Source organism: Mytilus edulis, chromosome 3, assembly GCF_963676685.1.
Source record: "Mytilus edulis chromosome 3, xbMytEdul2.2, whole genome shotgun sequence".
NCBI classification, from domain to species: Eukaryota; Metazoa; Mollusca; class Bivalvia; order Mytilida; family Mytilidae; genus Mytilus; species Mytilus edulis.
Window position 1 is genome coordinate 96,359,442 of NC_092346.1, and position 115,459 is coordinate 96,474,900.

Below are 115,459 nucleotides of genomic sequence, written 5' to 3' on the forward strand. Positions count from 1 at the left end.
CTACAATTACTAAGTGCAGCTATTAAAAATGACCCTGATGTTGCAGGTGTAATAAATAATGACTCTAAATTTCTGTTGAGTCAATACGCTGATGATTCCTCCGTAGTCCTGGATGGTGACCAAAAATCCCTAAATCAGTGTTTATACTTGTTTGATAAATTTTTAGAATGTGCTGGACTTAGGTGTAATGTTGACAAAACCGAAGCCGTATGGATTGGGTCAAAAAAGGGTAGTATGGAAAAACTTTTGCCAGAAAAAAATCTTGTTTGGAACCATTCTGGGAGGTTTAAACTACTAGGTATATGGTTTGAGCTTGCTAAAATGGATAAAACTCTATGTAATTTTACAGCCAAGATAAACAGTATCAAGTCATTACTCAATACTTGGGCTTATAGAGAACTTACATATATTGGGAGGGTTGTAGTACTTAAGACTTTAGCACTTCCCATTTCGGTTCAAGTTCTGACTGTCCTTCCTAACCCCCCAGAAGGGGTTTTGAAGGAGATTCAGAATATATTTTTTTAACTTCTTATGGAAAGGAAAACCTGATAAAGTGAAAAGGGCAGTGATAATGTCCGAACACTGTGACGGTGGTCTTAAGATGCCTAATATTTATTATTTTTGCTGTAGTGTAAAAATGTCTTAGCTGTATAAATTATTAGATCCCCAAAATTACTCTCCTTGGAAAGTCTTGCTACTTAGTTATATACAAAAAAAAATTGGGGGGGGGGGGGACAAGATTTTACACTTAAGTCAAGAAGGTTTACTTTATTTTGCAGGAAAAGTTAATCCATTTTGGCATGATATCCTGGTAAATTTTTTCAAGTTAAAAAATCAGCTTAAAGCTGAAAACAATACTGAAATTTTGACCCAGTCCATATGGCTGAATCTGAACATCAAAATGGATGGCAAGATGATTTTGAGGTTCAAATATGTTGAAAATAGTATATTCTTCAGATGTCAGGTACATTATTCTCATATGATGAATTTAAAAAAAAGTATGATATCAATACTTATTTTGTAGAATTTTATAGTATTTTAAGTGCGATTCCAAAGAGATGGAAAAGTATAATTAAAGGTAGTTCAAAACATGAAATTATTGAAAATAAATTAAAAGATAAAGTTAAAAAGGAACCAAAATCTTGTAAATTTTTCTATACATTATTTTTGGAGGATAATAAAGTGTTATCTTTATCTTCCCGTGAAAAATGGGAAAGAGATTTAAATATGCAGATTGAGGATTGGAATGCTATTTATTCCATGCCCTTCATTATAACCAGAAACTCTTTTTTGCAAAATTATGGCATTCTCCTGCCTTTCAGTGCAAAAGAAGTCATTTTAGGTGTGTCTGATGATTTTGATAACAGTAAAACAGTTAATAATATTTTGTTGTTATTCAAATATTATATTTACAAATGTAGATGTAAGAACATATCCCCCACAAAATATGGTGGGGTAGAATATTTGAAATATTGGATTAATATAGAAAAATACTCTGTATGTTTCTTAACCCCTGTACAAAAAGTAAAATGGATCAGAAATGGCATTTGTTAGAAGCAGCTTTTATTTAATTTATTGGATTAATTAACAAAATCTTTTTGTAATATTTATATCTATATCTAATTATATCCTTATGACTTTATTGATCTATTAAGTATAACTTTATTTTTAAAATGTGTATCAAATACTGTAGTATGTAATTTTCACATGTTTCATCATCAAAAATAAAATAATTACAAAAAAAATAAAAAACAAAAAAAAAGTGTCTTCAGCTCTGGTATTATGATCAAGGGCTGATCTAGAATGTCTGAAAAAGGGGAGTGGAGTGGGGTGACTTATTCCTTTTTTAAAGCTCTGATTCCTTTTACGAATTTGGATATACTTTTTGGACCTTTTGAATTATAGCTCTTCATCTTTTACATAAGCTTTGGATTTCAAATATTTTGGCCACGAGCATCACTGAAGAGACATGTATTGTCGAAATGCGCATCTGGTGCAAGAAAATTGGTACAGTTAATTTTATTACTACCACTGGATCGATGCCTCTGCTGGTGGACTATTAGTCGCCGAGGGTATCACCACCCCAGTAGCCAGTACTTCGGTACTGGCATGAAAATGCGGATTTTTTGTGTTATTAAAATTTACTGTTACAAAATGATAGAAATTATTATAAATTAAGGAATGTATCTCCCTCATGCAAAGCTCTGATTCCTTTTACGGATTTGGCTATACTTTTTGGACCTTTTGAATTATAGCTCTTCATCTTTTATATAAGCTTTGGATTTCAAATATTTTGGCCACGAGCATCACTGAAGAGACATGTATTGTCGAAATGCACATCTGGTGCAAGAAAATTGGTACCGTTAATTTTATTACTACCACTGGGTCGATGCCTCTGCTGGTGGACTATTCGTCCCCGAGGGTATCACCACCCCAGTAGCCAGTACTTCGGTACTTGCATGAAAATGCGGATTTTTAATGTTATTAAAATTTACTGTTACAAAATGATAGAAATTATTATAAATTAAGGAATGTATCTCTCTCATGCAAAGCTCTGATTCCTTTTACGGATTTGGCTATACTTTTTGGACCTTTTGAATTATAGCTCTTCATCTTTTATATAAGCTTTGGATTTCAAATATTTTGGCCACGAGCATCACTGAAGAGACATGTATTGTCGAAATGCGCATCTGGTGCAAGAAAATTGGTACCGTTAATTTTATTACTACCACTGGGTCGATGCCTCTGCTGGTGGACTATTAGTCGCCGAGGGTATCCCCACCCCAGTAGCCAGTACTTCGGTACTGGCATGAAAATGCGGATTTTTTGTGTTATTAAAATTTACTGTTACAAAATGATAGAAATTATTATAAATTAAGGAATGTATCTCCCTCATGCAAAGCTCTGATTCCTTTTACGGATTTGGCTATACTTTTTGGACCTTTTGAATTATAGCTCTTCATCTTTTATATAAGCTTTGGATTTCAAATATTTTGGCCACGAGCATCACTGAAGAGACATGTATTGTCGAAATGCACATCTGGTGCAAGAAAATTGGTACAGTTAATTTTATTACTACCACTGGGTCGATGCCTCTGCTGGTGGACTATTAGTCCCCGAGGGTATCACCACCCCAGTAGCCAGTACTTCGGTACTGGCATGAAAATGCGGATTTTTTGTGTTATTAAAATTTACTGTTACAAAATGATAGAAATTATTATAAATTAAGGAATGTATCTCCCTCATGCAAAGCTCTGATTCCTTTTACGGATTTGGCTATACTTTTTGGACCTTTTGAATTATAGCTCTTCATCTTTTATATAAGCTTTGGATTTCAAATATTTTGGCCACGAGCATCACTGAAGAGACATGTATTGTCGAAATACGCATCTGGTGCAAGAAAATTGGTACCGTTAATTTTATTATTCCAATAACACGGATTTCTTGCAGGATTTTATCTAAAAAAAATTCATTTAAATCGTTAGAAATATGCGCATTGCCTTTTTCAGCAACACAACTCGGTCTGCCACTTATTACCCTTACTAACTTATGATGAGAAAAATATAATTTATACAGACGCGACACACGACTGCGTTGAGAGTTTATTTTTTGAAATTATTTTTATTTTTCATGATGAAACATGTGAAATTACATACTACAGTATTAGATACACATTATAAAATATAAAAAAAGTAATACTTGAAAGATTAATCAAGTCATTAATTTATATTATGATAAAAATATAAATATAAATATTACAATTGATTTTGTTAATTAAATCAATAAAAGCTGCTTCTAAAAAATGTACCAAATTTGGATTTGGCACCACTATTTTGTAGGACACAAAACATTTGTTAAATAAAACTTTTGAGTATGCTTACATTTTGTGTTTTTTTTTCATGTAATAGTTCAAAATAAAATGTTGTTTTATTGTTTCATATATAAAAGTTCTAATGTAAAAAAAGAAGGAAGATACATAGATACAAGTAGTTTAAAAAAGGTCATTCTATAAGATTAGAGTAAATGTTCCAAAATTAGAAAGAAACGCGGAAGTTAACAAACTTTGTCCGTGGTATTTTGTGGAATGAACAGTTACGGTAAAAACAAGACCCGTTTCATGCGTTAATTTATTCTTTAATAATAGATTCTATGATGTATCAAATTGAGGTTAGGAAACCAACCGCTTTTTGTTAGGACTTAATACATTAATTAAATAGAACATTTGCAAATGCTTGCATTTTGTTTTATTTGCCTGTAATAGTTGATACATCTATACAATGTGTTTATGATATGACATTTTAATAAGTTAGAGTAAATGAGCAATTCATATGTTTTTCTTTTCATGAATATTGACAGTAATTGAAATCAATGTTTCATATATATGTGTTATTGTAACCTGTGATATGTATATAGACGTGTGATTATTATAAAGATAAAAAAAATCCATTTCTGATCAATTTTTAATTTTTGAACCTGCGCGGGACGTTTGCGCTTTTTTATAGGACATTTGCGCTTATTTTTTTGGACACTTGCGCTTCAAATCATAGGACATTTGCGCTTTTTACATTGGATATTTTCGCTTTTACAATATTTGGTTTTAATGACTATCCTCCTCTTTTATCTGGGCTTGGGACCCACATGTTTGACCTGGCAGAGTTAAAGTCATGTATTTCTTTATGGGTAAAAGTTTTAAAATCATTTCATAGCACATTGATATGTGCTTAAAAGTTAATATACACTGAGCTAAAGTAAACATGCTAAAGACATAAAAACACGTACAGTCATAACAGGTCAGTTTTCGCTTGATAGATCAAAGGATTTTAATCTAGTACGCCAGACGCGTGTTTCGTCTACATAAGACTTACCAGTGACGCTCATATCAAATATTTATTAAGCCAAACAAGTACAAAGTTAAAGAGCATTGAGGATCGAAAATTCCAAAAAGTTGTGCCAAATACGGCTAATATCTGAAGCCCAATGAGTGAACAAATTTAGCTACTGTTATCTGTTCTGAATGGTATTTCCACCACATTTTCAAATAAATAATCAAGTTTCTCTTTCTCAATTCTTGACAGGGGCGCCTGTTCATCAATAATACGAATCTTAAGTAACTCACACAATGGTAAATGATACTCTTCAAAAATTAAAGAAAAAAAAATTGAACAGGGGTTAAGAAACATACAGAGTATTTTTCTATATTAATCCAATATTTTAAATATTCTATCCCACCACATTTTGTGGAGGATAATATGTTCTTTTTTTGTATACATAATTTTTGAATAACAACACAATATTGATAACTGTTTTACTGTTGACAAAATCTTCCTAAAATGACTTCTTTTGAACTGAAAGGCAGAAGAATGCCATGATTTTTAATCCAGTCTATAATGGATAGCCAGAAGTTTTGTATTTTCTCTAATTTCTAAACAAAATGTGCATGGTTCAGTTTCTTTTAATGTACATTTCAATAATAATGAATTACATGGTAGAATCATATGAACACTCTTAAATTGAAAGTTTTCTAAAAAAGAATTTCTGGTTATAACGAAGGGCATAGCATAAATAGCATTCCAATCTTCAATCTGCATATTTAAATCTATTTCCCATTTTTTTATGGAATAGTAAGATAACAATGTATTATCCTCCAAAAATAATATATAGAAAAATTTAAAAGATTTTGGTTCCTGTTTAATTTTATCTGTTTATTTATTTGCTATAATATCCAGTTTTGCACTATCTTCTATCATATTTTTCCATTTATTTGGATCGCACTTAAAATATCATTAAACTTAATATTTGTATTGATTTCATACTTTGTGTTTGAATTCATCATATGAGAACAATGTATTAAAGTTCATCGGAAGGTATCAAGACTTTTTTGATAAATATTGCGTATCAACTTCACAAATAATACATGATGGTCTTGATCATGTATAGATTCTGCGTACTGATGTTGATTATCATCTTAACAACGTGCTATATTGTTATTTCATTTGTCTTTGTTCTATTATTAAAATTACTTTTACTGTTGGATTGCAGGCGCGGATCCAGAGCTTAAAGCGTGGGTGGAGGGTTGTGAGAAACGTTTGTAACATTAATATATATTCGAGATGTTTTCTTGTTCTACCAAACCTCATGTTTTTCCATAATTGGCACACTTTTGCTGCATCTATTCCATTAGCCGTCTTTCCATGTGTGTTGGTAAAAGTCGTGTGGTCTTAATAAGGGTGTTTGGTTGTGTTGTTTTTTATATTTTCGTTAGATTAACATTCATCATTTGTTTTTACCCAATTGTGAACGGATTTTGTTAACAAACTGTCCGGGGTTGTTCAGTAGCGAACAAAACGCAAAATTTGCAGTATGTTCCTTCCTGTGAAGTTGAATAGACAATTCATTGGAAAAATTGCACTCTAGCAAATTAGAAGCATCTTTTTAACCCGTACATTTCACGTTTATGAAAAGGAAAAGAACTAGGTGGATTCCAGTCTTAATTAAGAATACTATACATTTGAACACTAGGTACAGATGTGGAAATAAAAGTTTGCAACATCCTTAGATTCAGCAGGTGTTATTTTAAAAAAAACCTTATGAATATGACAGGGTGAAAAAGTAACTTTCTTCAAATCAAGCTAACAGAAAAAGTCGTTTTAATAATAATAGGCAGGGGTAGGGGGATGTTTGCGAACACCCCAACCCCCCTTAATCCGCTTGTGGATTGTTTTTTTTTGTGATATCCATGAAACGAGGATCGGTATCTATACATCCCGTTAATGTGTTTGTATCATCTTCCATTTTTGCTGGTGTGTTTTGTATATGCGATTTTTTTAGTCTCTTTTGGTTCTTATAACGTTACTCTGTACTTTAACAGATCCTGTCAGTATGTTATTGTTCTATAATATGTCTTTTTGTTATATTTTGTATTATAAATTAGAAAATACGTTGAACCACAAACGTCAAAATTATTTAATCGCGTAGCGGAATTAACCATTTGTGGATTCTTATAAATTCTATATAACTTTTGGACTATTCTAAATCTCGGGCTATTTTAAAAATTAATTCTTACATCATTTTGATTTCATAACCCGGTATGCTTACATTGCCCAGGTGAATTTTAAAATTGTTGGTATAAACATTGAACGACAAAAATATGTGACGTATAAATTTTCTGACGTCAGACACACGAAGCAATGAGTGTGTTTTTAATTTGATAGATGCTTTTGTGTTCTGTTAAATTGTTTCTTTAAAAAATTGTAACACGATGATGACTGTTGTACCCTTATTTTGACTATTTTATTTATTATGTCTCTTTAGATCACGCATCATTGTAAATATAACGGATTTTGACGAGATTGTTGTACAAAGTGAGAGGTTTAGCTATACAAAATGCCTGTACCAAGTCAGGAATATGAGAATTGTTGTCTATTAATTTTTGATATGTTATTTCATTTGAATTTGCCATGTGATTAGGGACTTTCCGATTTGATTTTCTTCTGAGTTGAGTATTGATGTGATTTTACTTTTTATTATCTGACATCAGATCATTAATAAAGAATATACAATTTTCAACACATTTGAAATTCTAAATCATCTTGCCATCCATTTTGAAGTTTTGGTTTAGCCATATGGACTAGTTTTGGTTTAGCCATATGGACTAGACCAGAATATCGGTATTGTTTTCAGCTTTAAGCTTATGTTTTAACTTAAAAATTACCAAGATATCATGCCAAGAGTGGTTGACTTTTTCAGCTAAATAAATCTTTCTTGAAAGTGTAAAACTTTGCCCCCTCCAAAATTTTGTACATAACTACACAGCAAAACTTTCCAAGGAGAGTAATTGGGATCTAATAATTTATACAACCAAGACATTTTAATATAAGGCATCTGAATACCTCCATCACAGTGATCGGAATTTCTCCTTTTTAAAGTTATCAGTCAATCTTTAAACTACATGTCTTTTAGTGCTTTTCTTTCATAGATATGTTCTTCTTTCAAAAATGAAAAGTTAAAAAAGATTACATATAACTCATTGTCTCATTCAGCTAGAAATTAAAACATCACTATCTGGTTCATACAACAGATTACGATAAAACGCCCGCTTTTGTAAGGAGTTTTAAGACCAAAAATTATCATACATAATGATTTTAGTATTCAAATACTAATTTTTCCTTCTTTTGTTTTTTATAGAGTACTGCATTGTAAACATGCACATATCCAGGTTAGTTCACAAAAAAATTTGTGCACGTTGTGGTGACTTTTTAAACAAGGCCAATACGTGGTCTACAATTATAACTTGACCATTCCCTTTTCACTGATACTAAGAAAACTTTGACGAATATTTTCTTAGTAAAATGAGTGTTGTAAAATTTAACAATTAAACGAGTCTTGCATTGACATTCCACATGAGCTGGTTTATTCTTACTACAGACAAACCTTCACAATTTTCAGGTCTGGCATTGTTTTCATCTTTAGTTAAATCAGAGTATTGTTCCTCATTCATACCATTCCTGAACAACTCATTGACATTATTTGCCAAGACTTTATCAATTTTGTCATCACAAATTTCTTGAACCCTATACATCTCTTAGACATAGACGAAAACCTATTATCATCTTTGTTCTGCTTCTTAGCAGGTGGTTCACTTTCATTGTCTACATTTTCCCAATCCTCATGGGGGTTTTCTTCATCTTCATCATAATTATCATCATAATTGTTACCCTCATCATATTCTTCAATGTCTTGTACACGGTCTTTTAAAGACCTGATATCGTCAGACTGCCTTTCTGACCTTCTTGAATTGATACCAACATTGTCATGATTGCATCATGGTTGTCTATATTTGCAGAGGTAGAAGGGCCAGGGTTCTGAGTTTGAGTATTAGTATTAACCTTCGCTGGTTTCTTACCCTTTACACTTGAATTATTTGTAGTGTTAGCTCCGCCACTCGCGGAAGCTTTCGACTTTGTAGATTCATGTTTCCTTTTTCCAGCCGCGCTCGAAACGGATCTAAACTTTTCAGACAGAAGTTCATCCTCGTCAGTAATACTAACGTCTTCATGCGAAGACTTTCTTTTTAAGGCGGACCCCTTCTCTATAATTTTCTCCGCGATGTGTTTTCTTTATAATAACCGGTTTACGGCAATGTGCCGAAAACAGGTAAAAATCGTAAATTTTTTCCGAATTACATCCGGTGATTACTAACTTTTATTTAAATTTTATATCAAAGGACAAGGTATGATAAGGGCCGTTTCTGGCCCCCCTTTTTCCAGAATTTTTAAACTTTGAAGTTGAAACCCATCACGACTGTGGCATAAACTGCAGTATCTGATCGTCCATGTAGAACCTTATTTTTAGGTGTTATGTACTCAAATATGTTCAAACTGAGACCTTGAAAAGCCCTAAACGACGAAAAGTGTAAAACAATCTACAATTTCGTCATGTTCGGAGACAAAATTTGACATCAGCGCCAACGTAGACCATCCTGAAATTTTCAACCATCAACTGTACTCTTATGTATCTTTCCCATAATAAAATATCATGGTGGTCTACGTTGGCGCTCATGTCTAAAAATTTGAAAAATAATCCGATTGTTTACATATTTTGACAAGTCATTATAATACGTCAAAGTGAACGGCACGGGTACGAAATTATTCCGGGATCCATAATTGATCTGAATATCACGTACGGATTGTTTTATGTCGTATCCCGTCATCAAGACATGTCACTCTCTTAAAGAAATATGCTGTACGTGAAATTAGACCCATAATAGTGATGATTTTGATCAAAATAGTCTAACACTGTGCAGCCAAATACAGAGTTGTGTCCCTTGAAATATGGTGAATTAATTTGTATTCATCATAATTTTCTATTATTCAACGAAATCTTACAAATGTATTTTATAATTAAATTCTCAATATATTCAAACACTTTTTGTAGTTCTGAAGAAAATCATTTCATCAAAACGTATATATTTTGCACTTTGAAGATTTTTTATTTAACCATCTACAGAAAAATAGATTTATATGTGCAAGGGCTGTATAGCCAGTCAAGGTCGTTTAAAAACTGCCATTACCATAAGTTTTAGGACTTCACATAAGCAATATCCATAACTTAGTCAATATTTGAATATATGCATGTGCAGTCAGTATTAAATCCAAAGTATGAAGTATAATTATAAACATAGGGTTTGGATGGGGTTAAATGATTAAAGATTAGAGCCCTTAAAAAATGAAGATTACAGAATAACGGGCAAACAAAATGAAGATTAGAGAAAAAAGGGGTTAATTTTTTGAAGATTAGAGAAAAAAGGGGTTATTTTTTTAAAGATTAGAGAAAAAAGGGTGAAAATTCAATGTTTACAGAATAACAGACCCCCCCCCCATCCAGACCCTCATGTAGAGAGCAGTTTATACTGAAATTAAGTTAACTACACTTATACTATACTGTAAATTATGTATTTCCAGCCTATTCATATATCGGTACATTAATGATTTTTCGTATATATGTGTCAGAGCACTCTTTTGTCAAGATGTCATAATAAAATAAAAGTACACATGCAGCATTCAATTGTCTCAGATCCTATATGGATTATCAAATAAAACATGCCATAGCGAAATTACTTTTAACATATTTAACTTGCATAAATACAAATTGGATAAGACCCATGGCAAACAAACTAATGAAGTATGCGCGAAAAAAACATGTGTATTTGTTTGCCATTTCGAAAGTGTATTTTGTTTTGTCTGCAGTTCTATGTAAGTGACAAAATTTCATGCCAAACCTATACCGATTCCTGGAGTGCACTGGTACTTCTTACCTAGCTGTTCAATGTACAGGTAAACTATGGCCTCTTAATTCTATTTCACATTCCCCCCTCCCCTCACGGGACAAAATGTTCAGCACGTTCGTTAATTTAGATCTGTCCGTCCATCCATCCGTCCGTTCGTCTGTGTCTGTCCGGACATATTTATACATCTAATTTTATTTCTATTGAAGGCAAAACTTGCACTACTAGTACGACAGTTTAGTGTCCCTACTGCAATAAATCAGATTTGTTTAGTAACTAAAACAGCCGATTTCATTGAGTGTGAAGTCAAAGGTAATATTTTAGTTAGCTTGCTTGTTAGATGAACCATAAAGTCATTGTTAGGTCAGATTAACTACCCTCCTTTAAGAATATACTAGTCTAGCAGATTACCAATCTATCTGGCTGATGGGCTATGCTACTTCGAAAGGAGGGTAGTAAACCTTACATAATAATGACTTTACGGTTCAGCTAACAAGCAAGCTTACCAAATATTTTACCTTTGGCTTCACACTCAATGAAATCGGCTGTAAATCTTGAAAGTTGAAACCTTTTGGCTGGACATTCACTCCTGCAAGTGAAGACATTCAGAATGAAAATAATAAATAGATCAACATTGAAAGGAGAAATTAAGGTTGAAAGTAAACGAGTGCACCTGCACGAGCGGGGATCGAACCCACAACATCAGTGTTGACTGGCTAGTGATTACAGAAGTAACTTCTTAGACCACTCGGCCACCGAGACCCTTTAATGAAGTATGTCTACGTTTCTAATCAAATTCGAATGTTTTGGGGTTTCATGAAATACTACTTATTAACAACTGTTTCATTTAAAAATAAGCATAAAGTTTTGGATAAGATAAGGAGATGTGGTATGATTGCACATGATGCTATAAACCGGCGATCCATGTGCTAATTTCAGGATATATATCGTAGAAATAATGAATTTTTAGAGAAGCTTGAAGATGTTCATGTCTCTTTCGTCTATATATCTTAATGAGTTTTTAACGTCTTAAACCCTGACCTCATCGAAAACTTTGAAATTTGTTTTCAGCATTTCAGTCTTTAGAATATTGTGTTAAGTGTTAAAAAGTTCACAGTGTACGATTCTTTAAGTGACAAACAATGACATTGTACAGGCTATGCGTATTTGCTATACATACTGTATAAATCTGATACTGAATCTTCAATAGTAGTTTTAATCCATTTGCGTTTTTTAATGTACCGGTAATCATCATGTAAATGTGAAATGCTATATTCATAACTTCAACTTTAATTTATGAATTATAAGTGTGCCACTTCTGATATAACTTAAAGTTTTTTTTATGCCCCAGTTATGGGCATTATGTTTTCTGGTCTGTGCGTCCGTTTGTTCGTCCGTCCGTTAATCCGTCCGCCCGTTCGTCCGTTCGTCCATCTGTTCCGCTTCTTGTTAAAGTTTTTGGTCGAGGTAGTTTTTGATAAAGTTGAAGTCCAATCAACTTGAAATTTAGTACACATGTTCCCTATGATATAATATTTCTAATTCTAATGCCAAATAAGAGATGTTACCCCATTTTCACGGTATACTATACTGGGGACACATTCTTGTTTATTTTACATATTAACTTGTTAATGTTTGTACTTACTAATTATTATGTGACAATATGATTTGTATTAATCCTTTTTTTTTTAATAAACCGACCATTTCCTTGATAGCTATCTTTTATTTAATACTTAAATTGAGAATGATTGGGGAATGTTTCAAAGAGACAACAACCCGACCACAGAGCAGACAACAACCGAAGGCCACCAATAGGTCTTCAATGCTGCGAGAAACTTCCGCACCCTGAGGCATCTTTCAGCTGGCCCCCAAACAAATATGTATACTAGTTCAGTAATAATTGACGTCATACTAAACTCCGAATTATACACAAGAAATTAAAATTAAAAATCATACATCACTAAAAAAGGTCAGAGGCTCCTGACTTGGGACATGCGCAAAACTGATGTGGCGGGGTTAAACATTTTTTTTTAGATCTCAACCCTGTTTTGGTAGCAGCATATGATTTAATATTTACATCATCAAGATATAATGATAATTCCAAAAACCTACTCCGTTTACAAACAAAATCCTCATTATTTAACCGTTGCTAAGCACTATTTTGGTTGCTCATCTTTTTATCAGCATGATATACAATTGACTTTCATTTCTTACTGCTAGTTATTCTTGCATGTATTAACCAATCTAACCTGATTTTACTCTAATTTGTACAATTAAAAATCAAAAGGTTTTTTTTTGTAGTTCATCTTAATTTCTATCTTTTTCGGCTGTTGCTAAGCAACTTTTAGGTTGCTATGGTCAATTTCATTTTCTTGAAAAAAATAATGATGACTCAGACATCATATATATGAAAGATAAATCATTTACAGTAGCTACATCTTTAAATATTGCTATAGTTATACCTCATATGGCCGAAATTACAAGTTTTGAACCGTTGCTAGGCTAAATTTTTGTTGCTAGGTTGTTGCTAAGCATTTTTTAAACTGAAATTGAAGTGACTTTTCATTTGCAAACTAAAGATAGTGTTAAACAAACAATATTATTTTGAGTTATGCTAATGTGTAATGAGAAAGCAAAGCATATGTGATAATTTGGCTATTTATTTAAACCGTTGCTAGGCAACCTTCCTTTCACCGGAACATAAAAAAATCATAGTTTTGAATAGTTTCTATATTAAGGCTATCAATGATGTATATATAAACTTATTTGGGAAGAAGGCCAAAAACGCCTCTTATCATACCTTGTCCTTTTTATTAATGATAGAATGAAAATCAAGTACGTTAATTTAGTTTAATCTGAAGTTAGGACAATTCGAGCCACGTCCGAACTGCCCAAGAGCTATCAGCACACTGAAGTTCACAAATGCGCAGCACAATCTCATTTGGTCCCGGAAATGTTACAACGAAATAAAATTCCAAACCATCATTGAACAGGAAGCAGATACATAGTATATGTAAAACTTGCTTACTGACTGCTGAACTGTTAAGATAGGCTTACATTCAACCGTTTATATCGGCTTTGACCACAGAGAATAATAAAGTGCGTCATATTCAAAGTAGGATCTACACACCTCTTCATTGGTGAGGATAGAACTGTCACAAGCTTTATTCACAAACGTTGTCTATAAGTATGCAATAATATAGAGAATGGAAATGGGAAATGTGACAAAGAGACAGCCAACTAACCAAAGAGTAAAACGAACAGCCGAAGGCCACCAACGTCTATTAGGTTTTTGTTTTAATTGCCTCGTACATTTGTTGTAATCGTTATTATTCTTTTATAAGTATATAAAATTACATTTAGATAATCATTAGCTAGTCGAAGAAATTCTTACTTAAATAAAACTATTACCATTACCAATATTCTGTCTAAGTGATTGGACATCGTTATATAAAATTAAAGACATTGACTTGCAGTTTATAAGCTATATCAAACTTGTCGTGAATTGTTATTCACAGCTGATTAAAGAAAATTGCGTACATCAGTCCACCAGTAGAGACATCCAAATATATCTGACTCGTTCTAATATAAATGGGTTATTCTGCTTCAACTGAATCTTCTTATAGTAGTTACCAAGACAGCATCTAACTCTTTCGTTTTTATGCATGAAATAATTGCAACAGATGGAAAAGAACACTTTTATCATTATAATAAATAAATACATGCTATACAAAAGTAAATAACATCAATAAAAAGTAATGCAAAACATTCTATGCAAATCATATTATTAAACATAAAATGTAAACTCAAATTTATTGAACATAATTTCTCATACTAACCTAGTAAGATCTAGCAGACGGTAACATTCGATAGAACTGTTACAGTTCTTATATAACTAAATAAGGAGAAGTACAATAAATGAACTCATCATAGACACCAGGACTTAATTTTGTATATACGCCAGACGTGCGTTTCGTCTACAAAAGACTTATCAGTGACGCTCAAATCCAAAAAGGTTAAAAAAGGCAAAATAAAGTACGAAGTTGAAGAGCATTGAGTACCAAAATTCCAAAAAGTTTTGCCAAATTCAGCTAAGGTAATCTATACCTGAGGTAGAAAAACTTTAGTATTTCAAAAATTCAATATTTTGTAAACAGTTGATTTATAAATGTAACATATAGATGTTTATTCATGTCAACACAAAAAGCAAGGATATCTTTCAGTTCTTTTATTCAATGTAAAAGGTACACAGAATGACGTGCAAAAGTTATCAAAGGTACCAGGATTATAATTTAGTACGCCAGACGCGCGTTTCGTCTACATAAGACTCATCAGTGACGCTCATGTCAAAATACTTATAAAGCCAAACAAGTAAAAAGTTGAAGAGCATTGAGGATCCAAAATTCCAAAAAGTTGTGCCAAATACGGCTAAGGTAATCTATGCCTGGGATAAGAAAATCCTTAGTGTTTCGAAAAATTCAAAGTTTTGTAAACAGGAAATTTAGAAAAATGACCACATTATTGATATTCATGTCAACACCGGAGTGTTGACTACTGGGCTGGTGATACCCTCGGGGACGAACCGATATACAAATAATCAAAAAGTATGGAAGAAGCAAGCAGAACGAAAGACAGATAATACAAAGTATGTGGGAGACGTACAGAACGTAAGATAAAAATGTTAGAGGCGGGTATACATTAATGTAGTAAGGTATACACTATAAAGGCAACTGGATGATAGTGATCGCACCAACAATTCACAGTTCCTATGTATTCAACCAAATGTTTCCATTTATCAACTCTTCAAATATTTGGCTATAAGTTTTACTTCTTGAGAACCATGTATAACATGAATATTAAATGTATCAACTCTACATGTGAATTCTCAACAACGTTTATTAAACTTGTTTAGAAACATTACGTTTCTAAAGTTGACCTAATACTAAAAAGAATTCTGTTATAACTGTGAATCCGAGTAACTTTTATTTCATTTTCAATGCATGTCGTTCAAGAAATATAATGGTGTTTGTCTCATATCTCTGGACAAAAGTTACAATTAACAAATCAAGGTCAGTTGAATGTTAAGATAATCTAAAACAAGAATTAATATGTACAATTCAAAAGGAGGCTAAACGATTTTATAATTTACAAGTATTTAAGAGAGTGGCAGACTCGAAGAATATACTCGTATTTTGAAACGAACACACATGAATATATTTGTCCATCACAAATAAAGCTTTCACTGCTTTCAATATTACAATGTGTGTTGTTCAAACTAGCGCTGGTCGATTTCAACTTTAAATCATATTGTGTCAAAATTGTAAAACATGGAGTTGCATGAATACACGCACACACATAAATAATTTCATGTATTTCATTTAGACTGCTTACCAAATATAGAAAGATGTCTATTTAAAACAAGCAAACAAAAACGAATACTTTTTAAAAAATACAATGTTATTTAATCCGTTTTTACAATTCGTCATGTCTTTTGACTTTCTCCATATGTTCTAGTCCTATTGGTGGTATTTCCTTTGACCAGAATTCTACCATTTTGGGACTTAGATTACTCCGCAGTGCCAGTGGAGTGTCGAGATCTAGATAATATCTTGATGTTAGGTCAAATGGTTTCCATTGAATTGCTCCCACATCCCCATACGGTTCCCTAAAAAAGAGAACATCAAGGTATATCCAAACAAGCTTACCATACACATTCCATATTTGCCACTGAATGTAAAAGAACCGATTTTAAAATGAGTAAAGGTGAGATGAGTTGAACAGTTTTAATCTTATTACATGAGTTCGTTTAATAATTGTATGTTTTATTGTTTAACTGTGGTATTTTTCATGTCTTTTTTTTTGTTAACGTACATCAGCACCTTAAATTAATTTTAGTTTATAGTTACTTTAATTATGTTATAAATGAACGAATTTATTAAATCTTAGGCATTTTTATCAATAATATTGTCACAAAAAAATAGAAGCATTCTAAAATTGTAAGTAAAACAAACATCTAATAAGTAGGTAATGCACATTTCTCATTTCAATTGCATTAAGTTTATATGCAGACCCGTTGGAATGCCCCTTTTGTTTTGGAAGTATATACCTGTTTTGATAGTAAAATTGCTCAACTCAAAGACATTTTTTAGTTACTATCTTGATGATGATACCTTAAAAATAATATTCATCTTGCACAATATCAATACTCTCAATATAATTTCAAGAAACTGTTCGTGGATAACTTTTTACTTACAGGATCTTAAATTCCTAGAGAATATCTTCCTTTTTAAAAAGATTACGTTTTTGTTCCTTTTTAGGTACAACTAATCTTATATAGTTATAATCAGAAAAAAATTAGGTAGATCTATAAGGGCATACCAACGTGAATTCGATAATCAGGTTTTTTAATTTGTAACAAAAGCTGGTGTACGTCACTAAAACTTGTTAAACTTAAACAATGAAACGTTGATTTAATATTCAACAAAGGAAAACGAATTTGTTGAAAAGGTTGTACGGTATTTTAATTCTATGACAAATATTTTGAGTGTTTTAACGAATGAATCTGACCAATTGCAACTATATTCAATTGTAACACTTAATGTAAAACAATACAAAAAAATTATACTTCCAATTCCCCAGTTTTAAAATGCTGTAACTTTCCTTACAATGCTTGAAATTTTGAAAAATTGGTATTTATGGATAGCTAATAGAATATTCTTTCAAATAAATGCAATGTTAGTATTATACGAAAATTATGTAATGAGTTATAATGTTAATTTTGTCTACAAAATTTTACAAGAAAGTAAGATGTTTATAAGTAAAAAGCTAGGTTATGATAATTTTATTTCATACATACATCCTGGTTAATTAATCTTGCTTTTATACAGGTGAGCTAGTTCTGCTTTCTTAAATAAAGCCTGGCTAGCTTATCCTTTTACATACAGTCTGGCTAGTTCAACATCATAACAAACAGTCTGACCAGTTCTGATTTCAAACATACAGCCTAGCTAGTTCATACTTCTTACAGTCAGTCTGGCTAATTCTGCTTCTTACATACAATACGGCCATTTCAGCTTTCTTATATATAGTCTGGGTAATTCAACTTTCTTACATACAGTCTTGCTAGTTCATCATTCTTACATTAGTCAGTCTATTTCAGGCTTCTTTCATAAAGTCTGGCTAGTTTAATTTACTAACATACATTATAGCTAGTTCTGTTTCTTATATACAGTCAGGCTAATTCAGCTTTCTAACATTCAATCAAGGTAATAGTGTGTTAATTTACGTTTTTTGATTGAGTTAAGCCTTCCAATTGACATTTTATCGTGTGTTTTTCTATGTTGTTATGTTATTCTATTGTTTCAGAAAAAGTGAGAAGGTTTGGTGCCATTAAAACGTTTAATCCCACTGAAAATGTTTGCACCTGTCCTTAGTCAGGAATCTGATGTACAGTAGTAGTCGTTTGTTTATGTAATTTATACGTGTTTCTCGTTTTATATATAGATTAGACCGTTGGTTTTCCCGCTTGAATGGTTTTACACTAGTAATTTTGGGGCCCCTGATAGCTTGTTGTTCGGTGTTAGCCAAGGCTCCGTGTTGAAAGCCGTACATTGCCCTATAATGGTTTACTTTTATAAATTGTTATTTGGATGGAGAGTTTTGTCTCATTGGCGCTCACACCACACCTTCCTATATCCATCAGCTCCCCATTCATGTATGTACAGACCTTTTACATAATATTTCGCTAACAGTAGTCCATACAAATCTAACTTTCAATAATTATAGAACAGAAATTTAATGATACAATGCTTACCCGGTTTTTGCAAATGACGTCCAATACTGAATAATCTTATCAGATAAATCCTTTTCTTCCGGTGTGAACTTAGTCTCGTTTAGAGACGGCATGACGGTGTGCATATCAAACATAAACTGTAGGTCTTCACCATGACTAGAACCCGTTGCCCACTCAGGAAACGAGGCAGATCCCCATTCTATGTGTTTTTCCTTGGAAAACAAATATTGGTAAGATTTGCCCCCTAGACGTGTGTGATAGCTGAGCATCTCCATTGCGGGATGATTGAATATGATATCACCCAGTAAATGATTTGCTCTCATGCTTTGCTCATCTTTAGAACTTTCAGTTGTGTAAAAGGAACACATCTTCTGCTTTATATCAGTATCGTTTTTGTAAAATAATTCAACAAAAGGAGCAACCATTCCCTCACAAATAAATTTAACTGGAATTCCCTCAGTGACATTAAACTCAAAGATTTCCTGCATTTTTGGGAGTATCATAAAATATAAAACAAGTCCTTCGTTTGATGTATATCCAGTAATGAAGTCTAGAGACTTAAAAAACTTTGCAACCTCTGATTTGTCATCTAAACTTGAAATTGGATGATCGTGGAACAACTCTCCGTCTACCACGGCAAAATATGGCAGTTGATAACTTTCTATTCTATCTTGGGCCATAAAACTTCCGATATTTGTGGCTTCCAATAGTTCACTGTAATCTTTATCTCGAAGACAGTTTACAAATTTATACATATCATTGATCGGACATGATGTCTTCTGTGCCAGTTCAATGGTTCTATCATTAATGAGTTTCTTCGTCATAATACTCATTCTATTAACCACACCACTTTGTGCTATAATTCTGTGGACTAGTCCTTGGTTAGAAGGTATTAGGGACTGGAAAGACGCACTCAATCCACCAGCAGATTCTCCAAATAAGGTAACAGAATCGGGGTTACCTCCAAATGATGCAATATTGTCGTGTACCCATTGAAGAGCTAGTTTCTGGTCCCATAGACCATAGTTTCCAAGTGCAGCTGGGTGGTCTAGAGTAAAAAATCCGAGTATATCTACCCTATAACTTATTGTTATAACTATAACATTGCCTTGTGTAGCTATCCATCCCCCGTCATACTGACTGGAAAACCCTGCCATTAAACCTCCGCCATATATCCACACCATAACGGATAATTTCCTACTTTCATCTAGACTCCCCGGAACATAAACATTAAGGAATAAACAGTCTTCAGACATTTTACGAGGTGCTAAGTCTGGTATATATACTGTCTGGGGGCAACCTGCGCCATATTCTGTTGCATCCAGAACATCTGTCCATTTGTCGACTGGTTCTGGTTTTTTGAACCTTAGAGGTCCGACAGGTGGTTTGCCAAATGGAATTCCGCGGAATTCATGAAGGTTTATTCCGGTATTTTTATTTTGTGTTTTGAAACCATTTATCGGACCAGACGGAGTGTTTACTCTCGTTGTTTCTGTCTTATCGTCTGCTGTGAATACTAAGCATATCAAAGCCATATAAATAGCAGTTAAGAAGGTATCCATTCTCCTGAAATGAATATAAAAGATTTTGTACTTCATTTTGATTTGAAACAAACAATTTAATACGAATTGCACACTCTTGATTGCGAAGAAGCCTTTGTTTAAGCTGTGTAGAAGAAAATTAATGTTAGACAAACTGTACCGTTTCAAAACAAGCAAGTCTGCTTGCTATAAGAATTTAATATACCAATGTACTGATTGATAATGTAGTCTTAGAAACATGATGTTTTGTTGTTGCTTTGAACTAGCTGTACTTAGTGTCCTTTTCTTTGGGGTGTATTTGTAGTACTTGTATTTCTATCCATTTGATGAGTTAAGCCTTTTTCAACTGATTTTTATAGTTCGTTCTTATTTTGTTCGGTTACACCACTGTCCAAGGTTAGGGGGAAGGTTTGTATGTATGTGCCTGGCCCAAGTCAGGAGCCTGTAATTCAGTTGTTGTTGTTTGTTTATGTGTAACATATTTGTTTTTGGTTCATTTTTTGTACATAAATTAGACCGTTAATTTTCTCGTTTGAATTGTGTTACATTGTTATTTCGGAGTCTTTTACAGCTGACTGTGCGGTATGACTTTGGTCATTGTAGAAGGCCTACGATGACCTGTAGTTGTTAGTTACTGTGTCATTTGGTCTCTTGTGAAGGGTTGTCTTATTGGCAATCATACCACATCTTTTTCTTATATTTACTCCACGGCCGAAATTCTTATTCATTATATGACCTGTGAACAGTAATGATCTATGTCTTTGTCATTATATGACCTGGGAACAGTAAAGATTTCGTTCTTTTTTATTTTATGACATGGAAACAGTAATGATTTCGTTCTTTTTTATTTCATGACAGAGGAACAATAACGATTGATGTCTTTTTATTATATGACATGGAAACAGTAATGATTTCTATCTTTTTCATCATATGACAGGGCAGCAGTAATGATTAATTTCTTTGTCGAATGGTTGCATATTTTCAAATTGACGATATGTCAAACTTCGTATTAGACAAAATTCCGTTCTTAAATTGTATCCAGGGTTGTTTTTGAACGTAGTTATATTTAAAAATGTGACAGATCATAAAAATCAAACTTTGCAATAACATGCAACTTATGTCAAGTAGTTGTCGTTTGTTGATGTTGTTTATGCGTGCTACTCGTTTCTTTTTTTTTATTTACCGTTCGTTTTCCATTTGAATGGTTATACACCGGTAATTTTTGGCCCCTTTATTCAGTTTATATACCTTGCTATTCGGTGCAAGCGAAGGCTCCGTGTTAAAGACTGTACTCTGACCTATAATGTTTACCTTTACAAGTTGTGACGTGGATGGAGAGTTGTCTTATTTGCTGTCATACCACATCATCTTGTATCAATATCAGCATTTCTCAAAATATTCATCGAATCTCTGTTTGAATGGTCATTAAAACGTCATGATTTGTGGTGTGTTCCCTTCTTTATTCCCTCCCCTAAGTCAAGATTTGTAGTGATCTTTACAATGAGTTATATTGTGTTACGTAATAATTAATGTAAATATGTGTTTGTTTATTTATTTTTAGCAGCTTTAAAAGTGTTTTTTCCTATTAGGTTTTTGGAGAGATTAATTTTAATTTACATCGGAATAAAATAGAATGAATCCAGAAAATATAAGGCATCTCTCATATTTGTAGAACTTGTAGAAAATATAATAATGCATTTATTTTTTTGCTTATTTTTTTTTCTTTCATCCAAAATTTGTCAAAGGCAACAACACATTCTTTTTATTGAGCCAATAGATGTGCAGGAACATAGCATTGTAACGCCACATTGATAGCATATAGTTTCATGGTAAAGTTCCTATATAAATTAGAAATTCTAATAACTAGCAGATTGAAATAATCTACCATGAGTTTTTAGTGAGAATTGACGTTCAGCTGTCACCAAGCCTGCTTATTTTAGGTCCGCCACTTACACGGCTGGTAATCTACACACGCAGAACATTTGGTTCTGCAATGAAAACCGTGAGAGGATTTTCCGGTTGTGCTTGAGTGGAGTAATTTTCATCGCTTCAAAAGGTATGTACATTTCTAAATCTCAATTTTCTTATTCAACTGATCAAAATATTGAAAATCAGAGAATGCTATGCTGTGGTGAATACTTTAACGAAGAGATACATGTATCATTTACTGTTGTACGTAGAGTTGAACTCCTACAAAATCAGTTGCCCCACGAGAAATTGCCTTAAAAAGTGACATTTCAATTTTTAAATGGTTCTATTTACAGACCTACAAGTTAAAATTAAGGTTTTTTGGGGGCAATTGGTATGAATGTTGTTTTTGGCGGCGTGTAAGATGCCCGGTGTTGATAGACGTCTTAATAATTCCAAAAAATACATTTTTTCACTAAGTCATGCGTGAGGGGATCGGTTCTAATTGAGGACATCGTGAATGCGTGAGGGGAAGTACAAACATTTTTTTTAATCTTTGGCTTTTTGACTTTTGTTGACTCAATAAATGTGATCAATGCTGATTAAAAGCACAGATTTAATATCCTTATACTTTAATAGATCAAAACTGGTCACTGATTCAATGACATCAAACTATTAATTGTTTGTTCAATTTCAAAAAATGCCATTGTTCAAAGAAAAAAAGGAAAAGGGGACTGAAATGGAATCTCTACAAAAAGCCATGGAGATACAAGTTATCCCCGCCCTCGAAGCGAACTAAACCCTCTGGGAGTAGTCCTGTCGTCAAATATACGTCACAGAGATCACCACATATATTTAAGAAAAGTATATCGCCGATCAAAACTTCAACAAAACTTCAACACCTATATATATAAGACGTAATCTGTTCACCCAAAATCACGAAATGTTCGAAAAAAAAAATGGCAGATCAACAGAATTTATTATTCACGAACATCGATGAAAGCCTAGATAATCTCGAGGAAGACCATGTTTTAGACAACGAAGAAGATATAGATGAAGACATAGAAGAAAACCACGTAGTGGACCACGATAAAGACCACATGGAAGACCTTGAGGAAGAATATAAAGTTTTTCAAAGTGCTTTAGATAAACTCTCAGACGTAGGGAAAATAGAAAGATTTTTTTTTTTTTTCATTAGTACAGAGTGGGCATTTTCCTTTTAAACAACATTGCATTCGACCTGTTTTTGGACATTGTTGAGTAGTTTGAAAAGGACGAATCCAGACGAATGAGATACTCACCAACATCTCTGCAGTACTTTTGGTTATCATTGACAACATTTTTTCTTTTAATTCTTCGTGAAACATATTATTAAACCTAGGTTCCCACAATTTATTTCATAGTTCAATCTCATAAATTTTTCTAAGCACTGTTTTTTCATGAACAATGTAGCCTTATTTAGGTAAGTTTCAACGACTCATAGCTTGAATATAACAAAATGATTTGTACTTCCCCTCACGCATTCACGATGTCCTCAATCAGAACCGATCCCCTCACGCATGACTCAATGAAAAAATGTAGTTTTTAGAATTATTCAGACGTCTATCAACACCGGACAGCGTACACGCCGCCAAAAACAACATTCATACCCTTTGCCCTAAAAAAAAACTCAATTTGAACTTGTAGGTCTGTTAATAAAACCATTTCAAAATTGAAATGTCACTTTTTGAGCCAATTTCTCGTGGGGCAACTGATTTTGTAGGAGTTCAACTCTACGTACAACAGTAAATGATACATGTATCTCTTTGTTAAAGTGTTCACCACAGCATAGCATTCTCTGATTTTCAATATTTTGATCAGGTGAATAAGAAAATTGAGATTTAGAAATGTACATACCTTTTGAAGCGGTGAAAATTACTCCACTCAAGCACAACCGGAAAATCCTCTCACGGTTTTCATTGCAGAACCAAATGTTCTGCGTGTGTAGATTACCAGCCGTGACTTAGCCATGCAAAAACTTTATTTTCACTTTAATACATAATCTGTTTTTTTTTTTGTATTTTGTGTGATTCATTTTCATTCTGTTAAAGCTTTTTATATCAGCTATTACCAGATCAGGATATTCGTGTTTAAAACCGTTCAGAAAATCAAATGGTCGTCCCCTAAATCTCTATATAATGATGCCCATTGTTATCTAAGTATGCTTCCTTAATGAAAGTGTATCAATCTAAGGCATCATTTGCATGTTTTTCGAAAACATCTATATTACCTTTTTAATGTGGAAGTACATTAGAGGATAGAAGAAGTCTACTGTATCAAGATGGCTTCAAGGGATAGAACTTAGTACGGTGAATTACATATTTAATAACAATACAAAGAATTATGGGTACAGTCCATTATAACAGTGTGTAAATAAACAATTGCCTAAAAAATAATGAACTTTAACTAGTGAATTAAAAAAATAATGCATAACTTGCAAAATAAAAACATCCATGGTGATAATATCAACTATAACTGAAAAGTTACTGTTCAATATTTTAAAGTCTGCAAACTCTGAAACTGTTTCGGCTAAAGTTCGTAATACTGTTCATGTATGTTTGCGCACACATTCAAAAATAGCATTTAACACAAGTAAACTAAATATGCACACTAGAAAGAATCTAGATGATTCTAAAAAAAAAACCACGGGGATTATTCTGCCCCAACCGCACAGTGTGTTCTCAAGTATTAGTATGTAAAATTTATAACAAAATCATTTGTATCTTAGAGAACTAAGGGAATTATTATGCAACACGGAAACAGAGGTAGTCTCTCGACAAACTCACAAAATCATTGAATGTTGATGGTCTTTTGATTTGTCTTCCTGAAATTGTCCTTGAGTTGTTGCAATTTTTGTTGCGGAATAGAGTTATTGTTGCAATTCTCTTGTTGTTCAATATGATCAAATTGTTCATCGTCCTCGAATTAATTTAATTCTGAATTGGATTGTTCCTTTTCACATGTTTTGTTGTTTTAGCTCGTTTTATGCAATTGTCTCCTTCCGTTTAATTTCTGATTAACTGTTCCTATCTCCAATATCTTTTGATATTTGTTTGCCAGTTCCACTCTCACAACGTCCCCTTCTTTTAAAGATGAGTGTGCCTTTGCTCCTTGATTGTATGAGCTTATCTGTCTTTACAGTATTGAATTTCCTTATGTACATTATGTCCTTAAATTTTCTTTTGTTGGTAACAGTGTTTTTGTTCTTCGGTTCATCAATCGTTGAGCGGGAGTAGTTTCGAATCCTTCAGTTGGAGTATTTCAAAAGTCTAGTATGGCCAAATAAGGATCTGATTGTGCATGTTTTCCTTTCGTCATTAACGATTTGGCGGTTTGAACAGCATGTTCCACTTGTTCATTACTTTGTACATAATATGGTGATCTTTGGCAAAATTCCTGAATTAAACATAGTTAAACTGATGTCCTTTGTCAGAAAAAACAAGTGTCTGGTATGCCATATTTAACAAACTGTGCTTGTAATTAATGAATGACTGTTGTTGCTAGAGTGTTATCTAGGTAGTCGCTCTCAAAGAAATTTGAGAAATAGTCTACAGTTATTAGGTAATTTCGTGTTTCAAATGTCATTAAGTCAATACCGACCATGGCCCATGAACCATGGACTTCATGTGAAATTGATGGTTCTTTCCTTTGTTTCCGTTCATACGTGCGGCATGTTTCATATCTTAAGGTTGAACCTAACACTACATGGAGATAACGCTGTAAAATCAGCTTATTTAAAAGTTTTAATCACATTGTATTGTGAAGGAGATATTAAGCTTCCCAATTATCAAAATTAGTGTTTGTCAAACTGCTATATTACCAATGAAATTTTTCTGATGAAACGGTTGGTTCAAATATTTCTCTTTTATATTTTTGTCAAAGGGTAAAAGTTAATATTTTGTAAAAAAATTATGACAATTGAACGAGCTAACTCAATTTTACTACAAGGATACTACAGATACAGCTATGTATGCCTCATATCTTGACTTACATCTAGAAATTGACAATGAGGGTTGGTTGAAAACAAAACTTTACGACAAAACAGATGATTGTGAACTTTTCATTTCTATGTAGCAAAATTCCAGCAGCGTCTGTAAACGGAATATATATCTCCCAATCGATACGATATTCCAGGGCTTGTATTTCCTATCTTGATTTTCTTGATAGAGAATTGCTAATCACAAGGAAGCTATTACACCAAGAGTTCTAAATGGTGAAGTTGAAATCATCCTTTCGTAAATTTTACGGACGCCATCACGAGTTGTGACCTACCGAATTATACTATTTACTGGATTTGTTATAAGATACGTAACACGACGGGTGCTACATTTGGAACAGGATCTGCTTACCCTTCTGGAGCACCTGAGATCATCCCCAGGTTTTGGTGGGGTTCATGTTACTTAGTCTTTTAAATTTTTTCTATTTTGTGTGTTTTGTACTATTATGTGTCTGTTTGTTTTTTTATTTTTAGCCATGGCGTTGTCAGTTTATTTTCTATCTATGAGTTTGACTCGCCCTCTGGTATCTTTCGTCCCCCTTTTAGTCAAGGTGTTGGGTAACACTTAAAATTGAAATCATTCATTTCTGAATTCAATCCTGGTCGGTAGAGGATTTCGCGTGCTCTTCTTAATCATCCTTCAACTCTAATGTGAGAAGTGTATTCTACGTATCATATCGGATCCTAAAGACTTTGGTATTATTACTCTTTCACCTTTGAATACTAGTCACATCTCGGATGTCGAAGTATATATTTATGTCATGTGACACATCATATTTAATATCTTGCCATTCTGATTGTATAATGTGTTTGAGCTTTTGTAGTTGCGTGTCAGTTACTGTGTGCTGTTGTTTTTCTTTGAGCCTTTCTTCTGATACTGTAAGATCTTTTATTATGTTTATTGCTTCTTTTTCCTCACTATCTGACTCAGTTTGCTTATCCTTGAGATATGCTAAGTGCGAGATAAATCTCTTTTCCCGGTTTGTATACTAGCTGTATATTGTATTTCTGTAGTTGTAACACCAATCTCTAAACTCCTGAAACATCAGTGGGTTTAGGCATTTCTATTTCTGCGCGTACTTTTTCTAGTTCCATTTTCAGACCTATAGTGTTAATCAAGTGACCAATACATTTGACTTCTTCCAAGATATCTTCAATTTGAGTTTGTCTTTATTCAATTTAATATTTCTTTCCTGCATCTTTCCATTAGAAATCGGAATTGTCTGTCATTGTCTTTAATAGCTTCTTCTGATTTCCCTTCGCCATAAATCAATATGTCATCAATTATGATGTGTACTCCAGGTTGACCTTCCACTGCCTGATCTTGTCTGTGCTGATATTCTTCTTGCGATAAGGTAATACCAAAAGGCGATCTCAACCAACGATAACTTCCAAAAAGTGTATCAAATGTGCTCAGGTATGAAGACACGTCATCTAACTGGACGTGACAGAATAAGTTCTTTGCATCGACAACACTGAAAATATTAGCATTTAAAAGCTCAGGTAGCAGATCATAAATTGTATGTAGCGGGTAATGACGTCGTTTGATGTGTTGGTTGAGGTATTTAGGGTCAATACAAACCCGTAGCTGATTACGCTTTTCCATGGTTACTAAGCTTGAAACCAAAGGCGTTGGTTTAGTTACTGGAGTAATAATGTTCATATCACAAAGTCTGTTTAGCTCAGTTTGCAGTTGGTCCTTTATTGCGACAGGTACCTTCCTTGGTGGGTGTACTACTGGTTGAGAATTTTCGTCGAACTCCAGTTTCTTCAAGTTATGTACATTCAAAGACATCTTCTTTTTCTTTTAGAACATTTGTTTTATCAATTGGCCTATATGAATCCGGTGACATTCGTGCTCCTTGCTGTACACTTTTTATGTTTGCATAGTGTATTGTCATTAAGTGCGTAGCTTTGACTGTTTTATTACCAAGTGATTGAGTGAAAGTTTTATCTTTCACAACAATAAATTTTGCTTTGAACTTAGCATCATTCGTGGGTTCAATCAGTTACAGCTGGCAAGTACCAAGTGGTTTTATTGTAGTGTTATTGTACATTTTAAGGACTTCACTTGTTTTCTTTGATCTTTAATGCCTAATTCTTTCAGTGCATTGCTATTTATAATGTTACATGTTGCACCAATGTCTAAATCAAATGTGACTGGCATGATTTGTTTATTAACATTGTTCGTAGTTGCGTACACATGACGGCTATTTTTACCATCTATAGTTTGGTTGGTACAAGGGTTACTGCTTTTAATTATAAAAAAAAACATCACTGTCGTAATCATCTGATGCGTAATGTTCTGACAGAGTACACACTTGGTGTGGTCTGCTCCTTTTTATTTTCTCGTCTGACTTGCACACTGATTCAAAGTGGTTTGTTTGCCACATTTCCGACAAGTTTGACCATACGATGGACAGCTGGACCTAGAATGTTCATGTCTCTGTCTACAATATTTCCACTGCAGTTGCTGCTATTATTTCGGTATTGTTGCTTTTCATGTTTGACATAAATCATGTGCCTTGTTTCTGTTTCAATTTTGTGTTTGGTTTGGCTTATGTCTTTCACCATTTACTTCTGTGTCGGAGGCAGCTGTAGTTTCTTTTGTAGAGTTTTGATTCTTTCTTAAGAAGGCTCAGCAGCTCTTCCAAAGTACATGGTTTTATCAAGTGTAATATCTACCGTGCATAGTAAGCATTCCCTCAGACTCGAGTTGCCGCAAACAATACGATCACGTACCAGTGAGTCAGTCAGCGCCTATTAATTACGTGTGGATGCAAACCGTTTTAGTTCCGTGTATTTGTCGAATGTTTCTTCTTGACGTTGATTTCTTATATTCAACATGTATGTATCACTGTTTCATTTTATCTTGGGATTGCAGTGGTTATTAAATGCTTCTAGAACCTGTAGAAATGTTCTTTCATTCGGTGGACGTTCAAATATTTTAATGTCAATGTTTCGTACACTTCTCTCCCTTGTGTGCCTACCAGATAAAGAAACATTTTCATCTTAGCTTTCTTATCTTCTGAGTCCATTGTCAAATCAATGTACAGTTCTACTTCTTCTTTCCATCTTTTTTACTCATCAGCGAGATTTGGAGCTTCAACATTTTTTTTCGGGTTGCGGTAGCTTATCAATTGTACCCAGAAAACACACGGGGTTTTGAGCGGGACTTACATTTATTACTTATTTCCATGTTTTAGGGATAGTGTTTCGATTTCTTGGTTACTTCCCTGTTTTCAAATGACAGAGTCTTTATATTTTTGGAAAACTGCCAATGTATCGTCTTTAGGCAATCAGGCACCATGTATCAAGTTGGCTTCAAGTGATAGAACTCAGAACGCTGAACTACATATTTATAAACAATAGCTAAATTAAGTATTCAGACCTGGACGCGTGTTATAAATTGGAGTATTGTTACATTCACTACCTACGAACGCTTTACATGAGATTAGTACATGAAAGACATAACTGTGTTTTAAGCAGTCACATCAATAATATTTTACCATAAACGTCTGAATATACGGCAAACCATTCACATCATGAATCATTTTGAGGAAGGGGCGAGACGCTGAGACAGTTAGTACAAAACCCTTTTTATTTATTTGGAATATACAAAAACAGATACCTTTTCTTATATATTTTAACAAAAAAAATGTATCTATATCTTTATACATCTATTTCACAGAGAACTAACATTTACATATATTTGTTGCATTACCTAAGGTTTAACTCATATCCTGTAATAATTTTAACATTTGATTCATAATGATATCATCAGCAACCTTGTCATATCTCATCTAGTGTTCTCACCCTTTTACAGTGGCTCATCCTTACCATGCAGTACACAGTGATTGTCCCTCTCACACGATAAAACAATAAAATATAGTGTAGTAAATTATAGCATTTAAAATCAATGACACACTTTTCGATTTTATCTGAATAAGGCCGTGTTCACATTGACCTAGACTCCGTGTTGTGTAAGTGTAACTCACACGTAAACTAAACAAAATTACGTTCCCATTGATAAAACTCAATGTTTACATGTAGTGTAAATCATGTTTTGTCTACATGCAGTCGATACTCGATGTAGGCCTTGTTTAGATTAAGTGTACACAAAACTAGGCATTTAAAACATTAGTTTCACCGTGCATATTTAAGGAAGAAACGATTTTTAAATAAAATTGATATTTATAGCAATTATTTAAGAAGTTCTTTACAGAAATATTTGTCTCAACTTGATATATTTATTTGTTTTGTTTAGAAATAAAACTTAACGTAGCTTTATTAAGCCCTTATCAAGACCCAAAGCAGCATCATTGCTGAACACATAATTCATTTGAAAATTAAAGTCTTTCCGAATTGACTTAACTTGCACAGAAATATTTGCCACTGGTTTTTACTCAAACAACGATTCACTCATAAAATTACTTAAAAAGTGTGAGGTAAATGTATTGTTTTTCTAGTATCTCGGATCCGTGAAATTACAATTAAAAAGTAAAAAAAAACATTACCACCTCCCTTTGCCAAATACTTCTTGGAGAAGAAATACCATTTGAACAAACAGAAAAGATAGAAATATAGTGATCCCTAATATATCAATCCTTCTTCTTCGTCTGTAAGCACGCTGTTGCAGCCTACGTTTTCTAATGCTTAATCGAGACATCTTTAGTATCTTTAAACTACTGCAAATCATCAAAATGGCTTTCATAAAGAAGCAACCACTTAACTTCAAAAAAGGGGGGGGGGGCGGTATTTTGTTTATTTATTTGAGTCAGAATTTTTCCGCGTAAACGTTTTATTCCGGGTTTTTTTTTCGATGCTGGTAATCATTTTTTTTTCTTCAACATTTAACACTATAATGTATGGGGAAACTCTTGATTCAGAATATTTTTTATCATCTGTAGGACCAGAATTGTTTTCTTTATCCAATTGGGGTTCGAATTATTTCCATCCCCCCTATTTAGAGTCAAATGGTCGTTCCCTTACTGCTAGAAAAGTTGTCCGAAAATGTTTCATTCGATTCTACGAAATGAACATTTAAATGACATAGAGTTTACAAATGTGAACAAATCTTATGTACAGGTAATTAAACAAGGTGTATAGATGTGAACAAATTTAATGTGAAACCAATGTCCAGTTCATTAAACTAATTGTAAACAAGTTTACTGTACATGGAATTTGGTGTGAACACGGCCTAAGTGGCTGTATGATGTGACGTGACAGGTAGTGTACTAGACATACATAAAATCAAGGACGTATAACTAATATACGTCCTTGATAAAATGCACCTGAATAAATTGTTTAACCAATGCAGGTAGTATCACATTAACATCCTTATTATTAAACATTTATTCCGGTATAAATCACTTTTAATTTATTTTCAAATTAGATGGACACAAAGATAAAAGAAAAAAAAGGGAAACATATTTGTGCTAGATTAGTAAACTGTATATCATACAAGTGGTATCCTTTAATTCTTACCTATTTATAACTACTTCATTGACTGAATCTTGCACTTGTGATCAAGGTGAATAGACCTATATTTTGAACTGCTTGAACTTTAAAAAAGGCTTCTACTAAAATATGGATAATGAATAGGGAACGGCAATAACCTTTGCTCTCATTTCTTAAACGTATGTCGTTCCTTTATATCAATCTGATTACAATATTCTGTTCATGTTATCACGCTAATAACACCATGCAAAGATATACATCGCCCCAGTTCTAAACAAACCATGTCTTTTTTTATATTCTTAAAAATTATCCCGAACGTCCCATTATGAGGATAGTTTAAAAGTGAAAAAGATTTAAAATATAAAATAATGAAAACCGAAAATGTAAACACACACTAAACGATATATCAAACACAGTATTTTTTAAATCTGTTTTTGTCTCTTTTCAACCAGTTACATGTAACCATAGATGTAATACCCATAGATGAAGTTCAACCCTGACTTCAAAGGTTCTATGTGCGTTGTAATGGCTTTCACACTTATCTGATAATGACATGAACCAGTTGGTCATTGAGATGCAGATTGACAATCAAGACAATAGAAAACTGACAATTAAAACCTACTTATCTTAAAAACATGCTAAAAATCAGAAAGAAACAAAATCAAAATAATAATTATATGTTTTATATTGACTTGATTATAAAAAATAATAATCGTTTAGATAAAACAATACTTCAAATTATTCTCGAAAAGAAACTTATAAATGTGATTATTTTTTCTTTTCTTCTGTTTTCGTAATATTTAAATTTTCAGATTTTATATAAATTTGATTTCATCATTAAAATGTATGCTTACTATATAAACAAGTTTATTGAAAATATACTTGTTAGATAACATTGAACAAGTGAAAATTATGTATGCTTCAAAAAATATTTTCCATGCCTTGTATGTTTTGTCATTTCACTAAATTATTAAAACTCTTTACTTATAAATACATATTTCATAAACATTATGAATTAAATTATTATAATTTTTGTAATTGTCCATAAAATATATTTATAAAATACATCTATGATTTAGTAACTAACTTATTCTGTAAAATATAAAAATGATTTGAAAAAGACAATTTCTTTTCTAAAACTGTAGAAAAACTGATGAAAAAAGGAAAATAATGTACTTTTTATTATTTTTTTCCCAAATTCGACGCAATTCGACACCTTCATGAAGCATATCAAAGAAAAGGTGTATTTTAGATGTTTAACAACATGCTATTCCCATTTTCAGGAACTTTCAGGAACATAGTTTTTACAAAATATAAAGAAACAAGCCTAAAAAATACATTTTTGAATTAAGTTCATAATTTCCCTTGTAAAATGTGCAATTTTTGATCGATTTCGTCCATTTTTTGACCATTTTGTTTGTCTGTCCAGTGCGCTTAAAATAGACATAATTTAACAACAGAAGGGACATAACTCGAGAAGACATTAAAGAAAATCTATTATGCTGTACTGGTCAATAAGATCAATAGATAAGAGATGTGGCTAGAGTTACTTGATTGAGTACAACACACATGAAACATCAAAGACAGTCAATTTAGTCATGGTTCTTTTTATCTAACAATAGAGAACAGTGGGGAACTTTTGGCGAACTTTATCTATGGGTATTACATCTATGATGTAACACAGTCTTACAACCTTCTACAGAACTATTAAAAACTTGGTTTCTCTAATGTTCTGAACCCACTTATTTATTGATAATTTTTAAAAATAAAACGGATTGACTTAAATTGACTTTATTCCAATTTTTAGTAAAACCCTCGTTGCGACCATAGATGTTATTACATCTATGTTGCGACTTAATTTAAAGTAATTTTATAAACCGTTTGTATGAAATTCACGAAGTGAACAAGTCCATTTAAATTGATCGAAAGGTTAAACCAAAGTTGAACTGTACAAATCGTCTTTTCTAATTTTGTTAACCGATCTTTTTTACTTGACTAAAAGATTTAGTTTTTCGTTTCGATTGCATTACCTTTTGTAATGGCATTTCATTATATTATCTTATACTCAAGCCGGATACTTGCTAAATGTTGCACCGAGACCTGGTATTGGTTACACCTACAACATTTGGTTTGTAATTGTCTCATGGCAATCTTGTCACTATTATAAAGTATTTCACGATAACTTACTGAGTTGAAGTAAACTATCGTTTCAAGTGTTTCAAATTTTCTCATATTACTGTTTGTAGGTCTCCACAATATAACAAGCCCTATATCGTTCCCGGTCCCTAGACAATAATAAAACAATCCATCGACAAAAATAATCAAAATACTTTGATATCGCAACATTTATTCGTCTTTTTCCGTCATCTTTCACCAATAAAAAATGACCGTCACGAAATGGCACACAAGTGGTATTAACCATCAATTAATCAATTATTCAATCAATTAATCAATTCTTCAGTGGCAACATAATCATTACCAGTACTTTCTGTGAAAACGTGTCAGGATCCTCCAATTGTAACAAACGAAATGAAGATGTTTAATAATCTTAAATGACCACAATTAAATTAAACACGTTAACACTTTCTTATTAACGAAAATATTGTATTTTATCCAGATTTACTGAAATGTACTTTTACTATTGAATCATTGTCGTCCTGTATATTTTTTACTGACAGCATTTCCAAATCAGTGACATCGCACCAATTACGATGAACGAAATAGTATACAAACTTGGAAGGAAGATATCATTTATAAACATATCGAATGCATGGGTAATTTAAACAAAAATAATCATCAATCTACAATCTTATGAATGATACATACAGTTTAAAGTTCAAAGCTCGAGATATATTTAGAGTAACACTTTAAAAACACAGACCTAGTAAGTGTTTGATTTGAATTAAGTGTAATTAAACCATATCAATTTTTAAGTATTCGTTTGTATCGCTGTTTCTGGTTTTATTTTGCAATGTTTGAATGCGCCTCTTGAACCTTCTATGGAGTTTCTTAAGCAAAGAAACCCATTTGTCACAAATGATCAGACAACGCATAATTATGTTATACTTTTTAATTTCATATTGTTGAATCAATTACACGTCATATCAACAGAGTTTAATAACGCTACAAGTAAAACGAACATAGCACTTCATGTTAGAATAAAGCGAAAGACCTTGTCTAGCTCTTTGATATGGCAACTCTAAGTTTGTCACACTTTCAACATGTATAATTATGACAGATTTTGTATATGGAAACATAATGATCAATAAAATTATAGACTGAGGTTACTTTGATACAAATCTAGTAAATAAGATATCTATAGTTACTTAGACACTTAGACACATAACGAGTAAATCAGATATATATGGTTAATGATACATAATTACTAGCAATCAGAACGATTAATTAAGATATCCTTGATGTGTATGAAACAGAACGATTAACTAAGATATCCGTTTTGTCTATAATACAGAATGAGTAATTAAGATATCCGTGATGTCTATAACACAGGACGAGTAATTAAAATATCCGTGATGTCTATGAAACAGAACGATTAATTAAGATATCCGTGATGTCTATGAAAAAGAACGATTAATTCAGATATCCGTGATGCCTATGATACAGAACGAGTAATAATTAAGATATACGTGATGCCTATGATACAGAATGAGTAATTAAGATATCCGTGATGTCTATGAAACAGAACTATTAACTAAGATATCCGTTTTGTCTATAATACAGAATGAGTAATTAAGATATCAGTGATGTCTATGAAACAGGACGAGTAATTAAGATATCCTTGATGTCTATGATACAGAATGAGTAATTCAGATATCCGTGGTGTCTATGAAACACAATGGATAAACAAAATGTCTAATATTTTAGGAAACATAATAAGTAAATGAGCTATATAAGGTTACTCGGAAACAAAATGAGTAAAATAAGATTTCAGTAGTTGCTAGGAAACACAAGAAACCATTGGTGAGTTTTCTGTTGATACGTTTTTTTGGTGACGACAATGAAACTTAAAACGGTTATTCAAACGTTTATCAAATCTTTGAAAATGGTCATATCCTGAATGGTCCACAAAACAGTTACACTGTCGTCGCACTTCTACAGTTTGGTTTGACGTCTTCTTTGTAATTTGGCTACTTGATTTGTCTGATTCTAAATCTATCACACTGATTATGTTTTGTGTTGGTTTTACTTTTTTAATATGATCAGTTTTATTACACAATGTCCATTCTATATAGTATATAACAGTAAGAAGAAGACCGATTAAGAGTCCAGTGAAACCACTTATTAATGTGTACGATTTCCTCTTGATTGGTGATAATGTACTGATATGACAAGAACATTCACTGTATTCCAAATCAGTACAAACCTAGAAAAAAAAAGATAAGTTAAGTTAAAACCACGATTCAGTTAGAATTCCAATATGCAGCATAACTTTAAAATGTCAATTTACAGATATGCCATTGGTTTTAAAAAACATTGCAATGAAAATGGCATATCTCTTAAAATGTGATGTTCAATAGTTGTAGTTTATTGTTATGGTTCATAAGTGTTTCTCGTTTTTTTACATAGATTAGACCGTTGGTTTTCCCGTTTGAATGGTTTTTTACACTAGTATTGTTTTGGGGCCCTTTATAGTTGGCTGTTCGATGTGAGTCAAGGTTCCGTGTTTAAGACCGTACTTTGACCTATAATAGTTTACTTTTATAAATTGTGACTTGGATGGAGTATTGTCTTATTGGAACTCCTACTACATCTTCTTATATCTAATTAATACTAAAAATCTAACATTGTGCGCGATTGTGATGGATATCTTTTACAAATATTATCTTCATGAATCTGTAATAATCTTTTTGTGAGATGGAGATTTTCTTACAAAGCAATCATGGAAAGTTATAGTAAATAATACGGTAGACAAAGTACAAACTGACGGATGCACTCGTCGCATACAAAAAGACAATAACTTTTCTCGTTTTTGAAATATTGACCTCTCGGTCAACGTCCCTAATTTCTGAAAAAGCGCAAAATCATCACGAGAAATCATAAACGCATATTTCATAACATAATTATTAACTGACATCCCTAATAACACGGGACGCACTTGCGAGCTATGCGGCAGACCATTTCTAAATATATACATACATGCGTCTTGTCAATCAATCAGAGATATATGGTGAGATCTCAATATTCAATATCGATACTGACAGTTTTTTCAATCTTTGCCACGTACACGTTGTACTCTGTGTTGCTGAGTATAGCAGAATTACGAGAGAGAGGATACGATAGCGTGTTAGTATATGAACTTTCGTTAGTCCGAAGATTTTTTTCCAAATGTTCTTTTGGTAATATACTATAGTTATTGTAATATTGTATTGTGTTGCCTGTTTTGTAAACTTTTGTAATTTCATCTATGAACAGATATGTTGTTCATCGAATCTCTTGATAGAGGAAATAAAGAAATGAATGAATGAAAGTACCATCTCAAATAACACATCCTCTCCAAGCTTAAATGTAGACAGAAGAATAGAAGTAAAATTATGAGGAATTAATAGAACATATGAGTTCATTACCTATAATGCAATAGGCAGGATTAAAATTGACAAAGAGGAGCAAAACCTAACGAGAAATCTGACAATAAAAGTGTGACCTGAAATAATGAGTAACAAATAATTTCTATATGAAAAGTTCTCCTGTCCCAAATTTAAATATTCTTCGTGATTTTGTAACAACTTGTTGATTGTAATTGATTCTGTTTTTTTTTTATATTTCCTTCTGACAAAGAATTTAACCAAATGAATAAAAGGAAAGAATATAAAAAAGTGGTCATAAGCAGCTACAAATCAAAAAAAGATAAACAACAGATCTTAACACAAAGAAATATTCCCCACAACGTTAAAAGCAAATGCTTCATAAAAAAGAATACAAAATAAAAGGTCAATCTTCACTCATATAGTTTATATGTACGTGATACAGAGGAAAAAATACTATGATAAAATCTTACTTCTGTCCTGTTTATTTCCTTAAATTCACATCTATCGCCATGCCAGGGATAACGACATTGGCATGTATAGCTTTCCATTCCATTGATGCAGTCACCATCATGTAGGCATGGGGATGAAGAGCAATGGTCTATCCCTAAAATATCACAACGTTATAGTAATATTTAATGAATGGCTGTTATTTATTTAAAATTTATTGAACCATAAAATTAATTTTTGACTCTTCACATTGATTAATCCGCGAAACGTACACAGTTGTTTGCGTATGAATACACAACGTTAGACTGGGCGTTTCGCCATAAAAATTGATAACATTGAAAATAAAGCTAATTCTTTTAACCAATCAGAAGACAGTAAATACACCAAATTTATTTATTTTAGCATAACTTAGTTTATTTCACTTGACTGGACGGAGTTTAACCTTTTCTTTGCCATACGGCCTATCCGGCCTGTCAAAAACACTACCGTTGAGTGCCACGCTGAGGCCCAAAGACCAACGGAATTTTTAAAATTACATAATAATATTTATGACGTCATAAAGTGGAGTGCTCGATTAGGAAAATGGCCGGTGTCAATTTGCCACCAGAGGAAGACGAAGAACCTGAATTTAATATAAACCAGCTGGGACCAATAAGAATGCCAGATACAAACTCACCGCCAATTGCATATTTTTATTTATTGTTTTCCATTGGTCTGATGAAAGAGTTTGTGAGAAAAACAAACAGGTTGGTTTTAGGAAAAATCTGTATTTCTACAAATATTGATAATGTTCATTATTAAAACTAATTGATCAGTTTTATAAGAAATAACCTGACGAAAAAAGAATAGTTTCCTTCTTTTAAGTTCTAAGAAGGATTTATCAGTAAATTCAATTGACGTGCGCTGTAAGCAAGCGAGCGCACCTGATAGCTTGATTCATGTTTGAAACTCTTTATTTTACTCTATATTTTCCGATAATAAAAGAAACGTCACCGTTGTTAAGTTTGGGAAAGGTTTTTTTTTATGTATACTAACAAAATTACCAAGAACTTTAAATTTCCCTGTACCAACTATAAATGTTCGCTTTTTAAGGGCATACGATACAGTTACACGGAAGGTAATGACGTTGCTAACGTAAATTGTTATTTTCGCGACGTCAAACTATGACTTATCGAAAAAAGATTCAGTTTTCGACTGATTTTTATCATTCAAATGTATTTATATTAACTTGAAAATGAGTTCATGGACCCTCTTTTTTAAAATGACATTTGGTTTGTTTACGCGAGAAGATTATGTGTGCCAATTTTCATGAAAACGTAAATAGTGCATTTTTTAAAATTTGATAAATATGAGTTTTTCTGAATAAAAAATGTATAAACGTTTAGAATACCTATGAAATACAGAAATTACAAATTATCTAACAAAAAACAATTTGTGTTTATCTTTTAAAACAAAAAAGTTATGTCTTTGAAATTCTTTCAAAAGAGAAAATACGAATTTTGAGCAAATATACAAAATTTCGACCTCATTTTACTAAAAAAAAAGTAGCACATGAAGGTATATCTTTTATTACATATTTGATTTAATTAGGTGAAAAATAGTCTATATGGAAATTTTTATCAAAATGTAAATACAGGATCAAAACCGTATCGTATGCCCTTTAGCCCAGTTTATCTATACACAGGTTTGTCGGGATAAACTCATCAATGAAGTGATTAAGTGATTCGTACCGTACACTCAGTTCATTTGTATATCCATTTCAGTGGCGGATCCAGGGGGGGGGAGGGTTCCGGGGTGCGCACCCCCCCTTTATTTTTGCCGATCAATGCATTTGTATCGGGACATATGTTTTGCACCCCCCCCCCCCTTTGCCCTGGGTGCCCTGGGTTAGCACCCCCCTTTCGAAAATTCCTGCATCCGCCCCTGCATTGATTTGTTTTACACTGATAGGTGATTAAAAATAAATAATAATTATAACGGTCTTCATCCTTATCACACACATCTTCAAATTTACTTGTGCAAATTAAAACGTATGTTCCGCCCGACCAGTTGAAACAACATTGGTAATATTCAATATTTAAATAACACAAAGTAAAATCACTATATATATCCAAAGACATATATGTCTCTGATATATCTTAACTAAAATGTCACTTGCTGTTATAATTGTAACGATCGCTTCTGTAAATAAACAGTTAATGTTAAATTACTTGAAATACTAATTTTTTCCCACCTCCTGGTAAATATAGCATTAGCATATTTTATTGTTTTATTTGGATATTAATTTTCATCAACCGTTTCATTGCTTTAAATTTCCCCCTCTTGTTCTGTTTACATTTGTAACCCTGAAACTCGTGTATCAGGTCCTAATTTATAAGCGTGGTAACTTTGGAGTTTTATTATCACAATTTTGAGTAAAGGTTTTATTCATTTATATTTTACTGATTTTATTTATATTTGATCAGGTAACATAAAAATTTAGAATATGTTGTATAAACGCCGATTAGAATACTCTCTACCAGAGACCAAAATGACATAGAAGTTAACAACAATAATTCACCGTAACGCATAGTAAGCTATATTAAACGGCCTGAAATCAATTCAAAAGAGAGCCAGATTAAGCAATAAAATACCCTAGCAAAAACACAAACGACACAAAAAACACATTGGCACAGAATGAGACAAGAAGTATCCATTTTTATTTTTGAATATTATTTGTAACATGTTTTCGTCGTTTCATTTCATTATTAATCGACGTATTATTGCTGGTCACTTTAAGGTCTGTTCATAAGAAATTCTTCCAAATTTGACCATTCAGTAACTTTTTTCACAATTGCCTTCCTTATAGTCATTAGTACATTGACAGTTAAACTAACTTGTTATTTAATTGTCTCCAGTCTTCCAATTTTGACAGTTACACTTACTTTTTTTCACAGTTATTTCCCTTGGAACCATTAGAACATTGACAGTTATACTTACTTTTTTCACAGTTATTTCCATTGGAACCATTAGAACATTGACAGTTATACTTACTTTTTTCACAGTTATTTCCCTTGGAACCATTAGAACATTGACAGTTATACTTACTTTTTTCACAGTTATTTCCCTTGGAACCATTAGAACATTGACAGTTATACTTACTTTTTTCACAGTTATTTCCCTTGGAACCATTAGAACATTGACAGTTATACTTACTTTTTTCACAGTTATTTCCCTTGGAACCATTAGAACATTGACAGTTATACTTACTTTTTTCACAGTTATTTCCCTTGGAACCATTAGAACATTGACAGTTATACTTACTTTTTTCACAGTTATTTCCCTTGGAACCATTAGAACATTGACAGTTATACTTACTTTTTTCACAGTTATTTCCCTTGGAACCATTAGAACATTGACAGTTATACTTACTTTTTTCACAGTTATTTCCCTTGGAACCATTAGAACATTGACAGTTATACTTACTTTTTTCACAGTTATTTCCCTTGGAACCATTAGAACATTGACAGTTATACTTACTTTTTTCACAGTTATTTCCCTTGGAACAAATAGAACATTGACAGTTATACTTACTTTTTTCACATTTGTGTCCCTTGGCATCATTAATATATTGACATTTATACTTACTTGTTTCACAGTTGTTTCCCTTTGAATCATTAGTACATTGACATTTGTACCCGTCAACCAAGTCTATACAAGTACCATTGTGTTGACAAGGATCACTGACGCAATCGTCTATATCTTTTTAAATATAACAAATCCATATTTATGTAACACAAATGGAACGTGTTTTTTTTAAAATTTGCATTTAACTAAAATACGAAATAAGACTTGATATGTAAAAATATTACATACACTACAGTCTAGGGTTGGAGTGATTGTTGAAGCCTTTTCTTAAACGTTTAACCCACGGCATTTGTATGTACCTGTTCTAAGTCAGGGAACTGTTGGTGAAGTTCATTTAAGTTTCTCGTTTCTCCTTTTATTTATATAGATTATACTGTTGATTTTCTTGTTCAAATTGGTTTTTTGTTGTTGTCTTTTAGTGATCCTTTATAGCTTGCTGTTCGGTGTGAGTCAAAGCTCCATTTTGAAAGGCTTTTCACACATTGTGACTCGGAGTTCTCATTGGCACTTGTACCATTTTCTTATAAATATTGTAATCAAGCTATATAGTTAAAAGAGACAAACAAAACTTGTTTCGAGATATCCAAAATGATTGTAAACGGCGTTTAGTGAGTAAAACATATAGCATCTTCCAGACTGCTTTATATTTCTTATTTTCAATTTAATGCCTAATATATTGGCATTATTTGCTGCATATTTGAGCAAAACAATGTTCATATATGAATCTTTATTCGTATAGTAATGATACTAGTCATTACATACCTGTTTGACAATGGACTCCTCCAAAACCTTGTAGACATTGACATGTCCAGGAATCTATACCATCAACACATGTTCCATTGTTATAACAAGGGATGTTGTAGCATTCATCAATATCTAAATTATTGTAAAGACATGATATTAGGGGACAGAAACAAATATATAATCATGGCGCAAAAGCGCTGTAAATGCAGTTAATTACAGGTATGTTGTGTATTTTTATTCCATATAAATCTAGTATAAGTGCGTTGGATAAAAACCGTAATTTTTATACGAATGCGTGTAAAACAAATTTCGTTGTATAGGTGTCTAAATTAAGCACATACAACATATTTAAAAAGATCAAAAGAGTGAAAAAGTATATTTTAACAAAACGCATTTGCCTAGCAGGTCGAACAACTGATGTTTTTAAACGCTGCTGACTGCCACTGACGATTGCCAAATAAATTGATCACAAGATGAAACAAAATGGATCTTAATATTAATTTAATACTAAACAGAAAACAATTAACTTGCAGCAAAGATATCAAACCACAAAGTCAGTACACAATCGATTAATGTCTCTTTAGTGATGTTAGGGATCAAAACGGTATTTGGAAGGCCATATAATTTACCTCAATTTTGGACAGACTCTTGAATTTTAAAGTCTATATAGGATTAAAGGATTACATAAACCGGAGGGAAACAATAATGCAAGCCCAAACAGAAAAATATAAACAAGTCTTAATTTAAAACAACGTTCAAACTTATGATTGTGTTGGATAAAAACCGCAATTTTTAAACGTGTGCTTGAAAACCAATTAGTTATAGAGGGGTCTAAATACAGCACGAACAACCTTTTTCAAAAGACCAAACGAGTGAAAAAGTATATTTTTAAGAAAACGCATATATAAATATTGAGACTTAAAGTCTGGAAAATAAAAAAGACCTCCATACTTTAGTAAGCGTTAAAACAACTCGTGAACATGCACATCAAACTAACATGGCCAGGTAGAGTTAAGTTTTACCTAATTGACAGTGAGTCCCATTGTAGCCTCTGATACAAGTACATGTATACCCATCCACTAGATCTGTACATGTAGCACCGTTCATACAGGGGTTACTCATGCATTCGTCTATGTCTAAATGAATGAGTAAATTATACAGTTATCAAGATTATATGAAAAAAAAATTATGAGAGGAAACAAATAAATGAACAATTAATGAAAAGATATGTCGTCGCAGAATATAATGAAAAAAAAAACCCTTAATTATGTATAAATGCTATCTACCACTGCCCCATGTTAGAGGAAGGGTTCAGCGCCCACATACATGTTTAACTCCGCCATATTCTGTATATGCCTGTAGTTCACTGGTTGTAGTTGGATCATATATGTCATATTTGTTTTTGTTTGTAAAATGTTTCGTTATAGATAAAGCTGTTGATATTCTCGTTTGAATTGTGTCATTTAAATTTTGTATTGATAGACGACAATACAATACAAGCTTTTCTCATTGTTGAAGGCCGCACGATTGCCTTGTGCTTACTTTCATTATTTTTGAACTTTGGTTGGTAGATATCTCGTTGACAATTTAACCACATCTCCTTATTTTTATATCATTATCGAATCGATTCATATACTTTCACTTATTTAAACTATGAGTTGGTTTAAAATGTTGTTTTGTATCATTCATCCAACAAAACTTGGACATTTACTGCGGAATTGAGCGTGTCACGTTAAAATACCTTTTCAATTCACTTAATACTGAACTCGAACTTTTCTTTATTAATATGAACTTGTTATAGTCCAAATTTTACCCGCATATAGCGACCTCTATGAACAGTTTTATTGTTATAGACATCTAACAAAATATAAAATTCCTCATAGAGATTGAGTTGTAGGCTCTTTTGTCATTTTTCAATGAAGATGAAAAAATAAACACATATTCTTTTGACTTTATATACCACATTGAACGATTAAAATTGCTAGAAATGAATAAAAAATAAGACATATTTACTTGTTTCACAGTTAAAACCATTAAAACCAGATGAACAGTGACAGCGGTAGTTATTAACAAGGTCCAAGCATGCACCGCCATGTTGACATTGAGATGAAGCACATTCATTGATATCTTTTAAAAGTAAAATAACAGCTAGAGCATGATTATATCTTTTATGTGAAGGATAAAATATAGATGCAGACAATTTAAACTTATGCTTGATATAGTTACATCGTATATCTTAAAAAGTGCAAGAAATTCACTTTGAAATAATTGAACCATTACTTGAATGGTATAAGAATGTAGTCGAAGAACTAGAGAATAAAAGTACAAACGGTAGTAGGAATTAAGTATGAGATCACTTTGGATTCGAATGAGATCACTTTGGATTTGAAGCCTTGTGATATCCCTTTATGGAAAAAAGTTACTTCATGTATTCGAATTCTAACTGATATACATTTTAATCTTACTAAAACATAATACCTGTTTCGCACAAATTTCCAGTATACCCAGGCACACATGTACAAATATAATCTGCCGTATATCCAACTCTTTTACAGGTAGATTCGTGCTGACATGGGCTACTGTCACATGGATCTATATCTGCAAGAACGTTTTTTTTTTGTGAAATGAGTAAAAAAATTATTGCACGAAAACACATTAACTGACAATTTTCCGCATGCCAATTGCACATAGGAAGAACAAATGACAACCCTATCAAATGTGACCTAAAGAAATTAGCATATTCGTACACAATCGATTTATTTGAATTTCAGATAGTTTAAATACAGTCATTGAAATAAAATATCACAAAATAACTCAGAAAACTATAACAAAGCTACATCTGGAGCATCACAACGATCTACTTGTTTCAGATACTAAAAGCACAAGAAGAGAATATAGATATAAGAAGTATGAGTGCCAATGAGATAACTGAAACAGGAAAACAAACCGTCTTATCTATATAAAAGCCAGAATCACTAGGAGTAGAGTTACATTACATATGTATACTTTAGGTTTTAATAAGAGCTCCAACAACGAACAAAACCCATGACTTGAATAAGTTATATGAGGTCTCGGGGTGACAAAATACAAAACTTAAAAAACGGAAGTATGCTCAAATAGTCAGCAGAACAGACATATTGCAAACATTTGGTCAATCATAAACAAGTAGACGCTGATATAAAACAACAAGAAAATAGGCAAGAAATTTCGCGGGTGACGAAAATAGGCAATATACCATCAACTTATTCAAAGGCGTCAAATGTTCTAATCAATGTCTCAGAAATCAATTTTGACTGTTTGTATGCAGTTTTAGATTTTTGACATATTAGAATGAAATAAATCGTTAAAATAACAAAAAGACCAGTAATAAATAATCTTCATACCCCATGCAATAACATTTATACATCTTGTGTCACTAAGTTTCCTGTAAAACAAGAACATAGTTTATAATAAAAATTGCTTCTCTCGTTAAACAATAGGATAATTGAATAATAAAATAATATGACCTGGAATCTATATTTGAAGCGAATGTATAAAAACCAACAATTTTCAATATTTGGGAAAATGTTTCTGATTTTGAAGCGCTTGATATTGCTTCTCTTTTTATTACCATTAGAACACCGTCACCCGCGAAATCGCGGGTATATTCAGCTTGTACACTGTTGTAGGATGAATTTTTGTAAAAGATATTATGACTGGAGAATTTCTTGTAAGGTATCAAAAGCCCTCTCCCTTTTTCAAAAGTCCGTTATGTGTTTCCTTTCTGTTAAATTCGATTATTTTTCGTGTTTCTGGCCTTATACCAGAATTATACTTCCCCTTTGCTACAATGCATTTTTTGGTAAAAGTCAAATTAAATTAAAATTGTAGGACAATCCATCAGTGCTTTTCCTTTTGAGAGTCCTATTAACATGTCAATGGTAGGGTTTGAATATCGTATAAATGACTAAGGCTCATTTGAGGGGTGGTCTGAGAGCCCTGATCCCGCGGAAATCCGGGCTTAAAAACATGAATTTCCGAGGTGCGTATCTTAACGATATTCATATCCCGACATCCCGAAATAAAAAAAAAGTATTCCCGCATCCCGTAAAGATCAATCCCGAAATCCCGAGCTTAAAAAAACCCGATCCTGACGTCCCAAATAAGTCCTGCCTCCCTCTGATCTCTACCCTACTTTCATTTTGGCCAAATCACTACTTTCACTTTCAACAATACATTTTTATGCCCCATTTATAGGACTTATGTTTTCTTGTCTGTTCGACGGTCCGTTCGTTCGTTAGTCCGTCTGTCAGGTTAAAGTTTTTGTCGAGGTAGTTTTTGATGAAGTTGAAATCCAACCAACTCGAAACTTGTAAACTCGTAAATATGCTCCCTATGATATGATCTTTCTAATTTTAATGCCAAATTAGAGATTTTACCCTATTTCACGGTCCACTAAACATAGTAAATGAAAGTGCCGAGATGGCATTCGTATACTATGGACACATTCTTGTTGCCGGTGACATGTTTTACTTATTTCAATATATATGCAACTGGTATGACCCCTTAGATGGTAAATATTTCAGCAAAAAGAAGACAGAATACAGAGTCTCTGTATATTATAGTAGTATAATCGTAGTTTACAGATGGATAAACGCGAAAACATAAGGTATAATAGTTGTGGTTCTTGCGATCTAAAAACCATAACATGGCTATTTGTTTTTATTTTTTGTAATCTATCATACGATTGGTTGTTCTTGTGCATGTTTAATAAAACCGGAAGCATTATCTATTACTAAAAGTCAGTCTGATAACGGAAACAATATTCGGACAACTATTTTGTCGTTTTTCTCCCAAAATAACTCAAGCTGAATAATCATAAGAATGGATGACAAATGCGACTATGCATGTTACCTAAAGAACACAGAGTCATGATGATTAATTTATTGTGGAAGAAAGAGAAGCGACACACAAAATGAGGTCTTCTCGTTTAATAGTATAGATGAATGCATTGTGCTAAGAAAGTTTCGATATTCAATTTGCAATCATTTCTACCATTATCAAACATCTACTAGTTTACACTTTTATAAAAACATATACATTTACTATGTGCTAATATAAACTTATCATAGAAACCATTATTAAACCCTAGTACGCCAGACACGCGTTTCGTTAACAAAAGACTCGAATCAAATATGTTAAAACGCCAAAAATTACGAAGAAGAAGAATATTAAGGACCAAAACTCCGAAATATTTGGCCAAATACAAATATGATAAGCTATTGCTAGGGGTAAACATCCTTCATATAACGAAAAATTTAATGAAGATAACAGATAATCTATAGGTTTCAGCATGTCAATAATTATTATTGTCGAAACAAAAGTTGTGACTACTTGAATGGTGACATTCTCGGTGGGAAACCTCCACTAATGTTATCATCCACCCACCTCGATTGATTCAGCGCCCTGTATCGGCCAGTGCTAATGTAGAAATCGCTGTTGAATAGGAACATAACGACTTGATGAAGCGGGTTAGCAACCACCCAGTGGTTGTAGATAAACTCATCATGGATTTTATCATCTAATTTTAAGGTCACTTTAGGTCATTTAGCTCTTCACAAATTCAGGTACTCGCAAATCACTGGCTTTCGAATATCACTATTTGTCATTTCTCGATGAAAAAGCGCATGAGACGCATACAATGTAAAGAGGATTATCATATTTATAGCACTGGACCAATACCGTATCTGGCGTTCTCGAGTCAACTCAGTAGTGAGAGCTTTGGGATGAACATGATTTATAACACTCCTTTATAAATTGCCCTTTCATAAATTTATGAATTAATGAGAAACTAAGATTCCAACTCCCTATGGCAAAGTTGACAACATTTAGATTTGGCTATTGCCAGTACATACAAATTCATTTGAGTCATTAGGCACTTGACGTGTTTCGGTTCATAAACGTTATTTGCTTTCATATAGTTAACTTCATCCGTTCCTGATAAAAGAAATCCAAGTGCTTCATATGCATATAATCTATAATTTTTATTTAAACACTCCTTAAAGTTGACAATAAGTCCCCAAGGATGTCAGTAACTCAGTAGTCAGTGTTACTGACATCATTTTAAGGCCGTGTTCACACCAAACGCCGTGTAGAGTAAACATGTTTACAATTAGTTTAGTGTAGTGTGCACTGGTTTCACATTACATTTGTTCACATCTATACACCTTGTTTAGCTACCTGTACATAAGATTTGTTCTCACTTGTAAACTATGTGTCATTTAAATGTTCATTACGTAGAACTGAATTTAAAATTTTGGGACAATTTTTCTAGCGGTAACACCGTGTAGAACGCCACATGCGGGGTGTCGGCTATGTTTGACATGGGGTGGCAATTTCGAAGCGACGAAAAAGTAACAAGGTAAGTTCAAGCATCAAAATTTCTTATTTTTAGAACTCTCAGTACCATATAATGTATTGCACGGAAGGAACCGCAACATAATCTATTTCTTGAAAGCAGAAGCAGTCGTTTTCAGAGCTCAGTTTTCTCAAACACCTCGCCCTAGTTTTCCGTGTTGCAGATTTTGAGGCTTTTTATGCAAACTTCGGTATAAAAAACTACTTTACACAGCTACCCTTCGTATTATTTATATAGAATTGTATTCCTCTCATTGACTTATACCAAATACCAGTTTTTAAGTTAAAATTAATTGGTTTTAAAACTGTTATTCATCAAAATATAAAGTGTCGCTCGGGGTGTCAGATTTTGCGTCGCAAGGGGTAGAGGCTTGTCATAAAAAAAAATACATATTTGCATGTAAATTAGTCTTCATATGATACATTTTATTTCAAACACATCTACTATACCATGACAAAACAAGATTTTTCATTTTGCCTGTTTTTGGTCTTACAATAAAATTAACGGTACCAATTTTGTTGCACCAGATGCCCATTTTGATAATACATGTCTCTTCAGTGATGCTCGTGGCCAAAATATTTGAAATCCAAAGCTTATATAAAAGATGAAGAGCTATAATCCAAAAGGTCCAAAAAGTATAAATATATGCTTTTGATTTCATTCACATCTTCTTTACCATGACAAAATAAGGGTTTTTCATTTTGCCTGTTTTTGGTCTTATAAAACATGTGCTTTTGATTTCATTCATAGTAAAAAATGGTACGGAATGTTTTTTTCACATTGCATACAAGGGTGCTCCTCTCCGTTATGTATCTTTAGGTGCTTATTGAGGGATCATGACTCGTGCTTATATCTTTTGGTACACACATGACAAACAAACTGCTCGCCAACCTCCTCTTCGTGGTCTATTTCAAATCCTTCTCGTTCCATTCCTTTAAAAAATATATACGTTTATGCATTTACATAGTGTCTAAACAACAATTAATCTATTTGGGCGTCGGTCAGTTTGTGAAAATAAACTGATACAGTTACTAAATAAAAATTATATAAAATCATTTACGATCTCGAATATACATTTGCATTTACGAAATTGAAAAACATATCATGAAAAGATTAAAAGATTTATATGTTCATAGCATTTGATTAAGTGTATTCCTATTCAACTCAATTTAAATCATTAATGATTTGATAATTAATCGGGTACACCCTTCTTCATTCATACGTGTAATTTTCATATTCTTACGTCCATTTGTCAATATTTTTGTATTTCAAAGGTATAATATAAAACAAACAACATTACACTTCTATTCATATCCAATTATTTTTCTACTTTGAGGCTTTATTTGCTATGTCTATCAATAAAAATCCACATTACTTAAAAGACTAAAATAGGGACCAAATGACATACCTTAAGTTTGTAATTTGTCATCATAACAGTGTAGGTGTGTTTGAATTAAAAAGTATCAGATAGAGATCGATTTATAAGAAAATGTATTCTTTTTTATGACAAGCCTTTACCCCTTGCGACGCACAATCTGACACCCCGAGCGACACTTTATATTTTGATGAATAACAGTTTTAAAACCAATCAATTTTAACTAAGAAACTGGTATTTGGTATAAGTCAATGAGAGGAATACAATTCTATATAAATGATACGGAGGGTACCTGTGTAAAGTAGTTTTTTATACCGAAATTTGCATATAAAGCCTCAAAATCTGCAACACGGAAAACTAGGGCGAGGTGTTTGAGAAAACTGAGCACTGAAAACGACTGCTTCTGCTTTCAGGAAATAGATTATGTTGCGGTTCCTTCCGTGCAATACATTATATGATACTGAGAGTTCTAAAAATAAGAAATTTTGATGCTTGAACTTACCTTGTTACTTTTTCGTCGCTTCGAAATTGCCACCCCATGTCAAACATAGCCGACACCCCGCATGTGGCGTTCTACACGGTGGGTAAGGGAACAACCATTTGACTTCAAAAGGGGGGGGGAATGGAAATATTCCGATCCCCAATTTGATAAAAAAAAATGATCATACAGATGATAAAAGAAATATTCTGAATCAAAGAGTTTCCCCATACATTATAGTGTTAAATATTGAAAAAAAATGTATTTGATCACCAGCATCGAAAAAAAGGAATAAAAATCTTACTCAGATAAAAAAAAAATTAACCCTCCCCCTTTTTAAGTTAAGTGGTTACTACTTTATGAAAGCCATTTTTATAATTTGCAGTAGTTTGAATATACTAGAGATGTCTCGATTACGCACTAGAAAACGTTAGCTGTAGCAGCGTGCTTACAGCCGAAAAAAAGGATTGAGTTATTAGGGATCTCTAAATTTTTATCTTTTCTGTTTGTTTCAAATGGTATTTCTTCTCCAAGGAGTATTTGGTAAAAGAATAGGGTCACGTTTTTTAAAATTTATTTTAAGTGTTATTTAACGGATCTGAGATACTAGACAAACATATCATTTACCCCACACTTTTTTTAGTCATGCATTTATGCGTGAATCGTTGTTTGAGTAAAGACCAGTGGCAAATATTTCTATGTACGTCAAGTCGATTCGGGAAGACCTTTTCAAATGAATTAGGCAGCAACTATTTACTTCATTTTTTAGGGAGGGAAAAGGGGGTGGGGTTTAGAGGGGCGTGGGCTATTGATTTTTCCAGGACAAATTTTAGTGACAAGTCGAAATCAATTTTAGCATTATATATATATATATATATAGTGGCAGCTGAGGGTGAAACAAACAAATTTTTTTTCAGGGCCAAAAACTGGAAACATTTTTTGTTTCCAAAACAAAATCCATAGCTCACCCCCAACCCCCTTGCCTTTATGTTTTATACTCAACTATAATAGCCCCACCCCCATGCCTTTATGTTTTATACTCAACTATAATAGCCCCCCCCCCATGCCTTTATGTTTTATACTCAACTATAATAGCCCCCCCCCCCCGAAAATCAATTGGTTCCTGCCTTATGGGTTCGGCAATGATGCTGCTTTGAGTCTTAATCAGGGGTTAATAAAGTACGTGAATTTGTTTTTAACAAAAAAAAAATCTGTAAAATTTAGACAACAATTTCTGTAAAGAACTATACTAATAATTATCAAAAATATCAATTTTACTCAAAAATAGTTTCCTCCTTAAATATATACACGGTAAAACTAATGTCCTAAATGCATAGTTTTGTGTACACTTAACCTACACAAGGCCTACATTGACTATCGACTGTGTGTAGATAAAACATGATTTAAACCTCATGTAAACATTGAGTTTTATCAATGGGAACGCAATTGTGTTTAGTTTACGTGTGAGTTACACTAACACAACACCGAATTTAGGTCAATGTGAACACGGCCTAAGACATACATTTTTGAAAAATTACCGTTTACAAATTCAAGAATTATTATGAAAACTAAAAAACTAAAAAAGAAAAATATCGCAGGCAAACTTGAGTTTACATGGACTAAACCGATTTGAAGATCTCTTTTGAACAAACATTTTAATAATTAAATGTTCACACCATTCAAATATTTGACTTTGAACTTTGAGCGTTTGAGATAAAGGTATATCAAGAAGTGCGCTTGGGGCCCATAGCATTTAAAATGTTTAAGTTTGGTTTGCGCGTGTTTGAAATCAGAGATTCAAGATATGATTTTCTGTCATTTAAAAAACCTTTTTTTGATATGGGCATAATTATGAATTAACTGTTTACACACTTTGAAATTTTGAAATAATAAGGTTTTTCTACCTCAAGAATAGATTAGCTCAGCTATATTTAGCAAATGTTTTAGTAATGTTTGGTCCTCAATGCTCTTCAACTTTGTACTTGATTAAGCTTTTCAAGATGTTTTGATCCGAGCGTAACTGATAAGTCTTTTGTAGACAAAACGCGCATCTACCGCAAATACAAAAATCCTAGTATCTATGGTTAGTGTATTTACAAGAGTGTTCCAGTTATCAAAAACCGGAATAAACTTTAATATTTTTTCTCAATTTTTCTATATACAACTTCGCACTCCTGAGTTTTAAGGTGCCATTAGGGATAAATATTTAACCTCGAGGGGTAGGTTGGTGATTGTGTTTAATTTTGTTTGTTTAAGTCAGAAAATTATATTTTCAAAATTTAACACTATTACGTTTTGGGAAAATCTTGATTCCGAATATGTTCTATCGTCTGCTTGATCACAATATTTTTTTCATTATATGGTTGGAACAGAATATATTTTTAGGAAAAAACCACAACCCTCCCTTTTTTAAGAAGAAAATTCGTTCCTTTATGGCGATCACTCAGTTTGTATATCAAGGCAACAGTAAGATACTGCTATTCAAAAGTCATATTTCGATTAAAAGCAAAACAAAATCCGATATACTAAAATTTTCTCATTGTTGCAATAATTAATAGAAATAAAAATATTTCCGTTCTTAAAATGAAAAAGGGACAGTCAAACTCATAGATCGAAAAAAAAACCCTGACAACGCCAGGGTCAAACAAGAAAAGATACACAGACAAACAAAAGCACACAGGACACAACACAGAAAGACTAAGCTACAAGAAACCCACCAATACAGCTGGTGGTGATCTCAGGTGCTCGGACGGGAAAGCAGATCCTGATCCCAATGTGGTAACCGTCGTGTTGCTTATGTTATTCAAAACCCGGTAAATAGTCTAATTGTGTCACATGAACAGGGAACGCGATTTCAGTTACAACATAAGGAACATATCCAATATCATCTGTGAAACAGATATTCCATAACAGTCAAGCAACTTGTGATGGCATCCGTAAAATTTACGAAGTGATGATTTAAACTTCACTATTTGGAACTTTTGTTTAAAAAGCTTCCTTGTGAGCATCAACCCTCTATCATGGAAATCATGATAGGAAATACAGGCCCATGAATATCGCATTAATTGAGAGATATATACTCCGTATGCAGGCGCTGCTGGAATGTTGCTACATAGAAATTGAAAGTTCACGGCTGAAATCATCTCTTTTGTCGTAAAGTTCTCAAAGTGCTAAAGTTTAAAAATGATAACTGCCCAATTAAGGTAATACATTTGTAAGTATAAGTATCTTTGTGCTATACTCACTTTTGACATTTAATTCTAGTAAAAATCTATATAGGGTATTTACACTAACTGATCAATGAATATCACTCAAGATCCGTGTTAAAGGTTGATTACCATGTGTACTTTCTATTTGTTTCTGTATATGGTTTGGTTTTAATTTGACAAATAGAACAGAGATAAAGGAGTTATTAAAGGAAGGTATCTCCCATATGTAAAGATATGATTCCTTGCCTGGCTTTGTGTAGTTGTAAGTATTGAATTGTTTTCTACATTTATTTATTGTACATTCATCTCATGCTATTCGTTGATGTGCTTAGTTTATTATTTATCCTTGACGGTCAAAAGTATATTGTTACAGATTAGCAAACTGACTCCCCGCTTGATTTACACTGTAATAGAAGTTGGAAAACAATTACGGTGTTTCTGATGGTAGACTGTTACCCTCAGAACTTACCACAAGCCCAGGAACAAGACTAAGTTCAATAGCACTTTGACTGAAAATATTGATATTGTTTAATTGAAATGTGTTCTCATTAAAGCTTTGGAAATCATTCTGGTGCAGCAAAATTGGTTGTACGAATGATACTACAAGCATAAATTTGTAGTCCATATAGGAGCGTTTTGTAATCGTTTGCATAATTCCCTAAGAACGTCATTTAAAAATGAATAACTTAATTTTTTTATAATTAAGTTTAAATTAGATTGCATAAATACAGATTACTTTCACTCACCGAAACTGATCTTCTGCAGTCGCGCATATAATGTTGGTTCCTTGATCTGAATTGTGTGGGATCCATGTAACTTCAACTAACCATGTATTTGGTCTTCTTTGATCATCGGGTTTTATGCTGGACTTTAAAATACCTCTTGGACCATCAACGTCTATGGCCAATAAACTATGAAATATTTGTAAATTAACTTCCCAAAAAAATCGTATCACACACCTTAGCTTTAGAATTAAACAAACATTTAATAATAAGTGTTTTGATGGCTTTGAAAGCTTATATGACTAATACTACTTGAAACATTGGTTTTACAAAGATATGAAATTAGAAAAAAGACGTTTTACTTTTTCAGTTCATTAAAGTCGCATATGTATTTTATTTTATATTATAGGCCCGAAGCTATTACTCATATCATTTAATGCAAAATAAAGAAAAGAAAAGAGAGTTTATACTTCTTTTTTCGCAACCGAAAAAAGCGTTTATCTTGATTGAAGTATCAACTTAATTCGTAAGAATAATTTTGCCTGAAATAAATTTCGACAGCTACATAAAAAGTAAAATCGCCAAAAATACAGAACATCGAGGAAAATTCATAACGGAAAGTCAATTATCAAATGGCAAAATCAAAAGCTTAAACATATCAAACGAATAGATCACAACTGTCATATTCCTGACTTGGTACAGACATTTTCTTATGCAGAACGAGGTGGATTGAACCTGGATTTATAGAGCTAATCCTCTCACTTGTACGCCACTCGAATCAAATACCATTATATTGAAAACGATGCGTGATCAAAACAAAAAGACACTATAGGTAAACATGTCATGAAAAGGGGTACAAGATATAAGTCATAATCAAATGGCAAAATCAAAAGCTCAAAAGTTAAATGACTACTAGTAAATCGTTAAGACACACGGTATTCGAAAATTGAACAGAACATCCTTCAATTTTCTATGGACATCTTTACACATTACAGTATGCAACTGATAAAACAATACAGGTGATGACAAATCACAACGAAAAATTTAATTTGTGATTTCATTAAATTTGGCATTACTAGAAAAGTATATTACCTGGTTTTAGATTGTACATAAAACTTGACATTCAATGTGTGCGTAGCTTTTAAAACTATCAATATTCCCTCAGATGGCGTTGGAGATACAAAGACAGGTTTTTCATTACAATGACTAGGCGATGCTTCCACACGAACTAAAAACTATGATAAAAAGAAAACAGTTATTAAATTTTATTCCTGGTATGTATGATGAGTTAATTTCTATAAATAAAGGCAACAGTAGTATACCGCTGTTCAAACTCATAAATCCATGGACAAAAACAAAATCGGGGTAACAAACTAAAGCTGAGGGAAACGCATTAAATATAAGAGGAGAACAACGAAACAACACTACAATGTAACACAAACAGAAACGGACCAAGCATCAGACAAAATCCCACGAGAATAACAAATATAACATCAAAACCAAATACATGAATTTGAGATATACAAGTAGCGTGACACGTCTTATCGCAATGCGAATTTACACTCAAAAATAAGAGAAAACAAACGACGCAACGTTAGATTTTAACACACACAGAAACGAACTATAATATAACAATGGCCATATTTCTGACTTGGTACAGGACATTTTTAACGGAAAAAATGGTGGGTTGAACCTGGTTTTGTGGCATGCCAAACCTCCCTCTTTTATAGCCATGTGAAATATAACATTAAAATGACAACTCAACACCATAGGACTACAATATAAATAAATTGGAGAACTCAATTGACAAAGAAACACACGAACAACAGCCAATAAGTTATAAGCAAACTTAACTGTAACTATTTAAAACGTTTATTTGTCACACAGATAGCTGTGTTTTCTATAAGTCGGTATCTTATAATAAAATTCTAATTCTGCTTAATTTTTTTATTATGGTGCAAACCCTTATGTCAACTCAGTTTTACAGCGGGATGAAAAAGGGGAGGTTCAAGTTTTTAAAAGAAAACAAATAATAAATACTGCTTATATAGTCGTTTCTGTCTTCTCAGGCTATATATACATAAAGAGATGTGATACGATTGCAAATGAAATAACAAATTAAAACAGACCAAATGTAAACGTTTGAATAGTTCAACTTATAACATTAACTCTCTATGAATAATGTATTATCATGTATGCTTGACTAAACAATTCCATTAGAAATCTATGACATTTAGTGGTAAAAAAACCCATTCTGAATATTACTACAACAATCAAAGAAAATTTCTAACTATTGCTTTTTATTTTTGTTTGTTTCTTCGTCTTTTTATTTAAAGGCTGTTGTCTGTTTCTATTTGGGATTTGATTGTTGATTGTATCTTTGGTACCTTTTTGATATATGATATCGATACTTTTTCCTGTAATATACAGTTAAATTACCAGCATATTTTTCTTCTGGTTAAAATTATGATTTTGTTCTCGCACTGACATGAAGTATATCTACATTTCACTCGTACCAAGTGGTGCGGTTACGGGATGAAATTTGGTTATTGTGTGTGCGTTTTTGCTTAGTCCTTTATCGTCAGTCGTTACTAGAAAAACAAAAACTAGGTTAACCTTTCGGACTGCTTTTCAATTTGAGCACCACAAGTAAGGGTAAAGAATAACAGATATCTACTCTGTAGTACTTGTACAGAAAATCCAGCTAAGCTAAATGTGTTGTCATATATATTGTTTATAGATGGTAATTATCAACTATGACGATCCAAGGAAGCACCTCAACAATTGTTATTCATAAAATATCTCCTTTTTTGCAGTATTAATTATTAAACAAATTAGAACCATGTGTTCGGTTTAGGTAGATGTTATATGTCATTGGATAGATCTTTCATTGGTGCATGTATTTTGTCCATGTATCCACCCTCAAACTTACCTGAAGTGGAACACTTGTAATAGGAGTGTTAGGTGTATATGTTTTCCCGTTTATATTAATTGTCGTTCGAGGATAGTCTTCCATAGTTAGTGCAACAGCATACCAATTATTCGTCGAATAATTGTAAGCTGGCATTGCAGAGAATTCAATCAAACATTTCTCCTGAAATGTAAAAGATGTCAGGAATTAAAATCGAGCGAACCCGTGTTATTTATCAAATTCTATAACATAACTTTCAAAAATTGTTCTTAAAAAAGTTGAATAACATAAATCAAAGACAACCATGTAACATGCCAGAGCATAAGTAAACAAAATGAAATAAATCGTACCCCAATAGTAATACTTTATTCAAAAAGTAATGCTCCAATTATAAGTAATAAAGATGAATCAAAATGCACTGGAGGTTTATGCAGTTTTTGTTCCACCAGCAAAAATAATAAGATAAAAAGGAAAATGCCGCCTTACTTCGTCAAGCACAGAATTAGGTAAAAGTCTAGATATTGAAGCTGCTTCTGTAGAAGTGGACCACCTACACTGGACTGTATCTCCGTCCACATCAATGACTGGAATCTGTATTTTGACTTTACAACCATACTGAACTCTGTAAATACATTATTCGATAAATAGAGATTAATACATGGCCTTTTCCATATCAACCTGGGTATCATCCCGAGACCGCCATATCAGCCCGAGACGGAGTCGAGGTGCTGATATGGGTCGAGGGATGATACCCAGGCTGATATGGAAAAGGCCATGTATTAATCGCTTTATCATATACTTCCGACAATAGTTTTATGTAAGGCAAATAAACAAATGCAATAACTAAAACAGTCAAAAACTTTATAAAGAAGTTATGAATCAAATATACCAGTGGGGGATCCAGAAATTTTCATAAGTGGAGGCCCACTGACTGCCTAAGAGGGGGCCCGCTCCAGTCGCGCTTCAGTGATTCCCTATATAAGTAACAAATTTTTCCCCGGAAAAGGGGGGGGGGCGTGCCCCCGCCCCCCCCCCTAAATCCGCCTCTGTATACTATAATTGTCCAACAACAGCATCACTACCTTCATATATATTTATGGTAACATTTTCTATAGAGGCTTTTTGGAACATTGAAAATTTGAAAGAGTTTTATGATCATTATTACTCCATATTTGTTGTACTATAAAATGATTCATAATTGTCAATGGCATTTGTTAACAAGTACTAAACTATCCCCACAAAAGTTCCCGTAAATTTTGACGTCGTCATAAAAAATATCTGACGTCACAATGGAAAAGTAAACAACCGATACCGGAAACACTGGAAGTAACTTGCACGAGAGGCACTATTATGGGTTTTGTGCACGAGATGCACCTGATATGGGTTATCAGACCGGGTGGGAAATTATGGCTTGTGTACTTCCGCTCATTACACATATGCAAAAGCTATCATATCAATGCTAAGTATATGTTTTTTCATGACTTTTATTTATTATGTTAAAAAAAAAAAAAAAAATACGATATAATTTAGATTATATGTGTTTGAATAATGATATCGAAAATGAAAACTACTTATCCTCTATACATATTGTATATTGTATTTGTGTTGATAAGAGTAGTACATGTATATTAACCAATCAAAAAGAGAAATATGACACAAAACAAGATCATATGTTCTCAATTGATGATCATGATGATGTAGAAATAGAAAACAGTGTAATATGTAATTTATCTTATATGTATGTTTATTCACAAAATACCAACAAAAACATATGTCTGAAAGAAACAGATAATTTTAAAACAAGCATTAAACCAACAAAAAGAAAAAACTTTTATTCACTAGTTAACAAAATGAAACGATCACTAGTTCTACTATCCACGTCATTAGGCTGCATTTGTTTAATTCGGTTCATCACCAAAATGCTTTTATTACACGTAAGCACTGATTGTACAAACAAATCTTCTATTTTCTGCAATTCAAACAAGGATAATCGGAAAATATACCAACCACTTCATATTCCTACGAAATTGCAAATATGGTACGCAACTACATGTAGTATATCACCATATACCGCATCACACACAGGAAGTACGAAACAAATTGCACTCATATATTTTTGCACCATACTATCAAGACACACATATTCCACAACCAGCTATGCTAATCATTTTGACGCAGTATATTCACTTGAAGTACAGATCCATATCTTATTAAAACACATGATACACACATGTACAGCAGCGTTAAGTGAACATTTAAAAATCTCCAAAGAATTCTACACAAAAAGATATCATTTCCAGGTTCAAATGTATGGAAAATTTAAGACGTCATCAAAAACTGTTGAGAATATATTTCATTTGATCACAGTTATAATGTTGTTGAGCACTCGAACACTCCTTATTGAACAATTCAAATATCTGAAAATAGAAAAAGTAATTTCTGAAAATCAAGCTCCTATATACATACAGGCACAAGTACAAAACTGTATTATTGTAAAAAACACATATTATAATGATACATATATATTATATATACTCATGCATTACTACTATTATACGTTTAGTCATAGTTGTATTGTATACAACAACTTAAAACAGTTTGTTATGATGTATATCTCTGTAGTAATCTTTGCTAATACATGTATAGTTCATTATTTAGATGAGTAATAATTTAAATATTTGCTCCTTGAACTGCCAAGGGCTAGGAAAAAAAGAAAAGCGAGACAGGCTATATATTTGGTGTGAAAATCAAAAATGTGACATCTTGTTTATTCAAGAGTCCCATTTCACCGATAAAAACATAAATGTAATAAATAGTGAAACTAAATGTAAGATATACCATAGCTTTGGCAATTCCCTATCCAGAGGTGTTTCAATTTTAATTAAAGAAAACATAAATCACAAAATAATAAATGAAATTAAAGATGAGGAGGGCAGGTTTATTCTAATTAATGTAGAACTTGATAATAACATCTTCACTTTAGTTAATGTTTATGCACCAAATATACAAAGAAATAGAAATTCTTTCTTCAAAAAAATAAACAACTTAATTGAAAATAATAGATTAGGCATTTTAATACTTGGAGGGGATATAAATGAAAGTCTGACTGAAAACGACAGAAAAAGTACAAGTACACAAAAATTTAATAAACCTGTAAATAGTTTGAAACAATTAATAAAAAAACATAAGTTAGTAGATATATGGAGAGAAATTAACCCAAACAAAAGACAGTTCACCTGGAGAAGGAAAAATAACTTTAACATAGCAAGCAGAATAGATTATTTTCTTATTAGCTCTGATATAAGACCACATATTACAGCAGCAGATATTAGACCCGCTGCTATTTCTTACACTGATCATCAGGCAATTTCATTAAAGCTAAGACACAAAGCACACAGTAGAGGCCGAGGTTTCTTTAAAATTAATAACAGTATATTGAATGACACAAAATATCAAAATCTCATTAATAACTTAATTCAAACTTATAAACAAAAAATACTTACTACGGCTGTAGATCCTCGAGTTAAGTGGGACGTTTTTAAAGCTGAAGTAAGAGACATAACCATTAAATACTGTAGGCAAAAACAAGCTGAAAATAAAAATGAAATAATTAAATTAGAACTGTCATTAAAAAAATTGAACGAACATGCAGAAAACTTACAGGCTAATAATGTTCAAAATAGAATAAACAATGCTGAGAAAAAACTAGAGAACCTTTACATAAATGAAGCAAAGGGAGCTCAGGTTAGATCACGTGTAAAATGGACAGAAGAAGGAGAAAAAAACACAAATTTTTTTATAGGCCTTGAAAAATCCAGACAAACTCATAAAAATATTTCTGCACTTACGAATGAAAAAGGAGAAATTATAACAGATTCATCTGAAATTTTAAAGTTAGAAAAAAACTTCTATGAAAATTTATATAAAAGTACAAATCCTAATGAAAATGAAATAAAAAAATATATAACAGAAACAAAAGTAGATAAAACTCTTTCTCATGAGGAAACTCAAAATCTAGAAGGGGAGCTTACCATAAAAGAATGTACAGAAGCTATTAAATCTATGAAATTAAATAAATCACCGGGCATCGACGGGATCAGTGTAGAATTTTATCGAACCTTCTGGACAAATTTAAAAGAAATTGTTGTTAAAGTTTTTAACACATGCTATCAAAAGGAAGAAATGAGCACACTACAAAAAATAGGAGTAGTCTCTTTATTATATAAAAAGGGAAACCCACTTCTTTTAGACAACTATAGACCAATTACTTTACTCAATGTTGATACAAAGCTTATGGCATATTCTTTAGCACAACGTCTTAAACCAATACTAACTAAAATCATCCATAGTGACCAAAATGGTTACATAAAAAATAGATATATAGGTTTCAACATTCGTCAAATTCAAGACATAATAGACCATGCAGAATACTTCAATATTGAAGAAGCATTGCTCTTCATAGATTTTTCCAAGGCCTTTGACTCATTGGAATGGCCATTTATGTATGAAGCACTCAAGAAATTCGGCCTTCCAAATCCTTTTATCAAATGGGTTAAAACTCTGTACAAAGACATAACGGGTTGTATGTTAAACAATGGGTGGGTCTCATCACCATACAACATTAAACGCGGTATTAGACAAGGCTGCCCGTTAAGTTCCCTGATTTTTGTTATTGCTGTAGAAATTTTGTCCTGCAGAATAAGACAAGACAACAACATCAAAGGTTTTCAAATTAAGCTAGATACTAAAACACACAGTTTAAAGATTTCTCAATTAGCTGACGACACAACACTTTTTCTAAAATCAAAAGATGAAGTACGTCACACTCTTAATATTATTGAAATCTTTGGAACGCTATCAGGTTTAAAATTAAATAGATCAAAAACTGAGGGCATTTGGTTAGGAAAATTAAAACATTGTAAAGATAAGTTTGAAAATATAACATGGAATAAAGGACCAATAAAAAGTCTAGGAGTTTATTTTGGAACAGATCGAGCTGAATGTGATAAGCTGAATACTGAAAAAATAATACAGAAATGTGACAAATTAATAAGTAATTGGAAAAAAAGAAATCTTACAATGATAGGTAAAATAACAGTTGTAAAATCTCTTCTTATACCTAACCTTACATATTTAGCTTCAGTCACAAACCTACCACATGAATTTATTCAACAGTTTAAAACTAGTATCTACAATTTTATATGGGATGGTAAACGAGAAAAGGTCAAACGAACCACCCTTAGCAAAAATACTACTGAGGGAGGGCTTAAAATGACAGATATAGACAATTATATAACTGCACTACAAATAGCATGGATAAAAAGACTTACTGCAGATGATTTTGCTAACTGGAAAGTAATTCCGACATTTTACTTTAATAAATTTGGTGCTAATTTCATGCTACTTTACATGAATCTAGACAACATTTACTCAATACAAAACCTACATAAAACTTTACCAAAATTCTACTTAGAAATTGTAAAGTCTTGGTTCAAAGTACAAAATTTAAATAATACCAAACTCAATATGAATTTTAAAAACATTAGACAACAAATCTTATGGGGAAACAAACTGATAAAATTTCAAGGAAAGTGTTTAGTTTTTATAAATTGGATAAAAGAAGGTATTATATACATTAACGATATAATAGACCAAAATGGTAATATCTCTCAAGAAATAATATCTAATAAAATATCCTCAAAATCCAATTTAATGTTTGAAATTTCAAAACTTAATTATGCCTTACCAAATGAATGGCTCAAGGTACTTAAATCAGAAAAATCAATAAAATCAAAAGTAAAAAATAAACTTAACCTATGCATCAATACAAAAGAAAAAAATAAGATAATAATTTTACAAGTAATGGAAACAAAACAGATATACACACACATTAATAGTGGAAATGAAGACACGCCTCCAGGTTTCTTAAAATGGAAACGTGTCCTAAATTTAGATTCGTTAATTCCAATTAAATCAATGCTTAACTTTATATTTACTTATTTAAAAGATAACAGATTAAAAATATTTAAATGGAAATTGCTGCATCATATCCTTCCTTGCAAACAATTGCTTTTTCAATGGAAGATAAAAGAAGACAGTAAATGCGACTTATGTAATGTAACAGAAGATTATAAACATTTTTTCCTAGAATGTCGTTACTTTAAAACTTTTTGGGAAAAGATCAAAATACTATTAAATAAAGTTAAAATAGGTCATCATATCCTAAACTACAGAAATCTCATTATAGGATATAAAATCGGTGATATCAATTATTATGATATAAATCTGTTGGTGACACTCATTACATTTTCTATCCACAAGTGCACTCACAGTTCAAATTATAAAACTACAAATTTTGATGTGTATGCCCTGTTCAAAAAAGATTTTTTGAACTACTTAAATATTTCGACACTTTCAGGTGGTAAACATGGTAAAATTTTGAAAGAAATAAGCTTATACATATAATTATTATTCTCGCATATATGCTATATGCTAATTTATTCAGCAATACATGTATCTCTACATTAGTTAATCTTAAAACCACGTGTTGTAGACTTCGTCATGATCATGATCAGTGATAAAGATTAAACCCCTACTATTCTGACGCATCCTTTATTTAATATATCACATACTCATAAATAAATATACTTATATAATGTACTTCAATTCGTAACCAAGTATGTTCACCTACATAATTAATATACAACAAACTGCTTCGACTGTTAATTTGCCTCCATCGTGTAATCCTTGATCAATAGGTCATGACCAGGTCAACTAGCATATATACAGAGTCAAAGCGGTTCACGAATGTATTTTTTTTCGGAAAATAATTTCTGTAGTAATCTGTATAATCTGTATACACAATATTGTAACATGTAAATCTAACCAATTATTATTATTATTAATAATTTACTGAACAATCTCCCTGTTTGTTCAGTAAAACTAACGCTTCAGGGATGCCCTGTCAAATGCTGTAGACATGGTATTAATTATAACAGCAATAGTGCAATAAATCAGATTTTAGATAAAAAAAAAAAAAAAAAAAAAAAAAGTATATGATACTTACTTACTTACTGACTTACTGCCCTTGTACGCCATTGGCGTGTAGGGCAGTAACGAAGATTTTCCACTTTTGTCTGTCGTAAGTATATGATAAATATGATTATCATATACTTAGACTAAATAACATATGATTTTTACTGTATGATAACACCATTAAATTAACGTAAATTCCATATTTTTCGAATTGGTCCTTAGCGGGCTGATATGAAAAGTTTATCACATGCTTCGATTGTTATCACATGCCTTTCCGTAACGTTATCGCATGGCATTCCGGTGATACTCGGCAAATTCCGGAAAATACACCTCAATGCTACGTTTTCAGTGAAAACCATTACAAAGCAGTGTACAAAACAATCATTTGGATGCTGGAAATCATATTTCGTGAAATAATAAACAAAACAAAAACACAAAAACACAAAAAAATTTTTATTAAATAAATGAATTGTATAAAAGTTTCAAATATAATTTAGAAAGTTACATCAAAAAGTTGCCAAACAGTCTTCATTATGTGTATTGTTAATTTTTGTTGGTTTTTGTCAATTCGTCCATATTAAAATGTGTTTCTTCTCTGTTGAGGCAAATGATAGAAAAATTTCATATCGAATGTACTAAATTTGGGGGCCGACGTACGTGAACTTTTCAATCTTCAAACTTCTATTACAGAACCACGTAAAAAGATCAATATACGAATCAGTTATTTTTCTCCATTGTTGAAGCATATGATAAAAAGATCATAACATGTCATTTTTCATATCGCATGTATTATCAGCCCTCGGTCAATATCAGCCCTCGAGCCATGCGGCTCTTGGGCTGATATTGAACCTAGGGCTGATAATACATGCGATATGAAAAATGCCATGTAATAATCTGATAATAAAACATGGCCAAATCCGTATCACATGCTGTATCACCACGAGAAACCAATATCAGTCCCGAGGGACGCAGGCCGATACGGATTTCGCCCTTTACTAATCTGTTTGTCTTATTTTAACAAAATCAAATAAATGATATGAAAAGGAACAATCATTTGATTCTGAGGTGGGGTACTGGCAAATTTTAGAAATAAATATTTTGGCTCTATTTAAATATAATTAGATGATAATAAATAATTTTGTCTTATCACACATGAAATATAAGTATTGTGACCTCACATACATTTTTGTAATTATTAACATAGGTATCCAAGAAAGCCCGGAAAGAAGAATTACCAGTTGTTGTCTTGAGAGATATGCAGTGAACGCCCCCTCCTTTTGCCTAAATAGATATATATAAAAATGACTCGCTACGCTCGCTTGAAATGTTTGAAATAGATATTCTAACCCCATCAAATTTGCTAGCTCACCCTCTAAGCCCCCTCAAAACTGAATAGTCTTCCGCTAACAGACTGCTGCTAAGCTCTCTTGCTGACGCTTCTTTAATGTGGTTTTGCTTCGTCTCGTGCAAGAAAAGACAGCAAATAGACGTCATATGTCAAAATTTGACGTCGTTCGATTTATGACGTCACGCCTTGATGACGTTGGAGACCTAGCGAAGCCTCCGAAAGAAATACATACATAAGGGGTTCCACAAACAATTTCAAGATGTTCTAAAATGGTGTTGTTAGTTATCAAAGGTACCAGGATTATAATTTAGTACGTCAGACGCGCGTTTCGCCTACATAAGACTCATCAGTGACGCCCATATCAAAACATCCATAAAGCCAAACAAGCACAAAGTTGAAGATCATTGAGGATCCAAAATTCCAAAAAGTTGCGCCAAATACGGCTAAGTCAATCCTTGCCAGGGATAAGAAAATGCAGTGTTTTTCGAAAAATTCAAAGTTTTGTAAACAAGAAATTTATAAAAATGACCACATTATTGATATTCATGTCAACACCGAAGTGTTATACGTGGCCTGCAATAGGGTTTAGCTATGCAATACGAGGTATGCGATACAGGGTAAATGATTTGTTTGGAAACTGTTTTGGAGACATTTCATTCAATATATTGGCGGTCTTATCTAGTTTAGAATTTAGATGGGGAGAGGGAGGGGCAGAATATTTAGTAAATAATCTGTAGTCTTCACAATTTAAGTATAAATATACGTTAATTCAAAAGATAAAAACACAAAAAGAAATACAGTAGTATAGGAAAACTGAAAGATCAATTTACCAATCTCCCTTATCGAAGAAACTGGGTAACTTACGGTAATGCCCTTTAAATGTCTGTGCTGATGATGTTCGGTTGATGTTAAAATGAAATTTATCTAATATCCCTATTTCACTATAAAAAAATATGGATATCCAATGTTTGAAAGCAGCCAAATTCTATAGATTTACCTTATTTATTCCAATATTGTCCGTTACTTCCTTTCGAGTATAAATACGTTCAAGAGGTTTAAAGTCAATGAAATGCATAGACTTAAGAGAAGTCGTTAATATTTTTAGCAGTATTTGCCTATCTGCGTAATCTAAATAATATAACACACATTTCTCCATAAAAGGGAAGTGGTTTTCAATATTTGCTTTACAGTATAAAATTCATCCAAAGTTTTATTGTTTGAAGTTTATAGTTTAAATCCATCATTGCTTGATACTCCGCCCAAGAGAGGACTTTGTTGATCCTTATCAAGATTTGCGATACATTTTCTAAAGATATATGTAAAAATGTGAAGCAATCTCAATTTAATAAGAAAAAATAATACTGTTAATTTTTACCTGTATATTGCTCTACTAAATGTACTCGGACTGTAGTTTGGGTTATGTGTATCTGAACGGTTGTTTAAATCAACAATCGTTTGAATATTCCAGCTTCCACCACTTCCGTATCCTAAAGATATCCATGCCGCACCGGTAAATCTTTATAAAAGAAAGGTACCTCTAATTAAGATTACTAAGTACTTTATGAGCGTACTCTTCAATATTTTTATCGTAAATTTTTATTTCTTATGCATTTGGAAAACAAAAATACAATGACTTAAAACATTTACCTGACTCTATAAGGTCCTTTGTTTGGAAAATTATAAATAAAAGTTGCTTCTCCTCGTTGCCAATTCTCTGCGGAATTGTTCGCCACTATACTGTAATTCCCAGACCCAATAGTTAATGTGGTATTATCCTTCAGGTTAAATGCCTGCCAGTTTGCAGCACCGCCACTGCCATGCGCCCAACTAAGTGAGTATTTAAACTCAACCTGAAAAGGAATATCATACGTCAAAGCATGTTATAGACTAAAAAATAACGTTTGATTTAGATTTCAATGAATATTTGGCTTTATAGATAGAATATTAGATGCCAGTATTTAGATAAAAAAAAGTCGATAAGTTTTCATTTTGCCAAACAATATAGGTTCTAATAAGAAACAAATTTCATAAAAAAATTTAGGTGGCTCGTGGGTACAAAACTTTCAGCAAAAAAATAAACCTTTATTTTTCAATTATACATTTTATTTACTACAGTGTTAGTTATTACTTTATGATATGGTACAAAAATCAAACCAAAAAACGATTCGGTTTGGCCCCAGATGACTTTTAAATGTTTATATCGTTGAAAAAGCTCCAAATTATCTCCCTTTGGTGCAAAAATGCCATTTTTTGGCATTAAATTTGAAATATCTTTTTTTTTTTTAACTCATCAGTGAACTATATTATTTATTATTGTTTTCATATAAGCTATACATGAACTAAATAATTGTAAAAAATTAAGTGATTTCTGTAATTAGGCTATTTTTTTATTTCGATATTACCTCTATTTCTCCTATTAGCTCAACAGAAAAAAGGACATTAACAAAAATGTATGCTTCTTCCACAGGCAGATTGTGAGCTTAAATGAACGGTGACCCCATTTTTTTATTTCATTTTTCTATTAAGTATACGATAAAGTTCATTTATAAAAAAAAAAACGGGGAAATCCTATATTAGAATTAAAAGATTTATACCCAGGAGCCCCCGTAAACGTAAGTAAAGCCGTTGAATCTACCTTTCTGATGACTGCTGTTGTAATTAATTCTAGTACGTTAATAAAGCAGTTTAACCTACAAATGGCCTGTGTTTTAAATTAGTATATTTCTTAACAAACTAGTTTTACGCGATGTGAAATATTCATATTTGTGATTTGCTGAAAGCTATATTCTCGATTTCCATCGATGAAGCTTTATTTAAAAGCAGTTGTTAAAGTTGTTGAAATAAAGTGTTCATACTCTTTTGAATGCATTTATGTTTTCCTTTTTTTATATACGCATTTATATTGATTATTTCACTGACAAACTAATAATAGATCAGTGATCGTGATCTGCATTTTTTATTTTCATTTTTTTTTTTATATTAATGACGTTTTAACTTAATAGTCCTCGTTATACTTTACCTTGTTGCCATCACCCAAATACTTCCATCTAACCGTACCACCCCGAAAATGAGATCCATATACAACCAGAAAATTAAGCTGTACTACAAAAACTACTACAATATTCATTTTTGTCAACAAAGGTGAAGATATTTAACATTATTAGAAACTTTTAGTTTAAATATAAATTCTAGGCACGAAATGTCCAATCAGGAGCAAACAAGATAAGCATTGCAGCAATATATCTTACAAATTATTTTGTCCTCCTTCCTGGTACAGAAGGAAGTTTTGTTCCGAGAATTGCAGCGTGACTCATATAAATAGCTGTTATTAATTGCAATGACAAGTACAGTCAATATATTTCTATTTACCACTTCATCATTGACAGATCAAGAAAATTTGTTGCCTTTATTCTTTCATTTTTTCAGGTGACTTTTAAATTAAAATGATTTCTTTGTTGTTTAGAAAAGCGATTCATTCATTTGCGGGTGCATTTCATAAACAGCGTATTAATGAATCAATGCCTCTCAAAACAGATAAAAATATCAAATCCAGGATTTAGTGAGTTAAAATCGTACTCTTCTGCCAACCAGTGCAATTCTTACCATTAATATTGACAAATGTTGGGTTGTATTGTACTATGATTTTAATGGTTATTTTGAATATCGTATATACTTTTCAATAACAAATACAGAAAAGAAGAAAACACAATAAGACGAGTAATTTAAGTTTACACTGTGTTTACTTCTATTTCATCATACATCATGCAGGCGCGTTTGTAAATTAAATAAATTCACTGGAATAAATGTGATCTCCATGACTGGCGTTACGTATATCCAAAGATTGCAGACGATGTTTCTGGTAAATATTTCTTTTGTTGATTTTGTAAGATTTATGCATTTTTATGGGTATTCCGTATCTTGATAAACGTATTTCTAATTTGAAACTTAAGTATCACCTTTTTTTCCTTCATAATTTTACGGCTAAATGGAAATCGGCCGTTCAAAAAAACGCAATAATAAGGGTAACTGAACAAGAAAAATAATCGTTGATATACGTGACTGGATATTTTAAAATTGTGCACAATCAATTCAATTCACGGCCAACCTTTGAACTGTCACTAGATGAACCAGGATCCTAGTATTTGAACATATCAGGCGATTACTTGATATGAAAATTTTTAACTCTGCTTTGAATTGAAATATAGAATTTATAAAATAAATAAGTAAAATAGATAAAGTTTATAAAAACACATAAATCAATGGTAAGTACCCTTTATCACGTTGAAAAGTTCCCGAATAAATAGGTTACCGCCTTAATCCAATAATATTTGGCATCCAATTCTGACATTTAGCACTTAATAAAGCACTTATTGTTCCACCAAGTACACAAGTATGATGCCTTGTATAGATAATTTTGACATATTTAAAAGGATATGTGGAGTAGTTTTCACGAGAGAGAAACTATATATCACTAAAACATAAAGATACAGACGAACATGAACAGTATATCCTAACGCAGTGTGCATAACTACCGTACGTTTACGCACATATTAGTTAAATCAGAATACAAAAGGTCTTCTAAAAGTCCTCGACCTATAATAAACATAATTCATGTACGATAATTCCTGTGCAAAGCTGCTACAAATAAAAGCGTATTGCGGTTTAGAAATATACATCTGTGAGCACAGCAAAACCTACCATATTAACATCAACATAACATCTTTCCCTTGACTGACGAAATTTCAGTCATTTATTATTTGAACGATTATAGTTAATTTAATTAAAAACTGTCAATAATCAATGGTTTAGAAAGATGCTTTTAATAACAAAAGACACAATACACACCATATAGGACAGCACCAAGTATAACTGAAAAATTACGAAGAGAAAAACCAAAGAAAAAAAATACTTAAAACGTGAACCCCATGACAAACTAGGCCTCATATTGAGTGTCTATGAATGTTGAAAGTTCCTGCTTCAATGCCATCCGTTGTTGTGTTACTAGTAAGAAAAAAGCCCCTACGTATACTAGTCGGGTTTGGTGATGCTATAAATAAACTCATCATAGATACCGAAAAGAGGCTTATGAAGATCTTTAATCATCTTACAATAACATTCAATAAAATCTAGATAACGTCATTAAGATAACATAAGAAAAGATGCTTTCAATTAAACTATAAAGCTAAACCTTTTTATTAAGAGAATCATTATGGATCTAATCCTAATATAACGATTCATTTTGAATATACATGTGGATGTGCTGTAGGAATACTGCTTAATAACAAAGTTTTCGGTTTAAAGTTTAAAATATGCACATTTGAGTTATAAGAGCAAAAACAATTTCCTTACTGCTAAACAGTAGAATTTAGGGTTGTTGTCTTATTTCGATATTGTTAAGAATATTCAACTCGATAACTTTGGTGAATGTGTTATCTGTTGCTTGATTGTTATTGTGATGGTAAATCACCTAATATATTCTCTTTTTCGTATTTGTAATGCCTGTTCAGGAGATATATAGTTAGGTGCCTTTGAATAATGTAATTTACACATCCTTATGATGTCCTGTAAATTTTAGTTATCATAATTTATAATGCATATGGTTATACGGAGTGCAAATTTACTTTGGAGCACATGACATAATATTTTGTCACTTCTCCGAACTGAATTATTTTGCAAACAATTCTACAATTTTGGAAGTGTATATTTAGAAGATTATTATATGTCGATATTTATTTACATAAATGGTACAATACTATGTGCACCAGATGCGCATTCGCTAATAAATATATGTTCGTTGATGCCAGAAGCCCAAATATTGGAAAATTTCAACATAAGGCCACACCAATTTGATTCCTTGTTCGACGGACCCGCCCGCACCTATTTTTTTCAAAACAATTTTTTTTTATTTTTTTTATATTCCCGCTTCCCGCATCCGGAAATGTAATCATGTCCATTTCCCGCACCGTTTTTTTGTAAACATTATAAAAAGATATCAACATTTGTTTTTAAAATCACAGTATAACGATTTTAAACATAAAAGCACCCCAGCACACTTTGTAAATATCTGTGAGAATATTTGTTTCAGCATGAAACCTACTTATCCAAAGCGGGAGTGCTCCGATCAAGGATTTGTATCTCCGATATAAATCTATATCAGTGGAAATACCGGAGTAAAGAACAAAAAGTTGGTTACTTTCCCCCTTACTTATATTCCATATCAAAACATGTACGTTGTTAGAATAAAGTACAAAGAACTTCTGAAGGATTTGCCTTCAACTGCAATTATATTGTATGCTGGCGAAACAAAACTATCCATAGCCTCTGCATGTTTATGCACCTGTCCTGATTGATTAAGGGGCCTGTCGTTCAGCAGTTATCGTTTGGTAATTATGTTGTTCATTGGTATTTTCCCGTTTGGATATACATGGATATATAAATTAGATCGTTGGTTTTCCTGTTCGAATTGTGTACGCTAATAATTTTGGGTCCTTTATAGCTTGCTGTTTGGTCTGTATCAAAGCCCTGTGTAAAAGGCCGTACTTTGACCTGTGTTTGTTATTTATATCAGGTTGAGAACAACCCTCCCTCAGACAACATGGACAAGGGGTCATTTTACTGATGTAGAAAAGAAAATAGAAATACCAAGGATTTGTATAGTTCTTCTATACAAAACCTTTGAAGACTTAGAATTTTGTACTCAAAAAGAGGAGAGTTACATCATATTTTAAACAACCTTTTCTAAACATTGCTAAAAGAGGGGTCCACTTATTTTGAATAATATTAAACTGTTTAAGTAAATGTGTTAACATGGTTAAAGTCCAGGAATATTACAAAATTCTTGGACATGTTTTGAGCATTTAATACCAGATAGATATATAGTTCTTTGAGAAAATATGAGCCCTTTTGTACAAACAAATATATTATAACTTATATTGATCCCTCATAAAACATGTAAAAGGGATATTTATAACATTAAGGGGTTGTCCCCAAACTGATTATGACTTGGATGGAGAATTGTCTCATTGTCAGTCACACATGCATGTCATACATAGACCAGATTTAATTATTTCTTGGTGAACAGGGAAAAAATACTTCAAATTAAAGAAATGTCAAAGTACAAGTGATAAATCAAGCTTTAATATTGTCAAAACCTACTATTTTAGGTTTACAAAAAAAAATTATAATCGCTCGCCTCTACTTTTCAAGCTTCGCCTCCAAAATTTGCAAATTAAATATTTTTTTATTTAAATTTTCAAATCGCTCGCTCGCCCCAAATTTTGAAGTCCAAAAATCCGTAGAACAAGAAATTAAATTGGTGTGGCCTAAGCTAAAAAAGGCAAAAAAAATATCCAGAGCAAAACAATAATTCATAACTTGGCGCGAGGTAGGTCTTTTCATTAATTTAGATAATATCAAAAATTTGTAACAAAATATCCGTATAGAGATAACCTCGGGTGCTAACAATCTACCAGCAGAGCTACAGTGGTAGTTATAACTGTACAGGTACCATTCTGTCTGTATCAGATGTGCATTTTGAAAATAAATGTCTGGAGTGATGGTCGAGGTCAAATTATTTGTAAACACAAAACTTATTCAAATAATTGCAAAGCTTATAAACTAAACAGAAACAAAAGATAGCCAACGTACGGCAAGGAATTAGAGCATTGCATGATTGAGATATATGCACTATTTTAAAAGAATTTCAAAATAATGGTTCATAAAGTAGATAAGAGTAGAGAGGTTATAATGAATACAATCTGACTGTCACAAGTGAAGAAATATGGGCCAGTTCAAGTAAGTTAGATATGATCTGTATCCTATAGGGGTTTAAAAGGGAGAACATGTAATATAATTTTGTTGAAGGCTTTTAATTCTTTTGTGAAAATCTCTGTTGACAACACATGATAGAATATGTTTTCGATTTCAATAAATCTCTATTAAAAATAAAACTCATGATCTTTTGAAAAAAAAATGTAACTAGATTTGCCATTGCAAGCAATAGCGGATGGCACCCTTCCCTCAATGCCAGGCGAGCGGCAGCCATTTAGAAAATTCCTAAGTCAAAGAGTGCATCTACACATGCAAATCATCATTTTTGTAAAGTTTCATTAAGTTTTGGATCATTTTGAAATTTTTGTTTTAGTAACTAAATGACATTTAGAGTAAAACAAATAGTCTTGAACGATAAACAGGTGTCTATACGATATTGGGAAACTTCGTCACAATTTGTTAAAAGTCGGAAAGAAAAATTAAACAGAAATAATTAAAAGATCTGAAACCAAAACGACATTCCCAAAATGAAAACGAATATAAAAAGAAGTTCTTGACGGTAAGCTCCTCAAATCGATTAAAGGGCTACAGGTATACCTAAAGCAACTAGTACATGTTTTACTATAGGAAGCTCTAGATATAAGCTAAACGACAACAGTTATCTACAGCAAGCTCCTTACAACAGCTTAAACAGTATAATAACCAAAAGGAAAATTACAAAAATACTGAACTCCGAGGAAAATTCAAAACGGAAAGTCCCTAATTAAATGGCAAAATCAAATGATAAAACACATCAAACGAATGGACAACAACAACTGTCATATTCCGGACTTGTTACAGGCATTTTAAAATGTAGAAAATGGTGGATTAAACCTGGTTTTTACTCAGTGTTCATTATTTTTGTGATTATACGTTCGTTAAGGCATTGAGCTATTACTACAAGTTCTCCGAAGTAAGACAGACACAGTGAGTCCATACAAGTTGGTTCAATACAATAAGCTCTATACATGATCTAAGCAATAAGAGTAAGGTTTTTTCGCGATTGGTTAAGTCCTATACATTAACTAAACTAGACTTGACGGCCGCAGTAAGGCCATGTATTTGAGTTGAAGTTTAGCTATAAATATAGAACGAACTTTTAAAATAAGGCATTTAGTGTTTGTTGCAAGTACTCAACACTAAGCTTTTTATAACATAGCTTTGGGTCTTAGTAACCCTTAAACCGCAATCATTGAATGCAATCTAAAATAAGGCAATATATGATTAAGTGAAAAAAACAAGACGAAAGAAAGAGTAAACAAACGTTGATCTAAGATATTATCATTTAACAAAGTTGGACGAAAGGAAACTTAAAACATAAATTAGGTAACAATCGCTCCTCAGTCTCTTTTATTATGAACAAAGTGCAAAGCTAGAGCTGCATTTGGATTTGCCTTTTGAGTAAAAACACGTATAATTGGTGTCCGAGTTAAACTTTTAGTAATAAAAACATATCATTGTGTCATTATTCGTCTGTATCCGTATTTCTAACATTTGTTATGCTTGATTTATTGATCGGTTGATTTAATTTTGAAACGCCACTGTCACCCCTACTGTGCCTATTCGCGACTTTTAGTTTTTATTAGTCAAATTGCCCGGAGAGTTTTAACGACGTTCAGTTGGAAATTTGACAATCAGAGTCAATTCAATTCGAAGACGATTGCACCTGCCACAATGGGATAAGAACTCACAATCACAACACTAATGACAGGCTAGTGATACAGTAGTTCGAATACCTTAACGACTTGGCCCCTAAGGTTCATGTACTGTTTGATTGCACCTCTTAAACAATCTTAGTAATTCAAAGCAATGAAACTCATTTGTAACAAGTGATTGGAAAAAAAGTTGTGTCATACATTTTAATTTCATACAGTTTTACAAATACATCTAGTATATCAATAAAGTATATTCACCCAAAAGTAAAATGAACGTCAAAGTTACCATATGTTAATATAAATCAATGTTTATACTACCCAATTTAACGTTCTTTGGACATGAACTAAACATCTCGCTTAAGAGTTTCTTACACCCTAATAATTTGTTAAAGCATCTCTCAAAACTCCAAGAAACAACCTAACCAACAAACTAACCAACTAACTAACTAACTAACTAACTAACTAACTAACTAACTAACTAACTAACTAACTAACTAACTAACTAACTAACTAACTAACTAACTAACTAACTAACTAACTAACTAACTAACTAACTAACTAACTAACTAATAACGAACGAAAGAACGAACGAACGAACGAACGAACGAACGAACGAACGAACGAACGAACGAACTAGCTAACTAACTAACTAACCAACTGACTAACAAACTAACAAACTAACTAACTAACTAACTAACTAACTAACTAACTAACTGACTAACTAACTAACTAAATGAACAGTTTACTAAAGTCCGCAGATTGACGGGAAAAATGCAAAATTACCGACTAAACAGACTTATTGATGGACATCATTGTGTGAGTCAACAAGTATTTGTAGTAACTAGATATTAAGATATCTGTGATGTCTGTGAGGTAGCTCAAACACAATGAATACATAAGATATATGTTGTTACTAAAAAGAAAAATGAGTAAATGAGATAGATGTGATTTTTAGAAAACAGTGCAAGCAAGTAAGTAAGATATCTCTACCTTATCAAACTAGAGGCTCTTAAGAGCCTGTGTCGCTCACCTTGGTATATGTGGATATTAACAAAGGACACATATGGATTCATGACAAAGTTATGTTTTGGTGATGGTGATGTGTTTGTAGATCTTACTTTACTAAACATTCTTTCTTCTTACAATTTTCTCTATCTGTCATTAACTTGGCCCTTTAGTTACAGAGGACAATATTTTGTAAAAATTTACAAAAATTTACCAAATTAATGAAAATAGTTAAAAATTGACTATGAAGGGCAATAACTCCTTAAGGGTCAACTGACCATTTTGGTCATGTTGACTTATGTGAAGATCTCACTTTGCTGAACATTATTGCTGTTCACAGTTTATCTCTATCTATAATAATTTTCAAGATAATAACCAAAAACGGCAAAATTTCCTAAATAAATTACCAATGGGGGGCAGGAACCCAACAACCAGTTGTCCAATTCATCTAAATATTTCATGGCAGATAGATATTGACTTGATAAACCATCTAACCCGTGTCAGATTTGCTTTAAATGCTTTGGTTTCAGAGCTATAAGCCAAAATCTACATGTTCCTTTTTTAGCCATTGCGGCCATCTTGGTTGGTAGGCTGGGTCATCACACACACTTTCGAAACTAAATACCATAATAATGGTTGTGGATAAGTTTGGTTATATTTGGCTTAGTAGTTTCAGAGGAGAAGATTTTTGTAAAAGATTACAAAAATTTACAAAAAAGGGTAAAAAATGACTATAAAGGGCAATAACTCCTTAAGGGATCAACTGACCATTTTGGTCATGTTGACTTATTTGTAGATCTTTCTTTGATGAACATTATTGACAGTTTAGCTCTATCTATAATAATATTCAAGATAATAACTAACTAGAGGCTCTAAAGAGCGTGTGACGCTCACCTTGGTGTCTGTGAATATTAAACATAGCAAAAGATGGATTCATGACAAAATTGTGTTATGGTGATGGTGATGTGTTTGTAGATCTTACTTTACTAAACATTCTTGCTGCTTACAATTAGCTCTATCTATAATAAACTTGGCCCAGTAGTTTCAGTGGAAAATGTTAGTGAAAATATACAAATTTAATGAAAATTGTTAAAAATTGACAATAAAGGGCAATAACTCCTTAGGGGGTCAATTGACCATTTCAGTCATGTTGACTTATTTGTAAATATTACTTTGTTGAACATTATTGCTGTTTACAGTTTATCTTTATCTATAATAGTATTCAAGATAATAACCAAAAACAGTAAAATTTCCTTAAAATTACCAATTTAGGGGCAGCAACCCAACAAGAGGTTGTCTGATTCATCTGAAAATTACATGGTAGATAGATCTTGACCTGATGAACAATTTTGCCCCAACAGATTTGCTCTAAATGCTTTGGTTTTTGAGTTATAAGCCAAAAACTGCATTTTACCCCTATGTTCTATTTTTAGCCGTGGCGGCCATCTTGGTTGGATGGCTGGGTCACCGGACAGATTTTTTAAACAAGATACCCAAAAATTGATTGTGGCAAAGTTTGGATTAATTTGGCCCAGTAGTTTCAGAGGAGAAGATTTTTGTAAAAGATTACTAAGATTTACGAAAAATGGTTAAAATTGACTATAAAGGGCAATAACTCCTAAAGGGATCAACTGACCATTTCGGTCATGTTGAACTATTTGTAAATCTTACTTTGTTGAACATTATTGCTGTTTACAGTTTATCTCTATCTATAATAATATTCAAGATAATAACCAAAAACAGTAAAATTTCCTCAAAATTACCAATTTAGGGACAGCAACCCAACAACGGGTTGTCCGATTCATCTGAAAATTTCAGGGCAGATAGATCTTGACCTGATTAACATTTAACCCCATGTCAGATTTCCTTTAAATGTTTTGGTTTTTGAGTTACAAGCCAAAAACTGCATTTTACCCCTATGTTCAATTTTTAGCCGTGGCGGCCATCTTGGTTGGTTGACCAGGTCAAGCCACATATTTTTTAAACAAAATACCCAAAAGATGATTGTGGCCAAGTTTAGATTAATTTGGCCCAGTAGTTTCAGAGGAGAAGATTTTTGTAAAAGATTACTTAAATTTATGAAAAATGGTTAAAAATTGACTATAAAGGGCAATAACTCCTAAAGGGATCAACTGACCATTTCGGTCATGTTGACTTATTTGTAAATCTAACTTTGCTGAACATTATTGCTGTTTTTAGTTTATCTCTATCTATAATAATATTCAAGATAATAACCAAAAACAGCAAAATTTCCTCAAAATTACCAATTCAGGGGCAGCAACCCAACAACGGGTTGACCGATTCATCTGAAAATTTCAGGGCAGATAGTTCTTGACCTGATAAACATTTTCACTCCGTCAGATTTCCTCTAAATGCTTTGGTTTTTGAGTTATAAGCCAAAAACTTCATTTTACCCATATGTTCTATTTTTAGCCGTGGCGGCAATCTTGGTTGGTTGACCGGGTCACGACACACATTTTTTAAACTAGATACCCCAAAGATGATTGTGGCCAAGTTTGGATTATTTTGGCCCAGTAGTTTCAGATGAGAAGATGGTTGTAAAAGTTAACGACGACGGACGACGACGACGGACGACGACGGACGCCGGACGCCAAGTGATGGGAAAAGCTCACTTGGCGCTTTGGGCCAGGTGAGCTAAAAACGGCAAAATTTCCTTAAAATGACCAAAGCAGGGGCAGCAACCCAATAACCGGTTGTCCGATTCATCTGAACATTTCAGGGCAGATAAATATTGACTTGATAAACAGTTTTACCACATGTCAGATATCCTCTAAATGCTTTGGTTTCAGAGATATAAACCAAAAACTGCATTTTACCCCTATGTTCTATTTTAGCCATGGCGGCCATCTTGGTTGGTTGACTGACGACGACAGACAACGGATGTCAAGTGATAAGAAAAGCTCACTTGACCCTGTGGGCCAGGTGAGCTAAAAATAAGAAGGAGTAAATAAGGTATATGCGTTTACTAGGAAACAGAAGAAATTACTGATGTGTTTTCTGGTGACAAGTTTTTCTGATGACGACAATGAAACTTAAAACGGCTTTTCAAACTTTTATCAAATCTTTGAAAATGGTCATATCCTGAATGGTCCACAAAACATTCACACTGTCGTGGTACTTCCACAATTTGATTTGAAGTCCTCATTATCTTTTTGATACTTAGATTGTCTGATTCTAAATCTGTCCCACTGTGACTGATAATGTTTTCTGATGGCTCTACTTTGTTCAAATGATCAGTTATACACAATGTCCACCCTACATAGTATATAACAGTAAGAAGAAGACCGGTTAAAAGTCCAGTCAAACCACTCATTAATGTGTACGATTTCCTCTTGATTGGTGATAATGTACTGATGTGACAAGAACATTCACTGTATTCCAAATCAGTACAAACCTAGACAAAAGAAGATTAGCAACGTTAGTCATGATGCAGTCAGAAATCCGTTATTCGATATTGAGCATATTAAATTATCTCTGAAATGTTACAAATTTGCCAGCATTACATGTATGAACGATATAAGTTACATCGTTTATATTAAAAACATTCTGTAAATCAAATGGGGAATACCTAAAAAATATTTTTTTACACATAATAGCTTATTTAATGTCGAGACATAATCAGGGCATACTTATTATTTAATGAACAGTTTAAAAAAATACAAAATATAGCAGTAACAAATGTATTAATATTTTCTACAAAGAAGGAATTGTCCCACGTGTCATTACATAAGCTTTGTTTACGATAGCACATATATTCAGTTGCGAATTCATCTGTAAAAACATTTCAGAAAAAGCATACCCATTATATATCACAAGTGGACCTACAGAAAGTGTTAATTTAAATATATAACATCTCCAGTAACATATCCTCACAGAAACTTGCTTAACTGTACAAACAAGTATAGGTGTAAATAAAAGAAAAATAAATACAAAAGGTAAATTCGCCAGCCGTAATGCAATAAGCACGATTAAAATTTGAGCACAACAAGTAGCAAAACCTAACGATAACACTCATAAAACAAAAGTGTGACCACGTGAGATAATAAGTAACAAATGCATTTTTTGTATGAATAACTCATCTATTCCCAAATTCATATTATTTTACAGCTCATTTTATAATAATTTAGTGACTGATATTTTAAATATTTTTTCTCTCGCTTTTTAGTACAAAGAAACTAGAGGCTCTCAAGAGCCTGTATCGCTCACCTGATTCTACTTGGGTTTTTGAAATCATATGAAAAAATATAAAATTTAGCTAAAAGTGACAACACAACCTCATTGATAAGGAAAGGAACATGTTTAATTTCATTCAAAAGTCCCCCACTGGTGGCCATCTTGGATGGCGGATCGGCTACAAAGTAACAACACTTGGTCAGCACCTCATAAGGAACATTCATGCCATGTTTGGTTTTATTCCATTCAGTGGTTCTCTAAAAGAAGTCATTTGTATGCATTTCCCATAGGGTCCTATGTTAAACTAAGTCTCCTGCTGGGGGCCATCTTGGATGATGGATCTGCTACAAAGTAACAACACTTGGTCAGCACCTCATAAGGAACATTCATGCAATGTTTAGTTTTATTCCATTCAGTGGTTCTCTAAAAGAAGTCATTTGTATGCATTTCCAATAGGGTCCTATGTTAAACTAAGTCCCTGCTGGCGGCCATCTTGGATAATGGATCGGCTACAAAGTAACAACACTTGGTCAGCACCACATTAGGAACATTCATGCCATGTTTGATTTCATTCCATTCAGTGGTTCTCTAAAAGAAGTCATTTGTATGCATTTCCCATAGGGTCCTATGTTAAACTAAGTCCCATGCTGGCGGCCATCTTGGATGAAGGATGGGCTACAAAGAAACAACACATGGTCAGCACGGCATAAGGAACATTCATGCAATGTTTGGTTTCATTACATTCAGTTGTTCTCTAAAAGAAGTCATTTGTATGCATTTCCCATAGGGTCCTATGTTAAACTAAGTCCCCCGCTGGCGGCCATCTTGGATGATGGATCGGCTACAAAGTAACAACACTTGGTCAGCACTCCATAAGGAACATTCATGCTATGTTTGGTTTCATTCCATTTAGTGGTTCTCTAGAAGAAGTCATTTGTATGCATTTCCCATAGGGTCCTGTGTTAAACTAAGTCCCCCGCTGGCGGCCATCTTGGATGATGGATCGGCTACAAAGTAACAACACTTGGTCAGCACCCCATAAGGAACATTCATGCTATGTTTGGTTTTATTCCATTCAGTGGTTCTCTAAAAGAAGTCATTTGTATGCATTTCCCATAGGGTCCTATGTTAAACTAAGTTCCCGGCTGGCGGCCATCTTGGATGATGGATCGGCAACAAAGTAACAACACTTGGTCAGCACCTCATAAGGAACATTCATGCCATGTTTGGTTTCATTCCATTCAGTGGTTCTCTAGAGGAAGTCATTTGTATGCATTTCCCATAGGGTCCTATGTTAAACTAAGTCCCCCGCTGGCGGCCATCTTGGATGATGGATCGGCAACAAAGTAACAACACTTGGTCAGCACCTCATAAGGAACATTCATGCCATGTTTGGTTTCATTCAATTCAGTGGTTCTCTAAAAGAAGTCATTTGTATGCATTTCCCATAGGGTCCTATGTTAAACTAAGTCCCCTGCTGGCGGCCATCTTGGATGATGGATCGGCTACAAAGTAACAACACTTGGTCAGCACCCCATAAGGAACATTCATGCTATGTTTGGTTTTATTCCATTCAGTGGTTCTCTAAAAGAAGTCATTTGTATGCATTTCCCATAGGGTCCTATGTTAAACTAAGTCCCCGGCTAGCAGCCATCTTGGATGATGGATCGGCAACAAAGTAACAACACTTGGTCAGTACCTCATAAGGAACATTCATGCCATGTTTGGTTTCATTCCATTCAGTGGTTCTCTAAAAGAAGTCATTTGTATGCATTTCCCATAGGGTCCTATGTTAAACTAAGTCCCCCGCTGGCGGCCATCTTGGATGATGGATCGGCTACAAAGTAACAACACTTGGTCAGCACCTCATAAGGAACATTCATGCCATGTTTGGTTCCATTCCATTCAGTGGTTCTCTAGAAGAAGTTCAAAATGTAAATTGTTAACGACGACGACGACGGACGACGACGGACGACGGACGACGACGACGGACGACGGACGCCAAGTGGTGAGAAAAGCTCACTTGGCCCTTCGGGCCAGGTGAGCTAAAAATGCAAGGAACACTAAATGTACAACCAACTACATGGTTGAAGGTACGAACAACAAATCTGCACATATGGAAATATAGAAATATCTGCCATAAAATTAAAACAATTGCCACAGAGAAACAATACCATGATAATTTCTTACTTCTGTCCTGTTTACTTCCTTAAATTCACATCTATCTCCATGCCAGGGATCACCACATTGGCATGTATAGCTATCAATTCCATTGATGCAGTCACCATCATGTAAACATGGGGATGAAGAGCAATAGTCTATCCCTAAAATATCACAATGCAATAATGATGTACACATATAATGTTCACAGCCATGTATCACCATCACATCTGATGATCCGATGGATAAATCTGTTGTAGAGTTGTCACTAGTTCAAAGGCACTTATGAATCTTTGAAATACTAAGGCTTTTCTACCTCAGGAAAAGATTACCTTAGCTGTATTTGGCAAATCTTTAAGGAATTGTGGTCCTCAATGCTCTTCAGCTTCGTACTTTATTTGGCCTTTTTAAATTTTTGGAATTCGAGCATTACTGATGCGTCTTTTGTATGCGAACGCGCGAAAATACAAAATTTAATCCTATGATGAGGTTATTTTATATAAACATATATATTCTCGACCTGTTAGTCAAATACGTTTTGATAAAATATACTTTTCACTTGTTTGGTCTTGTGGAAAATGTTGTTTGTGCTGTATTTAGACCACTTTACCAAGAACTTTGTTTTTATTCAAGGTAATTATAGGTTTGTACGTTGTTTTCAATTTAGACTTGTTTATATATTAATAATTGAGGGACGACCCTTGAATTTCTTAGAGTCGAAATTGGATGAACGAATCATATAAATCTGAAGGAAAATATAATACAAGCCCAAACGAAAAAATATAAACAAGTGTAAATTGAAAACAACGTTCAAAGCTATGATTGAGTTGGATATAACTGCAATTTGTATACGTGTACATGTGAAACAAATGTCTTGGTAGAGGGGTTTAAATACAGCAACAACATTTTCCAAAAGACCATAAAAGTGAATGTAAACGAAAAATAAACGAAAATAAATAGTTTTGCAGAAACAAACGACAATCTTACTTTGGATAGGAATTGTTACGGGACAAAACATGGTCGCTGGTGCCGTATCCATCCCTTGCACGAGACAATAGTTTAAAGGTACAACTTAAGAGAAAACTATAAGAAATCAGTAAAAAACAGTCTAACTTGTCATATCAATATAAAGCACAAAAACATTAAAGATACACTGTACTCAACCAACATTTAATGCATTTGCTTTAAAGAAGTCTTTTACACTCAGAGAAAAAAAACCATGACCTTGTGCAAAACTAAAATATAGGCAACCACAGATTGTAGAACCATGCATTTACATATAGTTATAACATTAATATATAGTTTGGTTTTAATTTACTTATAACAAAAATCAACAATTTTATACTGATAAAAACAATACTTAAAGATATAATAACAATTTTCAATTGGGAAACTTTTGGAATAAGTTAATTTAAAGGATCGATAATTTTACTCGGATCGTATTTAAATTGACGGGACAAGTAAACAACATCGTCGTAAAATTAGGATGTGCTATCCCGTTTGTTATTAGTCCAGATACAGACATGTCGAAACAAAATCATTGTAACTACGGAGGAATATAGTTTAAAATGTTTTAAGTAACTTCTGGAAACGAAATCCTAAATGCACAAAATAATCTTTTCATCGTCTTACACAACATGTATAAAACGCCAACATTGTTCATTTTGCATTTGTGAATTAGCATCCACATTTTATCACTTTACCCCAATTATTACAGACAAATCTTTATGGATTTAGATAGAAAGAAACCAGAATATAAGTCGGATATTATATTCAATGATTCAACGTATTCTCCGTTGTGGCATTTTACTTAACCTGAAAGAAAATGAGACAAGACAGAATGTTTCTTATATTGTGATATTATAAGAAATGATGCTTTAAAAAAAGTCGTTACTTTTCTCATCGTTTCATTTATAAAAGACGTAGAAGTAAGTGCTAGTCAGTGTATTATCTGTTCAAAAGGAATTTTTCGACCGTTCACTTACAGTTTTCATATTTGTTTCCCTTTCAACCATTAATATATTGACAGTTATACTTACTTATTTCACAGTTGTCTCCCTTTGAATCATTAGTACATCTACATTGGTACCCGTCAACCAAGTCTATACAAGTACCATTGTGTTGACAAGGATTTCTGATGCAGTCGTCAATATCTTTTAAAAATATTACAAATCCATATTTATGTATTACACGTAAAACATGTTTTTTTTTTTAGTTTGAATGTAACTGAAATATGAAATAAAACCTGATATAATATGTATATTTCACTAATATTTTATGTTTGGGTGAAGGTTGACGGCTGTTTTAACGTTTAATGTCACTGAATTTTTATGCACATGTCATAAGTCAGATGGCTGTTGTTTAAGGGTTGTCGGTTGTTGGTGTGTTTCAATAGTGTTTTTCGTTTTTTTTTAATATAGATTAGACTGTTGGTATCATGTTTGAATTATTATACACTAGTCATTTTGGGGTCCCTTATAGGTAAATGTTGGGTGTGTGCCAATGCCCTTTGTTGAAGGCCGTAATTTGACCTATAATTGTTAACTTTTTATACATTGTAACTTAGATGGAAAATTGTCGCATTGACAATAATACCACATCTTCTTATCAATATTGATATCAAGCTAGATAGACGTATGACACTTGATTCGAGATATCAAAAAGAAATTGTTTACGGCGTTTGTTGAGTTAAACATTTTCATCTTCTTATAACAATATCTTTCTATTTTCTTAAACGTTGCTTATATATTGGCATGATCCGCTTGTGCACATTGGAGCAAAATAATGTATGCATTCAGATTCATAGTCATATTGTCATTGTATTAGTTGTTCCATACCTGTTTGACAATGGACTCCTCTAAAACCTTGTATACATTGACATGTCCAGGAATCTATACCATCAACACAAGTTCCGTTGTTATAACAAGGGATGTTGTAACATTCATCAATATCTAAATAATTGGAAAGACATGATGTTAGGGGACAGAAACAAATATACCAAAATATTTGAAATAATGCAGAGTATGTTTGAGAAAAAGGAATACTAGTAATACAAAGCAAACTTATAAAATATCTTATAAAAAGACTAAAGATTAAAGAAATAATATAAGAAGATACGAATTTATGATTCAAGGAAATAAAAATCAATCTTCACTGTTATCTGACATGTGGTGTTCTATTTAAAGTCTGTGGAGTAAAAAAGACCCCATACTTTAGTAAGCATTAAAACCTCTATTGAACAAACACATCAAACTAATATGGCCAGGTAGAGTTAAGTCTTACCTATTTGACAGCGAGTCCCATTGTACCCTTTGATACAAGTACATGTATACCCATCCACTAGATCTGTACATGTAGCACCGTTCATAAAGGGATTACTCATGCATTCGTCTATGTCTAAATGAATGAATAAGTTATAGAGTGATAATGTAAGTAATTTGAGATGGAAATTGAATTTCAAGAGAATAAAAGTCTATTAACATTTTTCAACAAGAAATACAAGTAGCAGAGATATAATATAAAATCTTAATTCATTAAATGTTACATACTATATACCAACTTATTTTCGCGGTTACTTTATTTCGCGGCGATTTAATTTGGCATTTCAAATTTGTTTGATGAAATTAGATAAGGAAAGATTTACACATTAGCCTTATTTTTCTACTCGCGGAAATCACGAAAAAAAAACGTTAGCGAAAATTAGTTTGTTTACAATATTCGATTGCACCAGATGCGAATTTCGACGAAATTTTACTTGAGTGATGCTTGAGGCTATACTATTTGAAAAATGCATACATAAAGGCAACAGTAGTTTACCGATGTTCGAAAGTCATAAATCGATTGAGAGAAAACAAATCTAGGTTACAAACCAAGGGAAACACTTCAACTATATGAGGGAAACAACGAAATACTGAATTGCAACAAAAACCTTCATAATCTTTTAACATTCACAAACAATATATGTTGAAAGATTACTTTTAACAAGATTATTAGATCGATTGATTGATGTTTCATGCTACTTTTAAGCACTATTGGTGGGGGAAGTCGGAGTGTCCGAAGAAAACAACCCCTTCGGCATCATTGCTTACAATCTAATTGAATGTGTTTGAAAGAAGGAAACGAGCCTCTGGCTTCAACATTCACAAAGTGATATATTTATGTATTTATGCTTCAGATTTATGGGACGACCGCTCACAAACATATTTAATCCGCCACTTTCTTATAATGCTTTTCAAAGTCAGGAGCCTGTATTTGTTGTTGTCGTTGGTTTATGTCTTTCATATTTTTTTTGTTCAAATTATCTTGTTTTCAGTTAGGCCTTCGGAATTGTTTAACATATAGTTTTTGAAAGCCGTCTTTCCGTTATCGATGGCCGAACAGTGGTCTACAAATGCTTACATCCACATCATTAGAACTCCGGTTATTATTTGTCTCGTTGATAATCTACCACATTTCCTTATTTTTTTAAATAATCGAATCTATTTATCAACATTTTTATTATCTTTATGCTGAACTTGATTGAGATTAACCTGTTTAGCATGGTGAACAAGTAAATAGTCCAACATTTGTTTAATTATTCGCATACTAGTATATGATTCTCTATGCGCAGTTGTATTGTTAAATACATCTATCAAACCCATTATTTAAACCCATTCCTTTCCATCAACTTACAGATTTTTTTTTTCTCGAATAAGATAAACCAATTAAAGCACTATTCTTTTGAAAAAAAGGTTTCGTCAACTAAGTAGAACGACTTTCGTGACGTGATTTTTTTGCATCACATTCTAGCTTTCAAATTACGATAAAAGATAATAAAATTAGACATACCTGTTTCACAGTTTAAACCAGTGAAACCAGATGAACAGTGACAGCGGTAATTATTAACAAGGTCCAAGCATGCACCACCATGTTGACATGGAGTTGAAGCACATTCATTAATATCTATAAAAAGAAAAATGGCAGTTAAATCATAAACACACCAATATATACTAACCACTACCATTCATTTGTCTTTGATTTCATATGAATGACTCAAATCTATGACGGGTTTAAAACCTATGGCAGATTCCTAATCTGTGGCAAACGTGAAGTTACAAACGTCAAACAAATCAAATCTATGGCAGATGTCCCCCCCAAATCTTTGGTAGATCTTGAAATTGTATAATTTTCCGGGAAAAAGAATAATTTATGACGTCACAATTGAATAACGCAATATTAAACCATCGCCGCTGCTAACGATGGCGGAACCAATAGATGAGAACACCATTCCAGATGAAGGTATTTTTCTTCACATCAATTTTCGGATGGTTTGAAGGAAAATGTGACCTATTTTCCAGAAGAGGGACACAATGTGCTGTAGCAGTGTAAGCCCTGTTTTCAGTGCCGGATATTTTAGAAAAGTAGTCAGTATAGCAAATATTTTACCGTCTACGGCTGGCAAAGTTTATAAAGTGAAAGATAAAATTACTGGATACTAGATTGATTAAAATTGTCATCAATTAAAAAAGATGTACTAACGATAAATAAATCTTATTTCACATAATTGCAATCTTGAAGTCTGTATAATTGTATATGAATTCATCATTTACGAAATATTTTCGTTGCCATCACTGTGTTTTTGATCATTAATGAATGTTTATTTCACAAATTTTTATGGACAAGCTTTCCGTTGTTGTATATTTCCACTAGTTTTAGACAAGTCATTGGTCGTATATATACTGCATTATTTTCCATTTGCATATTTGCCATAGATTTTGGAACAACAAAAATTCGCCTTAGATTTGGGAACAATAAACATCCGTCAAAAATAAGGAAATAACAAAACTTGCCATAGATTAGGATTGTTAAAAATCTGCCAAAGATTTGGAATGGCATGACGTCACATTTGCCACATATTAGGAATCTGTCATCGATTTGGAACCCACCATAGCTTTGAGTTCTACACATATTTATGATAAATTTGCATAGCTTAATTAAAAAAATTACGTTTTGAAATATCTTTATTGAAAGTCGTTTCAGTGCATATTTTGCATATATTTTGTTTGACAAGCTTCATGTTTTTTTATATATACTTGAAAACATGAGATGCAGACAATTTCGTATTGTCTTGTGATCTGTTGATGATACCGTACCTGTTACAGTTTAAAAAGAGACATGGACTTTTGCTTGAACTATTTGATGTGTTTAGAAAGGTTTATGAATGTATTCGTAATAACACAAACCTTAGAAATATTGAAAACTAGGTAATGTGAAATTATTTGAAAGTTCGATTCCATACGATATGTCTTTATAAAAAAATCCTGATATGTTAAATTATTCAAATATTCATCATTTAATCGATATATATTGTAATCAAACTAAAGTATAGTACCTGTTTCACACAACTTTCCAGTAAACCCAGGTACACAAGTACAAACAAAGTCTGACGTATATCCAACTCTTTTACATGTAGATTCGTGCTGACATGAACTATTGTCACATGGGTCTATATCTACAACGATAATTAAATGACACTTGGAGAAAAGAGGAATGGCATGACAACATATTTAGATCAATCTTTTCATCGTCACGGCTCATGGATATTGCATAGTAGAACAAAAACAAAAACAAACAGTTCGGATAAACAGTTGATACAACCACATACAGATTTGAAAAACATGAACCTTCAATATTAAAATTGTAAGAATTTTCACAAAAAAAATTGTTTAAATACAAACTTTTTTTCTCATGACATTAACATATTGGTACACAATATATCTTTTTAATATCCAGTTCAAAGTTTTAGAGTAATCGGACTAATCACATACTTTCTCGGACTTACATATCAAACAGTACTTCATTATCTTAATATTTTGATTCATTTCTAAGTTTCGGTATTAGGAGTTAGAATGCATTATTGTTTAGGGGCCAGCTGAAGCCCGTCTCCGGTATTTGTTTTTGATGCCTTTGGACTTTTTCGGCCCTTTTGTCGGGTTGTTGTCGCCTTGACACATTTTCTTTCTAATTCTCAATTTTATAAGATATGTATAAGTACCAAGAGGACTATAAAAAGCATGAATTTTTTGCTCAGCCAACAACCAGTTATTGACATGTTGTTAGTGCAATAGTCTCAGAAAAAATGCTTTCTGTTCGTTTGTTATTTTTTCAACGAATTAAAATAGGACATAAATATAACAATACACATAATAAAAAAAGGTTCTAGTACTAATAAAGAACTCGTGTCATCAGCTAATCCTCTTACCCCATGCGATAACATTGATACATCTTGTGTCACTTAGTTTCCTGGAAAAAACACAGAAGGAAAATTGGATAAAATCCCACATCTAGCTTCAATCTTTGACTGAATAATAAAAATTATTAGATAGGAACTGAAATATACTTAAATATACTTTTAAGTTCATATTCTGAAAATGGTACAATATATTAACTAAACATTAAACCCTATTGAAAAGCATTCTCAGATGAGAACACTATCAATTGCATTCACGTGAATTTTACTTCACACGAGCTGATATCTAAAACTCCTGTGAAATCTGTGCATGTTAGTTTCACGCGAATCTAGTGTGAAACTCGTGTTTTCCACGTGCAGTTAAGAAATGAAATTATTCAAAAAACATCTAAATTTTCAAATTTAATTAAAATCATGATAAATACAATTTGTTGTTTTCATTAATTTCAGTACAACTTAAAATTTCATGTTGGATTCATGTAAATCTCGATTATTATGAATTTGTTTGGGTAGCCTTAAAAAATTGTCTAAATGCTAAAATAGGTAAACAAATAAAAGTTCGAAAAACAACCTGTGTTTAGAAAACGGCCAACTATAACAAATTTACCACACATTGAAGCTTTTTGGAATATGCCGATAAGAAGTTTAATATGTTTTAATTAACAACAAACGATTGATAGCGAGTGGTATATAAAAACCTGATAACGTGATAAACTATATTATCAAAAGGGACAATTAAAGACGGACTACTAACACAAAGGTTCCTGTTCGATTCCCGTGCCAGGGTGAAAATTTCAGGGACTGATTTTCGGCTCTTCCTTGACATCATTTGCGAATATGGTCTTGATGAAACGATGATAGATCGTCGGAAGGGGGCGATAACTAGCTGACCCGTGTTAAAAGAGAACCATTATCTCTTGCACGTAAAAAACACCCTTGTAGATTTCGGAAAAGGGCAAGGCTTATGTGCCGCTACAAGGCAGCACACGCACCCGCAAAATGGAAAGGGATTAATATAAGTTGCAAAACTTGTTTCCCAATCCACCGTACATTAATTTTTTTAAACTAAAAAATTATAAATTGTTATTATAAAGTTGACTGTAATAGTTATATATTCACTCACCAAAATTGATCTTCTGCAGATGCGCATATGATATGTGTTCCTTGATCTAATTTAGTAGGTCTCCATGTAACTTCAACTAACCATGTATTAGGTCTTCTATGATCATCGGGTTTTATGTCGGATTTGGAAAGACCACTAGGACCATCAACGTCGGCAGTCCTTAAACTATAGTATATATATATATACTGTTACTTACAATTGAATGAGTTTTATAAGTTTTTGGATGGCGGTTGATTATGAAATAAACTAATTGTTTTTAACAAAAAAGGTCCATATCTATCAAAGCGTTTAAATAATTCATCGGAGTTCAGTATTTTTGTGATTTTACTTTTCACAGATATAGTAAGTTATACCAGCCAAAAGATGAAATATTTAAAAGTTTAAAAGAACATCCAAAATGCTTTCCCATCACATGTACATATAAACCTATAAACATGAAACCACCATCCTGCATGGCTTGGATTTTATATATTCTACACAGCATTTTGATAGATACAAAATATCAGATTAATAATAAAAAATAACCCTGATTTTACATTAACATTTACATTTATAGTAAAACGTCTTACAATGAATTTAATTGGACATTAATATTTTACATCTATAGTAAAGTGTCTAACCTGTTATTCGACTGAATATAAAACTTGACGTTTAAGGTTTGCGAAGCTTTAAGGACCACCAATGTTCCTTCTGATGGCGTTGGAGTTATAAACACAGGTTTATCATTACATGAACCAGTCGATGCTTCAACACGCAGTAAAAACTATAACAAAACGGAAACAATAACTAATAAATATTAAAAAAAAAAACTTCTTGTCAGGAATGATTATGGTTCTAGGAAGCACTAATACGTATGGTCATAATTAGACGATTTTCATATCAACCATTTTCTACATAAGAAAATACCAATATCAAGTCAGGAAAATGACATTTGTTATCCAATCGTTTGGTGTGTTTGAGCATTTTGCCATTTGATTAGGGGCTTTAATTTCCGGTTTGAATTTTCAGCAGAGTTCAGTATTTTAAGATGTTAAATTTGATAGATGCTTTTTTGTGCTTCTTTCTTAAATATTTGTATGTTTTTGTTCTAGTTGAGATTGTGACACTGTGATGACTGCTGTACCCCTTTTTGACAATTTTACCAATTATGTCTGTTTTGTTCACGCATCGTTGTGAATATAATGGAATTTGATGCGAGATGTCATACAAGTTAGAGGTTTAGAGCTATAAAACCAGGTTCAATCCATCATTTTCTACATTTGAAAATGCATGTACCAAGTCAGGAATATGACAGTTATTTTCCATTCGTTTGATATGTTTTATCATTTGATTTTGCAATTCGATTAGAGACTTTTCGTTTTGAATTTTCCTCGGAGTTCAGTATTTTCTTTATTTTACTTTTTACTAGTATTTCAAGTGGTACTGTTAAAGAATGAATTACGGTTCTTAAAAGCACTAATACGCATGCTCATGATTAGATGATGTTCATATCAACAAACGTTGACCAAACTTTCCTAGCTATAATCTAGGATTAATCCAACATTTTCTACGTAAGAAAATATCAATATCAAGTCAGGAATGTGTGTCAGGATTGTTATCCATTCGTTTGGTGTATTTGAGCATTTGATTTGGGACTTTAATTTCTGGTTTGAATTTTCAGCAGAGGTCAGTATGTTTTGTGATTTTCCTTTTTAAGCTATCATATACTTTTCAATTGGTGTACCAAGAAGTAGCAGTAGAGTATATTTTCCACCACAAAATAAATCTTATCCTGGAGCTCGCAAAGAAAGGTTCCACGGTTCCACCCACTCGAAACTGCCCTCAACGATAAGTCCAAAAGTAGGGCATGTAAATGGATAAAAATAATAAATCAATCAATATATAATGGTACTTTTTTTATAATTTTGATATAAAAAATATCCTGTGTTGGTCTAGATGTCTTCTGTTGTCTCGTTAAGGCAACCCACTTCTCTGTGTTATTCGTCTGTAAACTTACCTGTAAAGGTACACTTGTAATTGGAGTGTGAGGTGTATATACTTTCCCGCCTTTATTGATTGTAGTGTTGGGATAGTCTTCCATAGTTAGTGCAACAGCATACCAATTATTTAACGTATAATTGCTTCCTGGAAGTGCAGAGAATTCAATCATACATTTTTTCTGAAATGTAAAAATGGTGTGGAATGTAAAACAAGAAAACTGTAAGGTCAGAAGAAACTATACTCCATAGAAAACCTCAGGTAACACTAACCCCCAAAAGTGCAGATAAAACTCAACAGTTAATGTACCATCAGTAAAATTGAAACGTTTGTAGATTCTTCCGTATATTCAAAGATAGAAACTAACATATACTTGATAACGTTAAAGTTTGAACACCTTTAGGATGATTTCTAGAGTATATAAGATTTCGTGGTCAATAATATAGTGCCAAACTACCTTAACAGAGGCTACGCCACTCCTGATGATGCATTCAGGGTCAAGCAGTTCACAAGTAAACGTATAATAGTAAGCGTAAAGATATTTAATATGATTAGACATATTTTGGTCTTGCGGCTATTGGTGTATAAACTAGGCCCACTTTACACATTAATAGGGACAAAACGTTCATTCAGGTTGTTAGTGTATTAACCATGGTTACACATCAATGACTTTGAAATAAATGAGTAATTTTTAACCTGAACAACTGAAGGTACTATTTTCTCCACATTAATCTTCCGTACAACCTAATTAATCTTTTCATATGTACCGCGAATGCATATATTACAGTGACACACTGCTTCATATGTTACAAGAGTTGTTACAGTTAAATGGTAACCAAAGTAGTAGTTTTAACGGACCAATCACGTTCAAATATTTGTACACTGTTAAGTAAATCATACAAGAAGTATTTTCAAATGTAAACATGTTGTTTTTCAAACCTACTTCGTTAAGAACAGCATTGGGTAACAGTTTAGATATTGAAGCTGCTTCTGTAGAAGTTGACCACCTACAGCGGACTGTATCGCCATCAACATCAATGACTGGAATCTGTATTCTGACTTTACAACGGTACTGAACTCTGTAAATTATAATTCAATAAAACATTTTATCATTGAAAACCGTTTTCACTACCATCATTTAGTTTATTTGGCCTTTTCATCAATTTTTGTATTCGAGCGTCACAGATGAGTCGTCTGTAGACAAGACGCGCGTTTGGCTCAACTAAAAATTAGGATAGGGAAAATGAGAGGATAATTTTATGTAAAAATATGTAGTCCTCTTCAATATTTATGTTTTTACACAAGTTCACACGGTAACATTTTGGTCAAGTTGTTTTAATGGCAGTAATTCCAGATCTCCCTATTTTTTAAAAATGCGATATATTTCGTTTACTAGTCATTTGTTTGTGGCATTATTCCAATCCCTGATTTATCAGAAAAAAAATGTCTCACCATTTCTTGCAACAACTGAATGTTCTTCCATGGAATGTATATCAATGTTTGCTATATATTGAATATTTCAACCTTATTTTCATTCTTTAAAAATCTTAGAGGTACATTATTATCGCATAATAATTCGTCTATGAGAGGTCATCTTGATTAAGCTTTTTAAACAAAAGTTAAAGATAACCTATGTTTATGTGTAATATTGGAACACCGTGCGGTTGCCTACAGTTGTTTATTTGTGTGTCGTTTGGTCTCAAGTAAAGAATTGTCTCAATATGCAATCATACCACAGTTATTTCTTTATATCTACAGATAAATTATTGACTATAAAAAATAATGAGAAAAGATGCACTATAAAAGTATTACCTGTAAATTGCTCTGCTAAATGTACTCGGACTGTAGTTTGGGTTATGTGTATCTGAACGATTGTTTAAATCAACAATCGTTTGAATATTCCAGTTTCCACCACTTCCGTATCCTAAAGATATCCATGCCCCACCTGTAAATCTTTAAAAAAGAGAGAGATATCTTAAATTTAAATCATTAAGGCAGAATTTTATGGAAAAGTATTTTGTGCGCTTAAGGGCATATGTTACAATTACAGGGGTGGTATGACGTTGCTAACGTAAAATGTTATTTTCGCGACGTCAAACTGTGACATATCGGGAAAAGATGCATTTCTCGACTGATTTTTATCATTCAAACTGATTAAACTTTTAAACGAGTTCATGGACCTCTCTTTTATAAAATGACATTCGGTTTGATTAACGTAGGAAGATTTTTGTACCAAATTTAATGAAAAAGTCAATGACGTGTTTTTCTACATTCATGATCATTTGATAAAGTTTAGTTATTTCTTAACAAAATATTTCATAAATTTATAGAGAACTTATGAATACTTTAACAAAAAACAGCTTGTGTTTATCTTTTAAAACAAAAAAGGTATGCATTTCTGTTGGGAGGAAAAATACGACCACAAATCCGAATTTTGAGCAAATATCAGAAATTTCGACCTCATGTTACTCAAAAAGTAGCACATGAAGGTATATTTTTTATTACCTATTTGATTTAAGCAAGTAAACTAAAAAATACCACTGCTGTTATTTTTTATTTGGTGGGGTTGTTGTCTCTTTGACACATTCCCCATTTCCATTCTCAATTTTATTATATATCTCAAAGGGACACATTCTCACCGTCAGACATATACTGTTAGACATGCCCTTAGTATCGTAAGTTTTCATTTCTTTAGCATATTGAGAAAAGATACAGTGACTTGAAACCATTTACCTGACTCTGTAAGGTCCTTTGGATGGAAAATTATAGATAAAAGTTGATTCTCCCCGTTCCCAATTCTCAGCTGAATTGTTAGCCACTACACTGTAATTCCCAGATCCTATTGATAATGTGGAATTATCCATCAGGTTAACTGCCTGCCAGCTTGGAGCACTCCCTCGGCCATGCGCCCAACTGAGTGAGTATTTAAACTCAACCTAATAATACCAGAAAAATTTGATCAGCAAATGTAAGACACTAAGGTTCACTTACTTATTTTAAATCAGCGACACTAAGTGCACTAACGTAATCATACTCGGAAAATAATTTTTCCTGATTTTAAATTTTGTAGTTTAAGATCAAATCTCCGCTTTGTACATACATTGTTCGGTGCCAAATTCTTGAGAAGAAAGGTCTGTGTGTATTTCCATACAATATATTTTCTAATATAAACAAGTTTTAAACTAGAATAAATCAATATTGCCTTTACCATTTGTTAAAACTATTTACATCGCATGTGTTTTAAATGATAAATATATAACCAATAATTTTACACGATGTGAAATATTATAATTAATTGATTGCTGATAACTATTAATATTGTCGTGCCTCATTTTTGGAGTTTAATTTAACGGCTCTCGTTAAACATGTTTAATTAAAGATTGCATACAATTTTGAGTATACATGTAGTTATCCTTTTTTCACATTAAATGTTCTATATTTTATTATATTTTATTAAACGGACCAATGAAGAACCCATGGATGATCATTCTCTGGTTTTGATTTATTCACTGATTCATTTTCCTTTAGCTATGCTCTCTTGTTTGATATATCGCTATTAATAAAAGTTGATTGCTCAGTGTTCTACTTTACCTTGTTACCATCACCCAGATATTTCCATCTAACTGTACCACCCCGAAAATGAGATCCATACACAACCAGCAAATTAAGCTGTACTAGAAAAACTACTGCAATATTCATTTTTGTTAAGATATTTAACATAACTAGAGACTTTTACTTTATATATCAATCCAAGACACGAAATGTCCAATCAGGAGCAAACAAGACAAGTACCAATCTATTTTTCATATACTTTTGCCCTCCTTCCTTGTACAGAAGGAAGTTATTTGGTCTATGGCACTGAACGACCGAATGCAGCGTGATGCATATAAATAGCTGTCATCAACGATAAGAACAATTAATATGCTTCTATTAAACGCTTTATTACTGATGACTCGTTCAGGCCAAGAAAGTATGTTGTCCTCATTGTTTGAAGTTTTTAGGGTGACTTTTATATTTATATGATTATTTTGGTATTCCTTTTTATTGGTGCACATTTTATATTTATTTTTTATTGTTTTAGAAAAGTGCTAAACTTGTTCGCGGATGCATGTAATAACAGTTTATTTATCAAATAATACTTCTCAAAACAAATTTTAATATTTAACTCGAGGCTTTGGTTAATTTAAATCGAACTCTTCTGTCAACCACTGCAAAACTTTAGTGGTTATTATGCAAATTGTATATACTATTCAACAATTAATACTGATTGGGAGCAACATAAACATAATATAGCGACAGGTTGAAGCTTACTTTGTGTTTACTTCTATTTTGTCATGCCAGGCTTTACATAAAATTAATGGTGCACATTTTATTCGATTCACTGTCAACTTTTGAAATGTCACTATATGAACAAAAGATACAAAAGACAATTATTTGAACGTGCCAGGCGGTTACAAAATGTCAACAAATTTTAACTTTTATCTTCGATATTATTTGAAACATAGTATTGATAACATTGATAAAGTTTAACAAAATTACATAAATCAATGATAAGGAAGCAACCTTCTTCCCGTTTTAAAGTTACATGATTCAATAGGTTATAATTTTGATCCAATGATTTTCGACATGTGATACTAACAGTTAGCACTAAATTAAACAATTATCTCACCGAATGTATTGATACTCGTGATATGTTTAAAATGAGATATGCAGTTTTCATGAGAGAGAAATTGCACACCACTTAACTCTTAACCCACATACGAACATAATATAAGTTAACAGTATATTCTAAAGCATTGTGCATATTAAATACTGTACCTGAAGGCCTGATCATTCACTACATTCTGTAAGATAAAACCAGAACACCAAACTACTACTTAAAGAACTCGAACAATAAACATAATTCATGAACGATCAGCCCTGTACATCAATAGTCACAGCAAGGCCGACCGTCTTAAAATCAACATGATGTCTTTTCACAAACTTTTACGTCTTCCTTGTACTTGTACTGACGAAATTTTAGTATTTAACGATTTAATGAAATGTAAATAATGAAACACACGAGTAAAACTGTTAATAATCATTCGTTCAGAAAGGAAGCTTTTCATATAAAAAATGTTAAAAGACTTAAAAGGGACAATACACACCAATATAATGGACAACACAAAAACCAAATGAAAAATTATTAGAATAGCAAATAAAAGAAAACTAAAGACTTAACAAGAACCCCATGAAAAACAAGGCGTTGAATGTATTGCTACAGAATGGTAAGCAGTACCTGCAGTACTTCAATGGCATCCATCGTGGTGTAACTGAAAAAAAAGCAAGGTATATATACTAGACATTTTTAGTGTTATTAAAAATAAACTCATCAAGGACACCAGAAAGAGGGAGGCATGTTAGTTCCGACAAATGAACAACATCTTTAATTATCTATGACACAAATATACAATACCATTCAATAAATCTAGAAAAGTTGGAGTGCCTAGGTGGCCAAGTGGTCTTAATAGTTCTTCAATTTTTACTTGTTTGGCTTCATAACAATTTTGATTTGAGCGCCTCTGTTGAGTCTTATGTAGACGAAACGCGCGTCTGGCTTATTAAATTAAAATTCTGATACCTTTGATAACTATTTACATCACTTGGTCGATGCCACTGCTGGTGAACGTTCCGTCCCCGATGGTATCACCAGTAGTCAGCACTTCGATATTGACATGAATATCAATTATGTGGTCATTTAATAAATTTCCTGTTAACAAAAGTTTGAATTTTTTGATATACTACGGATTTTCTTATCCAAGGCATAGATTATCTTAGCCCTATTTGGCACAATTTTTTGGAATTTTTTGTCCTCAATGCTCTTCATATTTGTATTTGTTTGGCTTAATAACTATTTTGATCTGATTAGTCTTATGGAGACGAAACGCGCGTCTGGCGTATTAAATTATAATTCTTGTAACTATCTATTACTGTAATCACTGGTCAGTCAACATTGAGGTTGTGAGTTCCAATCTAAATTGATTAAGATTTTCAGTTTTTCTATCGAATGTCGAGGTTTTATCTGGGCACTTCGGCTTCCTCCACCCATACAAACAAACCTATTACGAAATAGCCCAAAGGTGGCGCTTAAAAGTGTCGTTAAAACAAAAGCAACAACAATTTTAGAAAAGTCTAACTGTTATGGACACCTAGTTAGTTAAATTAACAAAATCGTTCGTTTAAAGTTTCAAATATAACAATTGAAGTATTCCCAATTAAGAAAATGTCTTTACTGCTGAAATGCTAGTTGTAGGTACAGTAAAATGTTGTTTATGATAGTGTTAATAAGAAAATTTACTAAGATGTCTTTGAATGTCTAGTTATGTTGATTGGTTGTTATCTCGCTTGGATTAACCTGATATATCCTCTTTTTTACATTTGTAAAGCATTCTAAGAACATATATAGATATCTATGACTAGAGTAATTTTTACATCCTTTTGATGTCCTGTAATTTTTACTTGTCACAACTTATAATGTATCTGTTTATACCGAGTGTATATGAGTACATTTTATATTTCCTAATTAAATAATTGTTATTTAAACAGAACAGTGGTATGGACTAAGACAGTGATAATGACTGAGCTGTAAAGGAGGTCATTATCGCTGTCACAGTCAATACCGCTGTCCTACGGGTATTCCATGTATCACGATAATTACAAGTTCTTTAAAAACTATTATGTTTATTTCATTGAGAAACTCGGTTTTTAAAAATTCAAAATGTTTAAAGCAAACTGGGGTTATTGTACGATTTCTATAGCAAATAGTGAAGACCTGTCATGTGACACCCTTTTATCCAATAAGAGAAGCTTGTTCTTAACCGTTATGAAATAATATCAAATAGTTTCTTTTTTTAAATCCTGTATGAAAGTGCAGACTACTGAACGGGTAATATCCTCAGGGGTTAACAGTCTACAAGAAGAGGTATCGATGCAGTGGTAGTAACAATGTTAAGAATACCAATCTTTCTTCACAGTATGGGAATTTTTACAATATATGTAGTCAGTGCTGAATCATTTGAAAATCCAAAACTTATTAAAAAATGAAGAGGTTATAAACTAAAAAGAACAAAAGTATAGTCAATGACAGACACGATGGATATTTTCAATATTTCTAAATCATGGTTCGTAAAGTAGCTAAAAGGAAAGAGGCTGAACGAGAACGAGAACAATGAATACAACCTGACTGTCACTTATAATACCTCTTAGGTAAAAATACCAACATTATATCCTTTGGTAGGAATACCTTGGTAGGAATACCAACATGATGTCCTTTAGTGTGAATACCTTGGTAGGAATACCATCTTGATATCCTTTAGTATGAATACCTTGGTAGGAATACCATCATGATGTCCTTTAGTATGAAAACCTTGATATGAATACCATCATGATATGCTTTAGTATGAATACCTTGGTAGGAATGCCAACATGATGTCCTTTAGTATGAAAACCTTGGTATGAATACCTTGGTAGGAATACCAACATGATATCCTTTAGTATGAATACCTTGGTAGGAATACCAACATGATATCCTTCAGTATGCATACCTTGGTAGGAATACCAACATGATATCCTTTAGTATGAATACCTTGGTAGGAATACCATCATGATATCCTTTAGTATTGAATACCTTGGTAGGAATACCATCATGATATCCTTTAGTATGAATACCTTGGTAGGAATACCATCATGATATCCTTTAGTATGAATACCTTGGTAGGAATACCAACATGATATCCTTTAGTATTGAATACCTTGGTAGGAATACCAACATGATATCCTTTAGTATTAATACCTTGGTAGGAATACCAACATGATATCCTTTAGTATTGAATACCTTGGTAGGAATACCAACATGATATCCTTTAGTATTAATACCTTGGTAGGAATACCAACATGATATCCTTTAGTATTGAATACCTTGGTAGGAATACCATCATGATATCCTTTAGTATGAATACCTTGGTAGGAATACCATCATGATATCCTTTAGTATTGAATACCTTGGTAGGAATACCAACATGATATCCTTTAGTATTTATACCTTGGTAGGAATACCAACATGATATCCTTTAGTATGAATACCTTGGTAGGAATACCAACATGCTATCCTTTAGTATTGAATACCTTGGTAGGAATACCAACATGATATCCTTTAGTATGAATACCTTGGTAGGAATACCATCATGATATCCTTTAGTATGAATACCTTGGTAGGAATACCATCATGATATCCTTTAGTATTTATACCTTGGTAGGAATACCATCATGATATCCCTTTATAGCTTGTTGTTCGGTGTGAGCTAAGGCTCCGTGTTGAAGGCCGTACTTTAACCTATAATGGTTTACTTTTTAAATTGTTATTTGTATGGAGAGTTGTCTCATTGGCACTCACACCACATCTTCCTATATCTATGATGTCCTTTAGTATGAAAACCTTGATATGAATACCAACATGATATCCTTTAGTATGAATACCTTGGTAGGAATACCAACATGATGTCCTTTAGTATGAATACCTTGGTAGGAATACCAACATGATATCCTTTAGTATGAATACCTTGGTAGGAATACCAACATGATATCCTTTAGTATGAATACCTTGGTAGGAATACCAACATGATGTCCTTTAGTGTGAATACCTTGGTAGGAATACCATCATGATATCCTTTAGTATGAATACCTTGGAAGAAATACCAACATGATATCCTTTAGTATTGAATACCTTGGTAGGAATACCATCATGATATCCTTTAGTATGAATACCTTGGTAGGAATACCAACATGATATCCTTTAGTATGAATACCTTGGTAGGAATACCAACATGATATCCTTTAGTATGAATACCTTGGTAGGAATACCAACATGATATCCTTTAGTATGAATACCTTGGTAGGAATAGCATCATGATATCCTTTAGTATGAATACCTTGGTAGGAATACCAACATGATATCCTTTAGTATTGAATACCTTGGTAGGAATACCAACATGCTATCCTTTAGTATTGAATACCTTAGTAGGAATACCAACATGATATCCTTTAGTATGAATACCTTGGTAGGAATACCATCATGATATCCTTTAGTATGAATACCAACATGATATCCTTTAGTATTGAATACCTTGGTAGCAATACCAACATGATATCCTTTAGTATGAATACCTTGGTAGGAATACCATCATGCTATCCTTTAGTATGAATACCTTGGTAGGAATACCAACATGATATCCTTTAGTATGAATACCTTGGAAGGAATAACAACATGCTATGCTTTAGTATTGAATACCTTGGTAGGAATACCAACATGATATCCTTTAGTATGAATACCTTGGTAGGAATACCATCATGATATCCTTTAGTATGAATACCTTGGTAGGAATACCAACATGATATCCTTTAGTATGAATACCTTGGTAGGAATACCAACATGATATCCTTTAGTATGAATACCTTGGTAGGAATACCAACATGATATCCTTTAGTATGAATACCTTGGTAGGAATACCATCATGATATCATTTAGTATAAATACCTTGGTAGGAATACCAACATGATATCCTTTAGTATGAATACCAACATGCTATCCTTTAGTATTGAATACCTTGGTAGACATACCAACATGATATCCTTTAGTATTGAATACCTTGGTAGGAATACCAACATGATATCATTTAGTATGAATACCTTGGTAGGAATACCATCATGATATCCTTTAGTATGAATACCTTGGTAGGATTACCATCATGATATCCTTTAGTATGAATACCTTGGTAGGAATACCATCATGATATCCTTTAGTATGAATACCTTGGTAGCAATACCAACATGATATCCTTTAGTATGAATACCTTGGTAGGAATACCAATATGATATCCTTTAGTATGAATACCTTGGTAGGAATATCAACATGATATCCTTTAGTATGAATACCTTGGTAGGAATACCAACATGATATGCTTTAGTATAATTACCTTGGTAGGAATACCAATATGATATCCTTTAGTATGAATACCTTGGTAGGAATACCAACATGATATGCTTTAGTATGAATACCTTGGTAGGAATACCAACATGATATCCTTTAGTATGAATACCTTGGTAGCAATACCAACATGCTATGCTTTAGTATGAATACCTTGGTAGGAATACCAATATGATATCCTTTAGTATGAATACCTTGGTAGGAATACCAACATGATATCCTTTAGTATGAATACCTTGGTAGGAATACCAACATGATATCCTTTAGTATTAATACCTTGGTAGCAATACCAACATGCTATGCTTTAGTATGAATACCTTGGTAGGAATACCATCATGATATCCTTTAGTATGAATACCTTGGAAGGAATACCAACATGATATCCTTTAGTATTGAATACCTTGGTAGGAATACCAACATGATATCCTTTAGTATTGAATACCTTGGTAGGAATACCAACATGATATCCTTTAGTATTGAATACCTTGGTAGGAATACCAACATGATATCCTTTAGTATTAATACCTTGGTAGGAATACCAACATGATATCCTTTAGTATTGAATACCTTGGTAGGAATATTATCATGATATCCTTTAGTATGAATACCTTGGTAGGAATACCATCATGATATCCTTTAGTATTGAATACCTTGGTAGGAATACCAACATGATATCCTTTAGTATTTATACCTTGGTAGGAATACCAACATGATATCCTTTAGTATGAATACCTTGGTAGGAATACCAACATGCTATCCTTTAGTATTGAATACCTTGGTAGGAATACCAACATGATATCCTTTAGTATGAATACCTTGGTAGGAATACCATCATGATATCCTTTAGTATGAATACCTTGGTAGGAATACCATCATGATATCCTTTAGTATTTATACCTTGGTAGGAATACCATCATGATATCCTTTAGTGTGAATACCTTGGTAGGTATACCAACATGATATCCTTTAGTATTTATACCTTGGTAGGAATACCAACATGATATCCTTTAGTATTGAATACCTTGGTAGGAATACCAACATGATATCCTTTAGTATTAATACCTTGGTAGGAATACCAACATGATATCCTTTAGTATTGAATACCTTGGTAGGAATATTATCATGATATCCTTTAGTATGAATACCTTGGTAGGAATACCATCATGATATCCTTTAGTATTGAATACCTTGGTAGGAATACCAACATGATATCCTTTAGTATTTATACCTTGGTAGGAATACCAACATGATATCCTTTAGTATGAATACCTTGGTAGGAATACCAACATGCTATCCTTTAGTATTGAATACCTTGGTAGGAATACCAACATGATATCCTTTAGTATGAATACCTTGGTAGGAATACCATCATGATATCCTTTAGTATGAATACCTTGGTAGGAATACCATCATGATATCCTTTAGTATTTATACCTTGGTAGGAATACCATCATGATATCCTTTAGTGTGAATACCTTGGTAGGTATACCAACATGATATCCTTTAGTATTTATACCTTGGTAGGAATACCAACATGATATCCTTTAGTATTGAATACCTTGGTAGGAATACCAACATGATATCCTTTAGTATGAATACCTTGGAAGGAATACCATCATGATATCCTTTGGTAGGAATACCTTGGTAGGAATACCATCATGATATCCTTTAGTATGAAAACATTGGTGGGAATACCATCATGATATCCTTTAGTAAGAATACCTTGGTAGGATTACCATCATGATATCCTTTAGTATGAATACCTTGGTAGGAATACCATCATGATATCCTTTAGTATGAATACCTTGGTAGGAATACCATCATGATATCCTTTAGTAAGAATACCTTGGTAGGAATACCAACATGATATCCTTTAGTATGAATACCTTGGTAGGAATACCAACATGATATCCTTTAGTATGAATACCTTGGTAGGAATACCAACATGATATCCTTTAGTATGAATACCTTGGTAGGAATACCAACATGATATCCTTTAGTATGAATACCTTGGTAGGAATACCAACATGATGTCCTTTAGTGTGAATACCTTGGTAGGAATACCAACATGATGTCCTTTAGTATGAAAACCTTGATATGAATACCAACATGATATCCTTTAGTATGAATACCTTGGTAGGAATACCAACATGATATCCTTTAGTATGAATACCTTGGTAAGAATACCAACATGATATCCTTTAGTATGAATACCTTGGTAGGAATACCAACATGATATCCTTTAGTATGAATACCTTGGTAGGAATACCAACATGATGTCCTTTAGTGTGAATACCTTGGTAGGAATACCATCATGATATCCTTTAGTATGAATACCTTGGAAGAAATACCAACATGATATCCTTTAGTATTGAATACCTTGGTAGGAATACCATCATGATATCCTTTAGTATGAATACCTTGGTAGGAATACCAACATGATATCCTTTAGTATGAATACCTTGGTAGGAATACCAACATGATATCCTTTAGTATGAATACCTTGGTAGGAATACCAACATGATATCCTTTAGTATGAATACCTTGGTAGGAATAGCATCATGATATCCTTTAGTATGAATACCTTGGTAGGAATACCAACATGATATCCTTTAGTATTGAATACCTTGGTAGGAATACCAACATGCTATCCTTTAGTATTGAATACCTTAGTAGGAATACCAACATGATATCCTTTAGTATGAATACCTTGGTAGGAATACCATCATGATATCCTTTAGTATGAATACCAACATGATATCCTTTAGTATTGAATACCTTGGTAGCAATACCAACATGATATCCTTTAGTATGAATACCTTGGTAGGAATACCATCATGCTATCCTTTAGTATGAATACCTTGGTAGGAATACCAACATGATATCCTTTAGTATGAATACCTTGGAAGGAATACCAACATGCTATGCTTTAGTATTGAATACCTTGGTAGGAATACCAACATGATATCCTTTAGTATGAATACCTTGGTAGGAATAGCATCATGATATCCTTTAGTATGAATACCTTGGTAGGAATAGCATCATGATATCCTTTAGTATGAATACCTTGGTAGGAATACCAACATGCTATGCTTTAGTATGAATACCTTGGTAGGAATACCATCATGATATCCTTTAGTATGAATACCTTGGTAGGAATACCAACATGATATCCTTTAGTATGAATACCTTGGAAGGAATACCAACATGATATCCTTAAGTATGAATACCAACATGATATCCTTTAGTATGAATACCTTGGTAGGAATACCATCTTGATATCCTTTAGTATGAATACCTTGGTAGGAATACCATCATGATATCCTTTAGTATGAATACCTTGGTAGGAATAGCATCATGATATCCTTTAGTATGAATACCTTGGTAGGAATACCATCTTGATATCCTTTAGTATGAATACCTTGGTAGGAATACCAACATGATATCCTTTAGTATGAATACCTTGGTAGGAATAGCATCATGATATCCTTTAGTATGAATACCTTGGTAGGAATACCATCATGATATCCTTTAGTATGAATACCTTGGTAGGAATACCATCATGATATCCTTTAGTATGAATACCTTGGTAGGAATACCAACATGATATCCTTTAGTATGAATACCAACATGCTATCCTTTAGTATTGAATACCTTGGTAGGAATACCAACATGATATCCTTTAGTATTGAATACCTTGGTAGGAATACCAACATGATATCCTTTAGTATGAATACCTTGGTAGGAATACCATCATGATATCCTTTAGTATGAATACCTTGGTAGGAATACCATCATGATATCCTTTAGTATGAATACCTTGGTAGGAATACCAACATGATATCCTTTAGTATGAATACCTTGGTAGGAATACCAACATGATATCCTTTAGTATGAATACCTTGGTAGGAATACCAACATGATATCCTTTAGTATGAATACCTTGGTAGGATTACCATCATGATATCCTTTAGTATGAATACCTTGGTAGGAATACCATCATGATATCCTTTAGTATGAATACCTTGGTAGCAATACCAACATGATATCCTTTAGTATGAATACCTTGGTAGGAATACCAACATGATATCCTTTAGTATGAATACCTTGGTAGGAATACCATCATGATATCCTTTAGTATGAATACCTTGGTAGGAATACCAACATGATATCCTTTAGTATGAATACCTTGGTAGGAATACCAACATGATATCCTTTAGTATGAATACCTTGGTAGGAATACCAATATGATATCCTTTAGTATGAATACCTTGGTAGGAATACCAACATGATATGCTTTAGTATGAATACCTTGGTAGGAATACCAACATGATATCCTTTAGTATGAATACCTTGGTAGCAATACCAACATGCTATGCTTTAGTATGAATACCTTGGTAGGAATACCAATATGATATCCTTTAGTATGAATACCTTGGTAGGAATACCAACATGATATCCTTTAGTATGAATACCTTGGTAGGAATACCAACATGATATCCTTTAGTATTAATACCTTGGTAGGAATACCAATATGATATCCTTTAGTATTGAATACCTTGGTAGGAATACCAACATGATATGCTTTAGTATGAATACCTTGGTAGGAATACCATCATGATATCCTTTAGTATTGAATACCTTGGTAGGAATACCATCATGATATCCTTTAGTATGAATACCTTGGTAGGAATACCAACATGATATCCTTTAGTATGAATACCTTGGTAGGAATAGCATCATGATATCCTTTAGTATGAATACCTTGGTAGGAATACCAACATGCTATGCTTTAGTATGAATACCTTGGTAGGAATACCATCATGATATCCTTTAGTATGAATACCTTGGTAGGAATACCAACATGATATCCTTTAGTATGAATACCTTGGAAGGAATACCAACATGATATCCTTAAGTATGAATACCAACATGATATCCTTTAGTATGAATACCTTGGTAGGAATACCATCTTGATATCCTTTAGTATGAATACCTTGGTAGGAATACCATCATGATATCCTTTAGTATGAATACCTTGGTAGGAATAGCATCATGATATCCTTTAGTATGAATACCTTGGTAGGAATACCATCTTGATATCCTTTAGTATGAATACCTTGGTAGGAATACCAACATGATATCCTTTAGTATGAATACCTTGGTAGGAATAGCATCATGATATCCTTTAGTATGAATACCTTGGTAGGAATACCATCATGATATCCTTTAGTATGAATACCTTGGTAGGAATACCATCATGATATCCTTTAGTATGAATACCTTGGTAGGAATACCAACATGATATCCTTTAGTATTAATACCTTGGTAGCAATACCAACATGCTATGCTTTAGTATGAATACCTTGGTAGGAATACCATCATGATATCCTTTAGTATTGAATACCTTGGTAGGAATACCATCATGATATCCTTTAGTATGAATACCTTGGTAGGAATACCAACATGATATCCTTTAGTATTGAATACCTTGGTAGGAATACCAACATGCTATGCTTTAGTATGAATACCTTGGTAGGAATACCATCATGATATCCTTTAGTATGAATACCTTGGTAGGAATACCAACATGATATCCTTTAGTATGAATACCTTGGTAGGAATAGCATCATGATATCCTTTAGTATGAATACCTAGGTAGGAATACCATCATGATATCCTTTAGTATGAATACCTTGGTAGGAATACCATCATGATATCCTTTAGTATGAATACCTTGGTAGGAATACCAACATGATATCCTTTAGTATGAATACCTTGGTAGGAATACCAACATGATATCCTTTAGTATGAATACCTTGGTAGCAATACCAACATGCTATGCTTTAGTATGAATACCTTGGTAGGAATACCATCATGATATCCTTTAGTATTGAATACCTTGGTAGGAATACCATCATGATATCCTTTAGTATGAATACCTTGGTAGGAATACCAACATGATATCCTTTAGTATTGAATACCTTGGTAGGAATACCAACATGCTATGCTTTAGTATGAATACCTTGGTAGGAATACCATCATGATATCCTTTAGTATGAATACCTTGGTAGGAATACCAATATGATATCCTTAAGTATGAATACCTTGGTAGGAATACCATCATGATATCCTTTAGTATGAATACTTTGGTAGCAATACCAACATGATATACTTTGGTAGGAATACCAAAATATTGGTCCAAATATGATAATGCACATAAAGATATCACATGAAACAATTAAATCAATTACAAGAAAAAATGGTATAAAAGAAAGCATAATTATTAAACTAAAGATAGCATTATGTGTTTCATGTTCCAGACAGATAACTTGAAACTAGCCCATTAATACGTTTCGTACGTGTTAGTAAACACTATACGGACTTCATAAACAGTAGTAAGGTGATAATACAAAAAGAACCAAGTTATGAAATGTCAGTTGTCTTCCATTCGTTTGATGTGTATGAGCTTTTGATTTTGCCATTAAATAAAGGACTTTCCGTTTTTTAGAATTTTTCAAGGAGTTTTTTCATGCATAATAGGATCTGGATTCTATTTATTATTTGGTGTATTAGTACCTTAATGACAAATTGCGTACATTATTTAATTTGAATTTAATTTATGAAATATGTTTAGACATCACAGTAGATGCTTACTCTGTTGATGTACCCCGTGATGTGAGGAGTTCATGTGATTCCCCAAGTTTCACTTTGTTACCTTGATTTGTACCTTGAAGTTCGTAAAAGATTTGCGACATTTAAACATCAGAAAAATACTGTCGCTTAATTAAGTTTTTGATATAATAAATTCACATAAATGTTTCTCTTTTCCGTCAGATCCAAATCCGTAGATTAAGATAAAAACAAAAACTCTATTTTATTACACATTTACGTTAACACTGCAGTGCAAACATAGTACCTGCTGAGAATAAATGTCCAACCGTAATCAGAAAAGTATGTACCGAATGATACAAATCATTGGATTAAAAATAATTTGAACCTTTTGATTGGTGTGAATTCTTAACGAGAAGAAATGTTGATATCATTGTTTGACAGTGTTATATTTATTTTAAATTATATAATTTATTATTTGGATTTGAAATTTATTAATGTTTTTAAAACCAATAGGTATAACAACTGTACAAAAGTGAAACCTGTTTACAGACAAAACTCGTCTGACGTGTTAAAATCACCATTTGTGGTAATTCAATGTTTATCTAGTGTTGATACAAAACTTGTCTTAAAGAGTTAAGTATCAAAGACCTTGCAGCAATAACTTCATTTTTTTTTAATTCAGCGATAAGAACGAGCATTATTGATAACCACTGAACATAAAAAAACAAAAGTAAGGCCATGGTCGATGAGTGCAAGTCATATGCAGTAAGCTATAACATCGATTTAACGGACACAGTAAGACCTTAAGCACTGAAAAAAAAATCCAACGATAAAAAACCACTTAAAAAAATTCTTTAAAATCGATTTAAAAGCCACAGTAAGACGTCCTCAGCAATCCAAAAAAGTTCTTTACAGAAATATCTACACTTCGTTTTAACGGCCACAGTAAGTCCTTCAGGATAACCAAAAGGTTCTGTACACAAAGCTCTAAACATCGATTTAGCGGTCACAGTTATACCGTTAGCAACGATTACAATTTTACTATAAACATGTTCTTGGATTAATTTGCACTTCTCATAAGTGCAAATTGGAACCACACTTTTTTTTGTCGTAGAATTGTAATGATTTTATAGGGATAGTGTATGCAATATATTACCTATAATATCACAATCTTAGGCCTGAGTCAATGGTTATCTTTTAGGCCGCTCATCAATTGGGGACGTCCGATCAGGATAACAACTATTATATGACTGTCAAATATATGATGGGGAAACCCGGAATTCCATGATATGACGCAGTAGTCTTCCGAATGTACATATGTAATAGTGAACCCAACTATGTGTAGTTCCGAGTAACTGGTGTTATCCATATTCATTACATTCCTCCCTCTTTCATAGAAATGAACCCGTTCTGTAGAATGAAGTCATGGCACTTTCTTTTATATACCAGCACTAATTTGTCTGAACTGTTTATAGTTTAAGTTCGAATAAATACATCCTTTAATTGAAATTCACTATAGTCAGTAAAGTTGTAGTGGATACATGTAAATATTTTCTCCAATGTTATGCAATATAACGCTATATATAATCCTTAATTTTATGAAACGCAGCTAACCTTTCCCATCTGTACACGAATATACAAAAGAATCTCGGTCTCTCTCTATATATATACAAAATTCATCATGAAAGGCTTATTTTTAAAAGTCTTGTACAAAATATTGATGACACAGCTTTCAGTACGACATCTTGAAATCGCCAAACAAGGACTGTATACAATTCATCTACTGAGAATAACGCATAGTCATATACTGTAAAGATGAATGATCAAAATAATATCAGGGCTTTGAATATGTATGCCAACCATGTGCTGTTTCACAGAACGAATCCTACAATTTCGGATTAACTGTCTGATGGTCATTGATGTATGTCTGGATAAACTTCAACGTAAAATATCAAATAAATATCCTTTCCACTTCTTCCCTCTCCTATCAAAATGATCAGCAATCTAATATTATACTTCTTTGTTCTTAATTCCACATTGGTTTCTATAACAAATACAGTTGTTATACCGGCATAATCGAAGCAAAAGCTGAAATTATCGTAGACTTTCAAACAGAAAATATGTTTATTACGGTTTTTTTTTTACTTTCCTTATTAATATTAACTCTCAACAAATATTCGTTTGAAAAATAAAAGATGTCTGAAATGCAAACAAATGACAAACGAGAATTATGAAGCAACGCAAATACATGCTTACATTTTGTACATGACATATGCATTATAAAAATATACAGCATTCAATATAGATAATACAAAATATAAACTACACATATATTTACAATAAAATCTAAGAAGAACGTTAGAAAATACAAACAGTCAGGTAGCAAATAAGGACCACTTGTCTTTCTCAAATGCTGTAGAACCGCTAAACTGTGTGTCTGTTACCAAACATTCATGGTTGATGTCAGTGCTGTAAGTGTTCGTATTTCTTACTAATTTTCCAACTGTAGTACAATGTTTTCTTTTATTCATTTGCTTTGTTGTTGATTTTTGAAGTCCCTTTCTAAACCTACTCATGGTTTTCTGTAGAGCTGGCGTATCCAGTCGTTCTTTTCTTCTTATAAGTGTTCTCGAAGTAGTTGGAATTGTTTTCCTTGAGTGTGTCTCCTTATTTCCTCTTAGGTAGATCAACTTCCGTTTTTCTAATTTTATCTTCTGAACAACATTGCTTTTCTTCGTCTTCGTCTTGGATGATCGAGTCACTTTGTATAATTTCTTTTCAGTTTCTGTTTCCCGTTTACCATTGGTCAGATTGTTATGCTTTATTTCTTCCCTAGTGTTTCCTTTTTTCTTTTCCCCTACATGTATGTCCATTTGATGTTCACATTTTGCATTGATTGTTTGTTGTTCAATTTCCGTATGTGTGAAATCATATGTCCATTTTTTGTCTTTGCCATTAACCATTTGTAAATCATCCGTTGTTTGCGTACTCTGACTTGTTGTCTCCTTTCTTTCATGACTGACATCTATCCGGAATAATTCTTTGTCAGTTTGAGTGAAATGTTCTGTCTTTGAAGTCTGTTCTTTGGGATGGTAACACATGGTACCGTGGAAATATTGTTGACTTCCTTGAACAGCAATCTGTCGTTTCCTTTCACTGTCAGTTTCTCCTGTATCTCTTTCATCAATCATTGGTGGTGTTGTCCAATAACGATATTTCCTATTCTTCAGTTCACAAGTCAGCCACTTATCTGAACGATAAACATAAGTTGGAGCTAATCGGTCAATGATGTCACTGAGCATTTTTAACTCATGGTGATTTAACCGACTCTGACATGAAGCTCTTCTTATTTCATATTTCGATGACAAAGTTTTTTCTTCTTCAATTTTAGTGTCCTTGTTTTCTCCTGGTTCATATTTGGTCTGAGTTTGTTTGGCCTCGTCGTACTTTTGAATACAAGCTTCTGCACTAAGGTTGTTGTCTTCCTCTGGTATTCGTTCCCGTCTGTTTGATAATATCTTTCTATTCAATTTGTTATTTTCATCGACAATTGACTGAACCATAAAATGGAGCTTTTGTCGTGTAATTAACCTTGGGGACTCTGTCTGTTCTTTGACTCTGACTTTTCTTTCGTTTATCTTTAATCCACCATTAATTTTCGGTTTATTTAAACATTGGGGAGTTGTAGGTAGTGTTTGCTCTTTTTCATCTGCATCACATATTGCATCTGGTTTGTACAGACCTTCTAAAATTCAAACTGACCATTATTCCGTGCGTTCATCGTGTATCGTGCGTGTTGCGTGCGTGCATCGTGCGTGTATCGTGCGTGTACCAATCGTGCGTTCATCATTCATCGTTCCGTGTATTTTCCGTGTAACGTGCGTGCATCGTGTATTCTTAATCGTGTATCGTGCGTGTATCGTGCGTGTATCGTGCGCTCATCAAACATTCATTCTTAACCGTGTATCGTGCGTGTATCGTGCGTTCATCAATCATTCATTCTTAACCGTGTATCGTGCGTTCGTCAATCGTGTATAATTGTGTAGATTAGATAACGTGCATTTGTGAAACGTTCATCTCTAATTGTGTAACGTTCATACATTGCGGTTTTTATATAATAGTCGGTTATAGAGCGGTTAAAGTATATGTATATATATATAATATATATGTATGTTCCGACTTTAAATAAAATTTACAGTCATACTTACTTTCTTGTAGACTCTTAATTAACTTCATCGTACATAACGTTCATACAGATTCATGACTTTTTGTGTAAATATTTTATCATCTGTAAAGATTTTGTGGTTATTCGGTGAATCTTGGCTGGGACTGACACATTTTGATATAATGATACATGTTGTACGTACAAACAATAACATGATATTGACATTTCTACGACAGAAGAGTTAAAATTAAAATTTCTATTCAACTGAGCGAAAATGGACTTAAAAATATACTGTTGGCCAACTGGTATTTGTTAAAAATATTCTGTCAATTAAAAACAAATGTGTTTGAAAGAAAAGAAGTCCACGAGATGACATGTGTTGTATCTCTACTATTGAAGATGAACTTCATGTCATTCTAAAATGCCCATTATAGTATAATATTATACATTTTAATGAACATTTTAACCCGCGGCTATAATTATCAGATAGCGAAAATTTAATATTTTTATTTAATAACGGCAATGTTGCTGCTATAGTCGCCAAAAACACCAACAATATTTTATTGAAAAGAAACTATACAAATCCTTGGTTGTAAATCCTAGGTAGATTATAATTCTTCGCTTATTTGGCAAATTCCTATGCTACTAAGATATTTCGAAATATCTAAGTTTTGATAAATACTATTATAAATATAATTTTTGTCTTAGTTTCTGATGGTCACGTGCACGTTATGTTATTTCATTGAGAAAATACAATATACAAGATTGTCGGGTAAATGTGGATTGCGGATTAAAATGTTAAATGTCAAACATGAATTAACAAATTAAACTGAGGCGAATTAACAGGAATATGTATATTCTCTTCAACAGTGTTTGGATTCTCTGTTCTGAATTTCATTTAAACTAAGCTAAAATGTTTTGTGGAAAATTGAATAAAAATTAACATTACATGTATATGAAGGCATTATTTTAATTAAACAAATATAAGATCACGCAAATATATCATGTATTATTTTAAATTGAGGAACTTTTAAAACTTGAAATTGGATTTACAAGTTTAAGATATAATCTTGTTTTTTTGTTGTTTTTTTGTTGTTTTTATAAATTAGTTAAATATATGGTATTATCATAACAAGTCTTTACTTGAATGGAATAAACATGGAACACTTTCACGGATTCATTTTTCGTTGTGTTCATGGTTGCCTATCAATGACACCGTTTTTAATGTATGTCTAAAAGATTATTATCCAAAAAATAATTCACAATAGTACGTTGTTACTGACTAGGTTGGTCCCCTCCGTAAAACATTCAGTATGCCTTCGGAACATACAAATATTAAGGTATGGTCAAGAATTTCAATAACGGCAGGGAAACAAACTAGTTGTTAACCTTCTATGATTATTATAGAATGACGGATGTTTTTTTTTTAAGGAATCCTTAGTGCACTAGGGCTTTGACTATACAATGCCACTAAGGAATAGAAGGAGTGCTGTTATATGTATTATTTTTATAAATCGTGTTAGAGATTGATAATGCATAAATTTCAAATTTTACAGAAAAATAATCATAAATAACGAGATATTCAACATTATTTAGACACGTGCCGGTTTTTCTTTAATATGCCGAAAATCAATGAACTGTTTGACACGTGCCAAATAACATATATATATAGCAACTGATTAAACAATGACGATCTTTTTTATTTTAAGTGATTTAAAACAATTGTATCGAAAAGATTTATGCTTCAAATATTTAATTAATGTGTTGTTCTTATTTAAAATTATGAAACGGACAAATAATTTTGCTGTTGTTTCATTTCTTTTGCAACAAAATTGTTTGCCATAGGAGCACGACTTTGATGTGCGCCAACTTATAAATAAGAGTGTGGTCAGCTTGTTGAAATGTTTATGTAAGATATACGGAGACAAAAGGAATATATATATTTATAAGTGTTTTGTTTTTATTTTAATTCCGACAAAGATGCGTGTAAATACAAATGGTTTCACTAAAAATATGAGTAAATTCCGAAAACCATCATAAGAAACAACTATGTTAAGTTTCATGAAATGGATAATCGGTTCTCAAGTTACAGTGCGACATGCGGATGGACGGACGCCGGACATTTGTATACCATAAAACGTCCCGTCA

The 115,459-nt window shown here is 32.6% G+C and overlaps 3 protein-coding genes and 2 long non-coding RNA genes across 5 annotated transcripts; all 5 read right to left on the reverse strand.

Annotated features, from left to right (window-relative positions):
- Positions 1 to 14,469: 14,469 nt before the first annotated feature.
- LOC139517885 (fatty acyl-CoA hydrolase precursor, medium chain-like) lies at positions 14,470 to 31,617 on the reverse strand. Its single transcript, XM_071309374.1, has 3 exons — positions 31,548 to 31,617; positions 18,597 to 20,141; positions 14,470 to 16,448 (listed from the first exon to the last, which is right to left on the reverse strand). Exons 2-3 carry the CDS (start codon positions 20,135 to 20,137, stop codon positions 16,256 to 16,258), a joined length of 1,734 nt encoding a protein of 577 aa, XP_071165475.1. The 5' UTR covers positions 20,138 to 20,141; positions 31,548 to 31,617; the 3' UTR covers positions 14,470 to 16,255.
- A 3,288-nt stretch (positions 31,618 to 34,905) lies between these two features.
- Positions 34,906 to 89,042, reverse strand: LOC139518186 (fibropellin-1-like). The gene is made up of 10 exons (XM_071309873.1): positions 89,003 to 89,042; positions 88,553 to 88,672; positions 87,010 to 87,123; positions 44,363 to 44,482; positions 43,898 to 44,011; positions 42,907 to 43,020; positions 41,903 to 42,016; positions 41,141 to 41,254; positions 37,537 to 37,670; positions 34,906 to 35,904 (listed from the first exon to the last, which is right to left on the reverse strand). The coding sequence occupies exons 1-10, from the start codon at positions 89,040 to 89,042 to the stop codon at positions 35,479 to 35,481; spliced, it is 1,410 nt and encodes a 469-aa protein (XP_071165974.1). The 3' UTR covers positions 34,906 to 35,478.
- Positions 58,703 to 63,828, reverse strand: LOC139517858 (uncharacterized). Its single transcript, XR_011663216.1, has 3 exons — positions 63,668 to 63,828; positions 60,480 to 60,565; positions 58,703 to 59,393 (listed from the first exon to the last, which is right to left on the reverse strand). It is a non-coding gene; the product is annotated as an uncharacterized lncRNA (long non-coding RNA).
- LOC139518187 (protein crumbs homolog 2-like) lies at positions 78,815 to 85,574 on the reverse strand. The gene is made up of 5 exons (XM_071309874.1): positions 85,465 to 85,574; positions 85,020 to 85,133; positions 84,222 to 84,335; positions 82,213 to 82,346; positions 78,815 to 79,243 (listed from the first exon to the last, which is right to left on the reverse strand). Exons 1-5 carry the CDS (start codon positions 85,562 to 85,564, stop codon positions 78,815 to 78,817), a joined length of 891 nt encoding a protein of 296 aa, XP_071165975.1. The 5' UTR covers positions 85,565 to 85,574.
- Positions 89,043 to 92,535: 3,493 nt separating the features above from the next.
- LOC139517859 (uncharacterized) lies at positions 92,536 to 94,531 on the reverse strand. The gene is made up of 3 exons (XR_011663217.1): positions 94,323 to 94,531; positions 93,454 to 93,589; positions 92,536 to 92,691 (listed from the first exon to the last, which is right to left on the reverse strand). It is a non-coding gene; the product is annotated as an uncharacterized lncRNA (long non-coding RNA).
- Positions 94,532 to 115,459: the final 20,928 nt, after the last annotated feature.

Coding starts and splice junctions, on each gene's coding strand:
- LOC139518186 (XM_071309873.1), bottom strand. CDS start 89,042: ATGAATCAAAATATTAAGATAATGAAGTACTGTTTGATAT. Junction 44,012..44,362: donor TGGAAATTTGTGCGAAACAG/GTATTATGTTTT, acceptor TACTTTTAAAAG/ATATCAATGAATGTGCTTCA. Junction 42,017..42,906: donor TGGGACTCACTGTCAATTAG/GTAAAACTTAAC, acceptor ACAATAATTTAG/ATATTGATGAATGCTACAAC.
- LOC139518187 (XM_071309874.1), bottom strand. CDS start 85,564: ATGAGTAATCCCTTTATGAACGGTGCTACATGTACAGATCTAGTGGAT. Junction 85,134..85,464: donor TGGGACTCGCTGTCAAATAG/GTAAGACTTAAC, acceptor CCAATTATTTAG/ATATTGATGAATGTTACAAC. Junction 84,336..85,019: donor AGGAGTCCATTGTCAAACAG/GTATGGAACAAC, acceptor TATTTTTAAAAG/ATATTGACGACTGCATCAGA.
- LOC139517885 (XM_071309374.1), bottom strand. CDS start 20,137: ATGGATACCTTCTTAACTGCTATTTATATGGCTTTGATATGCTTAGTA. Junction 16,449..18,596: donor ACGTCATTTGCAAAAACCGG/GTAAGCATTGTA, acceptor TCTCTTTTTTAG/GGAACCGTATGGGGATGTGG.